Below are 114640 nucleotides of genomic sequence, written 5' to 3' on the forward strand. Positions count from 1 at the left end.
GTGGTTGGCCTTCAACCTCGTCACCCCGCGTCAAAGAGAGAATCCTTCTTGTTACTTGTAACATGGAAGACACCAGCCAGACGCGCCAATACACTCGATTACTGTCACCCACTCGCGATTACCTAGCTGTACTACGACCGCTCTACCCACTCTATTAGCGCTAGTAACTACTTTTAACGTTGCAGCGACACCTATCGTAAATCTAGTCTCGTTAAAGTTATAGATATCCTAGTTAAGAATGCCGTACGTCTATCGCGTCTCCTCTACTAGCTTAAACTACGCTATAATTATAGTAGGATCTTCGTAGGAGGCGCGCTAGCTATTAAATCTTCTAGTCTACTTTGTCTAAAGTTCAGACTAGCTCTAGATAAAGCGCGATACCCATTTCTTACCTATAGGTGGTGGAGGCGGATCTTAGCCACGCGCTATAAGTAACGCGTCTGCCATTCGTCGTACGTCGATAATATGGGGTGGAAAACTACGTTAGTTAAGCTCTAGGATCCACTGCACGAGAGACTGCTCTTCAATTAGCGATAGCTTGCGGTTGACAGAGGCTGTCTCTGATCGCGCCTGGATACCATGAAGACGTCGTTGGAGCGTCGACTTTGGCACGTTGTACGCTACTGCGAGAGCACGAATAGATTGTTTTAGATTATTACAATAAGACGCGATAGCAAGGCTTATTCTGCCTTCACGAGAAGTCTATATAGAACGTTGTTGTCGCGGCATGGTGGTGGTTGTGGAGAGCGTCGCGTCAGGTTGGGTGGGGCGTTCAGCTTACTGATCTTTCCAGCTTACTGATCCCGCACGTTAACTAGATAACATCACTTGCTGTGGCGTCGGGCGTCGTCCCTTTGCTTACTCTGATTGGTTGATCGGCAGATAAGTACTCTGCATCAAATCAACGTTAATTTCAGCCTTAAGGCGAAAAATGACGATATTGCGATTCCTGATGGGCTCCTTCGCCTAGGTAAGGCTACCCAGACATCGCGATACTACCACAAGCTTTGTTGCGGTGCTCAGTAGATGTGGTGACCAGCAGCGATAGAAAACTATCTGTCGCCAGACCGGCTATAAGGCGCCAGCACAATTGGATTTTACTTTCTCGGCTATTCAGAGAGTTAAGAATATGTCAAAGATGAAATCTTGTTGAAAGGATAGATAAATCTAGAACTATCTGAACAAGTTTTATTGCTTTGATGTTCAACTACCTAGAGGTTGTTCCGTTACAGGTGTTGTTCCGCTACGAGTGGATGCACGCTACCTGAGTTTGACCTGTAGCACCCCCTTCCAAGCGTGCAGCGCGCTGTCAACGTATTCCAATGCATATGCTTCAACATCTGAATCGCTGAGAATTGGTTTCAGTGCTTCGCCTGTCTCGCCCCACCGTACCTGTGCCTTGATTGCAGCTGCACCCTTCTTCTCGATTAGGTTGATGTAGCTATGGACCACATCACGTATCGCATCATAGCATAGCTTTGTTTCGTACTCAACTTCGCTAACCCAGTTCTTTGGTAGCTTAGACTTGAGCGGGTGGGTGCTTTTCGGACTGACCACCTTCTCACGGAGTTGATCGTCCATTCTAGTAAGTGCGCGGAGAATCTCCAGCTTGGTGTAGCACGATATGAGCATGTTTTCGTGAAACATCGTGGGCTCATCCTCAGGCTTCAACTTGGTATTATTGGGCATGCGCAGCTTCTCCATCGCTAGACGCGTTGCGTGAAGCTCTTCTGACAGCTTTGTGAGATTACCGGGGAGTAACTTCGCATCTGCTTGACCAGCCATGACCTCAACAACCGTATTGATGCAAAGCCACGATTTTTCAGCTCTTGATTCCGCTGGGGTTGTATTCGCTTCGACTCCATGGCCTTCTTTGGGGGTAGCAATGTCATCTACCAACAAGCCTAGGTTTTCCCACGTTTGCGTCTCCTTGTGTAGCACTCTGCTGCTAGCCTCCCAGATCGAATAGCTTTCTATGAGCCATGGAAGATTGGGAATCATGTTGGGCATGATATATGGCAATGGACCAGAAGATTGTGTATCGTCAAAGTCGGGAAAGACAGATTTGTCCACATTGTCGACAATATTCCGGAAACCTGTATTTTGTTTAGTACGGAATAACTCAATGAGCTATTGTACTTACTCTGCCGGTCTAGAACAGGCAGCTGATCAACTGATTCGCCCTTCAGTCGCGCTAGACGACGGCGCTCCAGATTGCATATGTGTTTTGTTAAGCTTGATTTGAATTTCCTCTTCAGAGACAATAGACCGATGGATTGATCCCATGGGATCGTTTTGAGATCTGGGTATATCGTGTCATCCGTCTTGGACTCCATCCTCTCCATGGTACCAATGGCCTTCCCGAGTTCTTCTTCTGCTGAGAAGCCTTGGTAGCCTTTGGCACCGAACGGATGTGTTATTGAGAGGCGAGACAAGACGTATGGAGAGATAGTGTGAACCAACATCTCCTTGCACTTAGTGTAGTTGTACATCTGGAAAGCAGACTTTCCAAGACCTAGGTTCAGGTGTAGCCGGGCAGCAAGTAATGCGCGCGGTCGGTCTTGCTTTTCTTTGTCACAAGCGACTAGGTGGCGTGCGAGCATTGCAGCTTGTAAGAGGAGCCGAGAGTTTGGCGTATTCTCAAAAGGATGTTGAGATTCGTCGTAGCGCATGGCGACGTGATGCATCCGTAGGAGGGAATAAACAGCAAGGAATCCTGCCGAGGAGCTGGGCTCGTAGAGGCCGGACGATTTACACGCCTCGTCAAAGATGTACTTAACAATCGTTGTTTTGTCGCCTTTCCAATATCGGTCCGCCACCGAGGATGTTATTAGATGATTAATCTTCAGGATGTTCTGTGAGTGTATGTCCCATTTTTCGTCTGTGTATTCCTCCTATTGTGCCGTTAGTAAGATATAAGCTTGGCTCTCTGAACGTTTTGTCATGCGAAGAAGTAACAGGGTACAGCCCAGAGGTTTTCGGATGTCCCAAAAAACAGAAGAATCAGAAAACATACCGTTTGCGACGATGCGTCTGTCGTCAAGGTTCGGAAAAAATGCAGTTTACCTCCAAGACCATTGCCGCTATGCAATGTTTCCAAAAATGGGCGCATGTCTGCGAAACAGCTGATGAGTGTCGAGTGGTTCTTCCAATACGTCAAGCAGTCGTCTGCTATTGGGACTCCGACGAAATGACGGAGTTTCATGTATGTCAAACTCATCGCACGATCGTTGGTTCGTAGTTCTGTTCCAAAGGCACGGTGTAGGATATCAGAAACAATGCGGACAGCCCTAGAAGATCAAATAAGTTAGAGCAAAAATAGCACAAAAAGAAACTTACTCATCTCTGGACCGATTTATTCGAACTGCTGCTAGCCAATCTGTCCATAAATCCATGTTCCAAGCACAGAGTTCCCACAGCGCCTTGGAGTCTGGATTCTCGATCATTTGTGATATCGCATTTTCAATCCTAGCCAGTGATTCGCTCTCAACAAGAGACCAATTGTTGGTCTCCCTTGAGAGTCTGATTCTCATGATCTGTAAGTCGGCTTTGTGCGTCGTCATGAGATCTTTCAAAGTAGTAGGTGGGTTGTTCCAGAGCTCTATGAGCTCATCACATTTACCTTGTCGCGCGAAAATCTCACCCATGAAGCGTAGATCCCGGATGTCTTTACACGCAATTGGCTCGTCCTAGAGCAGATCAGCATGTTGTGCTTTCTTATAGCGAGTGTTACTGACTGGAGACGCTTCGTATGCTTGTTTCATTAGCCTACGTGCTAGGTCAAATTGTATCTTGGACTTGAGGTCAGCGCCGGGTATCTGGAGCTGTTGCTCGGCTGCAAGTTGTGTTGCGAGTATTTGTGTGAAGTGGGCATGCTTCTTCATTGGTGCAGATGCGGAGATGTCTTTGAGCTCCTTGGTGTATTGAACGACAGCCTAAAGACTGTTAGCAATTTATGATGATCAACCGAGAAGCGCCGTCATACGAAGCGAAAGTCTTCCCAGCATTCTTCGCGCCATGCAGCTTTGCCAAGCGTAGACCATAACTCTTGCCGTTCCTGAGGGCTCAGTGTTTTCGAAGCGCTAAGCCAAACCTTGGAGTTCTCATTGCCGAGCCCACTGATGCAAGAGTTGGCAGTGCTGCTTCGTCGCATCGCCTCGGCAAATAGTCTGTAGAGATATGCTAGGAGCCGGATATCGTAGGGTCCAGGCTGCTGCCATGCCTGCTGTATTTGGAGAACCACATTCTTTGGATCTTGGGTGAGTTGCAGTGAGATGTCCGCTTTCCAAGCCTAGCAATAGATCAGCTGTTAATGACGCTATTGCGTTGATGAATTTGCCTACCAGCAGAAACGGGTTCTTGGGGCTTTTCTTAAGGGACTTTTGAACAAACGAGTCTGCAAACTTGGCTTTTGGGTAGTCGCGCTGCGCCTTACACAATTTATCCCAGCTGTTGCACGCCATGATGCCGGCGACCGGAAGCGCAAGCGGATGGTGCCAAAGCGACTGTAATGCTGGTTAGTGATGTTGAGGCTAGCAATCAAGTTATTAGTGTAATGGTTGTAGTATGTGCGCTGGTGGTATATTGACGGAAAAAGACGAAAGCGGACATTGGGTCGGCAGTCGCAGGCGAGTTTCGGCTCCACAACGCCCCGTCTACTTACAGACACACGAGCATCCTCAATTGCATGTCGCACCTACTTCTCTCCGCCATCGCTGTGGCCTCGCCCGAATCGCATAACAGTAGCAAGGTTGAGAATCATCTACTAACACTATGTTGCAAAATAATACACTGTACAGCGAATGGTATGTGACATATGGGACTCTACTATGATATAGTTGCAATCCCTTGAAATGCAACTACTTGCCCTGCGCTATGAGACAGCTGCGAATACTAACCCATAGTCTTGGCGCATCGGTCCTTGGTCAAGGGTGGTGCAAGAAAGGTAGTAGTTGTATGAGTTTGCACGGTTACATAAGGCCAGTGGTTGAACAGGAGTGCATTATGTAAACTATGTAGCATACAATATCCACCTGCAGTGATAATTCTCTGATATCGTTTTATACGAGACGAACCTTGAGCAAAGCATTGTGATAGCAACAGCGCACCGCTGGCAGAATACAAAGGCGATGCATACTAAGACCCGTGCACGTGACATGTTCGGGTCCGATTCTTGGCTCCAAGGTCTCCACAAGCAAAGCCCTGTATAGGAAACATAGATATATAATACCGAGTAAGATGGAAAACTATCTCGTTTTACTAACAAGCTAGCACGATTTCTTATACCTCAGCTTCTGGACGATTTTTAACGGAGTTTGGCATCCCTTTCTCATAACAACCCTGAATTTCAACAACTAATCTATACTTCTTTCAGATAGCTAGCATACTATAAATACTGCGACAATCGTGGTATAATTCAATTAGAATTGTAGCTTGTGTATTGCTTAATAACTTTGTCTATGTGTATTGTATAGTTCCACTTGCCAAATACTGGGCAGAGGACTACGACTGGTTTGCAGAACAAGATCGTATCAATTCGAATTTCCCACATTTCACGATTACAATTCCCCAAGTTAGTACCAAGTACAATCACTCGCAAGACATCCATTTCATCCATCGGCGCAGTGAAAGGGACAACGTCATCCCTCTGCACATGTTTCACGGCTGGCCATCTACAAGCCTAGAATGGGAAAAGGTCATCCCCAACCTCCCAAATCCCCCAAACGAAAGTTTCCCTGCTTTACACATTGTCGCCCCCGATCTCCCAGGCTTTGGCTTCTCTCCTGCACCCACGGCACCTGGTTTCGACGCCTCTGCACACGCTGCCGTATTCGCCAGCCTCATGCAACAACGGCGGAAGAAACTGCGTTTAGCACTTCAATCACTGCTTACGCCAAAGAGTATTCTGGCTACTCCCGGATGCAGTTGACACTCCCCTTGGCTCTTGCGCATGCGCTGACCGACAGTCCGGTTGGAGCCATGTCATGGATCTATCAAATCCTGTACCAGATCGGCGATCAGAACTGTACCGAGACAGAAATCATAACACGAACACTGATGCTTTATATTCCGGGATTGTACAGAAACATTCGTGCATACAAGGGAATGTTCAAGGGCCCAAATTTTGTACCTGCCCAGAATAAGACTGTGCCGACGAGTGTTTTGCAATTTGGTGGGAGCAATCATTATCCCGTACTAGCGAGTCTAAACTATGCGGTAATTTCTATCTCCCCTCTCTATCTCTATTTTTTTTCAAAGCTCCGCGAATGGGTCGAACGTACAGCGAGCGTGACGTATTTTGCGCGGCATGATAGGGGAGCGCACTTTCCAGCAGAGAGCGCGCCCGACCTTGTTGTGGAAGATATCAGAGACATATTCTCTTGATTTGACGGGCATTCCAAGAGGAATAATTGCTATAGACATCTTTACTAAATTCAGAGTATAGCGAGCCGCTTACAGGGCTAAAACCATAACCAACTCTACCTATTACGTGACTACTATGTTAGAAGTGACAAGAAGGGATCTCTCTTTGACAAGAGATGAGAAGGCTGGAGGGCCAGGGACTTTCACGTGACGTGTTTAGGTGTCTTCTCTCTACGCATAGATAGAACATGAGGTAAACAACAGACAAAGAATTCAAATTTTACATTGTGTAGAGTTCTAGCCGTATAGGGGTCTAGATGTCCAATCCACTTCTCGCGATTATATGTAAGAGAGGTAAGTATAGGAATAGCCCGCCTAACAGGGACTTATGCATCATAACATACATACATTACTCGTACATTCATACACCGCAAACGAGGCCAGGCTCTTAGAAAGTGGGTCTCGTTCTCTCGCCCTTCCAAAATCCCATGACTTCTCCAGTTTCCCCAACCCACTCCTTGACACCAGTGACAACGGCTTTTGCCATTCCCGCATTCGTCCCACTCCTCGCCCGTCTCTTTCCCTGCATTCCACTCACTCCAACGCCCGAACCACTTCCATACGAATCGGGCGCTTTTCCTGGGTTGATATAACTGCTTCCATCGCCGGTCGCGTACTCGGAGCCCATTGAGGGCAAAACGTTCTCGCCAGCAGATAGGGAAACGAAAAGAGCGAAGGGAACGAGCCAGACGCATAGCCCAAAGTATGCAGCGATCTCGGTAAATGTAGGAATATTCGTGTCGCGTGCGTAAGGATATGAAGAATAGGAGTTGGCAGGCGGAGCACTGAAATGACGGAACCAAAGGTAATGATTTACAATGACGAGCGCTAGAGTCAGTCAGCTTGATGTCTAATGCAGTTCTTTGTATGGAATTTCGCATACCGCAGGACAGTAAGAATAACGGGTCGGTGAGCTTGACGACTGGGAAGCGTCTAAGGTTCTGGGCATATATGCCGTGCGACACAATGCTCAACAGACTTAGCCCGACGGGGAACTTGTCGACGACAAGTAGGAGAAACTGAACGCCAACAACTCCATAGATGAGACGATATAGAAGTTTCTTTGCCAGTACAGTATGCTCTTCCACGAGCTCGGAAAGGTAGTAAAGCCCAGAAGCTACATTGAATCATTAGCTCTCATATTCGTACGTAGCGCCACCAATCGGCTCTTGATGGTGGAATCAAGTACCTATTGCCAGCGTCAAGAAGGCAAACCCCAATATGAGGCCAACATATCCAAGCAACGGTAATATCCACATGGTAAAAGGCGGCCTCTGGAAAAGTATCTGGAGTATTGAAAAGATCGGGAAGTAAGGCAGCCGCACGATGAGGTCAGTCCAAAGGTGGCATCAAGGGCTAGCGGAGAAAGCCGAGGATCCGCGCCGAAGTGTGGGGGTTGAACACCAAAAAGTTGTCGAACTCTTGGCTTTTGCATTCCGCGATAACTCACGATTCCTCCCCTCTGGCTCTGCGCAGTCTTGTATACCGTCGCATAGCCCGGAATTATCGAAAATCTGAATTAATCGCTCGCCACAGGCTGTTTCTGAGCCAGAAAATCCGCAATCATGTCGCGCCCCGAAGATATTCTGTACGCTTTCCCACGCAAAAGCTCAGCCATGCGACGCACAATTAACAGAAATCCTGTAGACCGCCCGACCTCTTTTATAATGACATCGAATCGCGCAAGTACACAACCTCGTCGCGAATCCAGAAGATTCAATCCACAATGACCCACCGCGCCCTGTCCCTCCTCGCGCTATCCTCGCCTTCGATGATTCTCGACGTCGGCTGTGGTTCTGGTCTCTCGGGCGAAATCTTGTCGCAAACGGCCGAGCAAGGAACACCAGGAGGCCCCCATGTATGGATCGGCTACGATATCAGCGCATCAATGCTGGGTGTGGCCTTAGAGAAGGAGGTCGAGGGTGACTTGCTGCTGGCGGATGCGGGGCAGGGTGTGCCCTTCCGGCCGGGAACCTTTGATGCAGCAATCAGCATCAGTGCAGTACAATGGCTATGCAATGCCGAGACGAGTGAAGAGAGCCCCACAGGAAGACTATCGAGATTCTTCAACCAGCTGTATGCTTCTTTGAAGAGGGGCGGCAGAGCAGTCTGCCAGTTCTATCCCAAGAACGATACCCAGAAGAAAATGGTGGCCCAGGCGGCCATCAAAGCGGGCTTTGGTGCAGGTCTGCTGGAGGACGACATGGGCACTAAGAACGCAAAGACATACCTCGTGCTGACAGTCGGCGGAGGAGCTACCGACGGCGACATCACGGGTGTAGTGAGGGGCATGGAGGGCGTCGATGTTGAAGATGCACGAAGAAAAGCAAAGGGCATGAAGAGGGGCGAGGAGAGAAAGGGCAGCAAGGCCTACATCATGAAGAAAAAGGAAAAGATGGAAAAGCAAGGCAAGGTGGTCAAGTCCTCGTCCAAGTACACTGGCAGAAAGAGGAGAATCCAATTCTAGATACCCACGACATCACGAGGTCATGCATAGCACGGAGTTTAGGGTCTGAGGGTTTTTTCTGCATTTCGTTCACAAGGGTATAAGAATGGTCAATTGAATCATGTAGCATGCTATATACCACCTACAAGTACAGCTCTATGCACATTTCGGCTTGCAGTTGTACAGGTCCCATCGCGTCTAATCGTCAATGAAATATGTTTCTTCTGTAACCAATGGCATTGCCAGCTTCAAGCCAACATAAGCCGAGGTCTAGATATGACTGTATCATCGCGCTAGCTCAAAACTTGGCAAACATCAAGGATGTGGTAGTCAATTTAAGCCTTCTCCATCTGGTTCAGGACGGCGCGAGTGAACTCGTGGGTGGTGGTGTTGCCGCCCATATCCCTTGTGCGGGCAGTACTAATGATTGTCAGTTTCAATGCTCTTTTTGTGTTTTGTTCAGATAACTCACCCATCAGCAATGACCTTGTAGACGGACTGCGAGATGCGGTTGGCGTGGTCATCAAGACCAATGTGGCGCAGCATCATGGCGGCGGACAGGATCAAAGCAGTAGGGTTAGCCTGGTCCTTGCCCTTGATGTCGAGACCGACGTGACGGCAACCGGGCTCGAAGACGGCGACGTTGCGGCCCATGTTGCAGCCAGGGACGATACCGGGGCCACCGACAAGACCAGCACCAATGTTGGACAGGATACCTCCGTACAAGTTTGGCATCACCATAACATCGAATTGTTGAGGCCTCGAGACGCACTGCATGGAGGCGTTGTCGACAATCATGTCGTTGGTCTCGAGCGTGGGGTAGTCCTCACCAACCCTCTTGACGGTGTTGCGGAACAGACCATCGGCAAGCTTCATGATGTTGGCCTTGTGGATGCAGGTGACCTTCTTGCGGTTGTTGGCAAGGGCAAAGGCAAAGGCGAACTTGGCAATGCGCTCAGACTTCTCGCGGGTGATGATCTTGAGCGACTCGACGACGCCCGAGACGGACTGGTGCTCGAGACCAGAGTACTCGCCCTCGGTGTTCTCACGGATGATGCAGAAGTCGATATCCTTGTGGCGCGTCTCGTAGCCAGGGATGTTCTTGAGGAGGACAATGGAGGCATAGATGTCGAGCTCCTGGCGGAGAGCGACGTTGAAGGAGCGGTGGCCGGAGCGCTCGACGGGAGTGTGGAGGATACCCTTGAGACCAAGCTTGTTGCGCTTGAGCGATGCAATCGACTCGCGGAGGAGCTCCTCAGAGTGGACGTTACCAGAGTCGACACCAGAGACGTCGACCTGCTCCCACTCAATGGGCACGTTGTCCGCCTTGAAGATCTCCTTGACCGACTCGGAGACCTCAGCACCGATACCATCACCTGCGCATGTTCAATATCACGTCTTTTTTTGCTAGTTTCATGTGCGGCTATCGCGCGTACCAGGGATCAAGGTGACGGTGTATTTGCCGCCGAACTTGGTGGGCTTGAAGATGTCCTGGCCGACCGTGGCCATTGCTATCACTGCGTCAGAATCTCCATGCTGGCTGTCTGCTAGGCGGGTGCTTCATACATCGAGTAGCCATGGCGGGCGCCCATCGTGAGGCAGGCTTCGCGCCCCGCAGGAGCGTCTATACGAGCGCATTAGTACTGACGTCGCCTCGCACCCAAAAAACACCCAATTGGGCGTGTAGAGCCGGGCTCGTACCTGCGCTGTTCGTTGCGAAGTCCTCGACAGCATGGTGAAGTTGCGGCGTAGGGCTGGTGGTGAGGGATTTGAGGTAGAGAGAAACAGGCTGGAGCTGCCGCTCGCCGAAAAAGCATCCCGAACCGAAGGAAGAAACCGCGCTTGGCGAATGACCGCATCCGTTCAAACCCGCGGCTCGCTGTCTCAAATATCTCCGGCCCTGGCGCTCCTCGTTCTCCCATTGCTGCTCGAGTCTTTCGCGATTCTTTTTCGTCATGGAACAAGTTGCAGCACCGCATTTGCTGCTCTGGCTGCTCGAGTCTCTTCGTCACCCACTTTTGGGCGCGCAAACCTCTTCGCATGTGATAGCGTGGTACAGTCCTCGCCTCGCACGCGACCATGTCCATTCATGCCAGAGTACAGCCGATAATTATATCGACTCTATACCAAACTCGAAATGTCCCAAGTTGTTGCTTTGAGGTTTTTGCGGCGAATTCCAATTTCTTACAACAATCAATTGCCCGCATGTTTCTTCTCGTCTCTTGTTACTATTGCAAGACTCTTATTATGCCAGTGCACAGGGTTACTAGTAACCCATGGGCAAAAACTACCGTCCAAGTCGAGAGTATAAGATAAGAATTTTCGGGTACAGGTGAAGGTGGATGTACTCGTGTCCTCTATAGTACGATGCGTGGCTTGGCACTATCTGCACCCATTCACTATGACATGACCCGACTCAGAGGCTCTTGCCTTACCTAGCTATCCACTTACTTATAGTTGTTTTCGGCTTCACCATTACCAACCTCTATCCTGCTTTTGACCCCACTTTTGACACCCTCATCTAATGACCCACTGACAAGGAGAACCACCGGAACACTATATCGCGATAGCACACACCCTATCCACAATGAAGGTCAAAGAAGAGGGTTCTGATCGGAGTGTAGAGATGCGTGTTTGCATCGAAGGCAATGCCGATCCTCTGCCCGAATATGGAGAATACGTTGATCCGGTTGACCATGCAGTATGTTCTTATATTCCTTTAGAGGAAGGACAGAAGCCAAAGTTCAATGGAAAATTCAACGGAACTGTAAGTACCTTATCAGGCCTTCATCCTTGATCCCTTCTCACAACTGAGCAGACACTGGATATCGTGTGCGACGCATTCATGGATGGAATACACCGCAAATGCTACTTCTATGGTGCTAGGGCTGTACGATTCCAAAAGGGTAAAAAGATCGAGATCGACAAGTTTCTATTCAAGACCGAGGACGGATTTATTGATTCCCAGATGGTGGTGTCTACTTTGGACATGCCCACGACTCAATCGGATTCGCCAGAGACTATTGGCACTATGGAGCTTCGACTCTGCTGCACGCGTAGAATGAGCGTCTCTCATGAAGTCAAGGGTATTAAGCAGTATTACACCAAGGATAACCAGAAGCCAGGCAATGAGGACAACGACACGTCCAATAGTGAGGGCAGTGAGACTTCCGACAATGAGGACAACCAGAAGCTCGGCAATTCCAAAAAGGGCAATGAGAAGACCAATCAGATTGTAAGCTACAGGCAGATTGCACCCACATCTCGACTCGAAATAGTGAGAGATTCTGCTCCTATCAGCGAACAAGCAGTAGCCAGTTACTACAACAAGATGATTTCATCACGGCCGGGCGAAGAGCCTTGGGCAATATTCCGGTTTCACTACCGTAGTAAAGGTATCTATGAGCACTTATTACCTAGGAGAACTGTTACTAAGAACATGCTATAGAAGCACTCGAAAAGTCTGATATAGCTGTGGTATACGACCCCAAGAAACCAACCAGTGCTCAGGTTCTATCTTTTTTGGAGCCTGTGCCTCCACTTGTTGCAGAAACAAAGTGTCACCCTCGCACTCCAGCTACAAGTGAAGGACCCTTTTCAAAGGTGAGAGAGATTGTGTTCCCAGACATCGGAGCGCTAGCAAGCGAGTCCCATCTTACTAACGTCTACTGATAGGCATCCACCCCTATAAAGACAAAGCCGGAGCCACTAGCAGATCAGACAGTAGCAACAATGACCTCGGTTGTTGAACGTACCATCTCTACAGCCAGCAAGCCTGGAGACAAACGTCCCTCCGCCACTATCAACGAGACACTTCCCGAAGCAAAACGCCCAAAGGTCCTCCCGCCCTCACCTTCCTTGAACGCCAACTCTCTTAAAAGTCAACTTGCCGAACGCCGCAAGAAGCTTGCAGAGTTGCACAAGAACCACCGTCAAGAAGCTGAAACCTTAGCTACTATCCAGAGAAAGATAGAGCCCTACGAACAGCGTATGATGGAGGAGCTCGAACGCATTGACCAGGCGATAACGGAGGAGGAGACAGCACTCAAAGAAGTAGTGGAGCGTCGCAGCCACTTTGAGAAAGTGCTACAGGAGTTCGAAGATGGCCAAGATGATGCCTAGAACTCTCTTTGTGATATGGGGAAAGCAAAGATATCTTGATTGGGCTTGAAATGTGGCAGGTCAGTTTAGGGATTTGAACAGGGATTTAAGCAAAAGCCAGCATCTTGAGTGGTATCATGATAGGGAATGGGCGGTGGATTTCCTTACAGGCCTGGGCAACCGAGGCCGTTGAGGCCATTGCACATGTTTGGGATCGATGGCTAGCTCGAGATATATTGAAACAAACCGATAGTTTTGAAGCTAATTTCAGCCGCAATAAAAAGCAAGGAATTGGTGAGCTCCAGACATTGATCAAGTCGTACACCCACTACGGTTCAATTTGAAACGGAAAACAGTCTGGAAGAGCTCTCACAAGACAACACAGTGTCTCTGTACACTCATTGATCGGATGCTCGCTCTCTAGACACCCTCATGTTGGCCTTGATCCGCTCCAGCAGTTCTGCAGTTGTCGCTAGGGGAGAGGGATGTAGATTTCGCTACGATATTATTAGCCAGAATCTAGTGACTCGCCGAATGCAACCTTGAAGCAAAGCGATGTTTTGTGACAATAGTAGCGTTCTCTAAAAACAAGTGGCAAGTACTTACATGCTGAAGCCAGGTAACGCATTGGTCATGGGTCCATGTTTCTGGATCTGCAGTCTAAGTTAGTCCAACTCCTTGCCAGATCCATGCATCTCTTCCACATTGAGGATGACGTACCACCAGTAGGATCTTGACTGGGAAAGATATCCTGACCCCAGATACTCCATGCTGCAACGCCTGCAACTATAGCGGCGAATGCGAAGAACGGTCCCTGGAAAGTTTTAGCATACAATAAGATTGGTGCAGTGAAGGCCCACTATGTAAAGTAGACGCCAGGATAGCCATGAGTAACTCACACGTTGTTGCACTGCGCGGTCGATGGGAGTGGGCATGTTGGAGGTCGGTAGTGACGATAGCTTTCAGAGAGTGTTACTTCACAATTGACTGAAATTAGTAAAGATAATATAGCAGGAGATTTGCGAGCCTTAAGTAGGAATCTGGTAGTAGGCAGCACCACTGATCCTCGCCTCACATGTGTTAAACGCCACACTCGTCGCCACCCCACCAACCCCAATGCAGCAACGCTTGCGACCAGCCCCTTGGTGGCCCGTGCATCCAAGCGAATTTCTCTCCACAACAACCAACGCAATTTGCTTGGTCGACCTCCCGAACTTCACGATCCGAACCCAACGACTCGTCGACACATTACCGTCAAGATGCCTTCCGAAGTTTCCGACATCAAGCAGTTCATCGAGATCTGCAGGCGCAAGGATGCCAAGTGTACGTCTACCAATTTCGATATGGGAGTGGCCTGCGGTCGCAAGAAGAGGAGGGAGTTCGCACGATGATTGAATACAACGGCGACTACGGGGGAGGATGCTTATGTATAGGCTACTTTATGTGAGAGAGCTAGACTGACAGAAATGTAGCCGCCTGCATAAAGAAGAACAAGAAGGTCAACAACATCAAGTTCAAGGTCCGATGCTCAACCAACCTGTACACCCTTGTCCTTAAGGACACCGACAAGGCCGAGAAGCTCAAGCAGAGTCTGCCTCCGGGTACGCACTACCCAGAGAAATTACCCTCACTTCTAGGCTATTCGTCTAACACGTACCAGGTCTTACCATCTCCGACGTTGGCAAGAAGAACCCCAAGGGCAAGCGCACCGCATAAACGGATCGAAAGGCATGAGGAACTGAGGACGGAAGTGTGCAAGGACATCAATGCACGATGCGCACGAAGCATGAAGGCATGGGCGGACGGCGTCACAACGGATAAACCTTGTTCAATGACACTACGGAACCCTTCACATTGGGTTACCACCAGGAATGAAAAATGTCAAAATCGTTCCAAAACATCACAAACATGGCTTGATACAATTATGGTGGTTCATGTGGTTATTATTGCTGGACAGCTAACTGTAGAGCATACGGCTTCATGGCTACTAATACCACAACCGCTTCGACTTCCTCTATCACTGCTTTGCATTGAGTATACATGAATCCGTTCAAATGGATTGCACATTATCGATATTCCAGCCGCTCATATAGAGCCTTCTTAAAGTCTATCCGCGTACCGAAGAAGACGTAGTCATCACAATGGATCGGAGTCTTCAGATCTACGCTGGTGGGATGCACCAACTAGCAATCTTGATCTACATTAGTGTTACAGTACGACGTCTCGCTCCATCCAAATATCAATACAACGAAAGGACCCAATTATCACAGGTATATGGCAGAGTACGGGGTAATCGAAAATGAAGCCGAGTACGGCTGAGGTAAGATATAGGAGAGAGGTACCTAGTGCACCTTTGGGCTGGTTGTCTCATGATTGATTTTGAATGGCGGTGGCTGATTTCATGTCCCGACTACATGTTTCTAAGACGGTCCTACCACTGACATGAACTCGTTGCACAAGGCTGTCAGTGGTAAGGTGGAGCATTCCCGCTCAGCTCCGCATCGGTACTGAGCTGCAGGGGACCCCTGTCGTGCCAAGCTGTCTGCATTAGAGGTGAGCAGTGAACACCTGGCGAGCCAGGAACCTCGTACATAGGATATGAGCTTTCGAATGCATTGAGGGTCTGGAGCAAGATGGTTGGACTGTCAAATTCTCACGAATGAATTGAATTCGCTCAAATACATATTGTTACCGCCAAAAGACACGTTGCGCCGCCCAATGAACTCGACACGCGATCCATTCAACCTCCGCAGCAAAGCAACCTTCAAGACACCCTCTGCCTTTAGCATCCTCCAGAACGCCGCCAACAAGACCGCCTCGCAAGCCGTGCAATCGGGCAAGCAGGCAGTTCAGGCCACGAAACAGGCAATCCAGGACTCCGATATGTCCTTCGCCATCCCGCGCAACGTACCCAATTTCGAGAGCGCGCAACGCAAGTTTGAAGATAATGTGTGGAATAAGCTTCCAGGGAACGAAAAGGGCTTGCCAATGTACAAAGACAAGCCTTCAGGAAAGGTTTACGGATATGGTGGTCCGAGGGGGAGGAGAGGTTTTATGAGGAGCAAGAGGGGAATGGGGTTAATAGCGCTGGTGGTGCTGGGGCTCTTCTACTGGTTCGGATGGTCGAGTGGAGGCACAAGCGTCAGTCTAGCGGAAGATGAGAAGGACAGAGGGAAGAGTCTGGCCTCCAAGATTGGAGGAAGTGCTACAGGAAAGAAGAGCAAAATCGACTGGGAGAAGCGGAGACAAGCAGTCAAGGACGCCTTCTTGCTGAGTTGGAACGCATATGAGGAACACGGCTGGGGCTATGACGAGTACCACCCAGTTTCAAAGAAGGGACGATACATGGCTGAACCCAACGGTCTAGGTTGGATCATCGTAGATGCGCTCGACACACTCATGATCATGAACCTGACCAAGGAATACAACCACGCCCGTGAATGGATATCCACGACTCTGGACTACGACAAGAAGCAGGATGTCAACACTTTTGAAACGACGATTCGCATGCTTGGTGGTCTGCTGTCGGCACACTATCTACAAGACTTACTTCCTGGAATGAAGCCTTCGAATGCGAATGACGAGGATCTCTTCCTGGAGAAGGCAACGGATCTTGCTGATCGCCTCATGGGCGCATACGATTCACCTTCAGGTGTGCCTTGGGCCAGCGTCATTCTCAAGGATTCCAAGGGTGAAGCCTCACACGCCGATGGAGGTGCGTCCTCTACAGCCGAAGCGACGACTCTCCAACTCGAAATGAAGTACCTTGCTTTCCTGACTGGTGAATCACAATACTGGACTTCGGCAGAGAAGGTCATGCAAGTCGTTGACAACCTCGGCGCCAAAGATGGTCTGCTTCCCATCTTCATCTACGCAGACAGAGGCACGTTCCGCGGCAACGAGATCCGATGGGGCAGCCGTGGCGACAGTTACTACGAGTACCTCCCTAAGCAATACCTGCAGACGCAGAAACACGAGCCAGTGTACCAAGAAATGTGGAACGAGTCTCTCAAAGGCGCAAAGAAGCATCTCCTCACCTACACAAAGCACAGCCACTTCACCGTCCTGGCAGAGCGCCCCAATGGCATAGAAGGAAACCTGCACCCCAAAATGGACCATCTCGTTTGCTTCCTCCCAGGTACCATCGCCCTAGCCGTCACCGAAGGCGCTACCCTGGCCGAAGCCCGTAAGCTGCCCACATGGGGCAAGCAACAAGAAGAAGACATCACCCTCGCCCGCGAACTCACAAAAACCTGCATGGGCATGTACAAAGTCACCGCCACAGGCCTCGCCCCCGAAATCGCCCACTTCGTCCTCGACGACCCCCCCAAAATGTATCGCACTGAGATCCTCCCCTCCAAATCCGATCTCGACACTAGCGTCGCCGACGGCGAGGGCTGGAAGAGCGACTTTGATATCAAACCCGCGGATACGCATAACCTGCAGCGTCCCGAAACCGTCGAGTCGCTGCTGTACATGTGGCGCATCACGGGCGACGAAACATATCGAGAGTGGGGCTGGGAAATGTTCGAGAGCTTCGTCAAGCACACAATTGTGCCTGACAACGGTGGGTTTTCAAGTGTGGGTGATGTGACCAAAGTGCCGCCTCCAACAAGAGATAACATGGAGAGTTTCTGGTTGGTAAGTTTGACATCCTCGCCTTTCCCCCCTTTTGCTTTCCAAAGTTTTTTTTTTTAAAAAAAAGGGACAAATACTAATGTAAAGCACAGGCCGAAACGCTAAAGTACATGTACCTTCTCTTTTCACCTGATGATCTCTTGCCGCTGGATCAAATCGTCTTCAACACAGAGGCTCATCCTTTTCCCCGCTTCGATCCGAGCAAGAAGCGGTTCAAGACGGGTTGGCAGCGTATACCCAGGGATGAAAAGGGGAATCTCGTCCCGCAAAAGGCGGATGAGAAGAAGACTTCGTAGAAGTGGGGATATCGAAACGCTTTTATTTGTTTATTTTCCTTTTGGGCTGCCGGCTTTTTGATACTACGAAGCGTGTGGGTGGGGGTGGTCTGACGTGCATCAGTGGGCGTTTCTGGGTTGTAAGCATTTACACACACACACACACACACACGTATATGAGTGCTTGTTGACCTGTACTTTTACGTATCGAATACAATCCGAACCCATAGTTCCATGTTCACTGCGTCCGGTGGTTTGAGATGATTTCGCATGCAAAAATTTGAAAAAGCAGATGCCTTCCCATTTCATATGCTATATACATGTATATAGATATGGTGTAAATCTACCATGAACGCCGGTACTGACACTCCTCCACAAATATTACCATATAGTGCATAAACTCATAAATCGTGACTCATATCTTTTTTTTTAAAATTCGCACCGACCGGCTCATGAGTGCAAAATATCCTTGCTGACATAGTTGAAGCTGCAACAAGTTCGATATGTGAAGCCGTCTCTCCGGCAAACTACTAGGACGTGTCCTAGCCAGTATAGTGTCAACAGGATGTAGATAGCGGTATGATATATGTCGTGGGTGTGGTGTTTTCGATAAAAGTGAGGTCTCTCTTAACGCTCCTGGGATTGTGATTGCGATTGCTCTTCGCCAATGCGTGGAGGACTCTTCGAGTTTGACGATTGGTTCCTAAAGGGCGAGTGGCTACCTCTAAGCAACCGAAATATTAGTTTCGTAGTCTCAACATTCCTTATGTCTTGTTAGGACTTACGAGCGTCTCCGCTTCCCCTCATCTCTCCTTTCCTCAATCACCTTTAGCATCGTCTTCCGCCCATCCTTGGCATTGATATGGGCGTCCCGCATACTCATGCTCACTTTGGTGCTCGCATCCGCTCTAAGCAGCCTCTTGAGCAACAAGTGGCGCATGAGAACACAGACAAAAACTCCGCAATCACTTCCATTCTCCTGCTGGGGACTGTCTCCCATGGGTATAAATCTCAGTCTCTTCCCAAGCAATTGCTCCAGCTTCATGGTCGTGCTCCGTGCCTCGCGCTCGTTTGCCTGGCTCATGGAATCGTAGTGGAAGGAAACGCCGTCAATGATTGACACCAGCAGCAGAGACCAATGGGACCCGCCTTCTGCCTGCGTGACATCCACGTTGTCGTTTATGGGTAGGAAGACATGTGTAGTGTGGCTGAAATTCGGCAGAGCTTCCTTGAGGGCGAGGGGCTCTGCGGCTTGCATGAGCATGTAGGACATGGAGGGGCGTAGGAGGACGATGGAGGCTTTGGGGTAGTTGATAAGCTCTTCGCGTTCGAGGTATTCCTGCCAAAAGGCAATTGCCTGCAGGGGGGTTAGTCACAGCAGCTGTTTGGACAGTAGAAGTGTATGCCCACATTGTCGGTGAGCCAGTCATTGGTCTTGATACTATCAAGATCCGCTCGTGTTACTACGCTCGTCAGTATTGTTGTCGGCTTGGTCGTTCTATGCGCAAGTCAAGGAACAGATGACGCACACACCCCTCACGTCGTAGTCTGCGTACGTTCAGTCAGTCGTCGCTCTCTGTGCCATTACGGTGATCATGACTCACATGAAAGATAGGCCTCATCCGGGCTGGGATCTCCCAAACGCCGCCTCGCCTTGTCTTTGATTCTTGAGAAGGAGCCGTGCATGTTGGCACGCACTGCCGCGGTGGTTTGTAGAGGAGGTGTGGTGTGCGGTGCGGTGCGGTGCGATCGCGGTGGGTACCCAATCCAAGGCTGCAGGCGACAGGGACGATATTATAACAACAGGCCAGACCTCTGGGAAATACGGTAGGTGGAAATACCAGATGCCTGTCTCGCTAGGGCCAAGGCCGACCAAAAGATGCCGAAACCTTCATGCGGGCAATATGCAGGGATGACGTATGCGTCTGGCCAGATTCGCTGGGTGGGGCATCCCTGCTTGCCGCGGGTGATTTTTTATCGTAAACTGCAATATAGTTATATATTTGTAACTAACTACCCCTTTTTTAAACACTATGATGGTGTCTAAAGGGGCTTACGGTGTGTTTTGACATGATAATCATGCTCACACACTACAAGCTGTCTTGGTCCTATATATGGTATGTGGCCCATCTATCCATTCATGCATGATATAGTAGAACAAGATAGCTGGAGCTGGGCATATAGACATAATTTGTTATGCATCAATTCTTTATCTACATGTACATTCGTGATGGTCGTCTTATTCAGGAAAGCTCAGAAGTAATTGCTTTTTTTAAGATGCGGAGCACTGAACTTTTGTACGCCTCAGTTAAGCAAGCCACATGAATACCCTTACGGCAGCTGTCCAACAATCTTGGCACCGTTCGTCTGGTCTTGCTTTCCAAACTGCTCTGGTCTTTCAACCTTGTAAAGCCAGTTCTTGTTGTCTCCAATCTTGCCCTGCTGGATTCCCTTGAGAGTTGTGAGAAGCTTCTTGCATACTGGGCCTGGTTCTTGCTGGGCTTCTGCATAGGTGAACTTGTCACCCCTGGACTGCATAGTGATAGACTTGATGGGAACTAGAGCTGCGGCAGTTCCGGCAGCAAGAACTTCATCGAAAGTGCTCAGCTCGTCGTAAGCAATCTGATATCATCAGCACAATCCAAAACCTAATGGCTCGCATGCATTACCTCGCGTGACTCAGCTTCCCACCCAAAAGACTCGGCAATTCTCAAAACACTATCTCCAGTGACACTCTGGATAACGTTTTTGCTGTTAGAGGCGACGAGCTTGACTTTGTCGCCATCCTTCTTCACGCCAATGAAGGCTGATGTGGAAAACTCGTCAACTACACTCCTAGTCTTACTGTCCAAGTGGAGAGTGATGCCGTAGCCAGCTTTGTATGCTTTCTCGCTATGCCTCAATACTGGAGCGTAGTTTCCGCCAACCTTTGCTGATCCGGTACCTTCAGGAGCAGCACGGTCAAAATCTTCGAGAATGACAGCGTCCACGGGGTTGGATCCATGGTAGACACCGGTTGGGATACAGTAGACGACAAAGGTGTATTCTTGTGGAGGGTTCAGACCGAGCTGTGCAGAACTTCCGAAGAGCAATGGCCGGATGTACATGGCTGCACCCGTCTCATGGGGTGGTACATAGGCTGCATTCATGCCTACAGCCAGGCTGCAGCAAGCAAGGAAGTGGTCTGTCGGCACCTCTGGAATGGAAATGAATGAAGCAGAGTGCTGCATACGCTCGGCATTCTTGTTTGGCCTGAAGATGTTGATGGTGTTGTTTGGCGCCCGGAACGCCTTCATTCCCTCGTAGCACTGCATGCCGTAGTTCAGACCAGGCGCCATGCCGTGGATACGGAGGTAAGGGTCTTCGACGAAAACTGGAGGCGTCCATTTTCCAGTCTCGACAGAGTAATGTGATTCGACATGGCCAGCAACTTCAAATGCATTAGGTTATGACTCAATAACTGTGTTTTTTGGTGTCGGAAATGTGCTGCACAGAAGGAAATGGTGGACATGCGGCATCTTCCAAGAGAGGTGTGCCTTCTCTTATAAGAGACATTGATGCCATCAAGGATACATAATCTTGAATAATCCTGAACAGAACATGGTCATACCTTCTCGGATCTTGAAGCCTACGTTGCTCCAATCTAGAACACAGTCAGCAAAAAAATTACAATCCGTGTGTCAGTAGACAGCAGCCAACGTACCGATGGTATCAACTGGTGGTGGAGGAAAGTCAGACATGATTGCTTTAGAGTCAGTGTACTGTGGGTGCTGGTGATGGGGTATGAATTATTATGCAAGATGGAATGGGGCTCGGAAAGTTTTGGTTGCTTCCGGAGGGTCAAGAGGGTCAGCTAGTAAGAGAGCGATATCGGTGGCCCGCAACCGCCGATATCCTGAATCAGCCGCTACAATATATCAAAAGGTGCTGACGCCCATCCTGGTGTTTCCGTTTGGAGTCATTATTAATTTTGCTTTTCGGCTGTGCTGCGCCGCGCTGCATCTCGCGTCTGTACCTGCAGACTTACCCGCATGGTGGAACCACCCAGGCGTGACGTGCCGGGTGTGTCGTTTCTTGGCGTAATCTGAGGCATCGAGGATGTGATTATCTGTAACTGCACCAATACACCTTTAAACACACCATGGAGTAGCACCTCTCGTCTTGAACAACCTCTTCTTCGTATTTTGATATCCCTGGCATATTTATTCCGTCATGTTTCGCGTGGCCGGTCTCCGCGCGCGGTTCGCAGTCCTCGCGATACTCGTCATGGCTCTTTGTTCATTCTTACTCCTAGGCCCCTACAAAGTAACACCCGGCCACCTTACTTTCACGACACCCGGGAGGGATCTGGGGCATACTAGCCAAAGCCTGCTTACAGGACACGCAATCGCGCCAAAGCTGGGAAACGCGACGGCAAAGTATGTTGGTCATGCCCAGACATGGGAACGTACACGTATCGCAAGAGCTGAGCTGACGCGCAATATCCAGAGCAGAACTTGGTCGCGCGGCCTGGAAAGTCCTTCACACAACCTTCGCCCGCTTCCCCGAGAAGCCTACAGAGGAGGAGAAAGAGGCGCTACGGTCATATGTTCACCTGTTCCAGCGCCTGTACCCATGGTATGTCTTAGACAATGCAGGGGATCTGCGGCTGGAGTCACGCGCCAGCTAACTGTCGGTGTAGTGGAGAATGCGCAGAGCACTTTGGACAAGTGCTTGCCAAATACCCTCCCCAGGTGTCGTCCCGGACAGCGGCAGCCATGTGGGGCTGCTACGTGCACAACGTTGTCAATAAAAGGCTGAAGAAGCCGGAGTTCAACTGCGAAGACATAGGCGACGCATACGATTGCGGTATGTAGATTTTCCAATGTCTACAGGTTACTTGCGGCGTACTAATAGGCTTGACAGGTTGCGCAGAAGAATGATTGGGCAATGGCACCGCGGCAGGGACGTCCTGGTGACATAGATCAACAAAGGACAAGGGAGACAGGAAGACTCGGGCAAGTCATGAGCCCTGCAAGACGTGCATAGTGAAGGACACTGGGGGTATGTGTGTGTCAGTGTCGAATATCTACAGTGCATAGATACAAGACAAGCGCCATGGCACTCTGCATGCATGCAGGGGCTGGGGAGAGGGCATCCTGCTTCTTTTAGGAGCAGTGCAATGTCCAAAAGAGAGACCTGGCGTCTCTGGGCCTAGTAGTTACAACAAAGTCCGCGGGTACCTCACTGTGCCGCAGGCCGCAGCAAGGGAGGTGGGAGAGGCAGGCCAATAGGCTAAGTGGTGGTTGACGTAGCTGCTCCTACACCCCCGGTCGATCACGTAGGCTTGTCAGCGGGGTTGGAGGCGGTAATGTGTTAGTTGTCTTGGTTGGGGTGTAGTGGTGGTGTGTACTATAGCTGGACTCGAGATTGGCCTAAGCAGAGTGTAGCGAATGGCTGTGCGAGCGATTGGCCTTATGACAGGAGCAGCCCTGTCGCTATACAGCCACGCAGGCATGGCTTGCGCAACACGGTGATGGTCTTATCAGCGGGCGAGGACAAGTGGTGTGTCGAGCAAGTCAATCTACACGACGCAACAGCAGTCTGTGCCTCTGTTGTGTGCCCCTCAGTGTTGGCCCATTGCCTCCCCTCTGTGCCTCGTTCCTTGGGGCGCCCTCGTGCGTCATGGCCGTTGGCGGCGGCTGCGGGTGGACGAACCATACACCACAACCATGACAGATGCAGACGAGGAGACGGACAAGACGGACAGCGACAGCCCACCCGTTCCCCAGGCGCGTGGCTTGCGGTGGGGAGGCCGATGCAGGCGCTAACAGGGCGGCATGCAAAGATGCGCGGTCGCATGATTGTATTTTGGGATGGTCGCGAGGGCGCGCTTCGCAAGGGGCCCTGTTCCCGAAGCAACCTAGCGCATAGCAGCTTTTGTGCTATCCAAAACATCTGAAACCTTCCTTGGGTCAGCACCGAGGGGTGATAACGACGCCGCGCCCCCTCCTTAGCACACCGACTCTTCAGTCTGCTCCTCCCCTGCGCTGCCGCTGCCAGCTGTTAGCTGTTCACCGCCTCTTGTTCGTCTGCCTGTCTGTTGTCCTGTCGAAACAACTTCCGTCCTGCCATCATGGTCTCCTTCTCCTGCGAGGTACATACTGCTTGCCTGCCCTTGCTTGTTTACCACCATGCCCCCTCAATTGGCACCCCTCCCCTAGACATGCATTGGAAGCTGACTCTGCCCATCTAGGGCTGTGGAGACGTCCTCACAAAGAAGAAGCTCGATGGCCATCGCAACCAATGCTATGGCGCTACTTTTACCTGCCTCGATTGCATGGTCCACTTTCCTGGCACCTCCTACAAGTCCCACACGGTATGCAATGCGCCAGCCCTTTGTTTCCCCAATGCGCCTTGCAATTGACTGACATGGCCTAGTCCTGCATAACTGAAGACCAAAAGTACCAAGGAAAGCTCTACAAAGAGAAGAAAAAAGGTCCGCCCCAGAAGAGGGACAGCGCATACCACGACAACTCGCAAGCCCTCACCCCGCACAACGCATACGCCGAAGATGCACCCGCCCAAGACAACGCCCTGGCTGTCGTCGATGCCCCGCCGCGCGCGCCTACTCCTCCTCCAGCGGCGCATTCCCTTGGTTACCACGAACAAGCGGCCATTGAGGCTCCTAACGTCTTCGACTTCCTCGACCCCTCCTCGACGCCCATTGCTCCGCGAACGGCAGCGCCCATTAACGAAGCGCGCATGCTCGAAGACAGACAGCCGCCTGCGTACGAGGACCAGTACATGCCTACAATTGACGACGTCATGAAGTTTCAAGTGGCTGATGATGATGAAACCTTTGCGCAAAATGGCTTTTCGACCAATCAGATTCGCCCCTCACGAGAGCAACACGACTCATACACTACGCCTGCTCCCAAGGCGAAGCACTCGAGAACCAAGTCGCGCGACACCGACGTTGAGACGACAAGCAAGAAGACGGATCGCAAGCGCAAGCGCAACTCTCCCACCCAGCTTGACCTGTCGCTGGTTAGAGCTCAAGATGAAAAGGATACCATGATGGCTGATGCGCCTGCAACGCTCCACTCTGGCCTGACTGGAGGGCTTAGCCGATTGCTGGCTCGACCAGAATTCCCGCCGTCGCCAGACGACTCGGGTGACTATGCCAACTCGCCCTTGAGTCCCATGAAACGTGCCAAGCAGGGTAATTCATCGGCGCTTATGCGCGCACAGCGAGAGTACGAGGAAGAGCAGCAAAAGCAGCGCAAGTCTGACACAAAGGCACGCGAGCAGGCAGAGAAGAAAGAAGCGGAAAAGAAGGAAAAGAAAGACAAAAAGGACAAGAAGGACAAGGACCGTGGGCGCGAACGTGACCGTAAGGAGCGCAAGTCCAATGGCACGTTGGTCAAGATTCGATCCAAGAAGAAGCGAGAAGACTCGACAAAGGAAGTGCGCCGCATCCGTCGCAGGCAGTATTCCTCGTCGGTTTCGCCAGCGCCCCGAGACCGCAAAGTCGTCAAAGCCATTGAGTACAACCGGTCGGCCTCTGACTCTCCAGAGCCCAATGGCGAAGGCCAGCTCATTGTGCGCCCCAGCGGAGATGTTGCGCCTTTCTCGCCAGACCTCAACTCCCGCGCTGGACTATTCATGTCCTTCATCACCAAGGGCCCTGATTCTGAGCGCGGCATGAGCATCAACAAAGCTCTGAAGCGATACCACCGCGAGCGCCACGAGCACTTTGACCGTGTGCCGTCCAAGGCTGAAGATGAGAAAGAGCTCTGGAAGGATCTGCGCCTCAGGAAGAACGACCGGGGCGAGATTGTTCTTTTCTTTGCCCCGGGCGAGGCTGCCTGACTAGACGGGGACCTCGACATCATCATGCGCATGCGGGCGTGGTCATGCTCTGACCCAACGCCCAGTCAAGGCTCTGACGACATGATTGATGTTTGAAAGCCGACGGTTGAAGTTTTAAAAAAAAGGATTTTTTGGGGCCACGGATGAGTGGCCATTCTCCCTCACACTTTTCCTCCTTGTATGATGATACCCGGCTTCCAGGTCATTGGCGATTTGGGTGGGCTTGGTGCATTATGTGTTATGTTTTACGTTCATATCCCCGTGTTGTTCTTATTTTTCCTTTACTCGTTTTGTTTCGAATATCATTCTGCTACCATGTACTTATTCTTACGGCCATACCTCGTTCGTCTTTTATTTTTTTTGAGTTTGGTATCTTTTGGCCAAACACCTGCCCTAATACTCTACGGGCTGGGCCCGCTCCACTTTGTCGACGTTGGGTTCCTGAAAAATAAATTCTTTCCATGTTCATGCACCAACAAATGCCGCACTTGGCTGATGAAGACGTGTTGCGAGTGAAGCTTGCGGGATGCGTTCCCGCGTATACGAGAGCAGAGTGAGGCTCCCTAGCTGCTTTTCAAACGTCTGTCTCATCTAGCGCAGGGACAAGATGCCGTGCTTGTAGCATGTCATGTTGAGACGGCTTGCCAGGCATTCTGTCAGGCTGTTTTCTGCTTGGCCGTGTGGAGGGTGACGGCGTGCTGGTAACGAAGGTCCACCTTTTACTTGATACAGCCTAGCGATTCGCTTTCCCTTGCTTTGCTTCTCCTCTTACACCAAAACGTTCGTCGACGTGACAGCACGTCCTGTTCCAGAAAGCGCGTCAGGGCCAGGTACAGTTTGGCCGAGTTTCCCGATTAGCCTTTACAACCAGCAAAGCGGATGGACAGATGTCTGGTTCGGGCTGGGGGCTCGGCAAACGTAGGCTTACTCTCGAGGAAGGCTAACAAGTAACTTACGTATCCAAGCCTAGTAATAGGGCAACCGCCCTTTGTTCCACGCCGACAATGCCTCCCCCCTCGAGGGCACAGCAACACTTACTAGGTGCGTCGTGGGGGAACTCAAACAAGAGCAATCCCATGGTAGGGCTAAAGGCTAATGGGGGCGCTTTGCAGAGACGCAGACATGGATAGACAACCCCACGGCTGTGCACTACTAGGGCAACATCTGCACCCTTCACAGCCACGACAAGGCGAAGTCTCCCAGACGCTCGGCTTGTCCAACATAGTTCGCCCAAGTGCCGCAGGCGTTAGAACTAGCAGACTCGTCCCGCATATCCTGCAGCTCACGTCTCTGGCTGTGATTTGACGTGGCCGTGTGTCGCGGAGAGCGGGGAAGGCTGCCCGGCAGCACGGTGGCGGGACTACCACAGATGTAGTTGACCGGCGCGCATACTGCAGACCCGTGCATGGTCAGATGGCACTGCCAGCCAGCACCAAGACACGATAGTTTCGACCCAGCACTCTCCACCACAACAGCCTACGGCCATTTACTCACCCCCTTCACTAATTGACTAATAAACAGCGAGAACGTGATAAGGCCGTACATGACTACTCATCAATTGCCCTGTCCGTCTCTGATGCAAGGCAGCGAGCGTCGCGCGCCCTCAGCCGGGTCTTGAGTTTGCCCCAGGCCGCCCTTGGAAATATAACTGCACCTACCTTTCGGCCTGGCACACACACATTGCACACGCGTTGGCTTTGTTTCCTGTCCATCTTTGGTATCTACTCCCTGCGCGTTTCATCCGCCCATTCGCATGAGACGCTCAGCAGCCGGGTGAACCTGGAAGGTCTTCATCCGTACCGTCCCCGACCCGCCCACGCCTTCCCCCCCAGTCAATCCGCCTATCTCACAACCGTGTCACCGCGCCTCGACTAAGATATGTCACATGCACAGTACGACAACTCGCCCACCGAGGGCTGGCAAGACCTCATTTCCTGGAACGGAGAACTGTACGACCCCTTCTTCCAGGGCGAGACCAACTACACCCAAGCACAAGGTGGAAGCTTCAGCGCAGACTCTCAATTATCAGGAAGCTACACATCTGAACCGCCCTACTTGATCTCAACTGCCCCATCCATCACCGACTTGCCACCTTCGCTCGACTACACTCCAGTCTCCGCCTCGCCGTCAATCCTTGGTGACCAGTCTTCTCTCAACTATGCCTACCTTGCCTCGCCTTCCTTGGACAAGGCGACCACTTCCTCCTTAGCTATATCCCAGGAAAACCAATTCTATGGATCGTTCGGCGCCTCCGACAATGCCCTCCTATCCCCATTGGCAGACATTGCAGAATCAATGATTCTAGATACACGCTATGACCGCATCCCAGAGACCTTCTCATCGCCAACAGGGTCTCAGGAAAGTGCAGCCGAGACGGTCTTCAATCCTCATGTCACAGGCTCGTCCCATTCCTTCAGCGGCCTGGACATGAGGGCATCTAGAGCGTTCTCGACTTGGCATGCTTGGTCAGACCAACCACGCATTATTGAGCCCATTCCTGAAGATGATTGTGGGCGGACAGAAGCCATGCCGATTCCTATCCCACAATCGCTGTCGCAGAGTTACAATATAACATCCCCGTCGTATTCGCCGTATCCGAGATCCGATGGGGGGTTTGAGCTGCATAGTCACAGTAGGGCCATAGCGATTCCGGACGCCGCTCGGAGACCCGCAAGCTACAACAATCGCACTAGCAATTCAGGGTCTGTACGACGAGGAGCTACAACCCCATCTCTATCTCCTGCAGCTTCACGACATCCTCGTGCAATTGCTCTGTCCAGAAGTGCTTCACTGTCTCGGCGCAAAAGCTCTACACCATCGCCTACATGCGACTCTTACGGATGGGTAGCGTACCAGCCCAATCCACTGACGAACAAGCTATCGCCCATAACCACGGATGGCGTGTCTGGAAGAGCACAGAAAGGCAGAAAGAAGGCTCTCACACCAGAGCAACGACGTGATGCGGCGTTGATGCGCATCGTCCGTGCGTGTTCAAACTGCCAGAAGCGTAAAGAAAAATGTGATCCGGGCATGCCGTGCAAAGCCTGTCTAGAACACTACAAAGGAGATCTGGTCAATCACCCCTGCCGTGGTCATACGCTCAGTGATCTATCGGGAGCATTTCTCTCCGACCGCCTGGGATGGCATCCGACTGCTCGAAATCTCGAGTCATTTATCCCTACACGGCACTTCAAAATCCTTACGGATGGTACTTATACCGTTCCGATTAACTTTGGGTTTGGTCCGGCGTTTCCGGTCTCTGTGAACACCATTGAACTTGACGACCACCCATTGGTACACAACCACATTGTGTACTCGTGGCCACCCGAGCCGTTCTCGGGACCGCCCCACCGGCATGCTGTCCTTCCAGCTGTCCTATGTGCAGATGCTCAAGCAAATCTCCTTCAGACACTAGACTCGCACCTATCCTTGCTTGTAACACAGCATTTCCACAATTTCCCGTTATACTGCTCGCCATTGAGGATCCTGCGCGAGGTATGCATGTTCTCGAGCTCTCTTCCGAAAAACACTTTGCACTATGGTGTGTTGCATGATGCACTTAAGCTTCTTGTTCTCGTTCATGTGGGTGGCGACATCACATTACCGTCGCGATCCGAGAGCTGGGTCCTAGCACAGCTCATCAGCAGTACGATGGACATTGCCGAGGATCTCACCCCAACGCCATGCTTCATCCGGTCACAGTTTGGTGCTGTCATGCCGAATCTTGCTCATGACCTGATGAAGAGAGTGCTCTCGTCTCTGGAGCAATTCCTATTGAACAAGGACTGCGACGAATGGCCTATTGCTGTTGCCGTCCTCATCACTGTTCTCATGACGATCGAATCTGTCCACTACCACGCCGCCAAGCTCCCCTACCATAACTTCTATGACGAAACAAACGCAGCCATTGCAGAAGAAGACCTAGCAGTCAACGAGCAAGGGGTTAGCGAGCTGTTAGATTTCTACAAGGCATGCTTTTCGGGTTGTCACGCTAGACTCAGGCTGGACTGGGAGGGCGAATCTTCACAGCCCCATACCCCTGCCGACAAGTTCATTGCAGGCCTGCAGGCGGCCATCAGACAGGCCAATGATGAGGGCTATATTACGCAGAAATCCAAGGCCACAAGAAGAGATGACGATATGGGCTACTTCTTCGACCGGCTCGTGGTTCGCCTGCTGAAACAATGAGACGAAGCTCTCTAATCAATCATTGTCGGACACCGGGAGTGACTCACTTCCGATCACACCATGGTATCATTTTGTTTTTCTTTTCATTACCGTTTTTTTAGCGTTCATGAGGCTTGTGATACTTCTTCTTCTTATACCCCTCTTATAGACAGTGTTTTTTTTAGTTCATGATGAAACGACCGGTTTTACGACTCATGGGTAGCATTTGGATATTCGACTTTTTTTGTTCTTCTTTAATTTCCTTTGACTAGATTGTTCAAAAACTACCTACCCTGTTGTAAGTTAGTGTAAGAAAGGAATATCTGCAAATAAATGATTTACTCTTGTTTACCATAGATGGCCAGTCCCCCCCTCCCCTTCCCCCTCCCCCCGCTTTTGATTTTTCGTTGGTCGTTGATCGTTTGCGTTGTCATAAGCTCATCATGTGGCATTCTGGATCCCCCTTGAGGGGCCACGAGATTTTGGCAGCTTTTTAGTGTGCATACATGTAGTGAGATGCGCATAGACGTCATGTCGTTGCAGAGCCATGAGGTCCCTGTGACACAGACAGTGCATGCGACAAGGATGCAAAGCACCACCTTAGACCCATCCAACAAACCACCCCAGCCAAAATGACAAAAACAGCCATAGCCGCAATCATACGCCCGCGCATCTCGAGCGCATCGCCAATCTCCAACTTGGCCACTTTGCGAATCTTCTTATTCAAATGCCACGACTTCTTCTTCTTCTTCTTGTTCTTTCCACCGGGCCTCATAAACGCACTCTGCGCATCTGGCTTCGGCGAAATAGCATCATGTGGCTCAACATGGTGCGCCGTGTCCCTACGGCCCCAGGTCGAATCGTCCGGGTCCTGATAAGGTTCCGGGTCGAGCCATCGCGATGGGACCAGGTAGGCTAGAAGCGACAACGACGAGGAAGAAGAAGAAGAAGTGGATGCGTGAGCGTGCGTGCGGCGGGCGCGATTGCGATAGTTTACCAGGAAGAGCGATAGGAGGAATGACGTGAAGAAGACGGGGGTTAGGATGATCTTTATTTTGATGCAAAAAAGGTTTGAGAATCAGCGCGGGTGTTTTTGTCTAAATGTGGTCCCCCCCCCCACATCCGGGAGACGGGAGGGGGGTAAATAAAAGGATTGTGGGTTAGCCTACCCGTGCTAGAAGAGGCTCGTTGCTGTCATGCAGCGCGGAGGTCGGAGAGGATGGGGGTGATGGGATCGGGCTTGTTGCGAGTTGCTCGAATGGGTCTGGTTTTTTCTTGTGTCTGCGCCGTGTAGTCTGTGGGGATGGCGGTGGAGTTTGGAGGTGATGGTGCTGGTGGTGCTGTGTCGCAGCAGCCATGGCGCCTACTATCCGGAAACCAAAGAGGGAGAAATGAACGGTTAACAGATTCGGATGGATACCATTCTGAGCATGTGGAATACGAGCGGGTAGGTAGATCCCCTGGGCTAAGGGGCTTGGTTCAGTGTGGGGGGGGGGGAAACGGGAACAGCGATGGGTGGTATAGCGGCGGCAGCAAAGCAGGTATGTATGGGGAATTCCTGTTTGTATGTACATATAGGAATGGGTATACTTAGTCAAAAGATGCGGATCACAGTGACGCAGCGTGCGCCCGCTCGGGTCTCCATAGGGCTGGGTAGCCCGCCCGCGTCCGTTGTTATGACGTTTGAGCCCATGTCATTCCAAAAAGTCCAGACTTATGCTCTTGGGAGCGCCATGGATATTATTGTTTATTTTATTTTTCGCGTTCGACCTGACAGCACACCGATCTACATATAGTACGAAATGGACTTGTCTGACGAGATAAGCACTCCATCAAATAGAGATAGCGCCAATGGGCGTACGCGGGGTTAGAGCATGCGCAATGGGCATCACACGACGGAGCTAAGGGCGTGGCGGAGTCCGACCGGGGCCAGGTGTCTGTGTCCATATTGTGCTTATCCTACTTTCTCCGCTTCCGCAGTGGTTGAAGAGATCTACTCCAGCATCAGCCTGGACGCAGGTGAATCACATGTCGCACCAGGGGCCTTTGCCTGCTCGTCCAGCTCGGTAAGTCCGTTAGATCCGAGTGAGCGAATGCCCGCAGACAGGCCGTATGGCTGCCTGGAGCTCTACTTATATCACATTAGCACTCCCTTCGCTGCCGAAACCTTGTATTAATCAGCTTTCGCCGCTGACCTAATACGCCCAATACGCCCAATACGCCGGACGAATCCTCCGTCCGCCTCTGCTTCATCTCTTGCCTGCAAACAATAGCATCATCCACCAGCAGCTTACGTCCCCCTTTCCACCCCCCACAGTTTACTCGATCCTTCCATCCCCCCCCATAGGTAGTGTAAGCTTCTTTACTTTGCAAACTCCCCAAATTTCCGGGCAACACGATTATATCTCGCCATATACATCGTCAGCAGGTTTTGCCTTTTTGCCCCAACTTTTTGAATTCGGACGAATTCGCGCAAGCGAGCTAGGCACCAACCAACCAACAGAGTGGGACACGAACCCTCTACATCGACATGCCAAAGGAGGAGACGTTGCCGACGCGCAAAAAGATGCGTAAGGGTACGCATAGCTGCTTCGAATGTATGTCAACCCCGTTGTTGTTGTTTTTTGGGTGGGATAGCTACCTACCTACCGTACCTTTTCTACATGCTACGGTTTTACACCACACTCATATATCAATCTTACCTATGCACCGTTCTTCTCACCACCATATTCTCTCCCTTATTTTTTTGATGATTTGCGTGCTTTTCCGTTTTTTTCGTTGAAAATTCTGATCAAAAGTTACAGGTCGCCGCCGCAAGATCAGGTGCATCTTTCAGCCGGACAATCCCGATGTGTGCTCCGAGTGCTTTGCGCGCGGCAGCAGATGCATCGACCAGGAACATGCAAATCCAGATGTCATTGTCGACCACCGCAAGAACCTTCGTGAGAGGGTCTCACGTCTAGAGGCTTTGGTCGACTCTTTGCTCGAAGAAAAGACGGTCAAGTCGGAAAGCCGGAGTCAAAGCATAGCCGACATATCATCACCAAAAGCGCCAAATGTCTACACTAAGGACACTTTACCCCCAACACCACTTTCTTCTGAATCGCCATCCAACCAGCTCAAATTTACACATAACCAACGCGCTATATCTAAACAAGGCCACCACATACCGATTCTTTCTGTTTTTGAGGATGCGGTAGGCTGTCTTCCTATACGTTCGCGCGCTTCTGATACTTACTTGCCCGGCAGCTCAACAATGACGCTGAAGCCCTTGCAAAAGCCCACAACGATCCCCTGCAACAATCCTCAACGCCCAAGCCCGACCAGGCAGAGGATGAGCGATATACTTTAGAGAATCAGCACGACGAAGACATTGTCGATAGCAACCCATTCATGAACTCTGCCAAGCGAGAAAGAACCAAACAAGCACTTATCGCCGTGCTACCTCCTTTTGACCAACTCACCAAGATTCTCCAATCCAACAGTGACTGGTGGGATGTTTGGCGCCGCAAGTGTATGAGAACGCATGGGACTGAGCAGACGCTGCCTCAGTTCGTTGCGCAGGCTTTGGCCACCGGAAACGTCGGAGCAATTGCCACCGTCGTTTTGTCAGTTGGAATCTGTTCACAAGACACTGATCAGGTGTCACGGTATTTTGAGGTTGTTGACAGGTGGTTCCTGTGCGACGACGAATATGCTGCCAGTCTCGAGGGGTTGGAATGTTTTGTCCTGAAGTCCAAGTGGTACGCCGATGTAGGTCAGCCACGGCGAGCTTGGATTGCGTACCGCAAGGGCCTGATGTATGCACAGCTTATGGTGAGTTTTATTGGTATTGAAGTATGCACATTGTTGCTGATGAGGATTAGGGACTCCACCGCAAGCGTACTGGCTCTGTGGCCCACGAAAGCATATGGTGGGCCTTGTACCATGGTGACCGCTTCTTGTCTCTTCTTCTCGGTCTCCCATATGGTATCATCGACGCGCACTGCGACTTGACAATGCCCGACATGGGAGACTCCAGATATTTGCACCCCATGGTCTGCATGTCGAGACTTTCACAGCTTGCAGGCAAAGTGATTGATCGCAACCAAGGCGTAGCCGAGCAGTCTTTTGCTTGGGCGCTACAACTTGACCAAGAGCTAGACGATTTGTGGAAGAAGTTTGATCCAGCTTGGCTCGACTTCACTGGGCTTCTTGCCGACGTAGGATCGAATGCCGTAGAATTACGAGAGCGCATCATGGGCCAAATAGTCTTCCATCAGATCCGCGTATACCTCCACCTGCCGTTTATGCTCAAGTCAGCATCGAATTCGCGCTTCTCCTACTCGCGCACGGTCACTTTGAACGGCTCACGAGAGGTTCTACGCCTCTACCAGGTGTTGCGAACTGGTGGGGTAACGCCGATCTACGAGTGCAAGGCTATTGACTTTCTCGGATTCACAGCCGCAGTCCTTATGCTGATGGGCCTGCTCAGCGGACCACCTGCGCAGTCGGCAGCCTCGAGCTCCAGCGCCAAATCGATTGACGAAGACGTCCGCATGATTGAATCCTGCATTGATATCTTCCGTCGCGCTTCGAGCGAAAAGGGAGGCAATGTTGCCGCGCAATCCGCAGAGGTCCTGGAGAAGATGATGGCCAGGTTCAAGGGCACAAGCACCGAGATAGACGAGTTGTGCAACGGATCCTCAAGTTTCGTCATCCCCTACTTTGGCACCATCTCCATCAAGCGAGGCGGCCAGCTAGTAAAAGGTCCAACACCTTCAGGCCGCTCGCCCGCCACAGTGAGCTCCAGATCGCCCAGCACGTCGCATCAGCTCTACACTCCCCCTTCAGGCAGACACTCATCAGCCACCTCGGACATCTTCTCCCAGCCCTCCAAATCTCTCAACGTCACACCCAAGACATCCATGTCCACCGCCACGGGCGCCACAGGCTTCAACCTCGACCCCTCACCCTTCGTCTCCTACGACGGCTTCTACAACTGGAACAACCTGAACGCCGACGATGGTTCCACAACGGGCACTTCGGTTCTCGACTCCCAGATGCACAACGAGGGCATGAATAACTTCTCGCTCCCCACCAACAACTTCTCCTGGCAGAATATGCCCATGGATATCGATCAGGATTGGTCGTGGTTTCTCAACGATGCCCAGACGACGCAGGGTGTGGCCGCCGCTACGCCCGCTCAGCCGGTACCGCTTGATGTGTTCAACACCCAGGGTTTCACGGGCTTTGGTTGAGATGTGAAAAATATTGCATATCAACAGTCTCTACAAAACCAGCGGGTGGGCGGCTCGGGAAGGCGTTTTTTTTATTCTCGTTTCTTTTCCTGCTTCCCTGGTTTGAATGCACGTCCCTGATCAACGGCCTTGTTCTAGTTATTTTTCTGTCTTTTCTCGCCTTCTTTTCTTTTATTGCATTTTGCTGCTCACAATCGCTCACATTCCCAAGAGATGAACAACGGCATTTGCGTAATACCAGAGTATCATGCTCATGATTTGTTTTTTTTTGGCGTAACTTTGAATCGCGGCATTCTGGCATTCTAGATTTGCTTACATGCAGCACGATTAGATATACTCCACTTTGGCTACACTGTGTAAGACCAGAAATATGAAAGTCTTGTTTATTTAGATCCTTGCATCCCTAAGCAATGGCCTGCAAGCAATTCACACATCTACAGAGTCCAAATGACAATCCTTCCATCCACGCCAGTAGAACTGATCTTGCTGACTCCACTTCCGCTCTCCTCAAAACTGCGGATCGTGTTGATGGTGTTCTGGTGCACAGTCTTGAGCTTGGTGTCATCCGTGCCCGACTTGCCCTTGAGATCCATCTGCCTAAACATGTTCAGTGCGCTCTCCTCGCGCTGATCCGCCAGACCAGGACGGCTCTTGGTCTCCAGACTTCCAGTCAGCTGCCAGCCAGACTCGTTGCCCTTGAGACGGAAGGCCTCGCAGTTGTACCCAGCAGCGATGATCTCATCCTCTGAGCTCCAGATGAGCGACATGAAAGGCAGTACTTGTGTGCTAACGCTGACAATGGCGCGAGGAGCTTGCTCAGGGCCACTGGGATAGACGACAGTAAGGGTGCTGTCGTGAGCGGCAAAGGCAAGGGCGTTACCCGAGGGAGAAAAGGCAACGCTGTGAATCCATCCTGCGGTGCTGTTCAAGTATTCACCACACACAGTGTTGAACGGCAGGCGCTCTCCCCAAGCTGAGGGCTCCGGACGCTCGTCAACGCCCTTGACAAAGGAAGAGAGCACACGAGCGTGTCCATCGGTGGAGCCTGCCGCAAGCAAGACCGAGTTGGGGTGCCACGAGACACATGTGACGGTAGAGCGGATAGGCTTCTTGAGATGCTTGGAAACCCACCAGTTGTCTTCCTCCTCAAAGTAGCACACAGGGATCAAGCGAGCACCCGATCCAACAGCAAACTTGGTCTCGGAGGGGGCCCAGCGAACACAAGTAGCGGCTCGGTTGATTCGGAGTAGGACCAATGTTGGCTTCCAGCCCTGTGGTGAAGGCTCCCATACGTAGGCATTGCGATCTGTCCAGTTCCAATTAGCCTACATGTCATCAACAGTGTAGCTTCAAGCTCTACTTACCCTGCGAGCAAGTCACAATCTTGCCCGAGTTTGGTGCAATGTCCACGCCCGTGACTGTCTTGTCGTGACCCGTTAGCTCATCCTTGAGCTTGTATCCGCTGCCGCTCCTCTGGAAGACGTCGACGTTGTTCTCGCGGGCAACAGCAAGTGTTTGGCGATCAGCGGAGAAGGAGTGATCCGCAATGGGAGAGTGAAAGAGATGGTGGACTTCGGGGCCAGACATGATTTTTTTTGTTTGAAAATTGTAGGTAGGAGGTGTGGAAAAGAGGGGTTTGCAATAGGAGACTCTCTACTACTGCAATTGGGGGGGCGTTGTGTTGGTCGAGGTTGTGGAGCTTTGGGCTGAGGGAGCCTTGGTGACGTGGGGCTCTATGCCCTGGCTTGCGATGCACCCGGCGCACGGGCGTCTTTCTTGGCTTCTCCGAAAAGTTCATGGTGCCCGCAGAGCCAGCGTGAACCGCGAATTGGGAGGGAAAGCAAGGACAGCGGACATTTGCACAGTATGGCACTCCCTCCCCCAATTGACCCCCTCTTGTTACTAAGATCATTACTAAAGTAAATCACAGGGTGCTTCGCTCAAAAATATACCGCCACCATGATTCTCAGGCGCCCACTTCTCAATGCGACATCCGCTGCCGTATCAATACCAAAGACATGCGTGCGCAACCTCCAACACTCAATTCCCATGCGCCCGGTCCCCAAACCGATACCTTTTATCCCCGACCACACGGCCTTCCTCAGCGCAATTGGCCGCGGCCTCTCAGCACACGCGACAAAGATCCCCTCATGGGAAGCCCTCTTCACACTGACCTCGCCGCAACTGAAGGAACTCGGTGTTGAGCCTGCCCGCGCAAGACGCTACCTGCTGCACTGGCGCGAGAAGTTTCGAAACGGCGAATACGGCATTGGCGGAGACTGCAAGCACGTCACAGATGGAGTTGCCGAGCTGAAGGTCGTCGAGGCACCTGTGCCGCCGAACCCGCAACTCGGCAATACCATAAGTCCTCGCTCGGCGGCTGCAACGGCGACACACGATCCTGGGACCAGGAAGTTGGTTGTCAATGTGCCTGTTGGTGCGGAGAGCCCTCCCGAGCCTGTAGAGACACTGCCAAAAGTCCAGGGTGTTGTTGTAAAGGGCGCCAGCACTATCAAGGGTAGTTTTGTGGAGCCTGTCAAGGGAAGCGGAGGACTTCGTGCTAGGATAAGGCTGCAAGAGGGTATTTGGGAAGAGAGGAGAGGACACAAGGTTGATGGTGGTGAGAGGAGAAAGGCAGAGGTGCGGGCGAAGAGGAGGGCTGCTGAGAATAAGGAGAAGGCGCGGTAGATGTAGATAGCAGATGGAGATATGTTTGCTTGTACTATGAATCAATGTATCATCTTGAGATTTCTGCGTGTGTGACTTTTAAAGACTGGTGATTGTATTGCAGACAGCTACAGTACCACGGAATTGTCCGGTTCTCTATTCTAATTTCATATGAGAATAATGTTAGAGAATGTAACGAGAAGTTCACCTGTAAACTCTCAAGGAACAAAATTGTACAAATACGTTAGTCCTACATGAACGAATCAGTATCCATAATTCCCGTTACCTACAACTTCAAAATCTCAGTCCGCATTTTCTTTCCTCCCAATAGCCTCACACCCAGTCTCTTGACCAACCCCCCACATAATCACGTCAAACCCTACTCCCTCAAAAGTCAGCAAACCATCCCCCCCCCCAAAAAAAACCCTCCTCAAAAAACAAATGTAAAGATAAATCTCAAAAATCAACTCAGACCATAACCTTACAATTCTCGCACACCAACAACCACAACCCCAGCGACCAAAAAGATTAGCGCAAGAGGAAGGGTTATCTACTACGCAGTATCTGAACGAAAGGAAAAGCAATTTTTCTTTTGCTAAACCTATTTGTCATCATTGCTGATTTCATCGTTTTTTAAACGAAACAGAAATTCATATATACTTGAAAGGAAATGTTATCAGACTTACATTTATAATCATACATCTTCGCTCCGTTCTGTTGGATGAAGCAGCGCTGAGCAGAGCAGAGCAGAGCAAAGTAAAGTAAGGCAGATGTGTACTACTAGTCGGGATATACCTCGCTACCTGCACAGAGATAAGTCAAAAAGACCAACGATTTTCACCCGTTAGTAACAATAACGTTGATTGGCTCCAAAAAGGAGGTTTGCGAGGCGGGGAGGGGTTTATCCCACTAACTCCCGACCCCGACCATTTCGATTTGCGTTTTTGTTCTCCATATAAACGGTGCGGTGCGGGGGGAAGGGGGGGAAGGGGGCATATGTTGAACAGAGTTCAACGGGTTGAGGGAGTGAGAGTGTAAAAAGGGTTGGTTTCGGGTCGAGGGTTGTTGTGGGACCACACAAACCATTGGGCGCGGTTGGGGGGGACCTTGGGCACGGCACTAGTCTAGCTCACTAACTAGCGTGATGTCATTTCTGGTACTCGTAAACTTGGACGGATGGAGGGGAAGGGCTTGAGAAAAGTAGCGCCGATCAATGTCCTTGTTTTGCAGATTAGTTTCGACTTATATGGTGACCGAGACTACCTTGTTAACACGACGAAGACATATAGGTAATGAAGAACAATAAGAGTATTAGAAAATCACTACCAGCAGAGTCACACCCGGGAACAACCATTCAAAAGCAAATATACCATATAAAGAGATCTATCAAACTTTTTAAAAAGACAATTTCCACTATCACTTCTCAACACTCATCTCCTGTACAAAACTGCCTTACATCCTTCCTGATTACCCTTCCTCACCAACATTTACATGTCCATGAGAGCAGCAGCGCCAGGCTCGCTACAGACGTAAACGACTTCGTGGCTGTCGCTGAAGCCGTTGAAACGGGTAGCGGAGCACTTGGTGTACGCACCCATCTCCTCAAAGTAGAGCCAGTCGCCAACATCAAGCAGCTCCGGGAAGTTGCAAGAAGAGGAAACAACGTCGATGCCATCGCAGGTTGGACCCCAGATGGAGTACTCAACCTGAGAAGGGCTGTCATATCCTGAGCGACGCACATCGTACAAGACGTTGTTGCCGTTCTTCAAGACACGCGGCACGGGGTGCTGGTGGTCGAAGATGATGCTCGAGAAGTTTCCGTAGACACCATCGTTCAGGTACAGCATATACGAAGTAGTGCCCAGGGTGGCATCGGTGACGGTGCGACGAGCAATGACGTGGCACGCAATGGTAAAGGCAGTGGAGACGTAGTAGCGTCCAGGCTCTCCAATAACGCGGATGTGGGGTGGGAAGTACTGGTCCAAGGCTGCGGACAAGACTGCGGCCATGGGCTCGAAAGTGACATCGCCCGTGAAACCGCCGCCAACGTCAAGGGTGTGCATGTTAAAACCAAGCGCGTCTGCCTGCTCAAAGACAAACCGGGCATCCTGGACAGCCTTGACAAAGGCCTTGGGGTCGGATGCTCCGGATCCGACGTGGAAGGCCACTCCGACAACGTTGAGCTCCAACTTCTTGGCCAGCTCCAGGAGCTCACCAGTGGTGTCCAGAGCAGCACCGAACTTCTGACTGAGACGGCACAGGCTAGCTGAGTCATCAGTCAAGATTCGCAGATAAAGTTCGGCGTCTGGGAAGAGTTGCTTGGTCTTGTAGAGCTCATCGGCGTTGTCAAAGGTCATTTGCTTGACGCCAGACTGAGCAGCGTAACGCAAGTAAGACTTGGTCTTGCAGGGCTGCGCATAGATGATGCGAGAAGGGTCAACGCCCAACTTGAGAACGGTCTCAATCTCGTTCTTCGAAGCACAGTCGAAGCCGAGACCCAGCTCCGTCATGAGACGGAGGACCTGGGGGTCAGGGTTGCACTTGACAGCTATTCATTTGTCAGTCACAATTGTTTGTGCAAAGGGTAGTCTTTGTTTAAGCTTACCATAGTGCGGCTTCACACGGCTTAGATTCTTCTTCCAGCGCATATGCTGACGGTAGACCTCGCCCAGGTCGGCAACGAAGAAGGCATCTTCCTCGCCAACACTGCAGGTATCAGGATCAATAGCCTCAACACGGCTCTTGAGAGCCTCCCCAATCAACTGCTTGGATTTCCAGGCGCCATGATTGTCGACACTACCAGATGGATAGGTGCTGAAGGACGCTATGTCTTTCAACGGGAATTGGTACTCTTCAGTAGGTGTGATAGCAGAAGGTGCCATGCCCTTGATGGTAGCTTCTGGAAGTTGAGTAGTGGCTTTGGTATAGGTTACTGGCTGGATGGAAATCCCGCGTTAGGGTGGCTTGAAGGGTGCGAAGCCGAGGCTTGGTGTTGGGCGAGGTCTGGCCGCTTCCTCAGCAAGAGGAAGAACCGCTGATGGCGTCCTATGCGGCAGCTGAAGTTGAGGCTGGTCGAGGGTCTGGGTAGGAGACAAAAAGAAAAGACGCTCAAGCTCCTTCTTAGATGGCGACAAGACGGGGAGGGGGGATGTTGTTGAAAACGTGTGGCGCTGGTCGGGCAGATACAACTTGAAGGTTGAGCAGGATCAGGGCCGAGGCCGTAGTGAGATGGGAGCCTTTGACGCGACCAAAGGCTGTCGAGGGGCGGCGATGGGCAGCTACGAGGGTGCAGACACGGTCGCTTGATGGGCAGCGAGGTCTGAAGAGGCGGTGAATGGGGGAGTAGAGGGGGGTGGAAGAGGGAAGGGAGGCGATGGCGGGGAGGTGGTAAGATGAAATTTCGCGCATTCGGTTGTGGTGCTGGAGTCTCCGAACATGACTTAGCATCCCTGCGCCGCCCAAAGACGCGCAGCCACTAGCACCCGCTTCTGACATCACTTGCGGTCTATGCACGTCTGCCCCCGTGCCTGACCGGCTGATGGGCGACTGCGAGCCATGCTGAGGCTGAGCACCACCAGTTCGCAGCAAAAGGGCGCGCAAAAGAAACGAAGAAAAAAAAGCCGCATCTTGGGCATCGACACACACACACCCACACCCCCGTCGCTTACGCAGCAATTTTGATTACACGTCCAACACGAGACAACAGCCATCTTCTTTCGACCTGCCGCGTGGCAGAGCATCCATTACATGTATATTTATTCCGTCCTGTCGCCGCTACCGCCGCGGCCATGCAGCCTGCTCATAGCTACTCATGTACTAAAACTAAAAAACAGGGAAAACGCCAGGAGCCCCTCCTAAATCCAAAATGCCGCTCTGCATGCATGTGCGTTATGTATGTGTGTGTGTGTGTGTGTGTGCCCGTTTGCGCTGAATCCAGACGCTGGCCAATCGTAAAATGCAACGCCGCCGCCAGGCCAAACCGCCCAAAATTAACCCCAAAACAAAGATCCAATCTTCCATTCAACGTCAAACGTCAACTTTTTTTAGAGGCGCTGCACCATGATGGGCACATCGGAAAGGTCCACTCCATACTGGTGCTGGTAGTGCAGCGACTTGATCGACGCGCAGCTGTGCACTTGTCGTGTACCTGCGCTGCCTCCAACGCCTACGCCACGGCCCTCGTAGTCATATGCCAAACCACCACTGTATCGACCCCACGCTGCCGGATTCTCTGCTCCCTGTACTTTGACCCCCGGCCCTACAGAAGCGCGTTTGCTGCTGGTCACAGCAACTGCATCCATAGAACGCATGCCTTCGCCAATCGTCTTGCGACGCTGTGCCTGCGGCCTCGAGGGAGCCTCCCATTGCATGCTCTGCTGCGAAGTCTTCTGCAGGCTTACAGTGCTCTTAGTCGCTAGCTGATGAGCTGTATGACTGCGCTGGTGACCATGAGGACGGAAGCCGGCATTTGGCCCAAACGATGCTATACTGTGCCTCTTTGATTGCTGCGTAGCAGTATTTGGACCCGACAGCTTGGCCATGTCGATAGACGGAACAGGCGGAACATCAAAATTCTGTGGGCGATGCCTCATTGCCCTGGCCTCACCGGCTTCCACCTTCAAGCTGTGAAAGCTTTTACGTCGCTGCTGTGGCATCCCCTCTCTTGAAGCAGCAAGATCCCTACTGTGCGCGCGAGCAAACTCAGCAGCAGCCTTACTATCCATGTTGACCATTGACTTTGACCGCGGAACTGTGGCGCCAAGTCGATGTGGAGAGGCTGCAGAAGCCACAGTCTGCTTTGGGAGCTCTGGCGTCACAGCAGCATAGGGAGAAGTGCCAATCGAGATGGCAATGTGTTCCAGATAACCAGCTTCAATCGCAATATTTGCAGCTGCCTTCTCAGCCTCTCTGCTGTCACCCATCGACTTTCTTCGGAAGAAAGAGAAGCTCCTTCTGTGGCTGCTTGCAGACGGCGTCGGTGGCGGTGCAACCTGCAGCTCAACAAGCTGTTGAAACTCGGTGTGACCTGGCAGTGGGGCATGGGGCTTGGACTCTTCTGCAACGACATGGTCCTTTGAAGGATACGTCTGCGTCAAACAGTCCATGCCAGGGGTACTTGTCACGCGTCTTTCGAACTTGGCTCGCACGTCCGCCGGAACATCGGGAATCTTTCCTTCTGGAATCGGCTGGCACGACTGGACAATCAGAGCTTCTCCCTGCGACGGTCGTCGACGATGAAGACGCTTCGGCGGCTTCCCGGGCGCACTGTCGAACGATGATTTCGATGAGGTTGATCTAGGCGTACGGGGCGAGAGCAAACCCTCCGAAGTAGATGACCTCGCTGAAGAGCTTGCAGAATTCACAGACACTTGTAAAGACGACTTTGGTCGGAGTGTTCGCGACGACTGTACGGTTACCAGAGCTCCTGGGCCGCGAATGCCACGTACAGCACGTGCTGCAGATACAGACGATCCGGACATTTGCATATTCTCTTTGTTCTGCCTGGGAAACCCTGGCTGCATGCCTTCCTTTCCTTGACCTACACCGTGCGAACTGTGACATTGACACTGAGAACAAATCGTGTAAGTAGAACCTGCCTGTTGTTCGCGTTCATCTATGGGCAAACTACCACCAGATGAATAGCCAGAATCAGTTGTGCGTGGAGGAGGTCGTTGCTTGGTTCGGTTCTTTGGCTTCTTCTGTATTGGATTGCTTTGTCCAGGAGGCGCCAAGTTCCTTGTAGCAGTTTGTGATGCAGCCTGTCCTGAAGCCAGATCTTGGGATCTACAAGTGTCTTCCGACTTGGGGTAGTGTGTGTCATCTGAAGTGAATCCCTCGTCCTTGTTGACTGTACGGTCCTCTTCTGATACTGGAGATGGGCTGGGGGCAAGGTGCGCCTGCGAGCTCTGGGCAGAATGGACCACATCAACTGGATTGTTGTTCACAGCCTCCAGACTGTCGTGTGACTGATTGGGCGATGCAGTCTTGAGAGATTCATCTGCGGACCGAACAAGCTTGACTGTAGTAGCACTCCGAGCAGTCTCGTACGGTAGTGGTACTTCCATAGTTTCTACGATCTGAAGAGAAGAAGTCGCAGGAAGTGTAGCGGATTGACTTCTTGCATGGCCGCGACGCCGTGTCGATTTCATCATTAACGGGCTGGAACCGGGCTCCGTTTCTGAAAAGTAATCCTCATCTTCACCATGAGGGCGAATTGAAGCCCTGATGCTTGATGCCGGTGAAGCAGGCCCGTTTGTGACTACCAGTGTGCCAGGCTTTAGGCTTCCTAGCTGTGAGTAGTCCAGGTCACATGGAGTTGATACTCGAGGCCTTGGATCAGGTTGAACAATGTCGGTTGATGGTTTGGCCATTGTAAGATTCAGGTGCGAAGCAGCATGTGGGCTAGGTTTCGACTTGATCTCGTCGTCATACTCAAGCCTTGCGGACCTCCATGAGTTCCATGTCCTACGCCGCGCCTCGACCGGAGAGCTCCGAGTGCCGACTCCGGGTGTTTGAAGTAGCGACTGACGGCGCGTGAGCGATGTAGAAGAGGATTTGTCCACGGCCGACATTCTTCGGCTGCTGCTTGGTTCGCCTACTGGCTCATCATTCTCTTCGGGCATTTCTAAGACTTGCTGCAGAGCCGCGATGTCTTCCGGAGAACCATTTTTCTTGACTTGTTGCAGCAGCTTTATAGCTTCGGCAATATCTACATTTGAGCCTGAAACGAGGGATAGCTTGGAATCGGTTATGCCTGCAAGCCTGGCTGCTGAACCGTGTTTGCTCCCGAAGCAGGATAGCGAATTGGAGCGTGAATTGGACCTGGAGTTTGACCTTGAATTCGTCCTCGAGGCCATGGACAGAGGGCTGTCGCGTACCTTTGTCGTGTCAAGTACGCTGTCCCTGGTTTGCGACAGGATGTCGTGGTCAAACTCGCCAGTTGTGGGCGAAAGGAGAGCGTCTCTGATCTGCTGCCGTCCTTCTGGAGTGAGATCGGCAGGGCCCGAGAAGGAGCATTCTGGCGAGTCGCTCTTGTAAGCTGTGTTGACGGAGTTTGTGTTGGTCTTTGGCTTGGAGAGCTTGTTTGCATTTGGCGTGCTGGACTGATTGCCCATGGTGGTGTCGGGCTGTAGCGAGCGTGTGGAGAGCGGGGAACGCTCAGGCAGATAGAATAAGATGCATTTGGGAGATTAAGATTAACAGCTGGTGAGCGAGTCAACCGCTGGTCTTGCCGATGCGGGGCGGAGGGGAGGAGGACGGCGTATGCTTATAAGGCCTGACACACAGCGGCGTTATCAAAGTGGAGGCTGGTATGCGCGCACCAACAAGCGGTTTGGCGGTACACTAAGGAGGGACGAAGCGTATTATTGAAGAAGAAGAAAAGGTGAAGGTCCCCGCACGAACGGGCGACTAGCGATGGTCCAAAGCGTCGGTGACAGGTATCAAGGATGCTGGCCTAGGCCGATGTACCCACCGCGCGTGTTGCAGGCGCGGTGGGTGCGTGTTGCAACCGACAACAAACCTGGAAACCTGGAAGAGCGATGAGCTGAAACCTGGACGTTGCGTCTTGCAGCGAAGGTTGAATGAAACGACCAATGGTGCCCATGTCTCCATCCATAGCGCCCGCGGCCAATGAGCGCGTGGGGGGCGTTATAGGCTACGGGCCAGCACAAAGCTCGCACTGTGCTTTGCCGCATCCGTCATGGCCAACGGCTGATCGGAGCGATCCCGTCGTCGTCGTCCATGGCAAACTGCTCCAAAAACCGGCATTCCTCTGCTTGGCCCATATCCACCCGGAGAGCATCTCCCCAACCAGCCCACTGTGGCCGTGCCGATATACGCGCCGCCTGCTATATAGCCTGGCCAGGCGGCCCTCTCCACAACTGTGGCTTGCCCCCCTCCGTCATTTCCTCACTCATTTCCCTTTCCCTCACCCTGTGGCGCAGGCAAACTCCTCCCTCCATGTCCCGGCTCTGCTTCACCTACACTGTATAGTTTGCATCCAATTTCCTAGCCAATGACCCGAAACCGCCAGCCCACTACTAATGCCTTTTTCCCCCGTCCGCTTGCTTCTCCACAACACACTCTAAGCGTGGTTCGCTGCCCTTTGCAACACGCGCGTCGGCTTCGTTAGTCGCTTCTCAACGTCCTTTTTCAATACCTGACCTGCAGCAACAGGCAGTTCCTCTGCGCCGCTTTTGGCTCTTGATCGGCTAGTTTGCGCGCAATATGCCCCCTCTTCTCTTCGCTCGTCTGGTTGCCGACCCTGCATTCGCCTTGCAGAGTGGTCCATTTAGTAGTACCAAAGGTGCAAACAAGCAGTCGGGCTAGCCAATGCATGCACATGCACGCCTCTGCGATACGAACAGTGCGGCAAGACAGATCCAAATCCTGCGAGCCCAGCCTCATATCGGAGAAGGCCTCAGTCCGGATGCCGAGCTAGGGAAAATAATAATCATAAAAAGCCTCGCCCGCCGTCTGGCCTCGCCCATGGCCCCCCCTTGTTCTTTCGGCCCCAAGGTGGTTTGATTCAGGGTTCCACAGGTCTCTCAGGGGACAAGGTGGCTTCTCTACGTCACACGGCCGCTGCTTCGAGCCAAGCGGAAAAAAAATCCGGTAAAAGGCAAAGTGAGTGTGAGTGTAGTAGTGTATACTACACGGCATGTAGTGCCACTAATACTTTGTATCCGTGGGGCTGTCGACTTGTCGAGCTTTGCGGACCGGACGATCACGGACAAAGTGCCGCACCTGGTTGCGACCCAAATACTATACATATACGATTTGTCTGGGCAACACCGCACGCATCGGGCTTCCAAATCTTCCCTCGACGCCTATCACCGACGATCGACAAGACCTGCCGTAGCGTGCCGCAGCAAAAAGTCGGCGTTGCGACTACATGCACACCCGCGCACATCTTTAATTCCCTAGGCAACCCTGTGCCTAGTACAGTACACTACCTATGTACTACAAACATACATGCTTATCAACCTATATGCTTACATACAGCACGCACTTTGCTCATATGCCCGAGGAGTGGCTTAGTCGTCGTCCCTCTACGCAATCGGAAGGGCTCGGCCGCGCTGGTGACGTGACGTTGTCGCGGACATTGGCGCCATCTTACCAAACCTGGCTAAGCAGCCGCGCCAATGGTCATGGTTGACATCATAGCCACCGCTGGGCAACATCACCACCAGCCCTGCGTCCGAATCTTCGTGCGGTTTGCGGTGGAGTCATCTTGTGCTTTTACGTCCTTGGCCTTGTACATTAATCCTTCGCTGGTTCCCTATTGTTGATCCGTGTGTTCCGTCCTTTCCTACCTCCACTTCCTTCCTTCTTACCCGTCTTCTGATCCTTTCAACCCCCGATAAAATCACTTCCTTGCCTCCGAACCAACCATTAGAAGAAAAAAATGCTCGGAATTTCTTATTGGGTCGTCCCCATCTTTTCCTCGATAGTATGGATTGGCATGCTCGTCGCCATGATGGTGTATTGGGCCTCCACTGGCAAGCCCATATACTCAACAATGAGCGAAGGACAGCATATCCCATACATCTCTGGTAAGCTATCCTCATTATATGCTAGAAAATTCTGCATGTTCTAACACAACCAAGATATTGGTGCCGACACGCTCAAGCCCATGTTCATTGCAATGTCTGTCGTCACGGTAGTAACATTCGACTGTGCCTTCATTTTCGAGCGATGGCTGCGACACACCAACAAACTCCGCCCAAACACGTCCAATTGGCAGAAGCTGTACTCCGTATGCGCTACCGTCGCCGCTGTCGCCGGTGCCGCCGGTCTCATCCTCCTCACCATTTTCGATTGCAAACGACACAACACCCTGCACAACATTTTCCTTGTCGTCTTCATTGCAAGTTACATCATCAGTGCCATCTTCATCTGCTGGGAATACCAACGCCTGGGTGTTCATTACCGTGAGGAATCCATTCTGCGCATCTCCTTCTGGATCAAGCTCTTCTTCATCATCTTCGAACTTTGTCTCGTCATTGCGTTTGGCGTTTGCTCTAAGCAGGACAAGTGGAACGTTGCTGCTGTCCTGGAATGGATCATTGCATTTACCTATTGCTTCTACGTCGCCAGCTTCTTCATCGATTTCCTGCCCGCCAGGCGCACAAAGCACCACCAGTCCAAGGAAACAGAGGTGCAGATGTTGGAGGAAGGCGGTCAGGCGCATTCAACTACCGACAACGCTCGCATGGGTGCGCCCTACCCTACTCCTCTCCCCTCGAGGAACTTTTAGACCATCACATCTTTTCTTTTTTGTCTAAGACTCCTTTATCTTTGTGATTGCATGATTAAATGAGTAAATATACCACTAGCGTTGCTGTCTTTTTTTTCTGTTTTTCAGCTACATTGTATAATAGTATCATGACGAGAATGCAACGAAGCATATGGGTTGGGTTTTGCTTTTCTAAATTCTCAGCATGGACATTCCTCCACATGCGTAGGAACATGTAGAATTAATACTAGAATACACTGAACATGAAGTATACGTGGAATGAATACATCCCCTAAACTGATTTAATTACGGGCATCGAAATGAAGATATTCTTTGCATCAGACGAATACATGCTTTAAAATCCAACCATGACTACATGCTCATGCATGTAGAAGGGGGGGTATCGTCTCATTACTCAACTCTACAATATCTCTATGATGCAATCTAATCAAACCCTTCATGCTTTTTCCACTGCATCAACAAATGCATATATGCAATTCCACGAATGATCGATTTCCCGTTTAGCATAAACCCACATGTTTTTTTTTCATTTATAATACCCATTATCCCTATACTTATTCTTCCTCTCATATCTCTCATCATCTTCGTATTCTTTCTCCCTTCTCCTTTTCCTGCGATCATCCGAGTCGCGACTACGACTGCGATCCCGGCGGTCGCTTTTTGATTTGGAATCCCGGCTTCGGCTGCGATATCGATCGCGGTCCCGACGCCTGTCTTTGCGGTCGTCGGGGCTGCGGCTGCGGTCTCTGCGCTTTTCTCTTCGTCGCTCGCTGTCGTGGTAGTCATCGTCGCGGGTGCGCTCTCGTCGCTTGTCGCGGCGCCGGTCGCTGTCATGGTAATCATCTTTCTCGCGTCGACGGTCTTTGTCTCGTCTTCGCTCGCTGTCGTAGTCGTCTTCGCGTCGGCGGTCGCGGTCCCGATCGTCTCGCTTCTCCCTCCGCTTCTCGTGCTTGCGCTCATCTTCGCTATCATCATCGTATTTGCTCTTTGGTTTTGAGGCTTTCTCCTCCTCCACCAATTTCTGATTCTCAAGTTTTGCCTTGAGTTCTTCCTCCGTGATGATCTCGCCTGTATGCTTGTTTCGTAGCGTGACTGGATTGTAACTCTGGGCAACCTTTTTGCCTTTACCCTTGCCCTTGCCGCCGCCCCATTCCCCAAGCTCAATGCCCACTGCTGCATCCTCTTTTGCGCCAATGCCCAGCAAAGCTGGTCGCCGCTTGATCTCCTTCGGCTTCACAGAGGTGCCATTTTTTCCAATTCCTTCGCCATCTTTCCAGCCCATACCGCGAAGTAGCGCTGCGCCGAATCCTTCGATTGGGGTAGCTTCGTAGGCTTCGAGCGTAGGGGCCTCGGGCGCGTTCTGCAAGTCGTGTTGAAATGCCTCCTCTTCGGTCTGTACAGGTATTACGAGTTCGTTGTCAGCCGATTTGCCCGTTATCAGCGCTTCAAGCGCCTTCTTCTCCAGCCGCTCTTGTTCTGTAAGATTGTCTTGCTCTACCTCCATCGGCTCCGGCGCGTCAGGCTCTGCAGAGCCGTCTTCTTGTGCATCGTCTTTCTTCATGACCGTCAGCCCGTACTGGTACTTGGGCTCCTCAATTTGCTTCTCGTCGACCGTTTCGTTCTGCGCTTGTTGATGTGGCGCCTTCGCAAGGTGCTTCCGCCGTGCTGCTGCGCGCCAATCGCGATTTGGCGGCACCGGGATGACGCGAAATTGCTCCTTTTCTTTCTTGCCGTTGGCATCAACCGCGCCACCCTCTGCTGCGTCCCATCCTGTAATTTCTTGCTGTTTGACCGCATCGTCCGGTTCATCGTCGCCGAGGAGAGCCTTTGGTTTTTTGTTGTCTTTTTGCGCTGGAGATGCTTTTAGTCCTGGCTTCGCCTTCAGGGCCCCTAGCGACATTTTGAAGCCGCCCGGCTTAGGCGCGGCCATGATGAAATGTGAGACTGCGGGAAAGCGCTGGCGATCTGATTTACACGTTTCGCTGGTATGCAAGTGAGAAAAAGAAGTATTTGCGACTGGGTTTGATGGAAGGCGCAAAGCAAAAGCGGTGATATTAGTGGTGACAAGGTTGTGATAATGTCAGAGTTGAGATTGTTTCTTCAGAAATGTTTAGGTCGCGCGCGATGATGTCGGTCTTGGCGCTGGGCTTGCAGTATCAACCTATCAACGCTTAACTAACCGACGAAACCAGGGTCTTACCCAGACAACTGAAGCTTTTACTGAACCTAGTTATCATATCCTCATGTCTCATTTCCTAGTCTTTCTTTATGATTACAATAACATATCATACACAAATGTACAAGGACTACTCGAGGCTTGTGAGCGGTGGGAACAGCACACCCTTGTACATCCCACCCAGCTCCACCAGTGGAGTTCCATAGTCCAAATCAGCGCCAGGCTTGCAGTATTCCAGCGTTCTGCGATCAGGCTGTACACCTAACTGGTCGAGCAAAGTATTTGTCTTGTTCGGCATGTAGGGCTGGAGCAGGATACCAGTGATGCGAAGCGCTTCAGAGGCAAGATAGATAATCTTATCCACTTCCTCGCCAGGCTCACCAGGGCCGAAATGTAATACTTTGCCCCAGGGCTTTGACATTTGGAAGAATGCATTCGACTTCTAGACGTCAGTAGTGATACAATGCAAGGGTGCTTGGTATCTTACTCCTCGTACGAAATTGCATATCTGGTAGGCGGCTTGGCGTGGATCGTAAGCATCGAAAGAAGCCTCTACTTCTGAAGCGATAGTAGCAAGTGAATTGTTGTAGAACCTGGCACCCGGACCTTCTTCCCAAATCTCTTTCGGACTTTGACCTATACGCTCAATAGCACCCCGGACACTCCACTTCTTACCTCTTGTAACACGAGAAGCAAGGTTACCGAGTTGCTGATTCAGAAATTTGGTATACATGCTGATGATGCGGTCGTTATCATAGCTAGCATCATCTCGTATGCCACCCTCAGAAGCCATGTAGAAGCGCATGACATCTGGTCCGTATCTGTTGAGAGCATGGAAAGGATCTACTACCCTGCCAGTCGACTTAGACATCTTTGATCCCCCAAGAGTCCAATGGGCGTGGGTTAGTATCTTCTTTGGAAGGGGAAGTCCAAGTGCCATGAGAAAAGCTGGCCAATAAATGCAGTGGAAGCGGACAATGTCTTTGCCAATGACGTGACAATCAGCGGGCCAGCCTCCTGCTTTTTCGTGCCCGGGAGTCCACGGGTAACCTGCCTTTGTAGCGTAGTTCATGAGCGCATCAAGCCATACGTAGATAGTCTGTGAATCGTCTCCGGGAACTCGAATTCCCCATGTCAGTCGATCGGATGGCCGGGAAATTGACAAATCCTCCAGACCCGACTCAACCGCTTGCACAACTTCCTTCATGCGATGTTCAGGCGTGATCCATTCGGGGTTTTCCTTGAAGAAATCTAGCAAATGTTCACGAAAGGCTGAAAGACGGAAGTGATAATTCTCTTCAGAAGACCACTCCACTTCACTACCTGTCTCGATTGATGTCTGTGGTTTGGTTAGTTTAAACGGCAACAAGTAATCGGCCCAGTTATACCATTATCTTCCGTCCTGACGGTGGGTCAAGGTATGGCTGCACAGCAGACTGTGGGTAGAAGCATTCGTCTGTGACTGAATACCAGCCCTCATGTTTCTGCTCGTATATGAGGCCCTTCTCTTGTAACAAGTACTACGCGCCGTCAGCTAACTTTCTGTTCTGCAGTACATATATAGCCCCATACCCATGCATATTCTACAGAACTCCTATGTTCGCGGTCGGTCGTTCGTACGAAATGATCATTTGTGATTTCCGCTTTTTGTGCAAGTTCCTTTGAGGAGTGAGTATCAATGGTGGGGCTCGCTTTGCATACATGCGTACTTTGAAGATTTCGGCGCCTTGGTCGCAAAACAGCTTTGGGTCGACACCTGCCTTAGCTGCTGCTCTTTGTACCTGCAGGAGGATTAGTGAATGTCAATTATGTTTGTGAGGCGGAACCACCTTTAGGCCATGTTCATCTGTCCCCGTACACAAAATAGCGTTCTCTCCCTTAAGTACATGCCAACGCTTGATTACATCGGTAAGAACCATGGTATACAGGTGGCCAACATGAGGGGCAGCATTGACATAGAATATAGGTGTGGTGATGTAGTACGGTTTCTCAACAGAGGTCTGGGTGGTGATAAACCGTTGACTGTGATTGCTATCAATTCGACAGGACGACTGGATCCATGGTGAGCGCCTTTGGAAGCCGGAACATACCCTCCGGAATGCCGGAATTGTCGTATTGGCTATTCGGACATGCATGCTTTCATGGTTGTCTCACATCTATTATTCGCGACAATTCTCGCGTGCACTTTCGGCGCGAAGCCACGTGCGGCGCTAGCTCAATCAGTTGGATCAACTCCCAACTTTCGCCAGTTACCCCACCACTTCATGTACAGCAGCCATTGCGACAAGACGAGTCGTGCATATACTTGCGGAGGTATCTAGAAGCATGTATCACATGTTTTGATCAACTTTCTTGCGCTTAACACCAGTCGACCGATTCTCCTCAAAAGCGAGTTTCCTCCTTCAAGGCGTAAACCACATCAATATGAGACTGAGATGACGCAGACATGTGTAATTTTTATCGCAAAAGATCCAAGTCGGATCGGAATGGCCGCCCACTGTCCTTTCTCAAGGGTTGCAATACTTGTATCGGATAGTTGGGACATGCACCTAGCAATCCCCAAGGCAATCTGCATGAACGCACGCAGCAAGCATATTTGTTACGGTTCTGTCCCTATATTATGAACTACAAGATGATACTCCTTAAATAAAGTTAGCTCGATTATCTACAGTCACCCCGGTGTTACTATTGGGCCAAGCTTCTTACGATACATATCCTTGTATTTGAGCATCCGTGTTATGAGTACAGAGGCCTATCCTAATTGAGCTGGAAACGTCTGATTATATTTCATAATCTTCAGTGACTAGCTTTCTTCGCATAATTGGCTTTACATATCGGGCGTTGCGCTAACATGCGCAGTACTTACTCTCAGCACATGGCAATCCTGTAAACGAACCACCTTAATATCCGCAGGTGTCTGGATCTTGCGCCAAAACTATAGCGTACACCATCGATTGAGCCCCGCAGCCTGGTCATGTCTCGACCAAAGGGAACGCCCTGTGGTGAGGCTGACGTTGGACGCTCGTGATTCGTGCCAAGCCCACGGTTTCTATTGAAGCTATTCAGACCCAGAAAAGGTAATCTTAACGACATACCTCCATCACAACGCCCTCTTTGATAACTGCAGTAATCCCTTTCATGAATCTTGAAGGGACAGAAAGAGCTGTACCCACTCCATACATTGCTGGTTGGCAAGAGCGTTCTGGAATCAGACTATTCGTCACGATCGAAAGCATCTGTGATCTCAACGGTATCTTTTTGACGGATACTTTCTTTCCATTGGTCCGCACCCATTTCTATCAAGAAGCATCCCTTTGTTGCCTTTTCCTTCACCTGATCGGACGGTTTAGTATTGCCTGAATAGCCATTGACTTCACTGTTTGTGAATCTATTGATCACCATGGGGTCTATTGATGTTATTGAGACCAACAAACTTCCCGACTCACTACATGCTTTATCGTTTTCGAACTTAAATTATACGGATTCTCAGTAATTCTGTCCTCATCATCGAGTACAATCTCAACGATCACCGTCAACAATTCGGTCCCGAATCGATCTGCGGCTCCAACTTTCAACATCGGACGACTAAGCAATCCAATCCTGCATCATGAGATTCAACGCCATTATCGCCTCCGCTATCCTCGCGGCCACCGTCTCCAGTGCAGCACTTCCAGTGCCTGTCGAGGCCGCCGAGAAGCGCGAAGCTGAGCCGCAACTCCCGACATGGCCGCGCCCGTATGGTCTCCCTCATGGCATGGCTGCTGAGAAGCGCGATGCTGATGCCGGAATAATCTGGAAACGCCCTTACGGTATCCCACACGGTATGGCCGCCGAGAAGCGTGAAGCTGAATCACAACTCCCAACCTGGCCGCGCCCTTATGGTCTGCCACACGGCATGGCCGCTGAGAAACGCGAAGCCGAACCTGAGCCACAACTCCCAACCTGGCCACGTCCTATCGGCCTTCCCCATGGTATGGCCGCTGAGAAACGTGAGGCTGAAGCTGAGCCGCAATTACCAACCTGGCCACGTCCTTATGGCATCCCTCATGGCATGGCTGCTGAGAAGCGCGAAGCCGAGGCTGAGCCACAGTTGCCAACCTGGGACCGCCCTTACGGTATCCCACATGGTATGGCTGCTGAGAAACGTGAGCCAGAAACCCCCGGGAAGTAAGCATCTCGTCAATGTCAACAACCTCCAAAGGTCACGATGAAAGGCCACAAAAAATGTTGTAATTTCATGTTCTTATCACAACAACTCTTATTCTTTTGGATACACTCGACGGGCACTCCAATCATCCTCTAGTTTCTACCTATCATATTTGGGCGCCTGTTTCAGAACATATATCAATCCGTCGCATAGTGTATACTATTTGAAAGCTCTTCATTTTGATGCCATATACAGTGGCATGGTCCAGCATTTGGCTGGTATCTACTACAGAGCAGGACTGGTATCCCTCTTCTTGTTGGCATCTACGGTACGGGAGAATGTCCACACATGTTGGGAAGAGGGCTGGTCTCTTGTCACGCAAATTGCTCTTGTATTGGTTCTTGGATATAGTCTTCGCTTAGTTAGTTTAACTCATGTCGACTCGTACCAAATTTCTCCTTTCCCATGAACGAACGGCGTGGGCAATTTTTCCATCATTTACTTCGACGTAATAGTCAAACCGAATGGTCTATTTGATCTTTCTGGCACCCTTGTTCTGGTACCGCACCACCTGACACCAACTGTCGTGACACACGATCATATCCCATGAATCAAACAAACATCAACACAATTACACCGTCATGACCCGTAACCATGGTCAATCACATCCCGATCCCATACCCGTATCTTCGCATGTTACGCTACACAAAGCGATTCTGACAGCTGTCAGTACCACTTTCTGCTGCAACCTCTGAGGGTGCTTCGCACCAGCGACAGGGCACTCTTTTTTCATACAGGTATCCGCTGTCATTCACATGTTCGCTATAGTTGTGCCGAAATACCTGCCAGGATAAACAGCTTGTGACTTTGATATTAAAGTGATATACCGGAATGACCCGGACTAAGGGAGGGACAGGCATGGAAAATTGGTGATGAAGGTGATGTGTGCGATCAAACTTTCAGTGGGGCTAGGATACGGATAAATGAATCAGGCTGTGTGTAATGCATATTGAACCCACAAAGTTCATGCTGAACCTGCTGACACCGTTTGAAACCCTTAATGAACAACATTAATGTTCCAACAAGTCGGAAGCTGATGTTTTTGTTCTCATTCTCTGGAATCGTATTTATTTACTCACATTTTTAGTTTTTTCACAACCATCAAACCATGCCTTGTCTAGCATACAACACCCTCGAAACCCAAATACCCTCACCATCGCAACCCACCTTTCCCCCCTTGGCACTCATCCACGCATGAATCTCCAGTAAAACCATAGGTACTTACTCCTCATCACATCTCAACCTCGCATCCGCGTCCGCATCCGCATCACGCACAACAAAATCACACCCCCAAAACCTCGTCCTCTGCCCAATTTGTCAAACACCAAAAACACACCCCCGCTTATCCTTCCCCCCCCCCCCAAACTCAACCCACCTCCACCAACACTTTCCCTCCCATCCCTCGCCTACACAAAAAAACTCCGGTACACTAAATCCCCTAGTAAATAATAGCTTCCCTACTAGCCCTAGCCCCGTAGCCCCCAAACCCAAGCAAGTAAAAAAACATCCCAACCTCGTATCGACCAAAAACGCGGCTCACTACTTACAAACCCAACCGCCCGTTCCCGAACCGAACTCAAAAAAATAACCCCCACTAACACGATAGTGAGAAAGAGAGAGAGAGAGACGGGCTACCAAGGGTTGCAGATAACTTGCATACAAACTTACCCTAGCACTTTATTTGAACATGCTAATAATAAAGCTAAAGCGGGGGGATTTCCAACAAGAAAGACTAGAAAAAAAGAGGAATGAAGGGGACGAAAAGAGAGTGAGAGAGGGGAAGAAAAAAGTGGGCTACTAGCAGATTGGCGGGGGGGGGGGTGAGGGGGCTGAAAGTGCACGCCAAGACGAGTTGATTGCAATCGAGAGTGTGTGAAAGAGTGTGTGAGAGAGAGGTGTGTGTGGAGCCCCTCCAGACGCCGGGGCTGGCTGGGGGTGTGTTGTTGTTGTTATTTTTCGAGTCAACTACCAAAGGTCAGAAGTTCCAAATCTAAGTGCTATACTATCGTACGTACGTACAGTACTTTGTCCGAATCCATTTGCCCGTCCCTAAGAAACGATTTATGCAATCCACACACTACTACTACGTATGTACAAACAATTTGAAAAAAAACTTCGTAATCCACACTATGTCCAATCTTTTTTAGTCATGAATTTGCAAGCTTCTTCTTTGACTGTTCTTATTATGCTCACCCCCTTGTTCTTGTGACATAACTTCGTTCTCGCATTCGTTGCATGGGAGGGGGGTCCCTAGGATGGCGTTCGAGCGCGCCGTCAATGCGTTGACGGGATGGAAAAGGGCCACCCCCCCCCAAAAAGAAGTTACCGCTGGCTCGGGAATCGGGTAATGACAAATTATCGCGCTTCCGTTTCTCTTTGGATCGGAAGAGCAGGGTGTTTCGCTTAGGACGTGTGATGGGCGCCGTATCTGTATTGCTGATGCCGCGTTTGTCAAAGTTGTATTTTGGGAGTTAGGCTGTATTTTGAGGTTGCGGGGGTGGTGCTGGTGGTGGGTGAGATACAGGCAAAATTGAGGTAATTAGTGGTCTTTTTTTGTTGAGGGGGGGTTGGGTGGTACGACAGAGATTGATGGAGGGGGCCGGATGCAAGGTACCATGCATGGATGGTTATCGGACACCGAGATGTGAGTATTGATACATTTTGGTGTTGTTTTGTCCAGTTTCTATTTTGTGCCTAGGAGTTGGGGGCTCATTATGTGAGTATGCGGCACAGGTCCAAGTCAACGAACAACTGTGGGGACGGAATGATTGTTGCCGTTCGAAATAATAATAGAGATGGATGGCTAGTGACGAGACAGGAAAGTCCAGCCGCAGGCAATCTAAGAAGAGTTCACCACACAAGACAGAGATAAGTCGTAAAGTCATTTCATTCGTTACAATACCAATATTCGATTTCTCCTGGCTCTCTTCTCCTCACATGGCATTCTCCCAACACAGTTTACCTCCAATACCTCAATATAAACAGTAGCTTTTCAACAACAACAACGAACATCTGCCATACCCCAAATATATCCAATAAATGAGTGCGCGAATGTCTGTGCTAAGCATGACCCCCCATACATGCAATCTTTCCAACACATTAACCATGCCCAAAACCAAAACTAGTTGTCGTCTCTGACCTTGCGGCCCCGCTGAGCGTTCAAAGTCTTTAGATGTATGCATTGAAAATAAGCATGTAGAGAGAAGGAACGCGAGAAAAACAAAACAAGACATGTATACTAAGAAAAGAAACAGAACGTAAAAGGGTATAATAGCGGGTCATGATCAGCTCACCAAAGTGTGCTGCTAAAAAAAAAGAATTTGAGAGTGGAGAACGTTGGAAATTTGAAAGAAAAAGAAGAAGAGAATCAAAACTCGCCTGCTCGCTTGCTGAAAAGGAAGGGACAAAAAATCGAAGTAAACTCCAAGGAAAATTGAGAAACATTCTCGTGGTGACCCTACATGTTAGCACCATTGACATTGACCTGATAGCCGTCGCTTTTGGCCTTCAAAGCCTTGGCCAACATGAGCTCACGCATCCAGTCGATCCTCTGGTCTTTGGTAGTGACGGCAAAATGTTGAACCTTGCCGTTAGGCATTAGCTTCTTGACATCGCCTTTGCCAGGAGCGGTGGGCACAAGCTGAAACTCAAAGGCGGGCGCGTTGGCAGCCGACTTGTCCTTGTGATGACCCGAAGAGAGCTTGAGGGCCCTAAGCTTGCTTGAGAGCTTGTTTGAAGCGAGCGACGAGCATGCCACAGCATAGTCATCTACATCAATGGTTTGCAGTGCAGACGAGGAAGGAAGCTCATTGGGGTGCATGGCCAGCAGCGTGCCCTGGAGCCGGAAGTGGTGGTCTTGCCATTCATGGCGCAAGAGTTTGGTTCGGCGCTTCTTCATCCAACCATGGTGGTTGACGCCCTTGTACACGAAGCCGCCCTTATGAAGAGGTGCAACGGTGTCTTGGGCCTCCATGTCAAATGGCTTGGTGGCTTTGAGCGGTGATGAGCTGGCACTGTCAACGGGGCTAACTGAGTCATCGAAGATGGTTTCGCGCAAAGTGTCGTCATCTGAGTGGGCGGTTGGGCTGAACACGCGCTCTTCAGCTAGCGCTGGCATGGGCAGTGATGGGCGTCGCCGGTCGTGACGCGAGCCAGACCTGTGGAGTTGGGGCTGGTACTGCATGTTTGGGGGCACGGACTGGCTTGTGTCGCGGCTGAGAGGCTCTGGTTGCACGGCGGTCACAGGTACATCCATCTCGGAGAAAGGCGTGCCGAATCGGTAAACCCCGCCTGGTGAAGCTGTCCTACAAGGTGAAAAGGCGCTGTCCGGTGCGAGGTATTGGTGTACCGGAGCACCGCTACGTGGGTTGCCGACAGGCTGGACAGACATTGCACGTGCCGGGGGAATGGTCAATTTGGGAAGGCTCTTGAGGTTCGAGTGAGGCGCCGGCATGAACTCTGGAGGGTGGAGAGTTGGTGTCGACGGCGTGTGTGCGAATGGCTCGAACGACCTAGTGGTATGTGCCGATGTAGATGCGGAGAAGGCCGAAACCGGCGGGCAGTACTGTTGCTGTGGTATCACCAAGAATGGACGGGGTGGGTATATCTCGGCTGGCGGGGTGGGAGGTGCCTCGATTGGAGTAGCGGTCTGGTAAGGTTGTTGCTGGCCCTGCAGAGTGAGGAATTGTCGCACATTGTCTTGCGGGTCGCGTTGCTCAAACTTTTGCAGATCTTGGAGGGAGAAGTCTGGTAGCTGGCCAGGACCTAGCACGTCGGACGATGCAACCACAGACGGGACCACAACCGACGGTGCAGATTCTGAGTTGGGGCGGTGGACGTTCTCGACAGCATGGCTTGCAGTTTGGGCGTTGCCGGGATCGCCGGCAATGAAGATGTGGCCACCCTTTTCGGGAGAGATGGGAAAGCCGTGTTCCTGCTGGAGTCTGGCGAGCTGTCTTTGTTGCTTCTTCCACTTGGAGCACCGTTCACCCTTTGCGCACACGTGAGGCTTGGGCAGTAGCTGTTCAATCGCGACAATCGAGACGGAGTGCGCAGGCGTGATGAGATCGTCTCCTAGATTGCGGCCGCGCGACTTGTCACGGCGACTGGCTTTCCGACCCTTGCTCTTTGATCTGTTTCTTGCCTCTTTGCAAGGGCGTTCGATGTCTTCAAACGGGGTTGGGATGGCGGCAGGCGCGGTTGGAGAGATGAGACCTTCTGCGGTGCGGAGCGAGTCGATCTGATTCCATAGCTGATGTCTTTTGCCAAAGGACTGGATCTCCAACTCTTTTAGATCATCAAACTGCATATCCAGGAGGACGGCGCCGGTGATGTCGTGTCCGATGAACTTGTCAATGATGTCGTCTTCAAATCCATTCTGGTACATCCAGGTAGCCACATCTTGAGAAGTCCAGGCACGCACTTCGGCATTGTCAAGGTGGGCTACGGCAAGGGCGATGTTGTTGTACTCTTTTTGAGGCACAATGGTTTCTGGAGTTGCTTCGCGGAATGCTGTTTGTTGGCGAAGTGGTGTTTGCTTTGGTAGCAGGGGAGACAGTTGCAGCGCATCATCGTATGGGAACTCGTTCGAGGACTGCGAAGCACGAAACAGATGTGGACCCTTTGGGCCTTCTACTGGCTTTATTTCTGGCCAGAAAGCAAACTGTGGTCGGATGTCTTCTCCTGGGGTAGTCACTTCTTCAAAAGTTGATATTGTTGTTTGACTTCGTCGGTTGTCGCTCTGGAGGCTGTTAGCACCGACGCACAGACTCAGCGGAACACGGACACGCACAGAAGAGCCGCCGAACTCCTCGAATTCGCTTGAGTCGTCTTCAATGTCGGTATAGGCAACGCTGATGTGAGAAAGCGGACGCTCGAGCGAGGAGCGGGCCGCTAGAGCAGCGGAGAAGAGGGATGATGCTTTTCCCCTTTCAAACATTTCCATGCCCGGCTCTAGCGGGGTGATGGGTGTCATGGCCTGCTATGGGGGTGTTAGCATTGGGGTGGATGGAGGAGGCGAGTGCCGAGAGTAGCTTACCATGATCACGATGTGAGTGGGCGCACACACGCTCAAGAGTAGGAGCTGCGAGTTTGCGAGAGAGGGCTAGGGGGTAATGGGATGGAGTGTGGCGAGCATGGCATACGCTGAAGCAAAGCAAAGCAAAGCAAAGCAAAGCACAGTAGGGCAGCGGCAGCACAAGATGATCGAAAACGGGAAACAGGACCCTCCGGGTGGAGAGCGCTTGCAAGTCTTTTGTAGAGAGTGCTTGGGCGCCGTTGGCGGTGGGGGGCGGGCGAGTTTGGCCCATATCACACAGCAGAGACTGCATGAGACAGCGTATGCCTGTCGACAGCGGCCACTGAGCGAGGTCGAGTCGTCGCCAGGCATAGTGGGCAGCAGACAGGCTGGCGCTTAGTGTAGACTGCTGCGAGGGCGGATGGGGCGCTGATTGGCCAGCCCGCAGATTGGGCCACGGGCTAATAGTGCCGAAAAGGGACAGGCAAATGCCATTAATATCACCACCACCACGGCCGTCATCACGGCCACGGCCACACGCACACGCACACACGCACGCACCTACGCCCGGCCGGCCAAGTCAGGGTCGCCGCGGATCCACTCACAGCGAGGGCCGACGGCAGCGGATCGTGTCGCCGCCAGTCGCGCGCAGATGCAGCGAAGATCTGAGGTTGAGCCATGGCGTGCACGCATACTGTTGGCTGTCTGGCGTCCTGTGCGCAGCCTCAAGGTACGTACCTCGGACATGCTCTGGGCCACTGCCACTGCCACTGCCACTGCCAGCAACTGCCAGCACCACGCCCACCGCCTCACCTTGCCCGCCAGTGTGACGCTGGCCGCCAGCAAGCTACTACTACTATTACTACTACGTATCAAACTATGTGCACAGACAGGTCTATATGCGGCTGTGTAGTATACATTCACATGTAGACTCATACTTACATACATACATACATACATACATACATACATACATACATGTCCCTGTATGTACACTACTACCCAAGTACATACATATACCGCGCTTTTCTGACAAAGCACAATGTGACAACGGCCATCCATGTCATGATCGGTCGGTGGAGCTTCGGTTCGGACGGTTGACGTGTGTGAGCCGACAGCCTCATCAGCGCCATGCAGTAATGCGATATTGGCACAAACACATCACATGCGGCTGCGTTCCGTGCTTGAGCGGTTGCGTGCAGCCCGTGACGCCACAGAGCAGAGTCCAGGTCGACTCGACAAGCAGTCCTGTCGTCATAGTCGTCGTCTGGCCGGGCAAACTGTGGTGCTCGTCGGACCTACTACCTCGACTTTTGTCTGTCTTCTTGCCTGGGCGTCGCCGCTGCCGGCAGTCTGCTACCGTTGCCAGCCATGTGTCAGACCGCTGGTACTACCACACCCTCGTGACTGCGACTACCTACCCACCATGAAACCCTCTCCCACAGTGGCGGCCAACGGTCGCCCAGAGAAGCACCCACACGACGAGCCCGTGACTCCAAGACCCTGCGGCCAGCCGAGTCGCCATTCTCTGGTGTGCTCCGCTGCGACAATGGACTGGCGAAGCGTCGTTGTGACAAGGCGAATCAGCGTGGAGAAATGGGGTTCGAGCAAGGAGCCATGCAGACCGCAACTTGTGCAAATGCAAGCATTATCCCAAGCGTTTTCTCTACGAACCGCGCCAAGCAGAGAAAAAAGAAAAAAAGATCCACCTCTGATAGTCGGGCAAAGGAACCTACTGGGAACGGCTTTGTGCAACGGCGCTCGTAATTTGGCCAGCTTGGCGGATCCCATGGTGATGACCGAAGGCGTGCCGCAGAGACGAGCGAGCAGAGGTTTGAGTCGTGTCTAGAGGGCGACCAAGCGTGCGATGACAATTAATGGGCACACTAGATGCCCAACAAGACGCAAACGAGACAGGCATCATTTACCAAAAACCAGGGACCAGCAAGTAGCGCCTTTGCAGCGGGAGAGAATGGCCTTTGAGCATCAGTTCCGCGCAGTCAGGTGAGTAAGGGCCTGGTCTGTCCGACTGCGACCGAGGACGTACCCGGTACTCGAGGGCCCATTCGTCGCCCGCCAAGTATTGATTGTAGCCCTCGGTAACCAATCACCGCCGCTTCCTGCACCTGCCCTCGCCTGCCTTCGCCATGCCACCCACTTTGGGCCGTCGCCCTAATTATGGGCAATTCCTCGACCCGGCTCAGCCTAATTAACGGCCTATTCATAGCACGCTCCCATACACACACACTATACCACCACCACCACCGCTAGAGTACTACTGCTACCTACCACGACGACCACTACCTCGACTCCCCTGTCGTCCGCCCCAGCAGCCCAGCATGTCGCTCCATTGCCCCGCAGCGTAAGCTAGCATCCTCGGCCCCGTCATTGGCCCTCGTCGACCGCTAGCAAAAGCTTCTCTCGCAATTTCACCTCGAGCAACATGCACAAGCGACTTGTTTTGCGTGGGAGCGCACGCTGACTGGATGCCGCCGCCCATCTTGTGCTATGCCACTCCGCTGCGTTACACCACTCCCTCGTCGTTGCCCGCGTAGCTCGGGAAAAAAACATCGCCAACCGACCTGCCGTGTTTGGCCAACACTGCCGTATGCCTTTTTCGTCCGCCTAGCTTCTAGCTGGGCAGGTCCCGCGGTGGAAATGATCACAACAGCCTCAACTGCCAGCTCCGTTTGTCGACTGGCTGTGGCCAACGTGGCCGTTGAGGGCCAGTGACTCCCTCCCTCGTCGCTTCGCTTGCACACGCACATACGCACATACGTACATACACGCATACACGCACGCACGCACGCACTCATGCTCCCCCGCTGGCACGAGGACAGCTACCAGCAGGTGCCGTGCTTGCTTGTACACAGACCGGGCGCATTGCATCCCGTGATCTGCGCATCTGCACAAGGCCACCAGTAACGTCCGGGCCGGCCACTTATCGCAGCCGCTGCAAGTGTTTTCCCTAGACGGCTCTGGAATGATGCCACTCGTCGATAGTGCCCCGCAGGGAGGTTGGGACAAGAAGAGACTAACGCACCCGACCCCCCTGGCTGCGAAAACTCTCACGTCGACATGGGCGTATGCCTCTAAGGGCCGAGTCGCCCAAACGGGACAATTTACTTACCAGACTGGTTGCGGGGGCCAGTGAGCCGATCGATAGCCGTGGAGAGATGGACGCTATGGCCTGCAGCTGGCTCAAGCGCGGCGGGTAAGTAAGCCCCAAAATAGCTGGCAACACAAAATGCCCCCAAATGTCGACATCAGGCTGCATGGCCAGACTAGTCTGCCCAATCAGCGTGCCAGTGCCATGTGCTGTACCACGTTCGCAATTCCCTCCCGTTGGTCGCCCGCCCCTCGAGATAACTGCAAGTCCAAGAATAGATTCAGCAGTATTTGTGACCATTGTGCCGTTCCTGGCAGATATAAGGTACTTGTCGCTCACTAATAACCCTCCACGCAAATAGGTAGTCCGCATAATTTGGTTCCGCTCCTTCCTTCACATCAAGCCCGCTGGTCGAGCTTTGAATGCCCATCTTTAATTACGAGCAGCCCGGTCGAGCCCTGCCATCCTGTCCCTTACGAATCGTCCCGTCGTGCCTTAGTCGTTATTGCCGCATCGTTTAACTGGCTTGCCTCATATACCACCGCTCTGGGTACCTCGAGCGTCCATGTCCTCCTCGTCCGCTCCCACATCTACTACCAAACACTCCACAACCATGGTAGGCGCTACCACTGCTGCTGCTAACGCAGCAAAGCAAGCCGCTGCAAAAATGCACCGTCGCTCACGAACAGGTAACATATACCCTCTGCCTTTTGTTTTTTTTCCTATGCAGGGATCCCGCGCATGGACTTGAACAGGCTGGCTAACGGATCTTGTGCAGGGTGCTTCACATGCCGCCTGCGACGCAAGAAGTGCGACGAAGGAAAACCATCCTGTCGCGCCTGTAAACACCTTGGTCTCAAGTGTGAATATAAGAGGCCCATGTGGTGGAGCAACAACGAGCAGAGGCGCAACCAGAAAGAACTCATCAAAAACATCATCAAGCGCACAAAGCTCAATGAGAAGACTGCACAGGGCGCTGCCATGGGCACAAACACTCCACCAAGCCTCTGCCACTCCATGCAGACTGCCGACACATTCTCAGACGGTGTCAGCTGCACAAGAGCGCCTTCTGTCGATTCGCAGAACTCGCTCGACTACAACTTCAACCCAGCCCCTACCACAATCGACTTCTACAACTCCACAATGCCTCCACCCAGCTTCCCCCCCAGCTTCGCCCACCCAGGACACTATGTCCCATACGACATTGACATCAAGACCGAGAGCCAGATGTTCATCAACGACATCCCAACTCGACGCGATTCTACCATCTCCTCCTACAGCCACTACCAAACACCTCCAGCATACCCCTCAGACAACTGGATTCAACAAGACTACTTTGAGCGCCGCGAATCGTTTACAGAGGAGCCCCTTGATTTCCCCATCTTTGACTACAACACGTATGGCACTTTCAGTCCATCACACCAGCCATCCATTCAAGTGGATGATTGCGACCGCCACCTGCTCAGCCACTTTTTGGAGAACATCATGCCCTCTGCCTTTCCTGTCCTGGAAACCAACCAACCTGGCGCAGCGCAGCGCGATGTCATCATCCCAGCACTCGAGACCAACAAGGCATATCTACACTGCTGCATGAGCATATCCGCACTACACATGAAGACCACTCAGGGGCTCACTGGAGAGCAGATTGACCTAGACATTCAGCGACACCGCGGTGAGACCGTCCAGCAGCTCACCGCTGCGCTCTACAGTGACAGCAACCACGGCCAGACCCTCGAGGCTGCGCTCGGCATGATCTTTTTCCAGTGCTCAGTCGGTCGATTCAACGACGGTCTGATGGACATCCCATGGCATGGCCACTTTGAAGCCGTCCAGAACCTTGTTCACAGGCTGGAGCTTCCTGCACAGATGATTGCACTGAACGGCCAGGCACACGCTCAGCCACCCTTCAACATGACACTGGCGTCCTGGATCGACATCCTCGGCGCTACGATGCTGGGCAGGACGCCATCATTCGCTGACACTTACCGGGAGAAGCTTATTGCAGATGCGTCTTCCGGCCTCGCAGAACTCATGGGATGCGAAGACCGCATCATGTATCTCATTTCGGAAATCGCCTGCCTCGAAGCGCTCAAGAATGAGAACATGGATATCGTGCAGCTTTGCGCTCACATCAAGCTCCTTGGCGAGCAGATTAGCTTGACCGAGCCGCCCCAGGGTTCGCTCAACAGCGCCTACTCGTCTACTGGTGAGATTCTCCCACGGCAGCTTCGCCGCAACATGACTGCAGTGTACCGTCTAGCCGCCCGCATCTACCTTTGCAGCCTAGTGCCTGACTTTGACCGCACATCACCCACCTTTGTCAACCTGGTGAGTGCTCTCTGCAAGGCCATGGAGTATATCCCCGCTGGCCCTGACGGCTTTGACCGTTCTCTGATTTGGCCACTTTTGGTCGCTGGCTCCATCTCGGTGCCACAGTCTGGATTCCGCAAAATGTTTGCTGATCGCTCTGCCATGCTGGGCGAGGCGGCAAACTTTGGATCGTATGGAAGAGTCAAAAATCTTCTCCACGAAGTGTGGAAGGCCAACGACGACAACCTGGCAAAGGGCAACACACAGAGTGTTCACTGGCGGGACATGATGCGACAGAAGAACTGGGACTTTTTGCTCATCTGAGCGGTCGCTTCTTCTGCTGGTATGCATCCTGGTCTTGTGTGTGTGTCCCCCCTTTTTGCCAACTTACATTCTCTTCTCGTCCGGGCCCTGGCTCTTCTTGCAGCAACTTTTACCAAAGCGATTTGCTTGTTTCTTTGCATATATTTTATTCTACACGATACCCACTTTTGTAATTTTGGATACCAATGGCTCTAAGGAGCAAAGGCAGCATTCACACGGCGCAGTAGCATCGACTGGATGTCGTTAGGAGGAAAGGGTGTTTCTATTTTTTTTTTTCAACTATTAACGAGATCACGGCTGGATTCGGTGTGGTCTGGTTACCTCCCCGAGAAACCGTACATGGAAAGGGGGGAACGGAGAAGGGAAGGGGGTGAGGGAGGGTGAGGAAGAGAACATGGAGGGGCCAAAGGCTGCGTGGGGGAAGCTAGCGCAGCACCCCAGCGGCCGGCGCGTGTATATGTAGGTAGATACATGGATAGTAGTGTAGCAACGGGGCTCTAGAGTGAGGCCCATAGGAGAGGAAATGAAGTTGAAACGAGCGATACGCTCAGGCAGCGCCGTGCCTCAATGATGCATATGCACACGTGATTGGCTGACAAGAGTAGCACGCAGCTCTCCGCATGTGGCGCGGCAGTCGCTGGTTCCCGTGGCTAGGAGCCGTGGAGAAGTGGCCGGCGTCGACGTCTAAAATTAGTGTACGAACATCGGCCGGACTGCGAAGCTGCAGGCTAACGCGTACGGCCAGCATCAGACAGTCAGCGAGACATCGCCAGACTGCCATCCCAGCCAGAGCAAGGTCGTGGCGGGGTGTGTCTAGCCTGCCGTCGACTGTGTGTTGCATTGCCCTCGACGTCGAACACGGGCCTTTGGATGATTGTCATTTTGCCGTCGCCGTTATTACCACCTAGACCCGTATACCACCCCCACCCACTTGTATACACGCCGGTAGACGCATCGTCCCGCACGTAACTATCGCGCTCCACGACATCTACACTCGACCTGTTCCCAATGGCGTCCCCGGCCACGGTTCCGTTTACTTCCGTCGACACCACCACGCGACAGCTGACCAAGGATGAGGTTGAGTCGCCGAGCATCTCCAGCGCAAATGCGCTTGCCCGCTACGAGTACGAGGCGGGCCACGCAAATGCCACCACGGGCACCAAGATCCTAATGGTCGAGTGGGAGGACGACGACACAACGCGGGGAGTGCGGGGAGACTGGCACATCTCATGGGATGGCAGCACACGGGTCCTGCCCGCCAACGACCAGTCGGCCAACGACGTGCATCGCATGTACTTTCTGCTACCCCCGGGCGTCGCGGTACCCACCAGCGTTACACTCACGCTACAACCGCAAGACGGTACCAGGGCTCCTGTTGTCTGGCATACAAATCCCCTTCCGGCATTGTTTCCGCCAGAGCTAGGGGCGTCGGCGCGGGCAGCGGGCAAGAAGGGTGTCCTGCACACCATTTGGGCAAAGAAAAGGCTGCAGGTGCTACAGAAGGAGATTGAAGCAGAGTCACGTACAAACGTCGAGGGCGTCGGCCTGCTTATGGCCGTGCAAGAGAAGGAATGGATTGAGTCAACATTCGGAGTCAATGCCAAACCCGCAGGCCTAAGTATCTCACTTGGCGAGCCCGTGCTGGCACCGATGAAGGCGCCCTCTAGCCCACGGTCTCCTGGCGGGGGCCGCCTCATGGACAAGCTGGCAGGACTGCGACTAGGCACGAGTGAAAAGGACCTCTCACCCAGCAATAGCACGCCGGGCTTCTCCAACCCCCTATCGCCCGAATCTTCAGACATTGCCATTAGTTCTTTTGCGGTCTTCAAGGGCGCAAATCCAGCTAGCCTTGCGGCAAAGCCACCGCAACCACCTCAGGTTCAGCCAATAGATCCACCTCGGAGAATCGCAGCACAGGCACCTCCACAGTTTATCACAGAACAGCAGAGTGCTGGCATGGGCTCGTTAAACGCCTTGTCTGGCCCAGCGCCCATTTTTCAATCTCGAGGTCCACTGGGGTCTGCAGACGACGACGATAAGGACGATGGACTCTTCGCGTTGCCTATCAGCCCACGGAGCCCGGAAGTAGGCAAGAGTCCCTTCTCGTTTTCAGCCAGTGACACGGCACCTTTTTTGAAAGAAGAGAGTGCTGCGTGAGCACATGGATGGATTCTACTGTTGTGCCGGAGTCTTGGGGTCTGGAATTCTGTCTTGAATGGAGAGGCACCCGTAGCCCTCTTGTTTGGCGTGATACCTTGGCGGCCTTGTTGGCTATTTTGTAAGATCCTAGATAGGTGAATACACGATGAATAAAATCCATAGTTGCAGCCGCGTTGCCCTCTTGCTATTGGTTGCCCACCAGGCTGCCGCTTGGTTTGGGCAAACGCTAGGCTTGGCGCCTGCAAGCTTCGGCGCTGACGAAAGTGGATTCGCCGACGCGAACTCGAGCGCGGCTTCTACGGTACGACTGTCGCAAACCTCTCGCAAACCTCTCGACAACCACACACGAACCTCTCGCCGCCGTCGTCGTCGCCGCATCACCACCACGCTGTTGCACGCAGTCGCATAAATACCATAACTAATTCGTACACACAGTCTTCTGCACGGAGCCCGAGACGCGCCATCATGTTGGCCACTGGGCGCGGCAGCATTGCCCAGGTGCACTACACCGGGGAAGAGGCTGCAGGTGAAATCAACAAGCTCCTCAGCGCTGTGGTGAGTGTCCCATTGCCTCGCTACAGACCTTGGCTAATAGCACATATAGGTGGAGAGTGAAGATGATTTCGACAAATGGGAAGCACTCGTCACTCGCGCCTCCGAGCTTGAAGGCGGCGTCACCCGCAACTCCAGTCCCTCGACCATCGAGCTTGTCCGCAACGTCTACGATTGCTTTCTTACCAAGTTTCCGCTGTTCTTCGGTTACTGGAAGAAGTATGCCGACCTCGAGTTCTCGATTGGCGGTACAGAAACTGCCGAGATGGTATATGAGCGTGGTGTCTCGTGCATCACTACTTCAGTAGACTTGTGGGCCAACTACTGCAGCTTCAAGATGGATACGTCGCACGACAACGACATCATCCGAGAGTGAGTCCTGTCTTTGCCCCGCTTCCCTCCTCCCGATTCCGAGGCTCAAATCGCCGTAGCCAGCGGTGGGCTCGGGCGCGCTCGGGCGCTACATGTTTACATGTCCCATCATCCCGTTGCCCTCCCCTCTCCACCCCGTTCACACTCTGCCCCCGCGAAAGAGTTGCCCAAGACCCTGGAAGGACGAAGTTCGATAGCCTTACCATCCTTTTGTTGGCACACTAAGTTACTTTTCAAGATCGTCCCCTTTCATTCTCTCCTCGTCGTACTCTCCTTATTCAGATCTTTCAATGCTAACTCAGCAGGCTATTCGAGCGAGGTGCTCACTTTGTCGGTCTGGATTTCCAGAGCCACCCATTCTGGGACAAGTATATCGAATTCGAGGAGCGTATCCAAGAGCCAGCCAATGTTACCAAAATCTACAGCCGTGTTTTGCACATACCCATCTACCAGTTTTCTCGGTACTATGAGAAATTCTCCGTCCTTCTCTCCAACCGTCCAGTAGAAGAGTTGGCCAGTCCCGGAACACTCGAAAAGCTGAAAGCCGCGGTTCAGCTCGAGAATCAGGGACAACCTGACAAGCCAGCGCTTGAGATTGAGCGGCAGCTGCGCGCCAAGATAACTGAATGGTACTACGGCTCGTACTCAAAGACACAGCAGGATGTTACCAACCGCTGGACCTATGAGCATGCCATCAAGAGGGCCTACTTCCACGTCACCGAGCTCGAAGAGTCCGAGCTTGAGAATTGGCGCAAGTATCTAGATTACGAAGAGAAGCAGGGTGACTTTGAGCGTATCGCGTTCCTGTATGAGCGCTGCTTGGTCGCATGTGCTTTGTACGACGAATTCTGGCTGCGATATGCCCGCTGGATGTTTGCCCAGGGCAAAGAGGAGAATGCAAGGATCATCTACATGCGAGCCAGCTGTATTTTTGTGCCCATCTCAGCCCCCGCCATACGCCTCAACTGGGCTCGTTTCGAAGAGAAACTCGGTCGAACATCTGTCGCTCGTGATATCTACCTGGCTATGCTCGAGGAGGCACCAGAGCACACCGAGACTCTCATCTCCCTTGCAGGTCTAGAGCGACGGCACGAAGGCAATGACGCGGCTGTCCGCCTTCTAGAGCAGTACATTGACCGTTCCAATAACCAGATTGGCGGCATACTCGCAGCTGAGCAAGCACGTATTCTCTGGCAGTGCAAGAGCAGCATCAGCGAAGCTCGTCAAGTCTTCAAGGACAAGCATGAGCGATTCCTAGACTCGCGTGAGTTCTGGATGAAGTACTTGGAATTCGAAATTGCACAGCCTTCTCCCAGCCAAGAAGCGGCGCATGCTCGGATCAAGGCGGCTCACGAGCTGATGCGCACCAAAGGTCGCTTCTCTGCTGAGACGTCGAAAGAGTTGTCACACTATTACATGGCCTATCTCCTGAATCGGGGCGGCAAGAATGCAGTCGAAGAGTACATGCAGCTGGATAAAGAAGTAAACGGGTATGTATCATCTGTTCAAAGAGCCCACTCCCAAACTCCTGCCCATTAGAAACGAACAGACGAGCCTCACATTGCAGCAAGCAAACGCCAGCGCAAATAGACTTGCGCTAGGCATCGTCCGCAGAGCCACGTTACGTCAAGCTTCAGTTTGGAGGCTTTCTATTGTCTTACCCTAGCATCCCCTGTCCCTTTTTTTGACTAGTTTTTATCGTATACCGTCTTTTTTTTGCATTTGCATGACTGCCAGCCAAACGTAATGCACCAACTTCTTATTATTTCATTGTGCTTGCTAACATTTGGCGTTTGATACAGTGCGAAACAGATCGAGGAGCCCTCCACCGCTCTCCCCCTTACGCCAGCAAAACCTAATCACCGAAGTCGTTTCTAGGTGTGCGACGGGATTTTGGTATGTATTGATGTCTTGTATTTGTCTCGGATTGTTACTGACTATGTTTACGCAGATGAGGTGTGCTTTCCCCTACGCCCTGCCCATGAGAGTTAATAGACCCAGCCGCTTCGCCCGAAGGTAACTCTTGATCAGTTGCGTCCGACGATAGCGAGGCCTCCCATGATCCATGGCATGGCTTACGATTGAAGGCAGTCATCTTTGCTTCGTCTCTGCAGACGGGTGATCGACTGAGCTGATAGGTACAGCAGCTCTTGTACTTGGGTCGATCCCTGTTCTGGTTTGTTTTGCAGTGTACATTCTCGGCGTTTTCTTTGGCGTGATCCGACATGATGGATACACGTTTGACGGGGCTTACAAAAAGCGTTATTCCCTTTTTTCTTCTCGCCTCCCACTTTGTAGTCTCTTGTCCAAAGTAGATGATGGGCTACTCTAATAGAGAGAAGCACGAGTGCAATATACGCACCAGATGAAACACAACGCAGTTGTTCATACGATTCTAAGCAGTGTTTTGCATACGTGAAGTTTGGTTATGAAGTAGTAGTAATGAGTTTACTTTGACTCGTATAGTTCATTGAGGTTAAGCGCGGTATCTATGTACATGGGGAATCGTTCATCCCAAAGACTCCTTAACCTATCCAACAGCTCCATCATTGGCATCAATATCAAACATGACTTTTTTGTTTCATCTAAACGGCAAAACCACCACTATTCTTCTGCCTAGGCTCACTCGCCGCCTCAAACGTGCCATTCGGCAACAACCTCAGACCCTGCGCACTACTGCTGCCAGGCGCCATCCACGTCACATTAGCGCCAATCTGCTGCAGATACGCCGTGGTAGCATTATCAAACGCATACTCGAAGCTCACCTGGGCCGGCACAAGTTGATCGTGGAACCTGGGTTGTGCCAGCGCCTCGGCCGTCGTCATATTACCACTAAGCATGTGAATGATATTCTGGATTGTGGCAGTGATGATACGCGAACCGCCCGCCGCACCGATGGCGATGTAGAAAGCGTTTGTTACGTTTGCGAGGTTGAGGTGCTCGACTATGACTGGTGCGATGGAGGATAAAGGGCGTTTTCCGGGGCGAATAAAGTTTGCGGGGCTGGGGATGTAGCCAAAGGCGTTTGTGGTGTTTGGGATGCTGAAGTCGTTCATTTCGTTGTTCATGATGACGCCGGTTTCCGGGACCATGAGTTTGCTGCCGAAGAGGAGGTTGACGGTTGTGGTGAGGGAGATTGCGAGGCCGCTTGCGTCGGCGGCGACGACGTGGCTTGTTCCGGGTGTTTCGAGGGATTCGAGGCCAGATGGGTTGTAGTAGGCTACCGGGAAGGTTTTGTCGTCGATGATCTTGCTGCGGACTTCGGCGGCTGTGGCGTTGGAGAGCATTTGCTGCTGGAATGTGTCTAGGCCTTTGACGAAGGATGGGTCGCCGAGCTCTGAGCGCATGCCGTAGGCGAAGCGCATACTTTCGTCGAGACGGTGCGTGGTTAGGTTTGCGTTGAGGGGGTCGCCAACGCCCGAGTAGCCTTGCATGAATTTGAGGGCGGCGAGGGCGACGTTGCCGCCTGAGGGTGCGCTGCAGGCCGTGAGTTTGTAGTTTCCGTAGGTGATGGCCGAGGGCTTGCGGATGGCCACGGTGTAGTTTGCTAGGTCTTCGAGCGTCATGGTGCCATTGGAGGCTTGGAGAGCGCGGATCGTGGCTTCTGCCAACGGTCCTTTGTAGAATGCGTCAGGGCCCTGCTCTGCAATGATTGAGAGCGTTTTGGCATAGCGCTTTCGCGTGATGGTCTCGTTGAGCTGGAGAAGACGGCCTTTGGGAGCAAAATCAATCGCAAACTCCTTGTCGTTAACGAAGAAGTTGTCCTTTCCGTTGTTTGAAGCAGAAGCCATATACCGAACAAGATCTTCATTGACCTTCCAACCTTTTTCAGCGACCTTGACGGCTGGCTTGATGACGGTTTTCCATGGGAGGCGGCCGTACTTTTCATGAAGATACTGCAGCCCACGAAGTTCACCTGGAACGCCAGATGCAAGACCGCCCCTCTCACTAGCTATCTCATTGTTCTTGTACATGTCCTCGAAGGCAGCGGCTGGAGCTGTCTCGCGGAAGTCAATAAACTCATATGTGCCGTTTGGTGAACGGACAAGCATAAAGCCTCCCCCAGCAATTCCTACTATCTGTTAGTAACTCTTATAGGAAGCACTTTGGGAGGTGGAATTACCAGAGTGGTACATGGCCACGACGCCTACGCATGCCACGGTACCGACCATGGCGTCTGCCGCATTGCCGCCCGCCTTCAACAGGTCGGTTCCGATGCGGCTGCAAATCGCGGTAGATGAAGCTACAGCACCAAGCCGTGGCTCATGAGTTCGGAACCCGTAAGGGTCCTCCTCTTTGTAAAAGGAAACATGCCTTTTGACTGGAGTAGCCAATGCGCTCTGCAGCATCAAAAGCCCAATCAAGGGCTTGACAAGCAAATATGGCGCCATACTGCAGACAGCACGATGCTGTTACCAAACGGACGGGGGAGAAAGATGCCTGCGAGGTCGGCGTGATGATGGCATGCGAGGAGTCGTCAGTACCTCTTTATAGCACACATGCCGACAGCGGAGGATGCTGGCCCCTACCACAGATAGCCAAGGCAGTTACTGAAAGTGCTTAGCGCCAGCTACGCAAAGCGGAAGCTGGCATGAGAAGTTTACGGGGTTCTAGGCATTACTACGGACATGGTGAAGAAAACTCTGATGATAGTGCTGAAGGGTGAAGAGATAGGATCTTAAAGCCGGGCCGTCTGCGGTACTTGGAGGCTTAGACACTGGTCGTGATCTGGGCGAAAAATAACGCAAGAAGTGTTGAGGGAGGACCATTGAAGAAGATCGTGAACCGAACTAGAGCGATATGGTTCTGCGGTGATGACAGCCATATATCATGGGTCCCCTCGCTGCTTATCAGGTAATCATAGAAGCCTCTTTTTTTTCCACAAGTCAATCTGTCAAACTCTGTCTTAAGGTTCGACAGCCCACATCCAAAGGCTGCATAACGCATGTAAAGAGCAAGAGCGGCCAAGACAAAAGGGTCCTGGAGAAATAGCCCGACGATTCAGTCGTTGCCCATTATCCGGCGTCCTTATCTCTGTGTGGGGTACAAGGCCCAAGCACAAGCACGGTTAAAAACCCCAGAAACGTGACACCGTGATGTAACCAGGTCGCAAGGCGCGAGTCGCCATGCTCGTTACGCGTCGCCGGCTTTCTCCACCTGCACACCGACCATCTGTTTCCTACAACCCACAAACGGTCCAATGGCGCCGAAAAGCAGTCAATCGTCCCAGAAGAGCACCCAGCCGACAATATCGAGCTTCTTCACGCGCAAGCCAGCGCAACCCCCCAAAGCCGCTGCTACTGCCACTCCTGCCGCTCCCGCTCCCGCTGCCACTCCTGCATCTCCACCAAGAACAAAGTCTCCGCCTGCCACAAACGGCACGACCCAGAAGGACGATAGTGACGATGACGAAGAAGATGGTCTTCCAATAAAGACACCTCTTACCCTCCGTAAGCGCGCAGTACATGACGATGATAAACCCCAAGACTCAGGTCGGTCCTCGCCTTCCAAACGCGTTCGCTTTACCAAAAACGTCTCTGCGCAACAATCACCTACGCACACATCCGCCACTACCTCGGGTATATCGAAGCCCCCCAAGATCACCGATAGAACCTCCAAGTTTCTGTTCTCCTCATCACCGGCGATTCAAGACGAGAACAAATCAGACAACGATGACGATGGCGACGAGGAAGATGCTGCCGCTGCCCAGAAGCAAAAGGAGAGACTACATGAGAAGTTTGTAAAGAAGCTGGGTCGTCCTGATAGCTTTGCCGAACTGCGAAGGCGGAACAAGATCATCTCTGAGGACAATGTCAACGAGGAAGAAGGCGAGGGCGACGAAGATGACGAAGAAGAGCCCCCACCAAAGCCTGTGAAAGGCAAAAAGGCCGTCGCCACGAAAAAGGCCAGCAAGTTGACGCCTATGGAAATCCAATATCTCGATATCAAGCGCAAGCATCTGGACACTATCATCGTCATGGAGGTCGGATACAAGTACAAGTTCTTTGGTGAAGATGCAAGAATCGCATCCAAGGAGCTAGGAATCGTCTGCATACCAGGAAAGTTTCGCTACGACGAGCATCCTTCTGAGGCACACCTGGATAAATTTGCGTCTGCGAGTTTCCCTACTCATCGCCTGCAAGTCCATGTCAAACGTCTTGTACAAGCGAACCACAAAGTGGGTGTGGTGCGCCAGGTCGAAACTGCAGCGCTCAAGGCGGCTAGCAACAACAGGAACGCACCATTTGTCCGAAAACTCACAAATCTCTACACCAAAGGCACATATGTGGATGATGTAGAAGGCCTGGAAACACCAACCGAAGGCTCAGGTGCCAGTGCACAGTCGACTGGATATCTGCTTTGCATCACTGAGAGCAATGCCAAGGGTTGGGGTACAGACGAGAAGGTCCAGGTCGGACTGGTGGCCGTACAACCGGCAACAGGCGATATCATCTACGATGACTTTGAGGACGGCTTCATGCGTAGCGAGATCGAGACGCGCTTGCTCCACATTGCGCCAGCTGAATTTCTGGTGGTTGGCGATCTGTCCAAGGCTACCAACAAGCTGATAGAGCACCTCTCAGCCAGCAAGACCAACGTATTTGGAGATAGGTCACGAGTGGAGAGGGTTGAGAAGCCCAAGACAATGGCTGCACAAGCATACAGTCACATCTCGAACTTCTATGCAGGCAAAATGAAGTCCAGTACAGATGCTGATTCGGAAAAACAAGGTGCGGTCCTAGACAAGGTGCATCAACTATCAGAGCATGTTACTATATGTCTGTCTGCCATGATCACATACCTCAGCGAGTACGGACTGGAACATGTCTTCGACCTTACCAAGTACTTTCAACCCTTTAGCGCACGATCATACATGCTGCTCAACGGAAACACATTGTCCAGTCTGGAGATCTACCAAAACCAGACAGACTTCACGTCAAAAGGCAGTTTGTTCTGGACCATGAATCGAACAAAGACTCGCTTCGGACAACGGCTGCTCAGGAAGTGGGTTGGTCGACCATTGATTGATAAAGTCAAGCTGGAAGAGCGTATTGCAGCTGTTGAAGAGCTCAAGGAAGGCGAGCACACCATACCGGTGGACAAGTTGAAGTTTGTATTGGGAAAAATCAAAACCGATCTCGAAAAAGTTCTCATACGAATATACTACAAGAAATGTACAAGGCCTGAGCTGTTATCGGCTCTGCAGGCACTTCAAGAAATATCAAGCCAATACTTGTCTGCTCAGACGCCTGAGCAAAGTGGCTTCTCGTCAACACTGTTGAGTGAAGCTGTCTCAAACGTTCCAAAAATATACGAGGACTTGAATGGCTTCCTTGACAAGATCAACGCGAGTGCCGCCAAAGATGACGACAAGTATTCATTCTTTCGAGAGGAGCATGAGGCGGAGGACATCAACGATCTGAAGCTCAGCATTGCGTCAGTAGAAGATGACCTCAACACACACAGCAAAGAGGCAGCAGCAAAGCTTGGGAAGAGTAAGGTGGACTATGTCACCGTTGCGGGCATTGAGTATCTGATTGAAGTCAAGAGGAAATCACCCGAGGAGAAGAAAGTCCCTGCATCATGGCAGCAAATATCAGCCACCAAGGCTATTCTTCGCTTCCACACTCCAGAAGTTAAGCGTATGCTCCAAGAGCGGGATCAGTACAAAGAGTCACTTGCCGCCGCGTGCGACCGAGCTTACATGCGTCTATTGGAGGAAATTTCATCCAAGTACCAGCAATTGCGAGACTGCATAGCTTCTTTGGCTACGCTTGACGCTCTTCTGTCTCTCGCTACCCTAGCAAACCAGCCAGGCTATGTAAAGCCCACCTTCACAGACGACATTCAAATCAACATCACCGGCGGTCGACATCCAATGGTCGAACAGCTACTTCTCGATAGCTACGTGCCAAATGATCTCTCGTTATCGCACGACTCTACCCGTGCCCTTCTCGTAACAGGTCCAAACATGGGCGGAAAATCCTCTTTCGTACGCTCTGCCGCTTTAATCGCCATCATGGGACAAATCGGGTCTTATGTGCCAGCCAGCGCGGCACGTCTAGGAATGCTAGACGCAGTGTTCACTCGCATGGGCGCATTCGACAACATGCTCAAAGGTGAGTCGACATTCATGGTCGAACTCAACGAAACATCCGACATCCTCAAATCCGCAACCCCGCGCTCTCTAGTTATCCTCGACGAGCTTGGTCGCGGCACTTCGACTTTCGACGGTGTTGCCATAGCGGAAGCAGTGCTCGACTACGTCATTCGTGACTTGCAGTCCCTAACGCTATTCATCACGCACTACCAGCACCTCGCCAAGGTTCCGTCGCGATTTCCTGATGGCCAACTGAAGAATGTGCATATGCGGTTTGAAGAACAGAATGGCGGGAGGGAAGTGGTGTTTTTGTATGAAGCAACAGAAGGTATTAGTCATCGGTCATATGGGCTTAATGTTGCTCGGTTGGCGAGAGTACCCGACAAGGTTCTTGATGTTGCGGAGGTGAAGAGCGCAGAGTTGGAGCAGAGCATGGAGGCTCACAAGCTGGCGAATCTGTAAGTGCAAGATGATGATACGATGGGGAGAAAGGAGAACTAACGATGAATAGATCGCGCATGATGAAGGGGCTGCTGAACGACGACTCGGAAGCAATGCTTGACAAGCTTGTCGAGGGCATTGGGCAGCTGTAAAGCGAATTTGGAAATGTATGATAGTAGTGGAGGGCTCTGTGTTTGGCGCACCAAGATGGATCGTCATATAATGCAGTATCGGTAGATCATAGGTGTTTAGTAATAGAAAGACACTACTTGCGGCATCAATTGCATGAAAATCGAACAACATCAAACATCAGCGTAGACAGTTGATACAGATCATCATTATTTCATTTCATGACTATCATAACAGTATCATCATTCCCCAAGGTCGTAGCACCCAGCGCCCGCAACCTTTTCTTCATTACGACGAGCTTATTTGTCCTTGAAGGGCATGTCCTTGCCGGTAGCACCCTTGTACTGTCCGCGGATAAAGTCGCTAATCTGCTCGTCCTTTGCTTGCTCGAGCGCAGACTCGTTGTCCTGAGGACCCTGACCGAGGAACTTTTCCTGGACAAAGTCGACACCTATACATGTATCTGTTAGTACTCATGCCCACACTATCCTTTTACAGAAAGATAAGATGAAGGGGAAGGGGAAGGGAGGGGCAGTAGCAAAAGACCAACAACGTACCCTTGTCAAGGTAATCCTCGTTCTTCTCGCTAGCCTTGCCGCCGCCAGCAGCCTCGTTGAGCTTGTTGCCAATGCCGCCGAGGAAGCCGCCTGAGCCTGATGATTGCTGTCCTGCGTTCTGGTCCTTGACGACCTGCTCGTTTACGGACTGGCCCTGTCCCTGGCTCTGGCCGCCGGCGAGTTTGTTGACGAAGTCCATGATGAAATTGATGTGTTCTTTCTGGAAAGAAGACTAAGGGTTTGATGCGAGGTAGGTAGGTAGTAGAGGATTGATTAGAGGGAAAAAGCTTGTTTAGTTGTTGAGTGTGTGTGAGAGAGAGAGATAGAGAGAAGAAGAATGATACGCGAAGGGAGAGAGACGTATTTATACAAAAGGTGTTGGAACCAACCTAAGAAGGGGGGGTGGGACGGGCTGCGGGCTGCGGGAAGGAAGCAAGCACAAGCTACCAAAGCAACAACAACGGAGCGGGGTGGGGTAAAGAAAACCAAGATCTAAGCCCCCATCATCGACGGACAAGAATTCCAAGAAGTTGCATCATTCTCCGACTACTAGCAGCTGAAAGCGAGCAAAAAAAACAATGGTTTGATAGGCTCGTTCGTCAATCTGGTCTACCGCTCTTTGTACCTTGATGTGTAGCGGTGACTTTGCCCCGTTGCGATTAGCACTGCCCCGCGCGGGCTGCATGGTCGACGTCATTCCTAAGGACCCCGCGCCAGAGCTGCAAACTAGCACGTTTTTTATCGTCGCTAAAGAGTTCGGGGTGGGGGCGATGTGAGTGTTGTGCGTGTGTGTTTGACACGTGCGGGGCGGGAGGAAGCCTTTTCGAATCGGATTTCATCATTTTCCAGTCTTTACTTTTTTTGTGTGTGTCTCTTTTCTAGGCGCGCGGACGAGGCTTGGATCTAGAGCGTCATTGTTTGGCCAGTTGAAACTTGTTTCCTTCTCTACGTACTACTACAACGTAACCGCTGCTGGCTCAAGCTTTTTCTTGGGGGAGCTTTGACGTGATGATACCGATTACCATCATCACGGGGTTTCTGGGCTCGGGAAAGACGAGTATGTTGCACCTCACTTTACTTACTATCCTTGCTTATCAGTCTTTCTTTTACCCTGCAATCTCGCAGATATTGAATGCATGTGCGCATGTTTCTTGGTTTCATCCTGCTAACACCACGTAGCCCTCATCTTAAACCTTATCCCCCAGCTGCCCCCGTCGTACAAGCTCGCGCTCCTCAAGAATGAGTATGGCGATGTCAAGGTAGACACTGCACTCGCGTCATCTGCAGCCATTTCTGGCGTGCAAGAGCTGCTTAACGGCTGTATATGCTGCAACCTCGTAGGCCAATTGTCCGATGCGCTCGAAACGCTCGCCCGCGATGTAGAACCCGATCGCATTGTAATCGAGACTTCAGGGTCTGCCTTCCCGGCCACGCTAGTCATGGAGGTCAACCGGCTGAGCCGCGAGACGGGCAAATATGTGCTCGACGGCGTAATGAGTGTCATTGATGTAGAGAATTGGAAGGGATACGAAGACACGAGTATTACGGCGAAAATGCAGGCGCGGTACACCGATCTCATCGTGCTGAACAAGCACGAGCTGGTTAGCGAGAGACGGTTGGAAGATGTGGAAGACGCCATTCTGGCGCTCGAGGTGGAGCCACAGATTCCTAGGACTAAGAGTCGCAAGGGCTGGGTGGACAAGGATATCGTCTTTGGCTTGGATGCGCGGCTTGCAGGCGTTACGGAGGAAACAAAGGATGGAGCGCATACGCATGAGCACGACCACGGGCATTCGAGTGAGGTAGAGGTTCTGACTGTGACGCTCAAGAGCGAGGACAGGGCAGGGAGCGTGGATACGTCAAAGTTGGCAAAGTTCCTGCAAGATCCGACAAAGGACGAAGTATACCGGATAAAGGGTATTCTTTATGCTTCTACACCACCCAAGTCTTCCGACACTACACCCGCATCCACTCAGCAAATACCAGAAGGAAGAGCGAGATATATTCTGAACTGGGCGTTTGGCCGTTGGACATTTACACCTGTAGCCTTGCCAGCAGGCGAGCAATCGAAAGAGGAGCCGGTGCTTAGGCTTACTGTGATTACGGCGAGGTACGAGTCTACAAAGTGGAAGAAGGAGATTGAGTCAAGCGGGCTTGTGGCGCTGGAAGGCGAGGCGCCAGGGGCATTGACAGTGGAGAAGATAGCATAGATGGCGCTGTCTATGTGTAGATACCCCCTCACATCAAGAATTAGACGATTTAGATTTGCGAAAATAGATACACCTCAGTTTGTTCGAGTCTGATACTGTAGCAATTCTTTCACAGCTGAGCATTATGGTCCAGGGTCTATATAGATTTAACGGTGTGCCAAAGGGAGCACCCGATATTGATTGAGATTTCTGTAATATCAGCTTTCCTGCTGTAATTGCTCAACACAACTTCTCAACAAGCGCATCAGTGTCATCTGTATGCTCCGGCCCGCAGGCGTGCCCGCATGTTTGCCAGCGCCCCATCCAAACGGCAGCACCAGCCTCCTCTTTGCATTTCTATCCAGGACAACGAGCGCATCTAATGGGAACTTTCCTCCGCCCAGAGGATGCAAGAGACCCAGCCGGACAAAGTGGTTGTTGGATGTGGTAGCAGCCTGTACCAACGGGAGCGAAAAGGGGACAGATGGAGAGAGGCGATGTGTAGAAGGGTCATGGCAGAGAACAAGGGCTTGGAGCGAGGGCGAGAGTTTGTATAGGTCTGGCAAGGCCGAGCTATGGCATGTCAATTATGATTTTTTTTCCTGAGATTTGGAACGCAGCGTACCATAAGAGCTCATAGTGTATCTGAACATTACCTTGCACGCACAGCACTGTTATTGACTGGCCTCGTTGATATCTGGCCCAGTTATTATGCGCCTGTAGCTTACTATCCGGTGGCGCCGCGAGCACATTGCTGGCTAGTATGGCGTCTACATCGACTGTCCATGCATCTTCCGGGCGTACGATTTCCAGCTCTTCCAGCTCGCACTGTGTCTTTGATTTCTTCAGAGTGTCTCCAAACGGAGATGGCGCAGGCGACGGCTCCCTTTTTGGTGGCAGATCCTCGTCATCATCGAGGGCCAGGCGCGAGCGTTTGCGGCTCAGTGCCACGTCCATGGTCCAGCTATGTTGCGTTAGTAAGTCAGCCATTTACGCTGTCGCACCACTTTTTGTCGCGGTGATACAGGGAAGATAGAAAGGGCATGGCTGGAACCGCCAGCGTACATTGATTTACATAACGTGCTGGAGGATTTGCGGTTGTCACAGAGACGACGCGTGGGCAGGAGACTCAGGGGAAGGGTGCGAGGGCTTACTAGGCTGCCCGAGCTTCTGCTTCCCTGCATGGTTGCTGACTTTTACCCCGCCATAGTCGTGACTGCCTTTTGGGGACTACCCCACTATCGCTCGTGTGTGTGTGCCTAGACTCTCTCAGCAGGCGGGCTTGTAACGTGCATCTTAGATGCATTCGCTTCCATGGCTTCCAAAGACGTCACAAGCAGACTGCGACAAAGCACCTGGAACGGGAGCATCCCCCTCGAGATACGGCTGCACAAGGGCGACTGCAGGACGTACGATGAGTCGGATCCTTACATAGTACGTGGAAAGCAGCATGTTGCTGTTGGATGAGGTGTTGTATGTAGGCTGGGAGCTGTGTGTGTTGACGAGCTTGCTAGATACAATTCCCACGGATCTCATACCTTGGCCTGTTGATCCACAAGCTGCATACCTTCTTCTCGCGCAGCCTCATCTACCCGGATGTCAGCCCCAAAGACGCGTGGCTCTCTTACGAAGATGTTCCGTTGAAGTGGCATTATCCCCTTGGCCTTCTATATGACCTCTACTCTGGAGCTGAGCCTGCATATCCCCCAGACGCAGACGTAGACGCCGCACCAGCACACCAGGTTGAAGGCGGCGAAGAGGAACACGGTCGGCTTCCATGGCGTCTCACGGTTCACTTTTCAGACTATCCGACTGAGCAGCTGGTGCAACTCGACAATGACGGCAAGCACCTCAACGACATGTTCATTCAGAGCGTCAAGGAGGCAGACTACCTGAGGACGGGCACGGGGAAGACGGTCATGTTTCTGAGTAAGGAGGACAGCACGCAGCTGTGGGAGGGAGTTAAGAAGCACGAGTTTGCGCTATATAACCCCATCAACCAAAAACTACTCAACCCGCAGGGAGTCAGTCTGAGACATTTACCGGTCAGACTGTATTTGCCGCATGCAGCGACGGAGGGGGTGCAGGAGGAGACGGCGCCCGGGAGTTTGAGGATTGTGCAAAGACTGGTCACACCGAGTCTGTCGTCTAGTAGGTGCACGTGGTTGCGGTGTGAAGTGGGAGTGAGGCTAACAGGGGAACAGGGCAACCACAGACCATCGGCACCGCACTGAATCACGTGCTACCTGGCTTATTTCCGAGCAGGCGAAGTCCCCTACTGGCACAAGCAGTGCTCCACGGGGCAGCACTACCCTTGGGGGCGAGTGTGGAGGAATTGGTACGTGCAGCAGCGTACCTGGACGGATGGTTGCACATTGCAGTTGTTATGATGGGATGATAAGTAATTGCTTTGTGTCTGGCGCGGTATTAGAAAGCGGCCCGAGTCATGGAGGATGTGCGCTACGCCAATATTGTTGATATCAGCAATATTGGTTTTGCAGGCGAGGGCGAGGGCGAGGGTGAGGGCGTGAGTGTGACGTTGAATGTGTATGGCCGTCGAGCTCGCCACAACTGCTGCATATGCACACGAGAAAGGGGAGCGTTGATATGAGGGCTGCACTGCGTCAGACACAGGCCCGCACGAGTCACCGTCAAGAACGCCAATGTTTGCCAAGATGCGGGGGCAAGCATTGCAGAAGCTTAGTGAGGATCGCAGGAACACACTAATCCAGCCAACATCACACCTACGCAACTCTGTTTGTGAGCAGCAGTCGGCGCTGTCAGCATCAGGCACCAAACACCAGAGCAGGTCCAGCGCCAGCCAAGGTGAGGCGAGGCATGCGGGAAATGAGGCATTATTGGGAGGGTTGTATTGTTTTGGCTTCCGGTGTGCTCGGTCTATCTTTTTGCATGGCATGCCTCCGTCGGCTCTAGGCTCGCGGCCAACTCGGAGCAGGGCGGCAAATGGGGACCATCAGTCAGAAGAGATAAGCATCGGCTGATGACATAAGTGCAGCCAATGCCGCCGCTGCTGCTATCACCGAAACAGCAACACTCAACCGTGTCGCAGGGAACTTGGGCGCGGCTGGGTGGAGCCGATGGGTAGCGTCAGCGGCGGCTTGCAGCGACGCGATGCAGTTGTGGAGGTCGTCGAGGGTACTATGCATATGTATGTATGTAGGCGTGGTAAAGGAGCAACGGTGAACAGCTACGTAACAATGCGAGAGCCGTTCAAGACCCTTTTTTACTCTAAGCAACACCGGATGGTAGCAGCAGCCCCATCCCACTTCGTACGAACGGATGCCGTAGTGTGTAATTGCATGCCGCGCCATTGGCACACGTGACGTCGCTCTTTCAACCCATTTGCTAGCTAGCTTCCTCAACCCTTCATTGCGACGTTGCTAGCTCCCAGCCATTCTTAATTCTCCTCTGCTCAAACGCTCCTGCTGCCGCTGCTTCCATCTCATTGTCATCCCACATTCCGTAACATATCCACACCGCATTTCACCCACCCAACCTCCAACCTGCCCCCATCTGCTTACATACACCAAACGAAGCCTCTCATCCAACAAAGGTACGTACTAATCATTCCGTCATTACATCTCCACCCCGGCCGAACTGTGTGCAAACCCACCCTTGCAAGCTTGGGGCTCCCGGGCAACCCGCTAGGACCGCGGGCCATACAAAATGCCTCATCAACTGCAGAAATTTTCGGCGAAGGCGCGCACTTAAAAAGCCGACTATCAGCGCTTCGAGTATTAAGGCTTTCTGTTTTCGCTTTTTGACGCTGCACCGCTGTTTGACCTGCGCCATCTCAATTCCCACCGCCAAGCTCCTTCTGTGCCCTTCACAACCATCACACCACCGTGGGACTCAACCAAATCGCGCTGACCAGCCTTCTCGTCAATTAGCAATAGCTACTAAACAAAAGCTGTTCCTACCCAGCTCGTCAACTTGCACCAAGGTCCGATTAATTTCGTAAATGTAAGCTTTCCATGCCACCGCCTTTTTCACTGGAGCTCTGTTGGGGGCCGGGGTGGGCCATTACGTCGCATCGTCGCATCCTCCCGCCCATCGAAACAATGTAGTTTTGCGACACGGACCAAGGGCTTGAGCGGCATTCCCAACCCCTTCGCGCAAGATCGCCGAGGCCCCGTCGGACCATCCGTCAATCGTCTTCATTACTACATCCTAACCTCCGCCAATCTTGCTTTCCGCACCGCATCGTCTTCGAACACCCCATCTGACTTTTCTTCTCGCGCAGAAACCTACCTTCACAATGGCCGCCATCAGCATGCCCCTCGCCGCTCGCGCCGAGTACACCCTCCACCAGCTTGCTAAGCGCGACAACTGGGCCCAGCGCGAGCCCGGTGTCATTGTTGTCTTTTGCATTGTTTTCCTTGTCGCCGTTCTGTTCCTTGCCATGTTCATCAACAAGAAGGTATGTGCCATGCTTCCTCTTCTAACTACTCTTGCGCTCTTCCAACAGCGTACTAATAATCATTACAGAGGCAAGCCAGCAAGGGCGTCGCGTAAGATACCCAACGTCGATTTGCGCGGGAGTGGAAAAGGAGCAACATACATTTAGCTTCTAAGGGGTGGAGAGTAAAGGGACAAGAATTCACGGCCCACGATACCAAAGTCAAAAGGCTTCATGTCACAATGTTGTACGGGCAAGAGGCTTGTGTATAATGTGTTTGAATATTCGCGTACAACCTACTTTACATGAGCTTTTCTTTGATAAGAACTGCGACATGGTTTGCGGATATCCTGATTGTATTGGGATCCGTAGTAATAATGAACAAATCGAGATACCTCAACGAGCAATTTCATTCACTTCATCTATCTATATGTGTGTGTACCTCTTAATTTCGACACATGTGCTGCACTTATTTGAAAACCAAAGACTCGAGATCCACCTCTTCCCTGCAGCGCCTAAATCTTACCTTGTTGGCCGGGTCAAACGATATATTCTCACCAAACGCAGGAATCAGTTCCGGGTTCGCATCAGATGCAAGTTCCCAGTCGCACTTAGCAACAGGTGGCATAGCGCAATCTTGACCTCGTGGGCAACGAAGAAACGGCCAGGGCACGCTTGGTCCCCATGGCCGAATCCCATGTGATCGGGGCTAGTCGTGACCAAGTGGACTTTATTAGCGACAGCAGGGTCTTGTCGCATGCGGTAGTAGCGGTACATGTCGTACTTGTCTGGCTCGGACCAGATTTGCGGATTCGCCATGTTTTTGGCATTTACCGTTGTGTATTCTCCCTTTTTGATCACTGTGCCATCTGAAAGTGTGACGTCTTGTGCTGTGACTCTTCTCATGGTCACTATTGAAAAAAAAAGTTAGTTAATAAACACATACGCATACGGTAGCTTTGAAAATTTTGTTGTTTGGAGGGGGGGTTTGGCCTTTTTGTAGGAACCATGTATAACAAAACAAAATTGGGTGGGAGACGGGTAGTAGTAGTAGTAGTAGTAGTAGTAGTAGTAGTAGTAGTATTAGTAATGAAGTACTCACAGTAGTTGATTGGGGATAATCGTTGGGTTTCCTTAAGAGCGCTATCCATGAGCTTGAGGTTGGAGAGGGCTGCTTTGCCAAGGCCGTCGGTAGTTAGTGAGGACCTCAATGATTTCTTTGCGTAGGTCTGCAACTAGATGCGGGTTCATGGCGAAGTGCGTCATTGCCTGGGTCATTAACTCGGACGTGGTGTGGATGGCAGCCATTGTGAGAAGCATCTGGCACCCAACAAGGGCATCTACCGTCGTTTCGCCCTCTTTCTCGAGCCACTCCAGCATGTCGTTGTAGATAGGAGCGGGCTCACCTTTCTTCTCTGCCTCTAACTTGGCTTGCTTCCTTTTTTCTAGGATTGGCGCTAAAATATCGTTTGCTTCGTTGAAGTATTGTCGGATGAGTTTCATGTCTTTTGAGAACCAAGACTTTATAATTCTTAGTGATGCAGGCAGAACAGAGGTCGCCTGGCCGTATTTAAAACTAGACACAGTGTAATTTCCAGAGGCTCGAAGCCAGGCCTCGTTTCGGCATAGCTCCTCACCCAGAAAAACCCGACTTGATAGGCGAGAGACCATTGCGAGCATTTGTTCTTTGATGTTAGCTTCGTTCCATTCTAACTCATCATCAGCTAAAAAATCTTGAGGTTCAAGTGCACTGAGTGCTTACCCGTGTTGTTGCCAAACAATGTGTCCATTACAAAGGTGACCTCCTTGCACAATGGCTCTGTTACGACATCTAGAAATGCATTAGCTCTCTAGTATCTGAGTGTTAAATCAAGATTTGTCCTTACTCAACTGCTTGGTAAGCTGCTTTTTGGCCACTACCTGTACGACTCTCCTTGGATGATCCAAGACAAGAAATGGCTCTAAACCAGGGATCTGAGCTCCGAAGTCCTGAATTATTAATTAGTCAAGCAAATTACCACAGTATAGGAAGCTTTTTTTGAACTGACATGTGCGACCGCTTTACCAAATACCAAGTGACGCTCACTACGCATTATGTTTGCGTATTCAGGTGGAAAGACAGTGGTCACGCCCGAATTAGTGATGAGCTTGAAGGGCTTCTTGCCGTATCGCTTGAGAGCATCATTGAAGATTTTGACGCCATCTTTCATGAATTTCTTGCGCTTAGATCCCGTAGTTTCGAACCAAGTGGGAGCATTGGCGAGAGGATATTCTGATTTTGGAGCCCAAACGGCGAAGAAAATAAGAAAAGAGATAAGAACTAGAGATGCTGTAGTAACTACAGGGAGAGCTTGCTTGATGCTAGCAAAGGAAGGTTCGAGTAGAAACCTAGGGACTCCTGAGGAGCTTGGGATCGTCATGTTGGACAACTGCCGGGCGATGGAGTTGTCCGTGGATGATGGTGTAGAGTAAAGCCAGGACGTGCATTGTTTTATATGACAGGAGCACCCCACATCTGTCTACATAGTACCGTGGATTATGAATAGCATGTTCCGTCGTTTTTAGACCGTCCGTCACAAGTTGGACTACAATGAGGGGGTTTTCCATGCATAGAAGATCCTGTCAAGGCATCCTTGGCAGTCACTGTCCTGAGGTTTAGTCACGCTAATAATCACGAGCTTGTTACGCTGCACACTCAGAGAAGGAAGGATAAATTGCAGCCTATCAATCAATACAAGATTACCCACTTATACATTGTCCACTTTCGCTGTCTTGAATTATATCGGGCTCAACAATATAGCTGGGGCCCAGGCCCTGTGGGGTAGTGTATGCATTGGCAAGATATTCCCTGTCCCCCATATGAGTGTACACACAGTTTCAATATCGATATGCTCACATCACTAAAATAGGGTGATTGGCATGGTTAACTTGGTCATATCCATCGGCATACGCGTCACTGCTTGGCTTTCTAGTCGTGAAAGGGTTTCAGGCTCTACTTGGACTCGTCTTGAGCCGGGACATATGCCTCAACTTTACTGACTACCATTCCGCTTTCCAACTGGAGTTAAGTATTTGTTTGGCACATATTTGGCCTTTTAATGAGATCTTACACATAGGTTATTCTATGTAGCGTAAGTAAGGCGGCTCGTGCGGGATGGGCCGAATCGCTGCTGGTCATCATGTTTGCTAGAATGAACAATGCGGTAGGGCAAGGATGTGTGTGTATGTGTGGAGGACGGATCCGGAACTATCGGCGTTCCGGCCAGTCGACGTTGTATCGTATGTAGTAGTTGTGTATCCACAACAGGCAAAAGTCTGCACAACGGCAGCTATCATTCGGCTCACGGCAGCTAGTGTTACCCGGCTCGCGGCAAGCACCCGCTTCGACTAGCTCAAAAGTGGCCTTTTACATTTACATGCATCAGGTAAGTAAACGAGCAACGGCAGGGATGACACTGTGCCAAGCAATGCAGACATACGAATCTGTCTGGGTTTTTCCGGTAAAGGATTAAAAAAATGGCAACTCTACCGATGAACGCTATTTGAAACGCTGCAATCGGATGGGTCAAGTGAGAGAGAGAGGGATAAAAACTTGATATCGTGCCCATCCATAACGGGGATTCCTGACCATGCTGTGTGAAGCTTAGCGCGGCCGGCAATCGCTAATCACTACAGGTCTTATATAGTCGGGGAATTCAACACAGATTGATCTAATGAAATGTCTCGGTGGATGAATGGAATTTGTAGTATTGTTGTTTTAGTAAAGTTGACACTGTTTAAGACATATCTTTTGATAGTAATAGGGAAGATTGAATAGTAAAGATTTAATTTGTTAATCCAAGTCTACTGTGTTGGGGGGAGAGGGGCCTTGTTGATGGAGTGTGGAGGGAGCGAGGGATCATTACATTGCCAACGGCGATTTAGGTGCGAGCAAGCAACGGCAATATAGCGGCTACCTAGGAATTGGAAAATTACATGTCAGTGTTCCTAAGTACTGTTATTTTAGGATGTAGATCCAGCGTAAACATGGTACATTCATGTAACTATACTTTGGAAAAAATTGGCAAACACACTTGTCATGGTCCAGCCCCGACCTATCCGTTCGGAGCCTACAAATGAAAAGAAAGAGCTACGCTGATTGAGATGTCACTCCCAGGCTTAAGTTCAAACATTGCTCAGTAACTTAGAGGAGTCACTTGACCTCTTTTTGCGACGATACCTTTGTGCGAATTTATCTCATGCCTATATTAAAGAAAAGCCTTGTGATCATGATGTTATCAAGCACATTTAACATACACGTCCTCGCACGCCTCGTGAAGAGACGAACAGAGAAAAAACGCCAATGATCCCAATAAACGGACCTGTATCATGACTACGGGGCTGCTCTGTGTCAAGTCTGCAAGCGACGCCAATCAAAGTTGGCTTTGATGGAGAAGACAAGGGGCAAACTCGACTCGTTGCGATCCTTGAAGTAGATGATCATGTATAAGATTTGAGGATTAGAGCCAAAATCTGTGTTAGAAAAACCAATTGAGAATGCATGACTAGCAAGGAAAATGGTTTCGTATTTTAAAGTTTAGTACAGATCAACACATAGTGAGGTAGATCAGCGCGCATCAAACATTGAGAATCAAACCATGTGAAATAAGTCGCTTGGATCTGTTTACTACAAGTCTCAAAATATACAAGCCTGGTTACAAAAAACATTAACCGCACATACACACAGCGAATGTTACCTGGCGGCACTACTCATCAACCCCCGGTTTGATGTGTTTATGTAAAAGCCATGCTCTTCTTGATCTCAGCAATGGCCAGCGCAGGGTTCAGTCCCTTGGGGCATGTCCTTGAGCAGTTGAGAATGGTGTGGCATCGGTACAAGCTCATGCTGTTGTTAAGCGCGTCCTGGCGCTCGGCCTTCTTCTCATCACGCGAGTCGGCGATCCATCGGTAGGACTGGAGGAGGACAGCAGGGCCAAGGTACTCCTCCTGGTTCCACCAGTACGAGGGGCACGAGGTTGAGCAGCAGGCGCAGAGAATGCATTCGTAAAGACCGTCGAGCTTCTTGCGGTCTTCCTTGGACTGACGGAACTCACGACCCTGGCCAATTGTTAGTGCAGGTTTCTAGAGGTGGGATCAGTCCATATACGTACATCTGGTGCGGGGGTGGAGCGCTGCAGGTATGGCTTGACGGAACGGTACTGCTTGTAGAAAAGCGTCATGTCTGGCACAAGGTCCTTGACAACGTACATGTGGGGGAGCGGGTAGATGCGAGACTCCTTGGCTGTGTCGGTGGGAATACGGCCTGTAAGAATTGTTAGCTTCGCAACCATAGTCTGCTGACTTGCTCCACATACAAAGGCATGCCAGTGTGTTGACTCCGTCAATGTTCATGGCGCAACTTCCGCAAATACCCTCACGACAACTCCGCCTAAAGGTCAAAGTCGGGTCCATCTCGTTCTTGATCCTGATGAGCGCATCCAGCATCATGGGTCCGGTCTTGTTCAGGTCCAGGGTGTACGATTGCATCTTGGGCTTGGATGTGGGCTCGTCAGGATTCCAGCGGTAGACGTGGAAAGTCTTCATTTTGGCATCTTTGGTGGGCGAGGACTCCTTGACGTTGGACGTCTCGCTCTCTGGAATGGGTTTCCGCGCGGCATCAGGCACAATCTTTTCGGCAGTCTTGGAGATGGGGTCGCGGGCGTGGACGTCGGTAACGGAGGCGAAGCTGCGAGAGAAAACTGCCGGCCGGACGGCTGTCGCAAGGTGTTAGCAGTGCTCAATGGCTGTCGAGGAGGGCCGCGTGGTTGAGCATACCAGCTGGTCTCAGCGCCAGACGAGTAAGAGCGCGAGTGCAAGCCATAGCTAGGTGGTGTGGAGTGGAGAGTGTCGGGTGGGCTCAGAGGTCAAGGTGTTGGTATCATTGAAGTTGGAGCATTGGGGCGCCACTCAAGTTCCCTCGGTTATGACAACTCGCTGCATGTGATTGGTGGCCGCCGCTTGTCGGACGATCCCGGCTTCTCGATCTCCCCTCGGTGCCACTACATCATCGTCGAAAACGTCAAGACTTTTCGCCTACATCTTGCGCCATAAACATGAAGCTTCGCGCGCCATTTTCGTACCGCATTGGCCCTGCAGTATCTTTCATACATTGCCAATGCTTCTCTAACATCTGCATTCTTGTGTTTTTCTCAATTGCAGCTATGTACCGAGTATTTTTATCCAACCCCTGTGAGATCGCGTGACCATTTTTATGTGCTACAAGTCTTCCGTCAGTCTTACATATAACATACTATATACGATAGGCTTGCTCTCACATGCATAATATTAGGGTTTTCTAGTACCGGGTGCAGCTTATCCTACACCAGTAGTATATTGACAGTACTCCAAGAAGACAATACCAGGTTGTTAATCAAGCCCCCTGAGATCAATTCCCCTTCGAGATCATGGTAGACAGTAAAGTTACCACTCTCCTCTTTTCACGCAGTACTTGTAGGGACTCGCTCCGCGTCAATATTGATTGATTTTTTTTCTTTTCAGCTCTTCTCATTCTTCAGTCTATCTCACTTTCTCAATGTTACTTTCTTGCTATCACTATTATGATATCCCACTTGACACGGGCTGGGCCATCGTGTATGTGCATATATCTTTTCAATATGCTTGTTGTGTCTATTCAATGTTATGTGCTTCATCCTGTCAGCCTCTTCCTAATCTATCACTTCACTCCTATCACCAGTACCCCATCTTGGTCATCACCGCTCTACGCTTCAAACATTCGTTACTAAAAGTACATACGCCTCAGGCATATGTTGTTATCACTTGTCTTCTCATTCCCGTCGTATAGCTTGACTCACTTTCACCACATAACAAAGCATCCCAAGACGGAAGGCATGACCAAGCCCAGATTCGTCTCCACTTGGGGTGACTCCAATCACCCCATGGCCGAGCATATGCAAACGGTGGCTCGCAGGCGTTTGTTGTTATGATTGTGGGCTTGGCGCTTGCCGTCGCTGCCAAAAAACCGCAGCTCTCCTTGTATCTGTCACCACTCCCTCTACACACGCACACGCATTGTACCTCTACTTTCTGTACAACATTCGACGCATCTAGAACCGCAAAGTTGTCTAGGTAATGGCATCGTCTCAGGTAAGTTACTATCGTGTTTTGATTACACCCGAGCCCTGTCACTGACCGTCCTTGAGATGTTTTCGCCCACCAAGGGTAGAGTCGCGGGAGGTAGCAAAGCTACCAACCACTGCGACTCTAATCGCACTGGCCATTCCGCGCCTTTCCAAGCGGTTAATCCATTCAAGGACCCAATGGCTACAGCAAGCTTTGAATCAGATGGGAGCACCTCATCTGGACAGTCCATGTCACAGGTTGGCCGCAGTGATGCTACAGTACGTCCCACTACTTCATCTCGAAGAGGGCAGATCGACATGCAGCCACTACAGGCTATGCATCTCGTAGAGCTTGCCTAAACCCGAAGATCTCTCAAAGAGTATAAGCTAATTGATGTATAGCCGATTACTCCACTGCGAACTCGCCGTAATTCACATGTCAACCATGCATCCGAAAACTGGCGCTCACCTCGTAACACCTCCCTCAACGGCAGCTGTGGTTCCCTTACCATGGCTAGTCCAGGCACATCTCAGAGGGCTTTTGTAAACGGTATCCCTGAGCACCTGGCTGTGCAGGAGATGGCTTTTCGGCAAGGTCAGCACGACTACAACGGCTCCCATGACAAAACTCCACCAAACCCCTTTGCAAAACCATTCGACAATGTCTGGGCACAGTATTACAAGCTGGGCGCCGCATATGGAAAAGCTCCTGCTACCTCGCCTACGGCAACTTCATCCCCATCACACGGGAACTTTGCATGGTCTGTACTCATCAACCCCGCCACACAGGACTTGGAGCATCCGAACGGCTCAGTCGATATGGAATGGGCTCGCACAATCTGCGTCATGGCATTGAAGTGCATGAGGGAGCTGATTATTATTGTTTGCCGACGACACAACGATTGGCGCAAGATTGTCTGCGACATTCCCCTTCCGGTCAAGCATGCCATAGTAGCATTCCCGGATCTCTGCGAGCACTACGAGGCCCTCCTGCGTGATGCTCATGAAGTACTCAGTGGCCGACTCCCTATGGGCTACTAGGGAAGACAGCAGTAGTAGTTGAGTATGTCCAAGTGGTATGGAGAGTCCGAGTCAAATTGCTAATACGAGAGACAGCTTCCTGTTTGTCGGCTTTGTTCAATGTTCTGTGCGTTTCGACCATTGCATGAATATCTGTTGATGCTCATGAAGATGTATATCTACGGACCGCTAGTGGCATACATCCGAGTAATACTTTTGAGGACAGCAGAAGGTTGGGAGATGCAGTGTTGCGATCCTCGAGATTTGTCTGTTCTTCTATCAGTTGTGGCGTTTGTCGGTGGTAGGCGCGGCGTAGTTTCGGCGTGACGGTGGAAAGGGTGTGACGCGGCAAGACCGCCATGGTCTTACTTTCGTTAATGCACAGCGATGTCTCGGTCCTATGTAACGATATATGTGGGTCCAGATCCCATCGGCGGAGGCACTTCGGATGTACTTGTAGTAAAGCTAATTATGCGGCCTTTTCAGCGGTCGAAGAAAAAGACATGGTGGACAATGGAGCCGTAATTTCCTAGCATTTTTTTGCCTGTCGAGCTGTGATGAGGTATCAATGGACACGTGCGAACATCCATGTGCACATCTATCTAGAAGATCGTATCAGATATAGAGCACAAGACAAAGCAGGCCATAAGTCGTCTGATTCAAGTCTCCTATTGAGACCTGTGTCTTGTTAATCGCCGCACGTCATCACGTGGGGACGCGAATACGGACTTCGGGGCTTCCAAGGATTGCACAATATCCGCGTCATGCACACCGTGAGATTTTCACCCTCATTCTCCAGTGCCTCGTCGAGTTTGGTGAAGTCAGCATCTAACATGACAGCAACAGCTTCTATGCGGCCTTATGCCTTTGATCGCCAACAAAGCCTGCTGCAGCTTGACTGCAGCGCCGACTTGCGTCACTATTCTCGCAATCTCGGCCCCGGCGTCCAGGAGCGCATCTTCCAAACCACGAGCGACGCACTAAGAACTCAGCTCGATGAACACCGCGACTTTCTGCTCAAACACCAGAGACAACAGCAACAACAGCAGCCGCATCTGGCTCCTGTTCCCGTTCCGAGCGGTCCTGAGCCAGCTCTCGCCCAACCGTACACACATGCTCGGCCCTACGCCCAACCGCCGCAGCCCCCTTCGGTATCTTCGGTTATACCGGCCGCAATAGCAACGCGGAGTCCGACAAAAACGGTGCCAGGGGACATCAATACATACCCGCTCGCGCTACGTGAAGCGTTGTACTCGCAGAAATCAGCGCCACAAGCCCATGACGGTCGGACAATATACCATGTGGTGGCGAGCAGAGCGGGCACCCACTCAGGCGAAGAGGCAGCTGTAGTAACCAGCCGCCGAAACATGGTGGTAGCCAATGAAGTGGCAGCACAGTATTTTCTTGAGAATTACCTGGAAAACAGCGAGGAAGTAAAGTACAAGCAACTAGGGAATGGCGCATTGAGTTGCGAGGCAGTCAGGGACAAACAACGTATAAGCGTGTATGTACAAGAGGCGAAGTCAGTAGAGACATAAAGAAGAGGTGTATGCAGTTCCAAGGATTGGATATGGGTTTGGGGTCCCATGGTAGTCTTTGTGATGATCACATGTAAGGTCCGACCACACTGTTATTTTCCGCACAGCTCTCCAGTAGGTCAGCAGCCGATCGGTGATTACTGCAACGAGAGATGCGTGTCTGGGCATCGATTGTGGCATTGCTGTGACAGTGTGGGAGCTTCAACAGTACTGTTGTACATGCAGCGAAGCACTAAGCAGCCTGTAGGACTCGTGAAAGCATGGACCTTGACATGATGAGAAGACCATTACTATGGATGAACAGAAAATAGGTTTCTTTGTTCTATGTCGCATAATCATGGACTGCTTCTCTGAGATGTGGGGATGGAATAACTGCGTCATTGTAGAATTTAGATTTCTGTAGATTTGTTTAAGTAATTAGTAGCAAAAAAGAGCGTAATTTGTCTATAGAAATAGTATGTTAGAGGCCTCACAGGCCATGTGTTGTCCGTTCCCGTCTGACATAAATCCTACTATAGATCCACATGCCGCTCTATCCGCTCTATAATAGCAAGAGGCAGGCGCAATTATATACTTTGCATGCTTCCATGGCAGACGCTCCAAGGGGGAGAAGAGAGAAAAAAACAGATACATAAAAAAAAGAAATGAATGCCGAGGTAAGTAGATGAATCCAAGTAAGAAATGCGGGGACGCTCATGTCCGTAGCAGGGACGTGGGGTCATGTGCAGCAACCGGAGGTCCGTATCTACCATGTAGAGTCCATTGCGTATTAGACTTCCCAACAAGGCAGTTTGGAGCCATGGGCGTTGATCACCGTGGGCACGTTCCGCCAATAACCAACGTACAAAAGGAGGAACGGAAGTCCGCGACTGACAAGGCAAAGCAAAATAGGTTTTATCGATCACCCCCAACATATCGACACTCACACACGTGCGCTTTTCAAGGGCCTGACGAGTGAACGAGGGTTTCGCCACTTTGTGTTTTTCTTAAGAATTGTTTGCAAGTATTGCATGCAACGCCCTTTCCGACGACTCCGTGCGTGTGTACAACTTACTTACACGAATACGACTACTGCGACTACTTAGTAGTTATTCTGGACCAATTAATACTACTGCTACGTAGTGTACCCTAGTTTATCAAAAAAAGAGGACCCACGACCAGCGACCCGTTCTGCGCAAACAATCCTACTTACTACACACGTTCTACCATTTCCGCGGACCCTTTTCTTATCTACCGCGCCACAACCGCATAGCAGTAGCCATGGCGCCGCCGAATACTCCTTTCATCTACATCCTATGGAACTTGTACCTTGAGCCTGTCTTTGCGCTTGGCGGGGTATACAAACTGCTCTTCGGCCCGGAGAGCTACTTTGACTTTATGCCGTCGACGGCGACCTACAGCGCCTCATCACAGATAGTGTGCAACCAATTGGCAGCGGCGTACATCTTGTTTGCATTTGTAGAGGGGGTGCTGTTGCGGGTTGTGGATGATAAGAGGACGTGGCGGTGGATCTTGTTTGGGCTGTTGCTGTGCGATCTGGGGCATTGCTATGCTGCGTGGTGTGAGATGGGGTATACGCTTTTTGGGCCGGAGGGGTGGGGTGGGAAAGATGGGGTCACGAATAGTTTGAATTTGCTGCCGGTGTTGATTCGGATGGGGTATCTGCTGGGGATTGGGGTGCCCGAGGGAGTGACGAAGAGGAGGGCTTGATGGCAGGTGGATACACGGCTCGAGACTTTGATGACAACGCCAAACTCGCCTGGGAACAACGATGCTACATACCAGTGGGTTGCAATGAGCAAAGCAGTTTTATCTGTGATGTGCAATGCTTTTTCTTGATAGTCAGCTATGGAGACTCGACTCGAGGGTGTGAACGCCTGGGGCGGGCTATCATCGGCGCTCTCTTCCATTCAATACCTAGCGGGTGGGGCTTGAGGGCTCATCACATCACGCTGAGAGGTGAATAACGGGCGAACGGTATCCCGACAGTCCCGCCCCACGTCATAATGTGGTCGCTGGCTGTCATTGTGAAAAAGATAGTAGCATGCAATCAGGTGAGATCATGTCTGACTGCTTTTCGGGACTGTTGTTCTTACTTGATAACTACTCTCACGGCCGGGAACCCAGAACCCTCCGTCCCAAGGGCACTGCAGGCTCTCTCTGAAGCGCAAAATTTATCATGAGGAGGCTGAATATTTGCAACCGGCATATAGACAGGCTATGGATATGTGGAGACAACGGCCTGCGTATGGGTCAACATCGGATTCTTTGCGTGACATCGGATTCTCGAGGAATGCCATGACGGCTTTGGCGGCTGGCGAGCTGCTAAGCTGCCCAACCCTGCCCCCACCTGCCCCTCCTCCCCCTTGCAAAGTCACGGCCCTGCGGCATTTGAAGACTGCAGTACACAAGAGAACAGAGAGCGATAGATAGTACACACGCCGGTGATAACCCTTTGGCAGTTGCAGCGCCCTCTCGTCTCGCACTAGCCCGCGGGGCACGCCATCTCACTCGCAGCTGTCAGGCGCACCAGCAGCCGTCTACAGCAGGCTTGCGTGCCAATTTCGGGAAGTGGACGTAAAAATGATGCTCGTCTAGACTTGTCGCAGGACTTTTCTCGGGGCGGCACAGTGATTGCAGTGGGTTTGGTGGAAGAGGGTGGAGAGAGGCCCACTGGCAAAGCAGTACTTGCTCCGTGTTGCGCGGATACGTCATGCTGTCTGCCCGCCGCGGGGAGGGGGACAACGCTGCAATTTGCGGCGGCCACCAGGTCAAAACAACCAACAAAGTCAATCCCTTGCTGGCCAGCCTCACGACACCTTGGCCAGCTACACCCACAAAGCCATCTGCAAAGCCAGTCGTTTGCACGTGCATCCTCCTAGCTCCCGCTTTCTTGCTTTGGGCGCCGGGTAGACAGGCCGGAACTCACTGAGGCTTCCCTGCAAATAGCTCAATCACGATCGATCGAAGCTACCGGAAATTTCACAGCGTCCTTCCACCGCCTCTATCTATACCTTCACCTAGACCCTCTCGCCAGCTGTGAAAACGGCCTCTGCTCTCCGACACCTGTATCTGCTCACCATCTCTATCCCCCTCCTTATACAGCCAATTCCTCATCGCGGGGCGACAACGCCAGCCCACCGCCCAACATGACTACACATATCGTTTCTCTGTAGGTAGTCCACCATTTCCTCTCCTAGTTTGCAGACTGCCTGTTTGTTTCTTTTCCTCTTGACTAGTAGGTAAACATCTTCAATTCCTCTAATACAGCTAGTTTCCTGCCCTATACCGTCGACTTTCAAGACAACAAGTCTGCCCCTCCAAGCCCACCCCAAGCAGCCGTACCTACTCAGCTGAGCGACACTCTTCGCAAGCCATCCAACACCAGCCTATCGAGCACACGGCCCACACCCGGCCAGAATGAAGAGCAACCACAGAGTCTCCTTAAGCGGGCGCCGCCCTCGCACATCGCGCTGCCCAAAGCCTCGACACGCATGACCGAGCACGAAGACTTCTTCACGCCTGGCCAGCCAAGCGCCGCCACTCATTTCCCCAATGCAGCCGACCCCCGCGGCCTGGTCCGCAGCGATGCCCATGTCCCTGAATGGGGTGGCAGCGGCATCTTCTTCAACCAGCCCGTGTCCAGAGCCGAGCCCGCTCCACCGGACACGATTCTCGAATACGCAAAGGCGCAAGAGCGGGCGCAGGCTCAGAAGGAACGCATGAAGGGCTCGCACGCTGGCAAGCCAGTGACAGACCCGAGATGGGCTGCCGAATATAGAGTTGTCCCTGCTGCCCAGGGCAACGGCGGCCTGACCAACGCTCTCCGTGCTGCAGTCGACAACAAGTGCCTTAGTGATACCATCACCGTTGGCCTGATTGGCTTCCCTACAGACAGCCTGAACGAAGAGAAGAAGACTGAGATTTACGAGAAGCTTGAGGAGGAACACGATGCCCTGACCGTCTTTGTCAGTGACAAGGACTTTGATGGCCACTACGCCCACTACTGCAAGACGATTCTATGGCCAGTATTTCACTACATCATTCCTGACCACCCCAAGAGCAAGGCTTTCCTTGACCACTCCTGGGTCTTCTATGTCAAGGTCAACCAAGCTTTTGCAGACAAAGTTGTTAAAAACTACAAGCGCGGAGATGTCATATGGGTGCACGATTATCACCTATGTCTTGTTCCTCAGATGATTCGCCAAAAGCTACCAGATGCACAGATTGGCTTCTTCCTGCACACAGCTTTCCCGTCCTCTGAGGTTTTCCGATGCCTTGCTGCTCGGAAGGAGCTTCTCGATGGTATGCTTGGAGCAAACCTTGTCGCCTTCCAGACACCCGAGTACGCCCATCACTTCCTGCAAACCTGTAGTCGTATTCTCTCCGTAGAGGCTACAGAGGACGGAGTTCAGCTTGAGAACCGCTTCGTCAACGTCTGGTCCTCGCCCATCGGCATTGATCCTCGCGCACTGTCTCTAGCTCGAGAAGAGCCGGAGGTTCTGGAGTGGATTCAAACCATGCAGAAGCGGTATGAGGGAAAGAAGGTCATTGTTGCTCGCGATAAGCTAGACAACATTCGTGGTGTGCGCCAAAAGTTACTAGCTTTTGAGCTGTTCCTTAATAAGTATCCTGAGTGGAAGGACAAGGTTGTCATGATCCAGGTCGCAACATCTACTACCGAAGATACCGAGTTGGCGGCAACCGTTTCTGAGATCGTTACCCGTATCGATGCTGTCCACTCGACCTTGACTCACAATCCCCTCATCTTTCTCAGACAGGACATTTCCTTCTCGCAGTACCTTGCTCTGCTATCCATTGCCGATGCGCTTGCCATTACCAGTCTTCGCGAGGGCATGAACTTGACCTGCCATGAGTTTGTCATTTGTCAGGATGGACGCGGAGGCGAAAAGAAGCACAGCCCCGTCATCCTCAGCGAGTTCACTGGTAGTGCGTCAATTTTTGATGGTGCGGACCTCGCTATCAATCCATGGGACTACAACAACATTGCTGAAGCCTTCCGGATCGCCTTGGAAATGAAGGACGATGAGAAGGAGCGAAGGTTCATCAAGATGCGCAACATCGTCATGAACCAGACTGGCGATAACTGGGTCAAGAAACTGAGCACTCACCTTGCCAAGGTCTACGAGGAGCAATTCAAGCGCGATACTATGTCAATCCCCCGACTTTCTTCGAGCAGCCTTGGAAGTGCCTACCAGAAGTCACAGAGACGCTTGTTCATTCTAGACTATGAAGGCACTCTTTCGTCGTACGGGTCTGTCAATAAGACTATTCTCGCTAACACCGAGCGTGTTATCGTTCTTCTTAACGATCTCGTTGCCGACGACAAGAATGCCGTTTATGTAATGACTGGTCGAACTGTTCGAGAAACTGAGCTCATTTTCAACCGCGTTCGTGGCCTTGGTCTCATTGCAGAGAATGGCTGCTTCTTGCGCGAGCCTGGCGCGAAAGAGTGGATTCAATTCCCTGACGAGGAGAAGACAGTGAAGTGGAAGGACTCAGTCAAGCCAATTCTACAATACTACCTTGAGCGTGTCGAAGGCAGTTGGGTTGAGGAGCGCCACTGCTCGATCATCTTCCATTACAACAAGTCTGACGACAAAGACGACTCTACAAGTCGACACGCCGGCGATTGTGCGAATCACATCAATGACGCTTGCGAGCAGCAGCGTGTCAAGGCAATCCCCACAAAAGACTCAGTAGTCATTGAGCCAGTAGACTTTGACAAGGCTTCTGCTGCGCAGCACATCTTCAGCAAGTACCCAGAGGATGCCCGGCCCGACTTCCTCCTCGCTGCTGGCAATGACCGCAGTGATGAAAACGTCTTCCGCTGGGCCAAGCAACTCAAAGACGATGCCATTGTTCCCAACGTGCAGACTGTCACAGTTGGTGATCGCAACTCAATTGCCATGTCGACACTCCCCAACGGGGCAACTGGTAAGTCATTCTTTTGACAATTGATATATAAAATGCTAATAATTACAACAGGCCTACTTGGTGCTTTGACAAAGCTTACCAAGAATCCTCGCAGTTCACCTTAGGGCTTTTGAAGTATATTTCGAGCGAGGACGACGTAATGATTGGGACATGTCTCACGCATTCGATACCCCTTCTCACGAAGTAATGATTTGGCAATGGAATGGATGCACAACAGCGGCTCGCGTGAAGATGAAGGATCACGGGAGAACTTCCGCTATTAATGAATCAACGTCAAGCACTGCATGGGAGGAGTTTAGCGGGGTCTTTTACTACGATAGATTCTTTCCGCATTCAATACGAAACCCAGAGGTGAATGCTGTTTCTTGAAGTGCCGCCCGTGAAGACTTATCCACGATGCGGATATCTATTCCGAATTTCTGCGGGTTTTACATAATCATACGTCTAGATAAGCTCTCCCCTGCTCAAAAGTCACGGGCAGGAAATGTATGCATGTGTTGAGGGACTACTACCTAAAGCGGAGAGAAACGCCTAGCCCCCGGTCAGCGATATCACTAGCCTATGCTCTTGGTAGACTAAAAGAAATTTGAATACAACAGCCGCTTTCACCACCATACATTTTAAAATGTTGAATTTCATATGCTAGCGTACTAAAATATTGCATATAAATTGATATAACTAGTGCAAGGGAAAAATCATATAATTCTGTAATGCTGGAGTGCAGTCGTGTGTTATTAATGCTGCATTGTTTTGGTGAGGGCGTTTGGGTTAGTAGTGTTTATCCGGGTATTTTAGTTCACCGAGAGTTACTCTGATAGCTTAGTGTAAGCTCAACCCCGCTTCGCATGTACCTGCTTTCTCGAGAGCGAGCTAATGCTCGTCCCTGGTCGTATCTACGGCCCGTTGCCAGCCTACCAGACCATAAATACGTACAATAAGACAGGTGAAATACACCCCAGGCCTTTTCAGTAACATAAACCCGGTATAGACTTTCGCAATGCCACAAACCGTCCAACTCAAGGCGCCGAATGGAAAACAGTGGGAGCAGCCGACAGGCCTCTTCATTGATAATGAATTTGTAGACTCTTCGTCCCCTTCGAATATGATATCGTCAGTAGACCCCGCCACTGAGAAGGAGATCGCTGCAGTACAGGCTGCGACCGCGGAAGATGTTGATCGTGCGGTCAAGGCTGCGAAGAAAGCACTCCAGAGCCCAGAATGGAAGTACATCGATACCAGTGAACGCGGAAGGCTCATAGCGAAGTTGGCAGACTTGGTCGAGGAGAACAAGGAGCTTCTTGCGACGGTCGATGCCTGGGACAATGGTAAGTAAACATCTAACTGTACAAGCACGCGAATGCTAATGGCTGTACAAGGCAAACCATACAACAACGCCCTTAATGAGGATCTTCCCGAATCATTTTCCGTTCTCCGCTACTACTCTGGCTGGGCGGATAAGATCTCGGGCCAGACCGTCAATGCCACGCGCCAGAAGTTTGCGTACACTATCCGCCAGCCCATTGGTGTTGTCGCCCAAGTCATTCCCTGGAACTATCCCTTGTCCATGGCATGCTGGAAAATCGGGCCTGCTCTTGCTTGCGGAAATACTGTGGTACTCAAAGCCGCCGAACAAACGCCTCTGTCAATTCTCATCTTAGCCAGCCTCATTAAGCAAGCTGGGTTCCCACCGGGCGTAGTGAATATCCTGAACGGTCTAGGAAAGGAGGCTGGCGCGGCATTGGTACAGCATCCGTTGGTCGACAAGGTTGCATTTACCGGCTCCACAGCTACGGCTACTCAAATCATGAAGATGGCTGCAGTAGGACTGAAGAATATTACCCTAGAGACGGGCGGTAAGTCTCCGTTGCTCGTATTCGATGACGCCGACATGGAGCAGGCGGTACGATGGTCTCATTTTGGTATCATGTCGAACCAAGGTCAGATTTGCACTGCCACGTCGCGGATTCTAGTCCAGGAGTCAATCTACGAAACCTTCCTCGCTCAGTTCCGGCAGCAAGTCAAGGAGGTATCCGTCATTGGTAACCAGTGGAGCGATTCTACCTTCCAGGGTCCTCAAGTGACCAAGCAGCAGTACGAGCGTGTGCTCTCGTACGTCGACATTGGCAAGTCCGAAGGCGCGGAGCTCCTCGAGGGCGGTGAAGCCTGCAGCGGTGAAGGCTACTTCGTCAAGCCCACCATCTTCACCAAAGTGTCGCCCAGCATGCGCATCTACCGCGAAGAAATATTCGGACCTATTGTCGTTATTGCAACGTTCAAGGACGAAGAGCAAGCCATTTCCATGGCTAATGACTCGACATATGGCCTCGGCAGCGCCATCTTTACCCGGGACCTCGAGCGCGCGCATAGAGTCGCCGCCGAGATTGAAACCGGCACCGTGTGGGTGAATAGCAGTCAGGATGTAGACATCAGAGTCCCCTTTGGCGGTGTCAAGCACAGCGGTATTGGGCGCGAGCTCGGCGAGGCTGGCCTCGATGCTTACTCCCAGATCAAAGCCGTGCATATTAATATGGGTACTAAGCTCTAAGGGTCCTCTTGGATCGATGCAGTGTGATTCGGAGTCAGGACGGAGAGGTGTGTGTGTTTCTGTGTGAAATGGTGTGCATACTATCTATGATGACGATGTGGGCTCTTGATAACGCATGTTGCGACCGACGTTGGAACAAGGTACCATGTAGATTGATGTCATGTCATAGATGCAAGGGGCCTTGGCTCAACTGTTAGCGGCTACTACCCTTTTTCATTTTATTTTCTTGCCGCTTTTATTAAATCCCCGTCTGACAAAGTCCATCTCTCCATATACCCCGGAGAACTTGTTTTCTTTCCTTTTTTTCAGCACTAACCAACTCTGTGTAAAAGAATGTGCTTGTTCCGTACTATTTCTTTCTGTCTCCATCCCTTGGCCCCATATAAAGTCATGATCAAGTTCATTCGCTGACAGCCGGGCGATATGCGGGTAAAAATGTCCCCTTGTCGAGGAAAGGAACACACCTACTCGCCCACTCACCTTTGATGTGTTTCCTCCTGTAAATGGATATGGAACTTACCGAAATGAAAAGTTGCGAAAGCGAAAGATTCAGGGACAAAAGACCAAAAAAAATATTGGGTAAGAATTTCCATTGGTCGGATCGATATTCCGACAACGAAGTGCTTTCTTTTTTCGGACGCGCTCTGCATTCGATGGTCGTCGGGATGTGGGGGTAGAGTGAAACAACTTGTACAAAAACACTCGATTGCATACGAGATTCTTTTTTTTTATTCAACCAACCATAATTTCTATATGACACGAATTCTATTATAGGATCAACATTAATGTAGTAATGATGTCACCTTGTAGAATTTAATCAAAGCATGGGGCACACTCTCTCTCCAAATCTCTAGTCTAACAAAGAAAAAAACCTAAAAACAGTAATAGACCAAAATGGTAAAAAAATCATACGTAGGCAAGTTTAGATGTTGCAAGCGAAGTCAAAATCAAACATTTTCTTTCAAGCTTCCAATAGTCTTTTCACCGGAGAATAGGAGGCTCTGTGCACACAATATTCACCAGTCAAAACTAGGTAACTCTCACGGCAAATCTGCCCAGAACCCGCGCTGGCGGCAGAGGAAGTTTCAGATACCCAGAGTTTCCCGCTCATAGAGAAAAAAAGAAGGGTCTCACCACCAGAGTCATTTCGAAGAAGGGAAGGGGGGAAAGGGAGAGGCGGAGGCGATCCCCGGGATCCGGCGCGACGCGTACCTTCAATATTTTTTTCCCTCTGTTCCCACTCCCCACCCCATTAAGGCCGAAGGAAACAATCAGAAGGCAAGGAAGCGCCGCCGGATGCGCAAAACGGGAACCCGGGCGGGTTGAGAAATTTGAGCGTATACAAATGTTAATGACCGGGATACCTAAGCTATTAAAAAGAGGACTACCGTAGCCAAAACCTAAACGGGGACTTTTCGTTTTCAAAACCACAGCTGTGACATAATTGTCAGCGGCAGTTCTGCGTCGGCTGTTCTTTTTCCATAGGGGCGGGAAGGGAAAGGAAGTCGTGCCTTCGGGCCTTTTTTTGATGATGATGATGATGATGATTGTTAGTTAGCATGCCGACTTGCCCGCCGTCGCCGCCGCCGCCGTCGCCGACACCCGGTCGGTCGGAGGAAAGAAACAAAGTTAAGAGAGAGGGAGGGAAGTCCCTTGTTCGGGCAGTAGAGAGAGACGAAGGGTTACGATTCAGTCGGCTATTGAAGCTAGTAAAAGTCTACCATAGTATTGGGAACAAGGGTTTCAAGCCCAGCGATCGCAGGGGGTGTGTGAGATGCGGATGGGAGGCTGGGAAGGGGTGTGTGTGTATGGTCAGCAAGCAGGAAGGGAAACATTTGGCGCAATAATTTCATGCATGAGATATTTGCTAGTCGCTTGATCTCGCAGCTGCAGGTGCAAAGAGAAAAAAACAAAAACAACAATAACAACGAAAAAGCAAAGATGATAAAAAGGACAAGTGTTCGCTGGGAAAACCCGCGATGGTGGGAGCGAAATATCGCGAGATAGGGCGAAAGGATATGTGTGTGTGTGGGGGCGGCGAGGTCAAAGGGTAAAATGGATGTAACTCGCTTTGCAAGTCAATGACGTCTCGAGAGGCAGGATTGCAAGGTTGATCCCCGAAATTAATGGGGTTTAAAGATATCATGCCCATCTTAATATCGAAGGTGGAGAGGGAGCATTGTTTCGCGACAAGAGAGAGACAGAGAAGGGCCAGTAGCGCATCGTCAGAGAAGGCGATGCGGCAAGAGTCCGGGCGGAAAAGCTATGGGAGCGCGGGTTCGAGGATGATTCGCTGCAGGCCCATGGATTCGCTACGTTGATCACGCGGCGGTTCTCGAGCGAGGGGGGGGGGGAGGGAATACGAACGCGCGTACCAAGAAGGAGTCGAAGGCGCGACAAGCGCTTGGTTGCAAGTCCAGTGCCTCGGGGCGACGCGCTAGTCCTGCTACCATGCCAGATCTAGTCCGCAGGCGGGCAGGGCTGAAAGGCTGAGACAAGTGAGTTTAAAAAAAAGAGGCGTCTATCCTTGAATGTTTTGAAGTGCGCTTTCTCGTGTGGGCAGGTTGGGCAACATTGGGCAGATTGACAAACCCAGAGGCTGTGATTCGCACATGTGCCCTTGTTCCGGTGAGAGGGCGTTGGGAGGCGTCTATGTAGGGATGTGTGTGTGTGTGTGTGTATGGTGTGCAAAGCCAACCGAGTATATCAGCCAGGTGGTTGGGCGAACACGCTACGTGCTAGGTAAATAGACGAATTGAACAAGAGCCTCACATGGTCAGGTGGGTAGATCGAAAGACGCCAATAGTGCGGACTTTCAAAAAGGTGCATGTTGGCGAAAAATAAGGGCCCAGCGGCTATGTTAAATATTTTTTCGCCACAAAAGGTACAACCACACACCCCTCCCAACAACAACGACGAAGAGAGAGGGCTTGCAACGATTGCCTAATACAGAAAGCAAACATGCTTCCTCTTACTTCCAACTTACACATGACATGTCTCCTGCTCCAATCGGCACATGTATACGCTCCCTCAACGCCCAATTGCACGCCACCCCACAAGGTGCAATGCACTTGCACTACTAGATACCCAATACATTCATGTCGACACATAAGGGGAGAGTTTCTTTTCTAAACTTTGTGCAAGGGCATATCATGACAGCGGCAACTAACATAGCCAACACACGCCAGGAGATCTACCCCCTCGACCCATTGATTCCAGTGGTAAGCTCTTCCCATGATCAATTGACGCCCCGCGCCAACGCACACCAATGACAACTACACGCTACTCTCTAGAGACCAAGAGGGCGAGGAAGAAGGAACATCCATCTAGTCGCCCCCCCCCCCCAATCCAACACCAGCGCCTAACCCACATGCCGAAAGTCTTCCTCCTCCCCTCACCACCCCTTCGGCAATCAATTCCCCTTCCTTCCAGCAAAACACTTTTGCTGACATGATCCGGGACGGCCACAACTCTATCATGTTGCGTCCTCTTCGCCTCCTTCCCCACCCCTACACACCATTCCTCACCTCCCTGCCCTTCCATCCATCCATCCACCAAAATATCACGCAACCAAAAGTTAGTGTGCCACAGCGCAGCCACGCCAATCTCGCCAGATCCTTCCCGTTTCCCTCCATCATCAATCTCAAACCACGTACCCCGCAGCACTTGCAACCACACACACCCCTTCCCTTCGCTTAATTACCCTTTCCAACCCTCCACTACAAACCTTTTATCCCTTCCCACCCCTCCCCCCCATGAAAGAAAATATGCAAGGATATAGGATGTAAAGGGGGGGTTGAGGGTGACAGGGAAAAACGTGTAGTAGTAGTAAAGGGAAAAGAGGGCAAATTCGGAAACAGGGAACAGGGATTTTCGGCTTAGCAGAGAGAGATCATGATGGAGCGGGCGCCCGGCTCCAAGAAAAAAATAAGTTTAGCAATGGCGCGATGCTGCCTCTAAGCGGCAAGTCCGATAATGCACGGAGATGTGGGCGATAGTGTGGGAGGGTTAAGGGAAGGGGAGGCGGTGCGCCGCCCCCAAAGGGACTGTGTACATGACGCTAAGGGGGCCCCAAAGAGGTAAGTATGCGGAATGGGCATGGGAAGTGCTTTGGTGGGGTGGGGATTTTTTCTCTCGCCAGAGGCTATTAGTATGTTGTGTATCCAACAACACGCATACAAATGTACAAACGATACATAAAAGCGGATGCTCGATATCGTCAGTGGATTGCGTTGTTTTTTTGGGGGAGGGGATTGTGGCGTTAGCGCTGACAATCCCCTCGAGGGGGGCGCAAACAGGTTCAGGTCCAGGTCCAGGTCCAGGTAAGCAAGGGCATGGCGTGTTTTAAGGCGAGCAGCCCGGGCTTTTGTCCAGGGAAAATAAAACGTGTAAAGTGATGTGAGTGCGCTTGTGTGTGTGTGTGTGTGTGTGTGTGGATTATGTGGTACAGTAATACAACCTGTCACATGTTTGTGAAGGGGGAAGACAAGAAACGCAGAAAGGGAAAATGGTTGGACCCTGACTCGTAGTCGGGAGGGAAAGGAAGGGGGACCCCCCATAACCTTGTATCAAGCAACGACGGGACGGCGGAGTTCCGCATACATACTACTTACTATACTACGCACATGCATCGCGGGTCCGAGGCCCTTCCTCGAGTTGATACAGTGGGTTTGTGCAGCGGCACACACGCATCTATTGACCCGGGCAATCAAAGAGCAATGATGTGTGTGTGTGTGTGTGTGCAACGGGTACCAACCGTCGGTCGTCATCGACAAGGGCCCCACTCCCCTTTTTTTGGGTCGTTCCTTTTTCCAGTAAATCTCCTCTCCACCCGTTCCACGTCCAGGAAATCAAACCCGTTATCATGCAGGCCTCAACGCTTGCAGGTCCTAAACGTCGCCACAGCTCGGGACATACTTGCTTTTTTCTCTTGCGTCGCTTCCTTCGCCCTTTTTTGTGTTCCAAAGATAGCTAGCGAGGCAGGAGATCTCCATGTGCACAACGTAAACCTCTGATTATCATTTGAAAACTCTCTACTTCATTCTAAGTTCATGATACATACACACTATGCTGTTTGTCTATTATGTGATTACTGATCTCGAAACTGTATTCAGCACTAAGCTCCAACACACTGTGCCCGGATATTTGGCCGGGCCAATGAATGATTGGACGGAATTTCATACCGAGGCCACTCGCTCGGAGTTCTGTTTCTGTCATCACGAACGGAACGTAGCCGTGTCAATGGTGCGCCAAGCGGGATTCCCAAAAAAGTGGGTGTGCGCATCAGAACAACACATCTCGGGGGGCTATGCGGTACATAAACCCGTATACAAATTAGGGGACACTGGGAAGAGGCGGTGCAGGCGGCGGGCGGGATGGCATATTGGTGTGACGTGCATTAGCATTCACGAAAGTGGTTTTGGCAGGAATAAAACTGGAGTTTGGGGCGTTCTTCCAGTCGTATGGGTGTACGTGTGCGTGTATGTGAGGCTGGGCGGCGGGCCGGATCTAGCGTCACCACCCGTCAGAACGGGTTAATCGCGATACACAAATCTAGATGATCGCGATAATTCCAGATAATCTAGATGTTTTCGATGGGTCCGATATGGACACAACATGTCATCTCTAACGCTGGGTGAACGTGTGTAGGTCGGAACCAAACTCCGGACCTGTCGGAAGAAGGCGCCAGGGTCAGGGTTGAGTCAAAACCAGAACACGACCCGTCGCCAAGTGTGGTAGAAGATTGACGTGCGGAAAACGAGGCGACGAGATAGAGACTGAATGTGGATGGCAGCAGGACATGTTGCGCACACATACACATATAGATGTGCATTTGTGCCATGGGGAGAACACGTCACAAATATACATCGGACTCGAGGCCCAGCCAGTCGGTCAGAAGCGAGAACCCTGTAGATTCTGATCCGAGGCGGGTTGAAACGCTGAGATTGCCATTCTGGGGCCGTGATAATAATGGAACGGAGTAGTGAGGCAATAGAACGCGCGTGTGTATGTGTGTGTGTGTGTGCGTGTATGTATGAGGCTGCTAAGGCTAGGGTTTGGCGCGATATCTTTTGCATATAGATACGTAGTGCATCCATGGTGATTTGGGTAATCATGGCCGTGTTTGGGTGTGTAGTATCTGAGACGACTCCCTACGATGCGGTCAGTAAGTCGTGTACATGCGCATAGCAAAGTATTTCATTGACTGGAACGATTCAACGGCCTTGTCCCACACTGGCATGGCATGCTTGGTGTTTGATGTTTGGTCCTGCTGTGACAGGTGTAGGCTCAAACAAGAAAATGAAAAACGTAAGGCAAGGATGAAATTCGCAACGTCCCATTTGCCAGGTCGGTGAGAAATGCCTCAGGAGCGAGGGTGTGATTGGGTGGGTGAGGGTTCGAAGGATTCGCAGGCGGAGAAGGCTGGTTTGGGACGGAAGCAGTCTTCCCTCGGTGGCCTGGCTGGCTGGGCATGGCAAGGCCATGTATCTCAATCTATATCGCTGACGATGATCATGGAGCGCGCATGGCCCATTTACAGCAACTGTCGGCCCAATTCAGCCGGGACCCGTCTCTTGCCTGATAGGGCTCGGGTGCATAAAAGGGCCTGAGTATTGACAGCTGTCACAGGACGAGGGGTGGTGGGAATGGCAGTGTGCAGCCGGGGGAGGAGGCAACGTGAGTCATGCACGTGCCAGCAGGGCGGGAGAAATTGGCCGGGACGCGCAGCAGCGGCAGTTTGTGAGCCGGGGCCGCCAGATCCCAGTTGTTTGCAAGTTTTGACGAGTCAAGCGTGAGGTTCCGCGCGAGGCGAGGGGCGAGGGAGTGGGAGGGAGCAGGCCGACGGGCGTGACTCGAGGTGGTGGGAGTTGGATGCGACGCCAGTCAGGGACAGGAAGCCAGGTCGGGACCAAGGCTAGGCGGGAGCAGCTAGCGCTCGACAGGGGCCTGACTCGCCGACGGGGACGGGTGCTGTCTGTGCCCTCCCGTTGTCGATGATGCATCGCCAAGCTGGGGAAGCGGAATTTGGAATGGACGCCACTGGTATACTGTGCGCTGCATGGGGAAAGAGCTGGAGCGGTACCAGTGCAGGCAGGGCGCCTAGAGCGTTGGAGTTGCATGGCAGATTAAGACGTGCAGCGACGGGCTCGACAGCCGACGTGTGCTACGTGGCTGCTAACGTCTGCGTGATGTATATGTAGTACTTACTGTATGTACATACATACATACATACATACATACATACATACATACATACATACATAATACGTACATGTAAGGACGACGTATACTACATACTATATAGTATGAACCAGCTGCCTGGCAGAGGGGCAGAGGTGCTGCCGGGACCGGCGCCGAGCCAGCCAGTCACGTGCCAGACATGCCATGTCAGCGGCAGTTTGACAAGGCCGCGGCATTGCCTGCCAGCAGCTCTTCGGCATTGCTATTGGTAGCGAGCTCCGAGTGTCCCAAGCAGCGAGAGCGCAATCACGTTACGGCCCGATTGCGGTCCCTTCCCCCCCTCCCCCCTCCCCACTGTCTGTGAGGCGCGATGCGACTTGACGAGCATTCCCAAGCCGTTAGCATGACCCGACAAAGTTTGGCTGCCGCGCTAGACCTCTCGTCTGCAATCAATACGCAGCATTGCCCGAAGCTGCTACCAGCGCCGAGTGATCGTCACTAACCACTCTGCTCAAAAAGACGTTGCAACCGTGTTCCAACCCCTTGCCGTCAGAGAGTCCCAGCAATTCGGAACTGGATTACTTCTCGCATTTGTTCCCTTTGCGTGCAAAATAAGCGACCTCTCGACCACCCGCCCGCCATGGGTCCTGCTGTAGCAATACCCATCGAGGTACAGAGCATGCGTGGCTCGCTGCGCTAACCTGCGCGATCGGCACACAATCGCGTGAGAATCGTGGCAACATGCGCCAAAAACCGTTTTCTTTGGGTGTAGTAGCACCTCCCACCCTCTCCTGGCCATGGGTCGCGGTCCGCCGGGCTTGTTCTCGTGCTTGCATCTGCCTGCATCAACCTCTTTCCATCCACGTCTTGCCTAGGGTACATGACTGCGGCCATTTTGCCCCCCTCCCCCCCCCAGCCCGCGACTCGGCGATGAGGTCATAGTTGACTCTTGCCGCCGAACCACTATGTGCGTTGTCCCTGCCGCCAGTGTGAACCTTGATTTTTCCCTTCCCAGAGATCTCCGTCAGCCCGCCCCGCCCCGCATCAGCACCTGCCAATTCCCTGCGAGCCCGCCAATCACCTGCCCCCCTCACCCACTAGCTGCACACCTACTGCTTACCAAACGCTTCCCTCTAGGGCTATTCTTCTTCTCCCTCCATGTTGCTAATTCTCTCGCCATATTGATATCTCTCTTGCTTGTCCCTGTCGCTTGTCTATTATCTGCCGCGCCCATCTCCAATACCGACCCGCCCCTCTCACATGTCACACTGCCCTCCCCTCCCCTCGATAGCTTCTGCTAACCTCCTATCTTTCTCCCATACACACACGCACAAACCCACTTACTCACACTCACACACATATATATCAGGCGCCGTCGCAAATTTCCGCTTGACCAAAGTAGGCAGCTCGCGCGATCAGGTGTGATTCGTTGCATCGCCAGTTCAGCAGCGTTGACGACTCGGGAAGCCCCGCTCGGCAGCCGTCAGCCGTCAGCCGTGTCATTCCATACCGTTTCCACCAGCAATGTAAGGGCGTAGCTAGTCATGCAGGTAATCACATAGTGTAAGCTGGAAGGAATTCCGACCATGTGATTTGCGGCCCCGTCCTAGTGTCTGCGGCGCTGGATGATGTCGATGGCTAGAGCTTTTTGTTGAGTGTGTGAAATTGCCGCTGTGATTTTCTCTTCCTCGTGTCGTGCTTGCCCTGCCCTGCCCAGCCTTGCTCTGCCTGTCTGTCTTTCCAAAAAAGAGCCAGGACCAAGAAAAAACGACTCCCACCAATCCTCCTTTTGGCCAACAAAGGCAAGCCTGCCAGCATGAATCGAGATTATGTACGAGCCACAGGGAAAAAATCACGTCCTTGTTCTAGCGGCCGCCTACCTTCTCAATCAGCCTTTGGGTTTCGTACCGATCCGCTTTGACACTGACCGGGTCCTCTTCAGCGGGGCGGGCGCAACCCAATGGTACCCTTGTTTTGCCCACCCTATACTGGGGCCCTTTTCTTCATTACGCTCTCGAGTTTCACGCCTGAGCAATGGTGCCGTCACTCGGGAATTGGGAATCCATGCATTGGGGACCTCCGGGAAAGACGGAGAAGGGGGAAGACGGGGAAAGTGGAAGAGCGGGAGAAAGCGAATGTTTTTTTTGCCTTTTTTTGAACATGACTTGGAATTTGGGTATATGGCAATACCGTGCAGTAAACAACAGGTGCAGTAGGTACATATTACAGACGCTAAGAATAAGGCCCGCCTGCAAGCAAGGGTGGTGATGCAAAACGCAATGCCAAAGGGCCTATTTGCGTACAGCGTCGGATACATGGCGTCGTGAAGCGCACAAAATCGGCGGGCGCGCTCTGCACACGCCGCTCGTCTGAGAGACCGTGGCGATGGTGGGAACCACGCCGCAAAGGGAAACACCGTGGGATAATGACAACGCCGGTCCTTTTCCTGTCCGTCTAGCACGGATCCTCTGTGCAGTGTACCTCTGATATAAGAAAAATAAAATAAAAAATAAAGAACCAAGTGCCAGTAGTAGAAGCCAAGCTGCAAAAAGTGAGTACGACGCCCGGGTTGGGGTATAGCGGAAGCCGTCTCTTGTGCAGACACAAACACCGGCCAAGATGCAGATGCGAATGCAAACAAAACAGAGACTCGAGTCTCCAGTGAGGAATAATCGTAGATGGCATGGTAAAAGCCCCTTGTTTTATGCCGGAGCAGTAGGACGAACGGGCGGCGTGACGTTAGATTGGGATTCAAAGTTGTTGACTTTGCGATACTTAGAAGCTTCGTGGGGGACTTCTGATTTGCGCTTGGTCGAAACCAGGCTTGCGGGAGCCTCGGTGGGAGAGTGCCCTTCCTCGCTCTTGCTGCGTGCTTCTGCTGGAGCATCTGTCGCAGGAGGGCTCGTGGGCTGCTGCACAACGCACCACCGGTGTTTCCGTTGCCAGGTGGCATATGCCTCGTCAGCAAACTTGGCATGGTTCTCTAGCCGCTTGATGAAGTCCTGTGTCAAGGCCAGTTGGTCGCTCATGTTTTGTGCTGGCGAACTCAGTCGGTACTGGTCTTCGCCAGGTAGCGGCCGTCTCCAGGGCTCCTGACATCCTTTGCATCGCTCTAATTGAGGAGCATTCTGCTGCTGTAGTGGCGGCTGCTCCTCAGGGGACTGTGGTCGGGGAATCGCTGATGGAGTGACAGGCTCGACTGATGGCGTAACAGTCTGCTCCGAGGGCGATTTGTGGTCTTCAGCTAGCTCTGCTGTTGGAGGTGCCGTCGGCGGAGGGTCGTTCCTGGGTTTCTGGCTAGGTGGCATGTTTTCTGAAGTGTAGACTGTGTTGAAGCGGACGTTGTAGCGTTGGTGTCGCCCACCGCCGTTGGTCTGGTCGAGAGTGGGAGAAGGCAGGGGGTTCCTGAATCCAGAGTCCGAGTTTGGTGCTGCAGCAGGGACTCGCCCCTGTTGTGGTGACCTAGTGGGTTCTGGTGCAAACTGAGCGGGTGTAGACTGTGGCGGAGGGTGCACCGTTCTTAGGCCAGCTGCTCCGGTTTCTGGAGGGGGCTGGCTTTGGTTCAAGCGGGACTCGCCTGGAGGGGAATGGGGTGCAGATGGCCCGATAGGGTGGGAGACGGGGCGAGATGCTGACTGACGACGGCTATCGATGGCAGGGTGAACATAGGAAAAAGAAAAGGCGGATGAAGGAACAGAATGCTCAGTGTCCTTGGGGTGGTCGTAGGGGTGCTGAGCAACTGCAGAGTCTTGGCGGGAGTTGACAGTTGGTGGTTGCGACGGCGCCGTGTCGTGCAGGGGTTGAGGCGGCCGCGTAGACAGTGGAGGACTGTATGGCGCAGCAGTGGTGTGTGGTAATGACTGCGAATACCTCTGATGCTGGGGCGCAGCTGGAGGTGCTCTAGTGTTTGTGGGGCTGGGGAAACGAGTAAGCACGGTTGGGGCAAGGACATTGGGTATGGGAGAGAGAGAGAGAAAAGATGAGAGTAGAGGCCATGACTTACCTAACGTGAGGGCTCGCGTGATTAATGGGAGTAAAGGCAGCGCGGTCTGCGGCGAGCGGCTGGTTTGCAAAGTCGGCGGAAGCAAGGCCGTTGGGCGGAGTGGAGCGTGAAGCCGGACGGTCGATTGGGGTTGGAGGCAGC

At 51.6% G+C, this 114640-nt stretch overlaps 46 protein-coding genes across 46 annotated transcripts; 24 read left to right on the plus strand and 22 right to left on the minus strand.

Annotated features, from left to right (window-relative positions):
• Positions 1-1260: 1260 nt before the first annotated feature.
• On the minus strand, positions 1261-4463 carry COCCADRAFT_33806 (uncharacterized protein; the record flags this gene model as incomplete). The annotated part of the gene is made up of 7 exons (XM_007710644.1): positions 1261-2096; positions 2144-2894; positions 3017-3290; positions 3340-3689; positions 3738-3935; positions 3986-4291; positions 4344-4463. The coding sequence occupies 7 exons, from the start codon at positions 4461-4463 to the stop codon at positions 1261-1263; spliced, it is 2835 nt and encodes a 944-aa protein (XP_007708834.1).
• A 2348-nt stretch (positions 4464-6811) lies between these two features.
• On the minus strand, positions 6812-7682 carry COCCADRAFT_2115 (uncharacterized protein; the record flags this gene model as incomplete). Its single annotated transcript, XM_007710612.1, has 3 exons — positions 6812-7251; positions 7307-7540; positions 7613-7682. 3 exons carry the CDS (start codon positions 7680-7682, stop codon positions 6812-6814), a joined length of 744 nt encoding a protein of 247 aa, XP_007708802.1.
• Positions 7683-7988: 306 nt separating this feature from the next.
• COCCADRAFT_87188 (uncharacterized protein) lies at positions 7989-8890 on the plus strand (the record flags this gene model as incomplete). The annotated part of the gene is made up of 2 exons (XM_007710659.1): positions 7989-8011; positions 8071-8890. 2 exons carry the CDS (start codon positions 7989-7991, stop codon positions 8888-8890), a joined length of 843 nt encoding a protein of 280 aa, XP_007708849.1.
• Positions 8891-9204: 314 nt separating this feature from the next.
• Positions 9205-10603, minus strand: COCCADRAFT_33809 (uncharacterized protein; the record flags this gene model as incomplete). Its single annotated transcript, XM_007710645.1, has 5 exons — positions 9205-9289; positions 9342-10245; positions 10306-10380; positions 10436-10493; positions 10571-10603. The coding sequence occupies 5 exons, from the start codon at positions 10601-10603 to the stop codon at positions 9205-9207; spliced, it is 1155 nt and encodes a 384-aa protein (XP_007708835.1).
• A 170-nt stretch (positions 10604-10773) lies between these two features.
• On the plus strand, positions 10774-11028 carry COCCADRAFT_87139 (uncharacterized protein; the record flags this gene model as incomplete). Its single annotated transcript, XM_007710660.1, has 1 exon — positions 10774-11028. A coding segment is annotated over one exon (255 nt), but the record flags the coding sequence as incomplete, so codon positions are not given.
• Positions 11029-11456: 428 nt separating this feature from the next.
• COCCADRAFT_33810 (uncharacterized protein) lies at positions 11457-12991 on the plus strand (the record flags this gene model as incomplete). Its single annotated transcript, XM_007710646.1, has 5 exons — positions 11457-11636; positions 11688-12264; positions 12318-12340; positions 12420-12472; positions 12640-12991. 5 exons carry the CDS (start codon positions 11457-11459, stop codon positions 12989-12991), a joined length of 1185 nt encoding a protein of 394 aa, XP_007708836.1.
• Positions 12992-13368: 377 nt separating this feature from the next.
• Positions 13369-13905, minus strand: COCCADRAFT_87137 (uncharacterized protein; the record flags this gene model as incomplete). The annotated part of the gene is made up of 4 exons (XM_007710661.1): positions 13369-13467; positions 13577-13623; positions 13691-13784; positions 13870-13905. The coding sequence occupies 4 exons, from the start codon at positions 13903-13905 to the stop codon at positions 13369-13371; spliced, it is 276 nt and encodes a 91-aa protein (XP_007708851.1).
• Positions 13906-14229: 324 nt separating this feature from the next.
• Positions 14230-14686, plus strand: COCCADRAFT_2120 (uncharacterized protein; the record flags this gene model as incomplete). The annotated part of the gene is made up of 3 exons (XM_007710613.1): positions 14230-14293; positions 14443-14571; positions 14631-14686. 3 exons carry the CDS (start codon positions 14230-14232, stop codon positions 14684-14686), a joined length of 249 nt encoding a protein of 82 aa, XP_007708803.1.
• A 1002-nt stretch (positions 14687-15688) lies between these two features.
• On the plus strand, positions 15689-17904 carry COCCADRAFT_2121 (glycoside hydrolase family 47 protein; the record flags this gene model as incomplete). Its single annotated transcript, XM_007710614.1, has 2 exons — positions 15689-17611; positions 17701-17904. 2 exons carry the CDS (start codon positions 15689-15691, stop codon positions 17902-17904), a joined length of 2127 nt encoding a protein of 708 aa, XP_007708804.1.
• Positions 17905-18510: 606 nt separating this feature from the next.
• On the minus strand, positions 18511-19569 carry COCCADRAFT_87203 (uncharacterized protein; the record flags this gene model as incomplete). The annotated part of the gene is made up of 5 exons (XM_007710662.1): positions 18511-18607; positions 18669-19240; positions 19294-19346; positions 19417-19431; positions 19488-19569. The coding sequence occupies 5 exons, from the start codon at positions 19567-19569 to the stop codon at positions 18511-18513; spliced, it is 819 nt and encodes a 272-aa protein (XP_007708852.1).
• Positions 19570-20214: 645 nt separating this feature from the next.
• COCCADRAFT_87204 (uncharacterized protein) lies at positions 20215-21623 on the minus strand (the record flags this gene model as incomplete). Its single annotated transcript, XM_007710663.1, has 4 exons — positions 20215-20505; positions 20553-21313; positions 21494-21526; positions 21587-21623. 4 exons carry the CDS (start codon positions 21621-21623, stop codon positions 20215-20217), a joined length of 1122 nt encoding a protein of 373 aa, XP_007708853.1.
• A 177-nt stretch (positions 21624-21800) lies between these two features.
• On the minus strand, positions 21801-21998 carry COCCADRAFT_87064 (uncharacterized protein; the record flags this gene model as incomplete). Its single annotated transcript, XM_007710664.1, has 1 exon — positions 21801-21998. A coding segment is annotated over one exon (198 nt), but the record flags the coding sequence as incomplete, so codon positions are not given.
• Positions 21999-22095: 97 nt separating this feature from the next.
• Positions 22096-22805, plus strand: COCCADRAFT_33816 (uncharacterized protein; the record flags this gene model as incomplete). The annotated part of the gene is made up of 4 exons (XM_007710647.1): positions 22096-22301; positions 22372-22500; positions 22565-22731; positions 22789-22805. 4 exons carry the CDS (start codon positions 22096-22098, stop codon positions 22803-22805), a joined length of 519 nt encoding a protein of 172 aa, XP_007708837.1.
• A 1193-nt stretch (positions 22806-23998) lies between these two features.
• Positions 23999-25737, plus strand: COCCADRAFT_87117 (uncharacterized protein; the record flags this gene model as incomplete). Its single annotated transcript, XM_007710665.1, has 3 exons — positions 23999-24019; positions 24119-24241; positions 24304-25737. 3 exons carry the CDS (start codon positions 23999-24001, stop codon positions 25735-25737), a joined length of 1578 nt encoding a protein of 525 aa, XP_007708855.1.
• A 1878-nt stretch (positions 25738-27615) lies between these two features.
• Positions 27616-29925, plus strand: COCCADRAFT_23423 (uncharacterized protein; the record flags this gene model as incomplete). Its single annotated transcript, XM_007710635.1, has 1 exon — positions 27616-29925. One exon carries the CDS (start codon positions 27616-27618, stop codon positions 29923-29925), a length of 2310 nt encoding a protein of 769 aa, XP_007708825.1.
• A 508-nt stretch (positions 29926-30433) lies between these two features.
• COCCADRAFT_2127 (uncharacterized protein) lies at positions 30434-31262 on the minus strand (the record flags this gene model as incomplete). The annotated part of the gene is made up of 2 exons (XM_007710615.1): positions 30434-30952; positions 31074-31262. 2 exons carry the CDS (start codon positions 31260-31262, stop codon positions 30434-30436), a joined length of 708 nt encoding a protein of 235 aa, XP_007708805.1.
• A 1172-nt stretch (positions 31263-32434) lies between these two features.
• Positions 32435-35144, plus strand: COCCADRAFT_23425 (uncharacterized protein; the record flags this gene model as incomplete). The annotated part of the gene is made up of 4 exons (XM_007710636.1): positions 32435-32501; positions 32709-33100; positions 33154-33720; positions 33771-35144. The coding sequence occupies 4 exons, from the start codon at positions 32435-32437 to the stop codon at positions 35142-35144; spliced, it is 2400 nt and encodes a 799-aa protein (XP_007708826.1).
• Positions 35145-35578: 434 nt separating this feature from the next.
• COCCADRAFT_23426 (uncharacterized protein) lies at positions 35579-36731 on the minus strand (the record flags this gene model as incomplete). Its single annotated transcript, XM_007710637.1, has 2 exons — positions 35579-36450; positions 36509-36731. 2 exons carry the CDS (start codon positions 36729-36731, stop codon positions 35579-35581), a joined length of 1095 nt encoding a protein of 364 aa, XP_007708827.1.
• Positions 36732-37103: 372 nt separating this feature from the next.
• COCCADRAFT_23427 (uncharacterized protein) lies at positions 37104-37832 on the plus strand (the record flags this gene model as incomplete). The annotated part of the gene is made up of 1 exon (XM_007710638.1): positions 37104-37832. One exon carries the CDS (start codon positions 37104-37106, stop codon positions 37830-37832), a length of 729 nt encoding a protein of 242 aa, XP_007708828.1.
• A 1466-nt stretch (positions 37833-39298) lies between these two features.
• COCCADRAFT_2131 (uncharacterized protein) lies at positions 39299-40693 on the minus strand (the record flags this gene model as incomplete). Its single annotated transcript, XM_007710616.1, has 2 exons — positions 39299-40359; positions 40417-40693. 2 exons carry the CDS (start codon positions 40691-40693, stop codon positions 39299-39301), a joined length of 1338 nt encoding a protein of 445 aa, XP_007708806.1.
• A 1161-nt stretch (positions 40694-41854) lies between these two features.
• COCCADRAFT_23429 (uncharacterized protein) lies at positions 41855-44926 on the minus strand (the record flags this gene model as incomplete). The annotated part of the gene is made up of 1 exon (XM_007710639.1): positions 41855-44926. One exon carries the CDS (start codon positions 44924-44926, stop codon positions 41855-41857), a length of 3072 nt encoding a protein of 1023 aa, XP_007708829.1.
• A 2294-nt stretch (positions 44927-47220) lies between these two features.
• Positions 47221-48072, plus strand: COCCADRAFT_87021 (uncharacterized protein; the record flags this gene model as incomplete). The annotated part of the gene is made up of 2 exons (XM_007710666.1): positions 47221-47368; positions 47423-48072. 2 exons carry the CDS (start codon positions 47221-47223, stop codon positions 48070-48072), a joined length of 798 nt encoding a protein of 265 aa, XP_007708856.1.
• Positions 48073-48598: 526 nt separating this feature from the next.
• COCCADRAFT_87115 (uncharacterized protein) lies at positions 48599-50002 on the minus strand (the record flags this gene model as incomplete). Its single annotated transcript, XM_007710667.1, has 1 exon — positions 48599-50002. One exon carries the CDS (start codon positions 50000-50002, stop codon positions 48599-48601), a length of 1404 nt encoding a protein of 467 aa, XP_007708857.1.
• A 376-nt stretch (positions 50003-50378) lies between these two features.
• On the minus strand, positions 50379-52383 carry COCCADRAFT_33827 (uncharacterized protein; the record flags this gene model as incomplete). The annotated part of the gene is made up of 6 exons (XM_007710648.1): positions 50379-50687; positions 50736-51587; positions 51637-51768; positions 51821-51907; positions 51958-52029; positions 52078-52383. The coding sequence occupies 6 exons, from the start codon at positions 52381-52383 to the stop codon at positions 50379-50381; spliced, it is 1758 nt and encodes a 585-aa protein (XP_007708838.1).
• A 1472-nt stretch (positions 52384-53855) lies between these two features.
• On the plus strand, positions 53856-54419 carry COCCADRAFT_33828 (uncharacterized protein; the record flags this gene model as incomplete). Its single annotated transcript, XM_007710649.1, has 1 exon — positions 53856-54419. The coding sequence occupies one exon, from the start codon at positions 53856-53858 to the stop codon at positions 54417-54419; it is 564 nt and encodes a 187-aa protein (XP_007708839.1).
• Positions 54420-57912: 3493 nt separating this feature from the next.
• COCCADRAFT_87142 (uncharacterized protein) lies at positions 57913-60429 on the minus strand (the record flags this gene model as incomplete). The annotated part of the gene is made up of 2 exons (XM_007710668.1): positions 57913-60195; positions 60247-60429. 2 exons carry the CDS (start codon positions 60427-60429, stop codon positions 57913-57915), a joined length of 2466 nt encoding a protein of 821 aa, XP_007708858.1.
• Positions 60430-64193: 3764 nt separating this feature from the next.
• COCCADRAFT_2138 (uncharacterized protein) lies at positions 64194-66214 on the plus strand (the record flags this gene model as incomplete). Its single annotated transcript, XM_007710617.1, has 2 exons — positions 64194-64269; positions 64359-66214. 2 exons carry the CDS (start codon positions 64194-64196, stop codon positions 66212-66214), a joined length of 1932 nt encoding a protein of 643 aa, XP_007708807.1.
• A 1008-nt stretch (positions 66215-67222) lies between these two features.
• On the plus strand, positions 67223-68371 carry COCCADRAFT_2139 (uncharacterized protein; the record flags this gene model as incomplete). Its single annotated transcript, XM_007710618.1, has 1 exon — positions 67223-68371. One exon carries the CDS (start codon positions 67223-67225, stop codon positions 68369-68371), a length of 1149 nt encoding a protein of 382 aa, XP_007708808.1.
• A 468-nt stretch (positions 68372-68839) lies between these two features.
• COCCADRAFT_2140 (uncharacterized protein) lies at positions 68840-70837 on the plus strand (the record flags this gene model as incomplete). Its single annotated transcript, XM_007710619.1, has 3 exons — positions 68840-68929; positions 68979-69298; positions 69604-70837. The coding sequence occupies 3 exons, from the start codon at positions 68840-68842 to the stop codon at positions 70835-70837; spliced, it is 1644 nt and encodes a 547-aa protein (XP_007708809.1).
• Positions 70838-71883: 1046 nt separating this feature from the next.
• Positions 71884-73689, minus strand: COCCADRAFT_2141 (uncharacterized protein; the record flags this gene model as incomplete). The annotated part of the gene is made up of 2 exons (XM_007710620.1): positions 71884-73370; positions 73422-73689. 2 exons carry the CDS (start codon positions 73687-73689, stop codon positions 71884-71886), a joined length of 1755 nt encoding a protein of 584 aa, XP_007708810.1.
• Positions 73690-74498: 809 nt separating this feature from the next.
• On the plus strand, positions 74499-77992 carry COCCADRAFT_87085 (uncharacterized protein; the record flags this gene model as incomplete). The annotated part of the gene is made up of 2 exons (XM_007710669.1): positions 74499-77857; positions 77911-77992. The coding sequence occupies 2 exons, from the start codon at positions 74499-74501 to the stop codon at positions 77990-77992; spliced, it is 3441 nt and encodes a 1146-aa protein (XP_007708859.1).
• Positions 77993-78268: 276 nt separating this feature from the next.
• On the minus strand, positions 78269-78725 carry COCCADRAFT_2143 (uncharacterized protein; the record flags this gene model as incomplete). The annotated part of the gene is made up of 2 exons (XM_007710621.1): positions 78269-78420; positions 78527-78725. 2 exons carry the CDS (start codon positions 78723-78725, stop codon positions 78269-78271), a joined length of 351 nt encoding a protein of 116 aa, XP_007708811.1.
• An 809-nt stretch (positions 78726-79534) lies between these two features.
• COCCADRAFT_87046 (uncharacterized protein) lies at positions 79535-80736 on the plus strand (the record flags this gene model as incomplete). The annotated part of the gene is made up of 2 exons (XM_007710670.1): positions 79535-79583; positions 79706-80736. 2 exons carry the CDS (start codon positions 79535-79537, stop codon positions 80734-80736), a joined length of 1080 nt encoding a protein of 359 aa, XP_007708860.1.
• A 197-nt stretch (positions 80737-80933) lies between these two features.
• On the minus strand, positions 80934-81672 carry COCCADRAFT_33836 (uncharacterized protein; the record flags this gene model as incomplete). Its single annotated transcript, XM_007710650.1, has 2 exons — positions 80934-81288; positions 81341-81672. The coding sequence occupies 2 exons, from the start codon at positions 81670-81672 to the stop codon at positions 80934-80936; spliced, it is 687 nt and encodes a 228-aa protein (XP_007708840.1).
• Positions 81673-82029: 357 nt separating this feature from the next.
• On the plus strand, positions 82030-83113 carry COCCADRAFT_87186 (uncharacterized protein; the record flags this gene model as incomplete). Its single annotated transcript, XM_007710671.1, is given in 3 exon segments — positions 82030-82149; positions 82230-82885; positions 82900-83113. 3 exon segments carry the CDS (start codon positions 82030-82032, stop codon positions 83111-83113), a joined length of 990 nt encoding a protein of 329 aa, XP_007708861.1.
• A 1881-nt stretch (positions 83114-84994) lies between these two features.
• COCCADRAFT_87089 (uncharacterized protein) lies at positions 84995-85251 on the plus strand (the record flags this gene model as incomplete). Its single annotated transcript, XM_007710672.1, has 2 exons — positions 84995-85156; positions 85225-85251. 2 exons carry the CDS (start codon positions 84995-84997, stop codon positions 85249-85251), a joined length of 189 nt encoding a protein of 62 aa, XP_007708862.1.
• A 353-nt stretch (positions 85252-85604) lies between these two features.
• On the minus strand, positions 85605-87555 carry COCCADRAFT_33839 (uncharacterized protein; the record flags this gene model as incomplete). The annotated part of the gene is made up of 6 exons (XM_007710651.1): positions 85605-85745; positions 85778-86046; positions 86238-86289; positions 86342-86844; positions 87022-87124; positions 87184-87555. 6 exons carry the CDS (start codon positions 87553-87555, stop codon positions 85605-85607), a joined length of 1440 nt encoding a protein of 479 aa, XP_007708841.1.
• A 2353-nt stretch (positions 87556-89908) lies between these two features.
• On the minus strand, positions 89909-90995 carry COCCADRAFT_87049 (uncharacterized protein; the record flags this gene model as incomplete). The annotated part of the gene is made up of 4 exons (XM_007710673.1): positions 89909-90232; positions 90286-90437; positions 90490-90888; positions 90950-90995. 4 exons carry the CDS (start codon positions 90993-90995, stop codon positions 89909-89911), a joined length of 921 nt encoding a protein of 306 aa, XP_007708863.1.
• Positions 90996-92502: 1507 nt separating this feature from the next.
• On the plus strand, positions 92503-93294 carry COCCADRAFT_87005 (uncharacterized protein; the record flags this gene model as incomplete). Its single annotated transcript, XM_007710674.1, has 2 exons — positions 92503-92532; positions 92656-93294. 2 exons carry the CDS (start codon positions 92503-92505, stop codon positions 93292-93294), a joined length of 669 nt encoding a protein of 222 aa, XP_007708864.1.
• Positions 93295-94124: 830 nt separating this feature from the next.
• Positions 94125-94811, plus strand: COCCADRAFT_87028 (uncharacterized protein; the record flags this gene model as incomplete). The annotated part of the gene is made up of 1 exon (XM_007710675.1): positions 94125-94811. The coding sequence occupies one exon, from the start codon at positions 94125-94127 to the stop codon at positions 94809-94811; it is 687 nt and encodes a 228-aa protein (XP_007708865.1).
• A 1260-nt stretch (positions 94812-96071) lies between these two features.
• Positions 96072-96521, plus strand: COCCADRAFT_87045 (uncharacterized protein; the record flags this gene model as incomplete). The annotated part of the gene is made up of 1 exon (XM_007710676.1): positions 96072-96521. The coding sequence occupies one exon, from the start codon at positions 96072-96074 to the stop codon at positions 96519-96521; it is 450 nt and encodes a 149-aa protein (XP_007708866.1).
• Positions 96522-97331: 810 nt separating this feature from the next.
• On the minus strand, positions 97332-97526 carry COCCADRAFT_87175 (uncharacterized protein; the record flags this gene model as incomplete). The annotated part of the gene is made up of 1 exon (XM_007710677.1): positions 97332-97526. One exon carries the CDS (start codon positions 97524-97526, stop codon positions 97332-97334), a length of 195 nt encoding a protein of 64 aa, XP_007708867.1.
• A 434-nt stretch (positions 97527-97960) lies between these two features.
• On the plus strand, positions 97961-100873 carry COCCADRAFT_87147 (glycosyltransferase family 20 protein; the record flags this gene model as incomplete). The annotated part of the gene is made up of 3 exons (XM_007710678.1): positions 97961-97983; positions 98086-100769; positions 100821-100873. 3 exons carry the CDS (start codon positions 97961-97963, stop codon positions 100871-100873), a joined length of 2760 nt encoding a protein of 919 aa, XP_007708868.1.
• An 893-nt stretch (positions 100874-101766) lies between these two features.
• On the plus strand, positions 101767-103314 carry COCCADRAFT_2153 (uncharacterized protein; the record flags this gene model as incomplete). The annotated part of the gene is made up of 2 exons (XM_007710622.1): positions 101767-102094; positions 102146-103314. 2 exons carry the CDS (start codon positions 101767-101769, stop codon positions 103312-103314), a joined length of 1497 nt encoding a protein of 498 aa, XP_007708812.1.
• Positions 103315-108895: 5581 nt separating this feature from the next.
• Positions 108896-109168, minus strand: COCCADRAFT_87220 (uncharacterized protein; the record flags this gene model as incomplete). Its single annotated transcript, XM_007710679.1, has 1 exon — positions 108896-109168. A coding segment is annotated over one exon (273 nt), but the record flags the coding sequence as incomplete, so codon positions are not given.
• A 38-nt stretch (positions 109169-109206) lies between these two features.
• Positions 109207-109449, minus strand: COCCADRAFT_87123 (uncharacterized protein; the record flags this gene model as incomplete). Its single annotated transcript, XM_007710680.1, has 1 exon — positions 109207-109449. A coding segment is annotated over one exon (243 nt), but the record flags the coding sequence as incomplete, so codon positions are not given.
• Between the last annotated feature and the right edge of the window lie 5191 nt (positions 109450-114640).

Source organism: Bipolaris zeicola, assembly GCF_000523435.1.
Source record: "Bipolaris zeicola 26-R-13 unplaced genomic scaffold scaffold_20, whole genome shotgun sequence".
NCBI classification, from domain to species: Eukaryota; Fungi; Ascomycota; class Dothideomycetes; order Pleosporales; family Pleosporaceae; genus Bipolaris; species Bipolaris zeicola.